The sequence below is a fragment of the Rhodamnia argentea genome, chromosome 8 (assembly GCF_020921035.1).
Source record: "Rhodamnia argentea isolate NSW1041297 chromosome 8, ASM2092103v1, whole genome shotgun sequence".
In the NCBI taxonomy this organism is placed as follows: domain Eukaryota; kingdom Viridiplantae; phylum Streptophyta; class Magnoliopsida; order Myrtales; family Myrtaceae; genus Rhodamnia; species Rhodamnia argentea.
This window is the reverse complement of record NC_063157.1, coordinates 8,123,525-8,246,436: the sequence shown is the minus strand read 5'-3', so window position 1 is coordinate 8,246,436 and position 122,912 is coordinate 8,123,525. Positions and strand designations below refer to the sequence as shown.

Sequence of the window (122,912 nt, the reverse complement as noted above, 5' to 3'; positions counted from 1 at the left end):
GATTCAGAAAAATCCAAACTTTCCTTGAAACTTTTCATATCTGGGAATCTTTTCAAATAAATTAAATAAGCACCGGGCTCAGAACAGAGGGATTGACGTCGTCGTCATCCTCTTGAAGCATCCGGTGAGCCATCTGGCGAGTCAGCTCGGCCATGTAGTCGTCGTCCTCGTAGCTGCTCTCCGTCGCCACTTCGGACCCCGACGGCGTGCTCAGCCCCGAATCGGACATGGACGGACTGCTCGACCTGGAGCGGCGATTCTCGAACGGGTTGCGGTTGTCCTCCGAGGAGGACAGAGAGCGAGGCTGGGGGACACATATAGAGGAGGAGGGAGAGAGCAATAACTTCGCTTGGTGTAGATCAGCAGCCATCATTAATGGCATTGAGTTCAAGCACATAGGATATATTTATGAGGGTGTCAGATCTTCTCTCTGTTTTTTCTTGCTTCTCTTTAATCTGGGGTTTTGGGGACGATGATTGAGGATTATGAGGGGGAGCCTTTGCTTGCTATTTGGACAAAGAAACAATCATTACCTGGTCACGCAGGAAGGAGACAGAGCACGACCACGAGAGGCATTGAACCGATGATCGAAATTAACTCGCCGGTCTCAGGTTTAGGGAACTCCCCAGAGTTTTGAGAAACAGGGGTCTGTCATGAAGCTTCGCAGAGAGAGAGAGAGAGAGGGAGAGAGGGAGATCAGTAGTACTAGGTACTTTATTGGGGCTGTCTTCGTCTCTCTGACCTTGGGCCTGCGGCTCTGTAAATATAAGGATGAGCGGCCGACCGAGCGAGCGAGCGAGCGAGAGAGAGAGATTTTATAGGTCTTCGCCAATGATTTTGTTCTTCTAAATCAAATTGAAGCTAATCCCTATCGAAAGAATCATTTTGAGTAAGTTCAAGTGGATTCCGGAAGAAGAGTATGTGAAGATACTAGCAAAATATTCGCACACGCTTGCAACGGGGAATTTTGAATGGGAAAGGATTTCATTTGATTCTTCAACTTTGAAATATAGATTTAGTTGGGTGGATGAGATTTTTGTACGTGGAGGTGATTTGATGATGGGGAAAACAAAAGATCTAAGTGAAAGTAACGAGCCTGGTAATAATTTTCAAAGTATAGTAAAAGATGAAAGGATTGAAGAATTGACTTACTTTTTCCAAAAAAGAAGAAGAAATTAACCGGTTGATTCATGAGAAGATTAGCAAGAGCTATAACGAAGACGGATCAAGGTAGCTTGCCTACCAAGCTGATAGGCGGCGGGACGAAGGATGGAGCCTGCAAAGTCGATCGTGTACCTGTCGTGTGACCCTTTGGTCTTGCTTATCTTTCCTTGTGGCTTCACGTAAATTGAAAACTCATGCTCACATTCGGCAAACTCAATCGCAAATTAGAAAAAAGCCCTTTTTTTTTTTATTAGGGTCATCGTTACGAATAGAGCAGTCATAGATGTTAGAGAGGTTACTTGTACCTCTCGCCATTCACTATGCTTTCTTTCACCCTCTAACCACAAGGAAGACGGGCGCCCTAATGTATTGTCCTCTAGCTTTTTCATTTAATATGATAGAGTAGATCGTGTGCACTCGACCTCCGCTTCCAAAAATATAAGTCTGATGGTGGTTGTGACATCGTGGATTAACTCACTAAAGTATTATCCGCTTTGAAATGTCTCATATTTAGTCGGGTAATTTTGTCCTTTGACGTACAAGTGAGTATCTTCTCAGGAGGTCACCCATCCCGGGAGTGCTCATTGTTACATCAAAAATTGTCTCCATGAATTAATTCCAGATTTCATATAATGCAAAACAGCTCTCCCCTTATTTGGTGTTTGATTCATTCCTACCCCCTAACCGTCAAGAGTCACTACTTATCGAGGCACTCTAGCCCCGAGGACCACTCCTCGCCCTCAACAAATTGGGTTGTTGTAGTTCTCGAAACAACGTGCGAAAGGTCGAGAGTTGAATGGAAAACAAAAAGCGGTCGATTGCAGCTGGTTTGAATGCATGCATACTATTAATTATGTGTATAAACATCTTTTTGTGGTTGGGCCAGGGATAATGTGCTTTAAGGTTATCTGTTTCTAAAACAACTGTGCCTGAAAAGTCACCAATCGTCGCAATTTGTGATCTCACTTGTACACGCAAGTGTTTTTAATTCGATTGTCATATTCTTTATTCTCCCTTTAGCTCACTAGCAAAAGACTAAAGAGCGCACGAACGTATGTTAACAATAAAAAATAGTAATAGATCACAATATTTTTGCATACAATAAACCAACCCCAAAAGTAAATTTAACCTCTAAGTTTCCATCAATAAATTCTATGGAAAACTTGTACTTTGTACTAAAAAAGATCAACTCGTGATTTTAAAATCTAATACTTTTCAATATTGGAAGCTTAGATATTTCTCATCTTTTTTTGGTAAGTTAAATCATTCTTCCTGTTTACAAGAAATTATGTCTATCTTCCAAAGGCGACTAAGGGCCTATATGGTAACACTCCCTCGAAAGCGTTTCCGTTCTAAAAGTGTTTCGGGAATACTTTCAGAACAGAAACGCGTATGGTTAAAAAATATTCCAAAAATGTTTCGGGGAATACTTTTGAAAAAAGAAACACTTTTGAAGAGAAAAAAGAAACACTTTTGAAAAAAAAAACAAAAAAAACTTGTTTCTGAATTTTGGAACATTTTTTTGGAAACAACTCAAGGGTGAGCTCGTGCAAGCCACCACCGCCCACCATCGTTGGCGATGAGCCGAAGCGGCCGCCACCGCCGTCTGCTACTAGCCACCGGTTACAGATCCTTCCTTTTGGTGAAAAAAGTGTTTTGTTTTTTGCACTAGCCAAACGCGTTTTTATTCTCGAAAATCGTAGCCGGGAACAAAAACACAAAATAATATTTATGTTCCAAATATGTTCCCGAGAACGTAAACGTTATCATGCGCAGCCTAAGTCTTGAAATGCTTACTTTTCTTAACGTGGTAGTCTATATATCTTTTACTTTATTCGTTTGCTAGAATTAAAAAAGAGATAGAAGATTTTAAAAATTCTAACCACTTTAAGAGACAACTTTAAAAGGTTGTAAGATAATGGAATACGAGATATTGGCGTAGTAACATAGGAATTATCTTGCTAGCTACATTGTTAACTACTTATACAGTTTCAAAAGTCAACTTTCAAATTTCGAGCATTACAGTCTTTGAGTGACTATGAGAATAATAATATATTTTGAGTCACAAATTCTTAAAAGAGTAGACTCCATAATAATTTTTAATTAAATATTAAATATTTTTTATTTTTAAAAATAGACTGTTTGCATAACAGTCACATTTACATAATCAATTCCCCTTGGTGTCCTCCTCCAAATAACTAAAATAGCTAAATTCTATGAAAGAACTAAAGGAAAAGGTTAGATATAATATATTGTCCCTAAAAATAATTGGCTATATCACTTGTATAAATAAACGAATGAAAATTTTTTCACGGCCTATTGGAACAGTTAGGTATATATTGTTGTCGATGATGAAAATATTTTTCATTGGCTAATTTTTCTAAATGGTATAAGCAATTATTTTTTGAAAAATATTTTCCACATTGTTCATTTTTCGCGAAATGAACACACCTTAAATGTCGATAGGAGTTGATAGTTTACTATATGGTTGATGGATTTGAATGGGTGCGCCAATGATTTCGAATTAGATTTTGGAAAGTCGTGTCCAAAACACATAGGCTGCGTTTGGTCGTTTGTAATTTTAGTCAGGATAAGATATGAAGTCCATGGATTTTGGCATATCCTATCCACTATTTGGTGAATCGCAGTAATAAAGCTGAATATGTTCATATCCTATATTGTTCATTGTTCGATATATACGAGATATCGATGTAAATAAATTTGAAAATTTATAAACGAAGACTATAAGAATCTCTTCTAATTCATTGCCGAATCTAGTAAGAGAGAGAAAATATAATCATTCACATTTGTGATTATGAAAAGTTTTTCCTTTCTCGCTACCTTCATTAAACTTTAGCATGAACCATAAAACTATGAAGGAGGATGAGTTTTGACTCTCTTTCTGCTTTTATAGACCTTTGACGTAAACCAGAAAGTTAGGAAAGAGAATAAGCTTTGACTTTCTCACCATTTTTGTAGAGTTTTATCGTGAATTAAAAATCTACAAAAGAGTCGTGAAACTTCAACATACTTTAGAGATACGGATGAAAAGGAGATGGAGATGTTAGTGTTTTTTTTTATAGAAATCTCACTACCTCTCGTTCTTCGAGAATTAAAAAGATTATTTTCAAATTTGAATATGTTCACTTAAAATATGGGCTCTTTTACTTCATTTTTTTAATTTTAAGTCTTTTTTTATCATTATTTTTATTCCCTTCCATCATTTCTTAATAATTTTTTTATTAAGTAATAAACTATACTATTATATTAAGATAAGTAATGCATAAAGATACTAGGTGTGTGTATGTATGTATGTATGTATGTATGTATGTATGTATGTATGTATGTATGAAGTGGAATAAATCAAAATGCATATTTTTTTTGTTATTTTGAATTTTTTTAACATTAGAATTCAAATATAATTTAAATATAATTATTATTTTAATTTTACAATTTAAGAAGTTTGTTATCCAGAAAAATAGTTTTTATACCACGAAGAGAAGAAATCCTATCCACTTCTATTCCACCTCTCTCATGAGATAATTTTATCCAGGTTATAACCCCATTATATCCCACTTTATCCTATCCTAGGTAGGTACCAAATACATGATAGGATAAATTTTATCCTATCCTAACTTTTATCCTCACTACCAAAAGTAGCCATAGTCTCTGCAATGATCTAAAAAAAAATATGTAAGTTTGATTTAAAATGAGTGGAGATTAATCACCATAAAGGATATCTTTACAATTTGATATTGTTGGAAAATATCGATCGGAATGGAATGAAATGGAATCAGACTTTGAGACGTGATAACTTTTTTTTAAGAATTTATTTGCCCCGCAACATTGCTAATGATTTTCGGCAAATATGCTTAAGGTTACATCAAAGTCTCGGTGAGAATAACATATAGCAATTTTGAAATTTCTCCAGGATCTTTAAGGGAAGAAGACTGTGTTTCTTTGAGAAAAAACGAAATTGAGAGTTCTGAAAAAATTAAAGTGTTTAAAATGAACAGAGTTGCTCAATATATAATAGTTAAAAGAATACAACTTTTCATGTCTCAAAAAGCTGTAATTTGGAAACAACTCTTCATGTTCAAAGAACAGTCAATTTGGACGCACCTCTTTGTGTCCGAAGAACAGTTAATTCGAATGCACATCTTCATTATCCAAAAGAACTATTGTGCTTGAAAAGTTACAACTATTGAACATAATTAACTAATTAAAATTGGAAAATTTGTTTCGTTAGAACTAAATAGTTAATTTAGTGCTGATTATTACCAGCGACAGCGCAAAATGCGTCTAATAATTAGGCACCCGCATGCGAGTATAGTAAGGTCTAGCCCACTTGCTCATTTCTTTATTTTGAAAGACTATAGTAGCCTTCTAACTAATAAATATACTCGAACTCTTCCTTTCATCCTATGTGGGATTGGAAAAAGAGCACATTTTGTTTGTTTTGCAACAAACTCCAGTAGATACGGCATGGACTTGAAATATAAAAAAAATCATAACAAAGCCATCCTTGAAAATAGGATACTGCCAATGTCATATTACGTAGCGAGCTATATTTTTATCATCTTCAAGGTTAGTGATCTTTCGAATTTACAAGCTAGATTATGTCTCCAACCGTTTACTAATTTCGAATTTCAAAAACTTATGAGGAATAATTGTATATTTGTATTGTCGATAATCAATGATCGATGTCAACAAAACACAATGTACATTTTGAAATCTTCAATAAGTCTAGGAAAATTACCAAAAAAGTCCTAAACCTATTATAATTGTATCAGTTTAATCCTAAACTTTTTTCCTTTTTTTTTTTCAATTAGGTCCTAAATTTTTTGCAGCCTCCTGTTGGCCCAACCCTAAAAGGAAAAGGAAAAAAAAAAGATGGAAAAAATATTTATTAAAAAATTAAAAATGTATTATTAAAATACTATTAAAAATTTGTCACATCAGCGCCAGGTGACAAAATGGACCGAATTGGTATAATTTAGGACTTAATTGGCAAAAAAAAAAAAAAATTAAGACTTGTCGCGACCTAAAAAAAATAAACGGGTTAATTTTCGGGCTAATGGATTATCAGGTTAATTAATTAACTAACCTAACTCGGACTCTCCCAAGTCCATACCAAATCGCAACTTAAGGTTCAAATAATTAACATGCAATGTGTTTTGAATTTGGAGTCGCCACTAATCATTTTCGGTAGGTTGATTAGAAACCTAAATAAAATAGCGGGAGAAAGCTATCTTATTTCCGCGAACCGGAGATTTTGAATTCGGGGATTTGGTTACGCTAGATTACTCTAACGCCCTTTCGGTACCATTTTCATGAAAAATATTTGATTTGGCAATTTTGATGGATTTTACTTGAAATTCAAAGATGCAATTTTTTTGGTTTTTTCTTCTTTTTTTATGAGAATGCAAAATATTGAACTTTGTGCGATATACATAATGGATGATTTAGAAAGAAAGAAAACGCAGCCAATCACAAGTATTTACAAAAATAAATTAACATGTAATAATGCTAAATTTTGGGACACGTGACATGTCTAAAATAAACAAACAAATGTTCACACCAAATGATTACATTTTTGTAGATCGAGATGGAAAGGGTTACCTTCTATTCCACAAAATCTTACTCACGTACACGTTATGGCTTCCTTCAAGATCTCGGAGTTGGAAGAACGTGGCTATCGTCGAAAAAAGGCAAGCAAAGACGTTGTTGGATGGCGAGAGGCGAAGTACGTGCCGGGACTCGTCGAAGATGATGCTCGACTAAAACTCTTTTCTTCACTCTCAAATTTTCTCTTACGATTTTTCTCAAGAACTCTCTTTTTTCCTCTCTAAAGAATTTCTCTCACAAATTCTCTCAATTCTCTTCCACTCTAAAACTCTCTCAATTCTCTTTCACTCTCCCCCTCAATTCTCAAGAACTCTCCCTCTTTTATAGCCAAATTTCTCCATCATCTTCCCTTCTTCATCTTCTCTTCATCATCTTCTCTTCATCACCTTCCCTTCATTATCTTCCCTTCATCATCTTCCCTTCATCATCTTCTCTTCATCACCTTCCCTTCATTATCTTCCCTTCTTCATCTTCTCTTCATCACCTTCCCTTCATCATCTTCTCTTCATCACCTTCCCTTCATTATCTTCCCTTCTTCATCTTCTCTTGGTATTTGCAATGCAGTCCCCGAAGTTTCAAGTATTTGCAATACAGTCCCCGAAGTTTTAAGTATTTGCAATATAGTCCCTGAAGTTTCAAATCTTCTCGGTGTATTTTTCCATCCCATGCCTAGTCTAGACGCATGCTAAATTAAGTGTTCTGCTTGCCCAATTATATGCCAATGCAATGTACGCTAAAAATAAACATGTGAGATGATTTTTATTTAGAACTAAAATTAGTTCTAATTTTTATGCAAAAAATAGATTAGTCAAAATTTAGGCGTCAACAAGACTGAATTGACACGATTATAATAGGTTTAGGATTTCTTGGCAATTCTCCCCAACAAGCCTTTTATTAGAATTTTCAGAATGATGCCGGCCCGAAAAACGCGCGCTCGCAAGCACATACAAAAATCATACAAATGCTCCGATTTTCCATTATTTTAGGTCGGAAGTCATGTCACCGCAATCAAAGAAAGCTTGCGATGAAGTGTAGCTATCCTTTTTTACATCGAAAAATAGTAAAAGAAAAATCTCGCAATTAGAATGGTGGAATCTCGGTGACTCTTGCGTGAACAACATGCCATTATTGGCCAAATTTATTACCCGGTATTACTTAAGTTTCGTACTTTAGAAAACATCATCAAGCAATTTTTTTTTAAACCTTATTTGCCTCGACTAAATTAGCTAAGGGCTTCGACAAAAAAAAAAAAAAAAATAGCTAAGGGCGACATTTCAATTGAGGCAATTTGGATTCCCATGACTTGTTTTGGATGGTTAACGTTCAACTTGATTTGGCCGAATCCATGTGATATGGCCGTTGGGCAACACTAAAATATGGGGAAAGTGTCCAAGAAGTCCTAAACCTTTTTGCATTGATGTCAATTTAGACATAAACATTTCAATTATGTTAAATTAAGCATAAACTTTTTGCATTTGTGCCAATTTAATCAATCCGGCTAATTTTGATCAGAAATCGCTAACATGGGCACCGGTCGTCCTACATGGACCTTGATGGCGCTGATGTGAAATTTTTTAAATATCTCTTGTCGACGCTAATGTGGATATTTATGCTAAATTTGGCTGGATAGACTTAATTGACACAAATACAAAAGGCCTAGGACTATATTAGTACAATTGAAAAATTTAGTATTGAATCGGTGCTAATACAAAAGGTTTAGGATTTTTTAGCCATTTTCCCCTCAAAATTTGACATGGACACTACCATGAAAAATAAAAAGGAGTTTGTTGGTTTTTTTTTCCTTTTATTTCCCTTGGGAACGTCCATGCGGGCATCAACATTGGCAAAATGTTGCCCCGTCAAAGTCCAACGTCATCCTGCAGTTATGTATTTAGTCGATTTAACATAAGAGAGGCTTGATTAGACACTTTGCGTAGGTAAAATGATTTGATTAGATTAATTAAAAGCGTAGAGACTTAATTAAGGAAAGCGCGAGAGTCCAGGGACGAAAGATCGAAACCATTCATATTTTCATCATCTCGGGAAAATATCGTTTTCCTCGTCGACTCGTGTATCTCCTATGGTTCATTCTCGAAATAATGCATTTGATGTATATAATCTTTCACGTCCCATCGATCATCCAAACACGATGACGAGAGAAATGGCCTCATTTTTCTTCAATTACGGTGGGGGGGTTTGGAATTCCTAGTCTTGAAAAGAAGGTTGAAGAGAAGCTGCTCCGTACAAAGACAAATTCAATACTAACAAATTCAACTGGCCATGATGTTTCTGTAGGAATATAGATTAACCTCGGACTTGTATTAGACTGAGTTTCCGCAATAAACTGAGTGTATACCCTTATATTCGCATTTTACACGTGTCTTTACTTGCGCGTCAATCACTTGACATATATTGATTAAAATGTGTTCCTTCTTTTTTTTCTCCGAAAAAATTCGCACTTTCTCTATTTTTCCAATGCCGAACCCCTTGAATGTAGAAGATTTTCGCCTGCCGTTTGTTGGGATTGCATTAATTTCTTTTTCGCTTACCAACATAAATTGGAATCTGCTTTTTTTTTTCTCCTTCTTTTTTAAAAATTTATTTCTCATCTTCTACAATAAATTTGTCACCATAGTATCTCCACGAAATTGCACATTACCAATTTGGTTGACCCCCCTAAGAGTCTCAGTTGGCAAACGTCAAAACATTTTATTACAAGACCAATTGCTTTAAAAGAGAAAATCGGGTTGTTGTCATGCAATGTTCTTGGAGCTGAATAAGAAATTAGGAGCTGCGAATCACGTTCGAGATGAATGCCGGGCAAGTTTGTTCTTGTCAGGCTGTCGAATTTGGGACATGAGAGAATCTTCAAGGTCAGCTGTTTCATGGTCTGTTAGCAAGGTTAATTAATTTGATTAATTAAGAGCACATCCAGGTGTGTTTTTAGGTTGAATTGCTGTTCTCGAGGGCGGGTTGAAATAGAAATTGATTAAGTAGATTCCGGGCTGATTTGGAATCTTTCAACATACTTCATTTTTGGTTATGCATCTTTTGAGGGGCAAAGTACCAAAAAAATTCTTTTGTTGGGGACGACCGAGTTCCGAATCTTTTAATTGGAACTAAATTTCTATACCTTTTGCATCTGCGCCAATTCGGTTTGTCCGACTAATTTTGGTCGGAAATCATTCGCATGGACGCCGGTCGTCCGGCGTGCCACGATCGACCCAAACGTGGACAATTTTTACGCCTTTTAAATATTTCTTCTGAATGTTTTTATTATTTTTTTTCATTTTAGCTACAAAAAAGACAAATAATAAAAAAATATTCAAAAAATAGTTAAAAACTATAAAATTTGCCGCCCACGCCAACGTCGATCGTTCTATGTAGGATGGGCGACGCCCATGTTAGCGATTTCCGGCCAATATTAGCTCCGATGAATTGAATTGACACATATGCAAAATGTATATAGTTAAATTGGTCTAATTAAAAGATTGGGACTAAATTGCTGCCAATGCAATGGACTTAGGAATTTTTCGGTACTTTCCCCTCTCTTGCGTGAAGGAGAATGTAATAGGATTTTTGAGGCCCACTGGCTTTTACATTCAGTGGTGTCATTCAAGTTTCAACAGTGGAACATAAAGCCCAGGGCTCACCGGTCCTGAGCAAGCCCGGTCGAGCGCCGTTCCGGCGGACAAATATTTAACCGATCAAGAATCCTAGCTCACCAACGCTGTCCTCGGAGTTTCCTGTACGGTGTGAATTCCGATGGATGTATTCCAGGTAAGTGCATTAACATCATGCGCGGGACAACAACCTGTCTACGATCTGGCCAAAGCCGAACTTAGTTATGCGATGTTGATCGGTCTACGAATCCCTCGACACGAATCCTGCGACACGCTATTTTTTACTAGTGTTGCAACAGCAACTTCGAGTTGATAAACTACGACCTGCTAATATGGATGAATATGCATTTTTATGCTACGCTTGCTTGGGTAGTTCAATGATTCCAATCCTGCTCGTCTGCATAACTCTCAATCGAATTTGACAGAGACATGTCTTCCATGTCATTTGGATGATCTGTAGCCTCGTATCCTAATCCTAATCTTAATCCTAACAATATTCCGCATGACCATTTGCCTTGCCGACGAAGAAAATAAAGGGAAAAAACGAAACGAATTCGAAGCACAATGGGCGATCAAAGGGCTCCTAATCAATTGTTTCGAGCTCAAACCATGACAACCAATGTACACCCTCGTCTTGACTATGAAGACACAGCATCTTCTGTCATTCACGATGTACGAAACAGGAGCATATTCTCAAATCCTTTCCACGTTTTGATCGAAGAAGAGGGAAAACTAGAAGTTCGGATGATGGGAGCGTGATGTTTCGCTGACCTCTACCGAGCCAAGAGTGATCTGACTTTGAGATGCGCAGTAGCTCGCAAGATTAACGGTGATCTAGCATGATTCAGAACGCTGAATATGCAGGATAACCAAAAGCTTATCAACGCACATGCCATGGTGAATTTCGATTCTGACTCCATGAATAAAGGGGCCGACTTTTCTGTAGACCGCTTGTTAGAGGTGATCATGGGCCTGGTTGCCTGATTGGCCCCCGGCCAGGCCCGAATGGGTAAAATGGACAGACCGGTGAGGCAGAGGTGGCCATTCGGAGGGATTCTGGCACTCGTCACCCGAGTTCATGCATATCGAAATGTTCGGTTTGAGTCATGGTCGTGTAGGTGCGGGTCTTTTTAATGTAAGGTTGCTCCTTATATCTATCAATTTGTCTCTTTTGATATCTTGGGCTCAGGCGGGCCTATTGAGCCCAAACAGCCTATTGACAAAAGTCCACGGGGCTGTTCAAAAAAGACAAAAGTCTACGGGGCAAACAATGCTTTTCTGGTCCTTACCCGCCTAAGTCCGTCTAATTCTAATTAAATTCAATATAAAGCATACGGTGTTTTCATGCCATCAGGAACACAACAATAGTTTAGATTGGACTCGCCCATCGATCGGGTTTAGCACTCGCGTAGAATTGAAATGTTCACTGTTCGATCGCATTTCTTTAATGTAAATTCAAGCCTCGATCGCATCAATAAGTGGATCGGGACGTGATCGCGCTTTGCGCTTTGATTTATTGAGGATTTCTCCCTAAGAAAGGGATTCAACACAATGAGCTTCCCGGCGCATTTTCAAACATACGCGGTTTTTTTTTCCCAATCGTGCGGGAAAAGGAGACAGCAACTACCTTTAAAATATTTGTAATTGAGCTACTCACTATCAATGTCGTTGTAGTATAGTGGTGAGTATTCCCGCCTGTCACGCGGGTGACCCGGGTTCGATCCCCGGCAACGGCGAATCTTAATTTTTCTTTTACACAACTTAATTTTGTTATTATTTTTTTTCTTCCTGCTTCTTTTGTCCTTTATATATATATATATATATATGAAAAAAACCAGAAAATAAAGCCGCAATTCCACACCACGAAGCGACGCATCCTCCCGGCCAAGACACGTTTACTTTGCCACCTTCCCCGCGCCTAAAAAGCTCTCACTTCGACGCAACCCTTCTCGTGTTCTTTCGAACCCGCAACCTCACAGACCTAATATCCACACCGCATGTCTTATTGCTTCTTCACTACTGCTTGATTCAATATACAGATGTTCAGTGAAGAAGATATGAGCGGTAGAACGAAGCCGAGGATGTCGGTCTTTTTGGGTCGGTCTTCCTCGGCCGCCGCGCCGTGCCTCGAGACCACGTCGAGGTTCGTCTCGCGCTGCCTGTCGTCGTCCACCAGGATCCACATCATGGCCCTGGACGGCATCGTCAACGTCAACTCCCTCTTCACCGTCGCCCTCTTCCTCGGCCTCGCCGCCTCCCCTGCTGATCCGAGGGCCGCCCACCAGCTCTTTGGGGACAGCGCCTCCTGCAGGCCCGGCACCGCTGTGGCGGAGGGCCTTGTCGCCTTCCACGTGTACTCCTTCAGCTCCTTCCTCTTCTCGAGCCTCGTCGCTCTGGGTCTCAAGCAGGCCATCAAGATCAGCAGCGCCGCCGAAGAGCAGGGAGGAGAGGGGGACTGCGGCGACGGTGAGGAGGCGCATGGCGGGGCGGCGACGGGGCATGTGAACACGGCAGCCTTTAGGGCGGGGATGGCGGTGTCGGCGCTGGGGTCGGTGGCCGGGTCGGGGTTCTTGATGATGGCGCTGGTGAACCTGGTGCAGATGAAGTTGGGGACTTTGGGATGCGGGGAGAGCGGGCACAGTGTGGCTGCAGTCGTGCCGTTGGTGGTCTTGGTCCCTCTGGGTTTGGTCGTTTACTTGTGTCTTGCGATTTATGCGTTTACGCTGTAGTCGTGGAAAGCACAAAAAGAAGAAGAAGAAGAAGAAGAAGAAGAAGAGAGAGAGAGAATTTGCAATGAGGTGTATGGACTCGAGAATAGTTGGAGAATATATAATTGTCATTGTTCAATGATGTATAATCAACTGTGTTATTGTACTAATGAGCGAAAATAACACAATTCTTCCAAGGAAATATACCTAATAGGAAAAATTACGAAAAATCACTAATGATTTTTAATAGTTGCAAATTTGCTTTTCTTGAAAACTCATTAGAACTAACTAATGTTTCTTTTTGCTCAACAAAACTAGGGACGTCGAATGAGGTAAGCACAAATCTTAATTGTAATGAAAGAGTAGAAAGAGAACAAAGATAAACACTCGCTGGAAAGAGAAGGGTCATTCCGTTCTAGCACAAAATTTTGTGTTAGTGTTGAAGATAATTCCTAAAAAAATAGGGTATTATTATTATGTAGTCATATAGATATATCGAGTAAAATGTCCAGCTACAATTGTAATTTGCCAACGTTACAGTATATGTCAATCTTGTAAACCAAAGTCCATTTTCAAAAAGTGGAAACAATTGGATGAAAAAGAGAGAAGAAAGTCGTGAGCGGCAGGATTCGAACCTGCGCGGGCAAAGCCCACATGATTTCTAGTCATGCCCGATAACCACTCCGGCACGCCCACTTGGCGTGAGCTGCGGAGCCAACTTAACAATATTAATCCCATTTACTAGATAAAATAACGTCATTTGCTTTTTGTCTAGTGAATGCTGTCAAGAGAGTAAAAGGCTCCTTTTGTTTCCCTGAAAAAATTTTTTTGAAATTTTTTTTCCTAATTTATAGCGTTTGGGGGCGAAAAATATGCGGTCAAAGAAAATATTTTTAGATGAACGAAAAATATCCTTCTAAAATTGGGGAAAACGTTTTTCATTTCCGAAAAACGGAAATCATTTTCCTCTAGTTCTCACGTGTGCTCTCATCCCCTTCATCAAGCCGAAATCCCTCCCCCACCTTTTGTAACTCCTCTCGATTTCTCTCTCTTCACTCCCGTCTCTCTCCTTGATCCCTCCTTCTCTCTCTCTCTCTCTCTCTCTCTCTCTCTCTCTCTCTTCACGCGTGCTCTCGTCCTCTCCCACCCAATTTTAGACAGTTCCTTTGCACCAGTCGTCTTTGTCTCTCTCTCCCCTGCTCGGAACCCCAGCTATACGAGGAGTTGCCGAATCCCCGCCATCTTGCCGACGTTCGATCATTGAGCCCGGTCGGATCTAGAGTAATCGGAGCTAGAGCTCGATTTTGGCCAGTTGGCCTTGCCTCCTCGACGGCCACGGGCCAACTCGCTAGATTTGGCGAGGCTCGAGCTTGCCCGCGACCGGTCGGTGGCTGAGCGAGCTACTGAGCTAAGTAGCACCGATACCAATAAGCAACAAGTGACACGACGCGACATGTTGGCACATCATTTCTTAAAAATAGAGAATTTCGATATGTTGGAACATGTTATATATTAAGTGTATATGTTTATATATGCATGATAAATTATCATTTTTAAGATTATTTCAACCATATTAATTTGATATAAAAGGAGAGTATATGGGAATGACTTGTGGTTAAAACTTAAACGGCTGAAGGGGATGAATTGATGTTAAAATAATAGCAGTAAGGTTGCAAATTAGATATCTTGAATTAACTGTGAAATGGCATAGAGACTTTCTTTTATCCTTGTTAGTCTTATTGTGGACAAAGTAAGAGTTGAGTTTCAAGATGACTCTCTTCCTTGCTCTTGTTCGATTGAAGATAGATACATACAAGATCCTCGGTGACACAACTATGAGTTCTGATTGCCTAACGGTCATTCGCCGACCTTACCATTCGTAACTTATCTGTGTCCGTGCCTTTTAGAATCGATTCTAGTGGAAGCAACATATAGTCGTTTTTGTGATCAGTAAGTTTGAGGTGCCTACTCTCATACCACTTCCTTTTGCTACGATATGATTGAAGAAAGAAAACCTTTCCCATTCTAATATTCATAAAGATGGTTTGACTTTGGCATCTAACTTTGGCGAGAGCACCGACCAGCATTAGTGGTTAGCCTTTTGGCTACTGAGAAGCCACCGTTGTCGTCATTGAGAAATGGTAGAAAAGAGTTTTCTTTAAGTTTTACTTCTTTGAGAACTCAATTCCCCCGTTGCAAACATGTCTCCATCAAGGAGACGCACACTACTGCACATAATCGTTTTGTCTAATCCCAAAGCCATTTAACTATTTGGTCGCAAATCTCTCATAATAATCTGCTATTAGTGCCCCTGCGACATGTTGTTGCAATTGACCTATGAAGCACTTCTCTTGGCTCAGTTGGAATAGCAAAATTAAAGGACAAAGTGATGAAGGAGTTGTGATTAAGAGAGAGAGGGGGGGGGAGGGAGGGCGGGCGGGGAAGGCAAGGAGAAGGGGAAAAACGCAAAGGGATAGAGGAAGGGGATGACAGTGGAAAAGGGTGAAGAGAAAAGGGCAAGCCCCACGGCCAAAGTGAAAGATCAAGAGAGGAAGAGACAAACAGGAGATTCATAAGTCTCACATTGGTGGTGAGGGAGAGAGACAAGTAAAAAGTCTCTTTAAGATGCCAGGAATGAGACGTGGATGGATGACAAGTTGAAGAAAAGAGTCCCACTTCGATTGCATAATGAGGATAACAAGTAAGGTGCCTCTTTAAGATGCCATGGAGACTTGAAGGCTTAGTTCTCTCGGCTTTTTGGCTAAGTTGAAGCACAGTTTAAATTAATTTTTTAGTATAAAGGGTCTCCAATTTAGGTTGCGACTCGCGTGTCGTGATCGGACACGAAGCCAACACCGACATTGGAGGGCGAAGAGGGCGAGGTGGATTGGAAGGAATTATAGGGAGTAGGAAAAAATTAAAACATAAAATAGAAAAAAAAGAGAGAAAAAAAGTTAAAGATAAATAATAAAGCATTAAAAAATTTGATTTTTTTAACAATAAAAAATGAATAGAAAAAACAGAAAAATAAGAAAAAAATTGTTGAAAGGTTTACATGAAGGAAATTCAAATCCAATTTTCCATACCAAACAATAGAAAATATTTTCCGAGTTTTTTTTTTTCATATTTTAGCCAAATACCAAAAAATATAGAAATTGATTTCTGGAAAAATATTTTCGAGAAGCAACTCATTACCCGTGAAACAAACGGAAAATTCAAATTGAAATCGTATTTTCCATGCGAGGGATTGCCGCCCGGCTATGGCTATTTAAGCTTGGCCGTTTTGAAAAGTCACCTCTCATAGCTATCTTTCTTCCGTCTTCTTCTTCAAGATTTCGAAAGAAAACCAGTTAGCTACGTCAATCAGCAACACTCGTTTCTGATCTTTTCCCTCCTCTTTCTGAGACGATAATCCTCTAAGATCCCTAGATTCCTTGCTGTTCACCCTCAGAATCATTTCCCATTTTTGATAAGGTGGGTTCTTTTACTTCATTGTCAGCGTTGTTCTCTCGCTTGCTCGCATACGCATGAATGTGCGAATCTTGGAGGTCTTTAAGCGCCTTTTTTTTTTTTTTTTAATCTGAGTTCGTTATCGAATGGATATGATAGGTTTGAGAGAGTTCAGAGGAGAGAAAACGTTACATGGCTGGAAATGTGAATATCGAGGGTGAGTCTGTGTCCAAGATCGTGTTGATTGGGGACGCCGGTGTCGGTAAATCCAACATTCTCGCGAGGTTCGCAAGACGTGAGCTTTGCGTGGAGTTCAGGCCCGAGTTCGCATCGGTGATGCTAAAGGCGAGAGCTCTACCAGACTTGGTTATCCGTTTGTTTGCATTGCTTCATTTCGAATTTAAACGCGTGTTACTTTCTAGCAGTCTTGGTTTGCCTCTGTTGTTCTGCTGGTTGCCGATCGTATGACCAAAACCAATTCTTGTTTTTTCGGTTAGATGATAGTCTGCCGGCACGTATTGAACGTCTGTCTTTCAGCTAGGGTTTAAACATGCGTGTCGCCATTGCATCAGATACTAGAATTGAGAGAGTGAAGTTGCTGGATTAATCTTTATATTAGGAATGTGAAAGTTCTTGATGAGGCGGCCGCAGCTATTATTCAGTAAGTTTCACCAGTGAAGGGAAAGCCATTTCCTTTTTTCTTGTGAAGAAAGAGCAGAACTGATGACCTAGTCTCATGTCGTCCCAACGGAGATTATCCTTTCTTTTGTACCATTGTGTGTTAACCATGTTCGCCCGTTCTCGTGATGGTGTATCCTTTTGCGACCTATTTCACTTTCGATGATCAGGGCCGCAGACATTCGGTGCGGTTGGATAGTCTTGATATACCATAAAAGAGATGTTCTTTGGCGCAGGTAGAAGGAAAGATGGTTAAGGTACAGATATGGGATACAGCCGGTCAAGAACGGTCCCGGGCCGTAACTAGTGCATACTATAGGGGAGCTGTTGGCGCGCTCCTTGTCTATGATATAACCAGGAGGGAAACTTTTGACAACATCCAGAGATGGCTTCGTCAACTGAGGGACCGTGCCGATTCTAACATTGTGATCATGCTGGCCGGTAATAAGTGTGACCTGAATCTCGTCAGAGCTGTGCAAAGGGAGGAAGGTGAGGCTTTGGCAAACACGGAGGGCCTTATGTTCCTGGAGACTTCCGCATTGGACGCGATGAACATCGAGAGGGCGTTCCAGGCAAGTTTGACCCAGATTAACCACATCAAGAGGCTAAGGGCATTAGCAGCTCAGGAAACTGCTGCCGCCGCTTCCCGTCGTGATCGAGGAACTACAATCAATGTTGCTGATGCATCAAGATTAAGAAATAGGATATGGTGTTGTTCCATTTGAAGGTGTTCATCATCAAGATTAACGTGGAAGGACGACTCAGCTAGTAGATTGCAAGCAGGGTCTTTTTCATTCTTTGGTGGTTTTTTTTTCACTGTAGCTGTAGAGTTGTTTACATGCCTTGGCATTGCTCATGGAATTTCTCCTCCTTTCTGTTGGAGACCAATCATATTCTACGGTCTTTAGGGTGCGTTCAATAACATCGATTCGTTGAGGCAAGAGCGCTTGATTGAACAGTCGCACCAATCCGCTACACCATATAGTAGTAAATTTTCGGTGTTGGAATCGATGCAACGCGGCTTATCCATGATGGAAGGTTCAAGAAAACGCTGTCTTTCACCTGTTGTTGGTGACTGCAAGGATGTTCAAAACATCAATTGATTTCCGTAGCGAAGTTGCTTCATTTCATCCTTGTGTCTCTCCGTTGAAGTGCTGCCTTTGGGCTTTCAGGCGTGCTTTCAATGGAGAAAAGATCCAATTGCTTGCTTTTTCATTAATTTCTATGCCACAGAGGTTTATATTTTCCTGATTTTTTGTACGATATTGCCCGGCGGTATCCCATCGATCTCTGACATAGTTAAAATGATCAGAAGCAGAGGAAAATAACATTGAAACTCCAAGGAGGAGTTAATGTTTTCGGGGAAAAGCCACCAAAAACTCTAAATTATGCTCGCTGTGATACATTTATCCAAAAATTTTCTTTGTGACACAAAAAATCCTAAATTTGTATGCATGTGACACATTTACCCAAACTTGTGCTCGAGTGACACATTTATCCTAAACTTTTTATTGTGACACTAAAAACTACAAACTTATATGCATGTGACACATTTATCCCAAATTTTGAGGTAAATGTGTCACATTGATATAAGTTTAAGATTTTTGAGGTCACAAAAAAATATTTTGAGGTAAATATGTCACACGGGTATAAGTTTAGGGTTTTCGATGTCACAAGAAAAAGTTTAGGGTAAATGTGTCACATGAGTAAAAGTTTGGGGTCTTTGGTGTCACAAAAATTTTTTTGAGGTAAATGTGTCACAGTTGACATAGTCCAGGATTTTTGGTGGTTTTTTTCCAATGTTTTCCAGTATCTCTATGCCATACATTTATGATCTATTGTAAAAGAGAAGTTATCTTTGCGTCATTTATACCTCTGTTAAAAGGGACACTCTGTAGCTTTGGATGAGTCGCTCGGGGAAAATTGTCAAAAAATTATAAACTTTTTGTACACTTGCCAATTCAATCATATACTTTTTCACATTTTGTCGATTCAGTCCTATTGGGTGGAAATCGCTTGACTTGGACGTCGGTCGTCGATCGTCCTACGTGGTACCGCCGGCGATAACGTGGCCATGTTTTAATAACAATTAGTATTTTTCTAATATATTTTCATTGTTACGGCTATATTCATCGATCCGTCCAAATGCTGAATAACAATGTCATCTTTTGGATCTCCAATCGGTTTTCTTTTTTCATAAGGCCCGAGAATTAACGCGTGATTATATACTCGAGTCATCTTAATCAATAGTATATTTCAACATAAGTCAAAGGTTTTTTGTTAAAGAAAAAAAAATGATTCAGTCAATTTTGCATTAAACATAATCTATCTGATTGAATTTAATTTTCTCATTAAATTCAAAATTTCTTCGTTAAAGAGAATTACTTGACATTTGTTAAATGACAAAATACGAGGATGTTGCAATTTCAAACGCACTAATGGACTTTCCAGACGGCCGGGCGTCCGCATCCGTGTCCTTAAAAAGAAGACCCCGTGGAGTTTCTCATGCCGGTATGAACAAATTGGCGCTACGCATCGGTTACCAACTTACCACATTGGATTCTAGCGACACCTTTTGGTTGAAGAAATTAGAGCGAATGTTGTGCTTTCATGAAGGAAAAATGTGATTTTAATGGATAAAAAATGCTCGGGAAATTGTCCAGTTAGTCATAAACCTATTTGCATGTCTGCCAATTTAACCCTAAATTTTTCAATTTAATCCAAAATCTTTGCACGAAATCCAACTTAGTCCTTCCGGACAATATTCGCTAGAAATCGTTGACGTGGCAAGCGTGCCACGTTTTTAGTTGGAAAATTTATAACTAAATTGAAAATTTTAAAAATTTAGGGCTGAATTAGCATCCCTACAATATATTTATGACCGATTGAATAATTTCCCATCGAGTGCCCAAACTTTAATAGTAAGAAAAGCTTGAACATCAAACGTTTTCCTCAATTGGACCAAAAAATAAATGTTTTCTTCAATATAACTCCATGGGTTGGAGACATTGTCGAAAAAATCGATGGAAGACTACTATTGAGTGAAAAAAACTGGGCTTTTAAAAGTCATTTTTGAAAATTTGAGGCTTCTAGAGCTTAAATTTGGAATTCGTTTTGGATTTTTTTTTTGTCGATTCAATTAACTTACTATTGGGTTTCATGGGGTTACGGTGGTCCGCCCATGTAGGCAACCACTCCCACTTCCCCCTCGAGATAATGCCAATGCAGTTATCATCAAGTTTAAACGTGAATATATCATGTTAATAAAACGTTGTCGGTTCCCATCTTCTATGTCTGTCAATTTTTGAGTATCGACATAGAACACAGAGAGAAAAAGGGACGACAAACTCCACTCTATTCTCCAACGTGTAATCAAAGTGACAAACCTCTCAAGACTACAAAGGCGACATCCAATCTATGGCTTATACGGTACGTCTCTAGTGCGATGTATTCATGAACGATCGGTGATTCAAGTTTTCTTTGGGCATGTTTTTCGCATGTGTTTCATTTAGAAACAAGTATTAAGTATCCATCACTTACGAAGAAGTTCTGAAAACATCCTAAACAAGGTGACAACACTAAGGCATTATATAACAATTTCCTTAATCCATTCACAACTAATATTTTATAAAATATTTATATACATCATGAATGGGAATAACATGAAAGGGAAATATTTACAATCTGACTAATTAATACCAAAGCAACACTATCAGATGGTATTATGCACATTAAAAATAGGAAAAGACTCAACAAGCTCCTTAGAAAACTTCTTGACCCTAGAAGGCATCCCTATAATGGCTCTTGCGATAGAAGCTGAATTTGTGGCACGCTTAGCAGTAGTACAAAAGGGTGTTTGGCTTAAGAGATGTTTGGATCTATGAGGTGTTGTTAAGGATGCTATAAGTTGAATTATTGATTAATTGTGATAGCGAAACATCAATAGCTTACAGTGAGGATCTATTGCAAGACCAAACTAATAGACATGAAGTATAATTTTGTCAAAGATATGATTATACGAAAAGATGTGAACGTACAATACATATCTACGCATAGAATAATAGCAGATCCTATAACGAAGTCAATTTTTAGAGATGTTTTTCTTGATCATGTGTTTACAAAGGGATTAGTTTCCTACATTGAAATATCTATGAGGGTCTAGAAGTTGGAATACGGGATATTCATATTTTTCAAAGTTTACAGTTAATGGTATTTGTTATCATTATTGATGCCTATAAGTTTATATGACATTTATGCATATTAATGCTTAGTGCATTATGTTGAGAATGTATGTTGGACAGATAAGAGATTAACCCACTCGCACAAGTAATCGCCTCTATTTACGGTGTGATAAATAGAGATAATACAATTTTAAACTCATTATCTAGGTGATAATTGAGGGCTCGAGCTTAAAGTATTGATGTCGCTTTAACAGAATGTTAAGATGATGAATTATTATTTAATCATGTCCGCAAGTGAAATAACCCGTATGTTTCACTTTATCTATCTTTATTGTTAGATGTGAGTTCTGATGAATACTTTTGAGTAGAGTAGATTTGTGAATTCAAGTTAAACATTGGATATGTTTGAGCTATTATCTGTACAATATTAAGTGGAAAAACATATACTCCATAGGGAGGAGAAAATACTGTTATATGTATTTCATAATACATATGCAAGAGATGACCAATGAGAGTTGGCAAAAGTTTTGATCTTAATTTTTAAGCCGAGTGTGACACTCGAGGATATTTATTCCTCACATTATGCCCTCGCGATTCTTACTTATTCTCAAAATTTCTATTTAGTATCTGCTATCTTAGGGTGTTACTAATGGTCACAAAATTGATTTGATCTAATAAGACATTTTTAGAAAAGCGATCTAAATTGAGATTGAGAGATTTAAGGGAAAATGAAGATCGATTTGGGCTTCAAGTCACATGATAGTTGTTTATTCACAAACCGATCAATTATGATTATTTTATGTGATCATAATTGTGAATACAATGTATCATACTTAAAAGAGATCGAGAGAGCTATGTATGTGACTAATCAATCTAGGATACAACATATGAAAATCTACTCTTGATTATGTCCAATTTGAAGCTGTTATATACTCCCAAAGGATGTATGACAACAAACTCTCTGAGTATACTTTTATGACGGGTTATTTGTTGATATGAACCTTGCAAAGAAAATAGAGTTATGTTTAGCAAATAATCCGTCTGACTAGATAGAGTTATGATTAGCAAAGAAGCTCTCGGAGTATTCCGGTCGGACGCATTCTGCCTGGTGGGAAATGTTGGGTTTCATGGGGGTTATGGTGGTACACCCATATAGACAACCACTCTCCCTTCTCCCGAGAGATAAATGACAAGGCAGGTATCATCAAGTTTATACGTGAAGATGTCACGTTAATAAAACGTCGTCGGTTCTCATCTTCTTTGTCTGTCAATTTTTTAGTATTGACATAGAACACAGAGAGAAAAAAGGACGACAAATACCACGCCATTTTCCAATGCGTAATCAAAGTGACGAACCTTTCAAGATTGCAAAAGCGACATCTATGGTACATCCCTCGTGTGATGTATTCGTGAACAATCTATGATTCAAGTTTGCTTTGGGCATGTTTTCCGCATGGATTTCGTTTAGAAACAAGGATTAAGTATCCATCACTTATGAATAAGTTCTGAAAACATCCTAAACAAGATGAATCTAAGCATCAAAGAAACCAAAGAACTTGAGGGGAAATAAAAAGTTAGTTTCGAGGAAGAGAGCCAAGTGATTGGCTCTCTGTGGTCCAATCTGCAACCGTATGTGGATTTAAGGTTGAGAAAATATTGGGTGAGTGATTGCAAATGCGACATCTATGGTATGTCTCTCGTGTGATGTATTCGTGAACAATCGATGATTCAAGTTTGCTTTGGGCATGTTTTCCGCATGGATTTCGTTTAGAAACAAGGATTAAGTATCCATCACTTATGAATAAGTTCTGAAAACATCCTAAACAAGATGAATCTAAGCATAAAAGAAACCAAAGAACTTGAGGGGAAATAAAAAGTTAGTTTTGAGGAAGAGAGCCAAGTGATTGGCTCTACGTGGTCCAATCTGCAACTGTATGTGGATTTAAGGTTGAGAAAATATTGGGTGAGTGAGATATTCCATGCTGGACTAGTAGAAAACCACTCATTGATCCACACGTAGCATATCGAGGCCCATCGGTTAGAATTTTCAAAAACACAGAAGCGAAACTCCCCGTTATCTCCCTCCATTATCTTTCCCTCTCCCAAGTTCATGATTATGTTTCTCTCTCTCCAAGTTCATGACTTGGTCTTTTCTCTCTCTAAGTTGGCCCCCTCGACCCGATCTTCGTTCGACGACAACACCAATCCCTCGACCAAAACCACGAGCGCCTCCTCACTCCCGGAACCCCTCTCTACTACCACCTCGTCTCTCTCCAAGTTCTATCTCCCTTCCTCGATTGTGCTTGTGATTTCAAAGCGAAAACTTCGCTTAGGCCGTTGCCTCCCGTTAGGGTTTTTCTTCCTCTACGTCGGATGAGTTCAGGTTAGGGGAAGCCGTTGCCTTGTGTTAGGTTTTTCGTCCTTTGGCCCGACGACCTTCAGGTTAGGGTTTTTTTTTTCCCTCTTTTATTGAGTTGAGACTGTTTGGAAGAAGTTTCGATGGGTGGTATTAAGTTGATATAAGTTTGGCTTATGAAATTGTGTGCATTTAATTGGCATTTGATTAGGTATTTTTTTTTATGGGATTGAGATTTTTTTTCCCGGTAATTTATTTGTTTTTAGTGCTACATTTGGTTGCCGTATGTTTTTTTTTTGGTACTGCATATTTTCTTGAATATGTGCTGTATAAGTGCGTTGCGTCTGATTTCTCATGCTGGAGAGCGACTTTCCAATAACGATAGAGATTTTTTTGTCTTTCTCATGTTGCGTTTGATTTCTAAAGATTGTGTTTTAAAAGTGTTTGTTTTGTATTTGATTAGGAGGAAATTATAGAATTATCTCTTTTAAAATCATTGCATCAACTAATTTGCATGTATAAAGTTATTCGATGGCTGAATTAGGTAATTCTTCACTAATACTATGTTAAACTTAATTTACTTTCTTAAATAACAATTTTCTTGTAAAAGTATTACGTTAATTACTTTTTGTCCATTTGGCTGTAGCATGAAACTTCCCATCTTGCACATGTAATGCGTGATTTGGAAAAAGGTTTTGAGTTTGCATTAAGGATGATTTTTTCAAATGAACTTGAAGCATATCATAAGTATGTGGCTATTCAGTTGACATAGGATTTGGAGCAATGAAGGGTAATACGGTTAAAAATAGAAAATGAGAAATAACAACGGACTTTTATGTGTAATAGTGAAGGGCATATTGCCAGCTTATCCGATCAAGAAAAGAAGAATAAGAGGTCTGAAGTTAAATATGAGTGTCTTGCTCATATCAAATTTAAGGTTGCTAATGGTGTCTGTGAGGTGATACAGTATGTTTCCGAACATAATCATCCATTTGTATCGGAAGATCAGAAGTATTCAATTAGACGCGGAAGAATAATAGTGAGGGACATATTGCCAGCTCATCCGATCAAGAAAAGAAGAATGAGAGGTGTGAAGTTAGATATGAGTGTCTTGCTCATATCAAATTTAAGGTTGATAATGGTGTCTATGAGGTAATATAGTATGTTTCCGAACATAATCATGCATTTGTATCGGAAGATCAGAAACATTTAATTAGATGAGGAAGAATAATATCCGATAGTTGATATGATTAAAGCATGCATTAAAGGAACTAGGATATATAAATACTTATCAAACAATGCAGGAGTTCGACAAAAAAAAAAAAAACGTAGGAGGGAGCAAAAACTTGGGGTTCATCCTACGTGATTCTCAGAATTATGCACAAAGAAATAAATCGAAGGGAAAAAGGCACCAAAAACCCTAAACTATGCCCATTGTGACACATTTATCCCAAACTTTTCTTTATGACATAAAAAACCCTAAATTTGTATTCATGTGACACATTTACCCCAAACTTGTGTCTATGCAACACATTTACCCCAAATTTTATGTTGTGATACCAAAAACCCCAAATTTGTAGGCATATGACATATTTATCCCAAATTTTGAGGTAAATGAGTCACACGGATACAAGTTTAGGATTTTTGATGTCACAAAAAAATAGTTTGGGGTAAATATGTCACATAGGTATAAGTTTAGGGTTTTCGGTGTCATAAGAAAAAGTTTGGGATAAATGTGCAACATGAGTAAAAGTTTGGGGTTTTTGATGTCACAAAAAAAAGTTTAGGGTAAATGTGTCACAATTGGCATAGTTTAGGATTTTTGGTGGTTTTTTCCCTAAATCGAATTATATAAATGGGGGAGATTGTCAAAATCTTTTGAATCATTTTCATTGTATGCAAATGCAAAACCCAATATTTTTCTATGTTGTACAGGTTGATCAAGAAGGTAGATTGACAAACTTATTTTGGAGAGATAGCTTGTCCAAATTTGATTATGATTGTTTCCGTGATGTGTTGGTGTTTGATACTACGTATAGTACCCACAAATATAACTTGATATGTGCACCTTTCATTGGGGTTAATTAGTACTAGAAGATTACTCTGTTCGGTTACACATTTTTGTTGGATGAGATTGCTAAATCATTTATTTGGTTATTTGAGGTGTTTTTGAAGTTTAGGGAAAATAAAGCTTCGAAAACCATGTTCACAGATTAAGGCCAAGTCATGGCAAAATCTATTAGAACGGTGTTCCCGAATACACAACACCGTTTATGCACTTGGCAGATCGAGAAAAATGCCAATCAAAACATTCCACATCTTTACCAACAGCCTGATTTTAAGGACAAGTATTTCTTATCGCTTATGTATAGATGTAGATCAAACGACGAATTTGAATTTACTTACAGGGAAATAAAAAAGGAATGGAGTACTTGGAATAACAGTTAGCTTCGAAGATTATATGAACTCAGACATAAGTGGAGTTCAACTTTTGATCGTGATATTTTTACATGTGGTATTCGATCAAGTCAAATGAGTGAGGGCACCAATAATGTCTTCCAACGTATGTTGCTAAAGACATTGACTCTTGTAGAATTTGTCCATTACTATAAAGAACAACTGAAACATATGAGAGAGTACAGTTCTCATGAGAAGCCCAAATTGCAGTTTAATAATGAGATCTTGACACAAGTTGTTCCATTGTATACTCGCACCATTTTTAAAAGGTTCGATGAATAATTTTTACAAACTCTCTTATTATAGATTTTAAGTACTACATTTGATATATAGGTTTGCGTATCTACTCTCAAGTGTGTTGGGAATCAATGTGAAAATCTTATCAGATTTAATGCTATAGACTTTTCAATTTCTTTCGAATGTAGATTATTGAATCAAAAGGGTGATTGTGTCTTCCTATACTTTGAAAAGATGGACGAATGGTGCTAAACAAGGGAATGTGAATGATGAATCTCATGAAATGTCACCATATCCATTTAAATTCAATCTTTTTTCCACGTTAATGCATGCAGCTTTTGAAGTGATGAGTATGGGATCCGAACATGTAACTACCATGGGAATAACGAGGAAGAACTTGCGAAAAACGAAGACTGAAATTTTATCTTACAAGTTAAGTGTAGTTTTGGAATGATGATGCTACTGACGATTGCAACAATGCGGCCTCTTTGTGAGAGATTTCAGTATTGGACCCCCTCCGAAGGAAAGAAAAGGGAACGAGTTATGGAAGACTCAAAAGCTCAAGTGAGGAAAAAAAAAGAAATCTAAGAAAGGAACGCCTCCAATGCAAATAGAAAGTCGAGGTGAGTGACATATTTTTCTAGTTAATATGATTAATTAAAATTTTTGCTTATACTACATGATGCCATTTAACATATTAATTATTTTGTAATGTAGAGTTGGATGTCCATGCAAAACATGATGAAATTCATTTCCCAGATTATTCGAGTAATTCGGATCAAATCCAAAGTGCCTTTTATCCTAGCAACATCGGTGGTCCTACCGCAAATCTAAATTTTCATAATCATGCGTGTCTCTCTTAGTCCTCCAATTATACTTACATTTTACTAATTTGTTTGAATTTTTATAAAGGTGCAACCACCATATATTATGCATCTGGGGATTATGAATGGGTTTTGCCCATTCCCTAGTAAGGTATTAATTGTTTGGTGTATTAACTTATGTCTTATCTATATTGCTTCTATCGACATAAGGAGAGCTTAATTTAGTTACATTCTACTAATGAGGTCTTTATTTTTGTGTAGATGCAATCGCCCTACATCATGTCACTAGGGATTATGAATGGATTTTCTCCGTTCACTAGTCGGGTGCTTATTATGAAAATCATTTTAGATCCAAGTGTTATTTCTTCTTTTTGTTACTATTGTAATAAATATTGTTAATGGTTTCTCTTGGATAAATGTTGGAGTATCAAAATAGATCTCATGGAACCATCTTGGGTTAGGTACGACTTGCCTTTTGTTGATGAGAATTATTTGAGACATATTTATCTAAATGTTGATTAGTGAAAGGTAAATATATTTGGTTTTCCTTTGTACAGGGGTCATCAAACTCTTTTCAACATCCTGGGATGAATGAACCGAACAATTCCGAAGGTACATTGATTTCATTCCATTGAATACCATCTTTAGCTCGTTTGTCTTTTGCCAGGTAAATTTCAAGGGCACCAAGCTTACTATGCTTTGACACTACTACATTAGCATGCTTTTTCTTTCTCTTTATTTTTACAATCCATTAGAAGTGATCTTTTCACTCAACAATCAAACTTCTGACTTTGAGTAAAGAGACACCTGTGCATCTGGAAAATGCAAAAACAAAAGAATATGTTAGAAGTGGCTGCAACGAACTTTAGTCGGTAGTCATAAAAGAATATGGTAGTTTGAGCTATTTCTTGCTAGGTAATCATGTGGTGGAATTTATGTTTATTGACATGAACGGTCCTGTGTATGATTCTTTAACGATTGCTTCCAACTTCTCCAATCCCATGGGCTTACACCACATGCATTACATTGATCATAGGTTTTCAATGAAATTAGCTCCAGGGAGATGGAGAAGATAAACTTCTTCAACAATACACCGACAAGTTACGTCTTCGTGGCTGTGCTCACTTGCACTGTTGTCTTTCAACTCATGATTAGTTCAAAACTGGGAATATTTGTAAACACATCCTCTAAGCTTGCAAGTGGTTTGTCAGCATTTTACTTGAGTTTTCTAGGCATGCCAACTGTACTTTTTGGTACTGTAAAGCTTCTGAAGCTTCCAAAGTTAGGGCTCAAGTTGCTGCATAACTATGAGTTTTGATATTCAATCTCCGGCTTTCATGAATGACAGTATTTTTTAACGAGACTGTCGGTCTTATGCAATTGCCGACAGTGGACTATTATATGAACTCGAAGGTCCAATGATAACTTGCAATGTGACAGCCCAAAGTGGACCAACGTAAGACTGCACTAACGAGGAACGTTGAATCCAAACGTGACTTGTTTTCTAATGACTATGTTCCTCCCTTTTTTTGCCATGAGATACGTTTTGGGGCTCACATGGTCTACTTGCTTGACATTATTCAATTTTAGTATGCCTGTCTTTACTTTTTTATCCGTAAAGTTGAAGGAGCAATTTTGGGTAGGACCATGGAATAATCTTACCGGAAATCTCGAACAAGATTCCTCAGCTAGATAAATCCTTGTTTAAAAAACTCCCACCGAATCCTGCTCTTGGTCAAAAGAAAGGGACTACCAAATTGCCAAAACAAAAACTGATAATTTTTCACTCAACCAAAGAAGCTTGGCACTGGTTTTTCTCTGTCCATAGCCCAAGCCACCGATTGCAAAAAGAGATGCCAGATTGCCGTAATCCAAAATAGAGAATGCATACGCTGAGCAGTAAAAATTTGGAGCCAACACAACATAGTGTTTGATTCAAGATAGCTTTTTCTGGACAAGTAGACAAAAAAAAAAAACAAATAATAGAGAAACAAAAAAAGCACCTCCATCCTTACCCAAAAAAAAAAAAAAGCACCTCCAACTAGTGAGACATTTAAATGGTGCACATTATGCCTCGATCCCTGCACTTTCTCATCGATGTTTTGAGTTATTCTTTCCAATGCTCTATTGTTTCTCATATCATCATCTTCAAATATTGCTTGTAGGCAAACACCAAGAAAAGAAGTCATGTTTTATCCTTAGAACATAATAGAGCTTCTGTTGGGTTCTTGTAGATTCCAAAAATCTCACGACAGCACGCTTACAAGTACTCTCATTCACGTTGGATGAAGATATCATGTACTTGCAAGATAACAATTTTTTACTCGTTGGCTTGTTAAGATGAAAATACAAGTACGACTATGAAATCCTTCAATTAAAAAAGTAACTCTCACCAATATGTACTAAGATAAGAAAATAGCTATTCGTCAAGAACCTACAAGAAGATCAAGGAACCAAAACGAGTATTACACTAATACTTAATTAAACAAGAATTGTCAAGGAAAATGATATTTAACCAATTTATAAGAATAATTCACAATCATGTTGCACATTGTTTATAGACTAATAACCATTACCAAAACTATCACCTATCTCAAAGAAGAACCAGAGAACCGGGTCAAATCTAATTCTGTCCTGGATCACGAGTATTTTTTTTTTTTTTTTGCTAGACTTGTGCTTAAACTTGTGCCCTATCCCGTTCTAACCAGACAACACCGCACAGCAAAATCACATAAAGCATTAAGCTGTCGAATCAATTTCCGACTAAATATGAACAAGATTCCATGCTCCTACTTTAAGGTGGCACCCCCATGGTTAAGCTGTCATGGAGTCCAATGATGAACCATGAAGAAAACTAATAACCAATAACAACGAAAGCAAACAAAACTAGCATGGTAGTTTGGTTAGCCTGCGTAGACAAATCAAGAAAGAGCGTAAAACCTGGTATGCCATACTAGGTCACTTATGAGAGGACTGCGAACAATCACTTTTCCCCAGAAATAGTTTGTTAAATTGGACTCAGAACAAAGATAAGTTTTCCCGTATTCATCTTTAATGGCATGAGAAAAGATCTCCAAATATGTCTTTGGAGTACATATCTCATTATAATCCTAATACGATAAAACAACTGAGCCCGAGCATATTGAATAAAAAAAATAGTAGTAATTTTGCGATAAACTATTCATACGGATGGGGTTATATAATCTCTATCGCTATTGGGAAGTCTCTCTCCAGCATGAGAAATCAGACACAGCGCACTTGTATAGCACACATTCAAGAAAATATGCAGTACCAAAAATAGCATACGGTGACCAAATGCAGAATTAAAAACAAATAAATCACCAGCAAACAAAAATCTCAATCCAGTAAAAAAATACCTAATCGGATGGTAATTAAACGCACATAGCTCCATATGCCGAACTTTATCAACTGAATGCTGCCTATTGAACTTTTTCCAAACAGTCTCAACTCAATGAAAGAGGGAAAAAAACCCTAACCTGAAGGTCGTCGGGCCGGAGGAGAAAAAACTTAACATGAGGCGGCGGCTTCCCCTAACCCGAACTCGTCCAACACGGAGGAAGAAAATCTAATCGGAGCCGATGGCTTAAGCGAAGTTTTCACTTCGGAATCGCGGGCATAATCGAGGAAGGGAGATAGAACTTGGAGAGAGACAGGGTGGTAGTAGAGAGGGGCTCCGGGACGGCAGAGGAGGCGCTTGTAGTTTTGGTCAAGCGACTGGTGTTGTTGTCGAGCGAAGATTTGGTTGAGGGAGCCAACTTGGAGAGAGAGGGGAGGGGGGGGGCAAGTCAAGAACTTGGAGAGAGAGAAACAGAGTCGTGAACTTGGAAGAGGGAGAGATAATGGAGGGAGATAACGGAAAGTTCCGCCTTTGTGTTTTTGAATATTTTGACTGGTGGGGCCCGACATGCCACATGTGGACCTATAAGTAGTTTTCTACTAATCTAGCGTGGAGTATCTCACTCACCCAATATTTCCTTGATTAAGGGGTGGGCCTTTAGGAGATTAAGTAGTTGCTCATCCCAACTGAATTGACCTGCAGACCAGTGTTAACGTTGATGCTTCCTTCATAGATGGATTAGTGGATGACGCCATAGCTGTTATATGCAGAGATCATACAGGCACAATTATCATGGACTTTGCTAAATCGGTGAAGGTTTCATATGTTTCTCAAGCCGAAAACCTAGCGTTCCTTGAAGCACTCCAAGTTATAGCGTTGAATGAAGACAACAGAACTGCAAGCATGACTGTGGAGTCTAATCATGTGGATCTAGTAGAAGTTATGATAAGTGGGTCTGCAGATCAATTCAGTTGGGAGGAGTGACTACTTATTGTGGACTATCTTAATCAACTAAAGGCCCACCTCTTAATCCGCATAGCCCCTTGTCCGGGTGATTTGGTGTTGTAAATCCCAGTACACTGACCTTTTCCTTAGAACTAGACTATGATGTGAATTTGAAGTCTTTTTTATCATATTAGATATGAGCTATAACTATGACAATTGTTTGATTTGCACTGTGATGTAAAAGAATTCTCAGCGACTTCTCGAATGTGATACACTTATTTAACTATTTAGATAAAAAGTGATTTCGCCAGATAAGGTTAAATATTATTAATAGATCAATTTATTGATTTTATGGCCCCAAAGCCACTGATTTTATTCTTATCATATTGTTTTGGTCAAAGTTGCTAAGCTGCCTCTTTCAAGAGAAGGCATTTTATAAGATGAATGCATTATTCGGTAGTGAGATACGCGATCAATCAAAAGTGAGATACGCGAATTGTGTCAAACGGAATGAGATTCATAACACGCGGACAATGCCAATTGATCTAATTGAAAGGTATATTTTCCTCTTGCAGGGTACAACTATCATCCTTGATATGTCCCATCTCCAATCACTTTCTTTTTATAAGTTCCAAGAATTTACTTGTGATCGTATCGTGTCATCTTCAATCAATAGTATAATATACCAATATAATCGTAAAGCATTTTTTTTTTGTTATAAAAAATGGGTTCGTTCACATTAATTTTGTGTTAATCATATTCAATCCGGTTGACTTCTATTCTTGTCATTGAATTCAAAGATTTTTGTCAAAAAGTTAGAAATCAAAATGTTAAGCATTTTTAATAGGACTATGGAACACTCGTTAATGAAATTCAAATTGAAATTGTGTTTTTCCATGCTATGGATTGCCGCCTGGCTAGTGGCTATTTAAGCTTGGCCGTTTTGAAAAACTACCGCTCATAGGTATCTTTCTTCCGTCTTCTTCAAGATTTCTAAAGAAAACCAGTTAGCAACGTCAATCAGCAACACTCGTTTCTATTCTTTTTCCTCCTCTTTCTGAGACGATAATCCTCTAAGATCCTCCGATTCCTTACCGTTCACCCTCTGAATCATTTCCCATTTCTGATTTCCTCACTCGAACCATCCCTTCTTCTCGAAGGTATGTTCGTTTACTTCACATTCAGCTTCATTCGTCGTTTATGCCTAGGGTTTCAAGATCGTCCATGTCTTTTTTCGCTTGCTTGCATACGCACGAATGGGCGAACCTTGGAGGTCTTGAAGTGCTTTTTTTATCTGAATCCGTTATCGAATGTTTATATGACAGGTTTGAGAGAGTTCGGAGAGGAGAAAAGGATATGGCCGAAAATGCGAATGTCGAGTGTGACTGCATGTTCAAGATCGTGTTGATTGGGGACGCCGGTGTCGGTAAATCCAACATTCTCGCTAGGTTCACTAGAAATGAGTTTTGCATGGAGTTCAGGCCCAACATTGGTTTCGAGTTCGCATCGATGATGCTACAGGTGATAGCTCTACCGGACTTGACTACCCGTTTGTTTGCATTGCTTCCTTTCAATCTAAACGTGCCACTTTTCATCAGTCTTGGTTTGCCTGTGTTGTTCCGCTGGTCGCCAATTGTACGATCCAAACCTGTTCGTCTTTTTTCAGTTATATGATCATCTGTCGGCACGTATTCGATATCTATCTTTCAGCTAAGGTTGGAACATCGTGTCACCATTGTCGTTTCAAAGACGACATCAGACACTTGAGTCGAGAGAGCGAAGTGGTTGGATTAATCTTTGTATTAGGAATGTGAAAGTTCTTGATGAGGCTGTTGCTATTATTCAAACGACATTGCCAAGATCCGAAGACTACTACAATTTCAATGGTGTTATTAACTGTCTTCCATTTTACAGTGAAATAAAAAGAAGGTGGTGTGTAGATTTCAGAGTAACTCTCATTTAACAGCTCTGCCTTTCTTTCAATTAGGTTAAGCATGCTTTGGTTATATCTAGATTAGCTATCATCATGTACTCAGTGAAGTGGGAAAGCACATTTCCATTTTTCTTGTGAAGAAAGCCCAGAACTGATGACCTAGCTAGTCTCATGTCATCCCGATGGAGATTATCCTTTCTTTTGTACTATTGTGTGTTAACCATGTTCCTTCATTCTTGTGATAGTGCGTCACATGTTATTGCGACCTATTTCACTTTTGATGATCAGGGTTGCAGACATTCGGTGCAAAGTCGATAGTCTTCTGATTCTGAGATGGTCTTGATATACCATAAACGAGATGTTCTTCGGTGCAGGTGGAAGGAAAGATGGTTAAGGTACAGATATGGGATACAGCCGGTCAAGAACGGTCCCGGGCCGTAACTAGTGCATACTATAGGGGAGTGGTTGGCGCGCTCCTTGTCTACGATATAACCAGGAGGGAAACTTTTGACAACATCCAGAGATGGCTTCGTCAACTGAGGGACCGTGCCGATTCTAACATTGTGATCATGCTGGCCGGTAATAAGTGTGACCTGAATCACGTTAGAGCTGTGCAAAGGGAGGAAGGTGAGGCTTTGGCAAACGTAGAGGGCCTTCTGTTCCTAGAGACTTCCGCATTAGATGCGACGAACATCGAGAGAGCGTTCCAGGCAATTTTGACCCAGATTAACCATATCAAGAGGCTAAGGGCATTAGCAGCTCGTGAAACTGTTGCCGCTGCTTCCCCTCGTGATCGAGGAACCACAATCAATGTTGCTGATGCATCAGGATTAAGAAATAGGATATGGTGTTGTTCCATTTGAAGGTGCCCGCCATCAAGATTAACACGGAAGGACTTCTCAGCTACTAGATTACAAGCAGGGTCATTTTATTCTTTGTTCTTTTTCCCCCGCAGCTGATAGAGTCGTCGACACGCCTTGCCATTGCTCATGGAATTTCTCCTCCTTTCTATTGAAGACCAATCACATTCTACGGTGTTTAAGATGCATTCAATAATACCGATTCGTTGGGGCAAGAACGCTTGATTGAACAGTCGCACCACCCGCAATACCATATAGTAGTAAATTTTCGATGTTGACATATTTAACATGGCTCCAAACATTCATTAGCAAGATCTAAATTTAAATCGCATTTTTTCTGATAGAATAGTTAAAATATTAAATCACGTATTTATCTAATAACTTAAGTTTTTAGAACACTTGACAGTGATCCCACAAAAATCTTGCATGATATGAAGATCTAACAGAGAGGGAGGAGGAGTGATAGAGTAATTTAAATATTAAACCATGCACTAATGTAACAGCTTAAACTTTTAGGAAGTTTGACAATGGTCCCACAAAAATCTTATATGGTATTAGAGCAAGAACTCGTGAGTTCAAATCTTTTATATGCCCCCATTTACCTCAACAATTAAATATTTTCACCCTTAGTACTAGGCAACTTCAAATCAATCATACGATCTTGCCTCCCCTTCGGGCTCTATATGCGTGAGACAGAGTGATGGAATAATACGATCCTGCCTCCCCTTCGGGCTCTATATGCATCAGAGAGAGTGATGGAATAATACGATCCTGCCTCCCCTTCGGGCTCTATATGCATGAGAGAGAGTGATGGAATAACTAAAAAAATTTAGAATAGTTGATTCTAATTTTACAAAATTTCACAGTTAGCGGTGATTCCATAAAATCTCACATTTTCATGATGGGAATTGTTACCTGGCTATTTAAGCTTGGTCTTTTCAAAATGTCCCCTCCCATAGTTTCTGATTTACGTGACAAAACAATTGATGGTTAAAATAGGGGATCGTGAGAGTTAGGTTCTCGATAGTATTTGGGGATTTCATAAAAGATTAGTTGATTATGGGACAGCCTCGGCCATATATCTTGCATGTAGGTGGCGTTCAAGGTAAAATATTGAAGAATTTTCAACTTAGGAAGAGGAAGTCGCCCGTTTAAACATGATCAATTATTTGCGAACTGCTCTAGGTTCAGAGTTAAATCTAACAGGTGAAGGTCCTAACTTAAGCAGTTCGTAGAATTTTGCAGGGTGTTCAACGGACTCTTCAGATGGCCGAGTGCTTTTGCCCGAGTCCTTAGAAAGAAGACACCATTAACATTTTCGTGCCCCTTTGAACAAATTGACTCTAAACATCAGTTACCACATCGGATTCTAGCGTTACCTTTGGTGTTTGTTTTTGTGTGTGTGTGGAAATCAATATATTTTTAATGTTGAATTAGGATCAACTAGGACAGAAATAAAGCATTGGGTTGAACTCTTCATTGGTATTGTGATTTAATGGCTAAAAAGTGCTAGGGAAATTGTTCATTTAGTCTCTTTTTATTTGTCAAAAAATTGTTCAATTAGTCATAAACCTATTTGTGAGGACGTCAATTTAGTCCTAAACTTTTCGATTTTATCAATTTGATCATAAACTTTTACGTGGAATCCAATGTAGTCCTCTCGGCCAATTTTCTCTAGAAATCACTATTGTGACTATGTGTCGCGTTGGACGGTTGGCGATGATTGGATTGCTACCTTAGCGATTTCCGACAAAAATTAATAGGAAGTGCTACATTGAAATTCCGTGCAAAGGTTAATGACTAAATTAAAAAAATTGAAAAGTTTAGGATTGAATTAGTTTTCTAACCATTTATGTACCACTTATTGGGTAATTTTCTAGAAAGTTTCCAAACTTTAATAGCTAAAAAAGCTTGAACATCAAATGTTTTCCTCAATTGGAGAAAAAAAAAAGTTTTCCTCAATATCACTCCTTGGGCTAGAGATATGGTGAAAAAATTGATCGAAGGCCACTATTGAGTGAAAAAAAAAATTAGGCTTTTAAGGTTTCGTTCTTTTTGCGGAAAATGATGTGAATCTGGAAAATATTTTCCAAAAAAGCATTTTCCAAGAAATTGTCGTTATTTTGCAGTGTAAGGCCGAAACCTAAAATGATTTGAAAAATATTTGTGTTGTTCGGTATGAAGAATCGAATTTGATTTTCCTCGATGCACTCCTTTCAATGAACTTTTATTTTATTATCATTTATTTATTTTTTATTTTTTCCCTCTTCTTTGACTAGTCGTCGGCCACCGACCGTAGGCAAGCTCGAGACTTGCCACTTTACCGGTGGCAGGCAACTAGTGTAAGAAGAAGGGAAAAGGGAAAAAAATAAAAAATAAAAATAATAAAAATAAAACATAGATAATGAAAATGCAAAATAATTAAATAAAAAAAAAAGAAATGTGAAAGAGTGGAGGAAGCACAGATGAGGGAAATTTTTTTTCACTTCTCAAAAAGAGGAAATCAATTTTCTCACTTTTGAATGTGCTTTTTCTATGAGAGGAAAACATTTTCCTTAACCCGTTTATTTTCTGTGAAACAAACGTTGGAAAATCTGAAAAATATTTTTTTGAAAGTTATTTTTTGCGACACAAATGGAGCCAAAAGGTCCTTTTTGAAATCCGGGGGCTTCTAGAGCTTAAATTTGGAATTCGTTCTGCATTTGTTGTAGTAAATCCCAGTGCAATGACTTTTTCCTTAGAATTAGACTATGATGTGAATTTGAAGTCGTTTTATCATTTCAGTTATAAGCTACAACTATAACAATTATTTGATTTGCAATGCGATGTGAAATAATTCTCAGCGATTACTCGAATGTGATGCACTTATTTAACTATTTAGATATAAAAAAAATCGTCCCATGTGGTTATACATTATTATGGATCAATTGATTTATGGCCCCAAAAATCACTTTGTTCTTATCATATTGTTTTGGTCGAAGTTGCTAGGCTGCCTATTTCAAGAAAAAGGTATTTTTTAGAGAAACTTACCAAAAAAGTCATAAATCTATTATAATTGTGCCAATTCGGTTCATCCAGCCAATTTTGGCCGGCCAGCACTGACGTGAACGCCAGCCAACGACATAATATTATAATTATCTTTTTTTTTTCTCCCCTCTTCTCCTTCCTTTGGCCAGTAAGAAGAAGAAGAGAGAAGAGAAAAAAAATAAGAAAGAAAAAGAAAATAAAAAATTCCAAAATATAAATTAATATTAAAATATTATGTCGTCGATCAGCTGCCGCCGGCCAGCCAAAATTGGCAAGATAGATTGAATTGACATAATTGCAAAAGGTTTTGGACTGAATTGGCCAAAAAAAAAGTTTATGACTGAATTGACATAATTACAATAGGTTTATGACTTTTTTGGTAATTTTCCCGTATTTTATTTGATGGATTCATTATTTGGTAGTGGCACATTATATAAACCATCAATCAAAAGTGAGATACGCGCATTGCGCAAAGTAGGATGAAATTCATAAGATGTGGACAATTCGTATCAATCTAATTTAAACGTATCTTTTCCTCTGTTAAGGTACAACTATCATCATCTATCCGTCCATGTCTTATCACTTTCTTTTTTATAAGGTTCGAGAATTAACATGTGATCGTATTGTGTAATCTTCAAACAATAGTAGACTAAGCCAATATAATCGTAAATCTTGTTTTTTTTCTCATAAAACATGGATTCGTTCGCGTTATTTTTGTGTTAATCATATTCTATCCGATTGGATTCAAAGTTTTGTCATTAAATTTATACACTTTTGTCAAAAAGTGTTACCCGACATTTGTTAAACAATCAAATTAAAAAATATTGCAACTTTCCACGAATTTTCAATGACTGGTGATAAACGCAGCTCATTTCTCAGAAATCAAATACGGAGCATTTTAATACGGTTTTGGAACACTCGTTAATAAAATTCAAATCGAAATTGTATTTTTTTTTTTATTCGATGGATTGCCGCCAGGCTATCGGCTATTTAAGCTTGGCCGTTTTGAAAAAATCACCTCTCGCACAGTTATCTTTCTTCCGTCTTCTTCAAGATTTCGAAAGCGAACCAGTTAGCAACGTCAATCATCAACACTCGTTTCTGATCTTTTTCCTCCTCTTTCTGAGGCGATAATCCTCTAAGATCCTTCAATTCCTTACTGTTCACCCTCGGAATCATTTCCCATTTTCGATTCCCTCACTCCGAGCATCCCCTCTTCGGAGGTGCGGTCTTTTACTTCATTGTCAGCTTCGTTCGTCGTTCATGCCTAGGGTTTCAAGATCCGCCATGTCTTTTTTCGCTTGCTTGCATGGGCATGAATGTGTGAATCTTGGAGGTCTTTAAGTGGTTCTTTTTTTTTTTTTTTAAATCTGAGTTTGTTATCTAATGGATATGATAGGTTTGCGGGAGCTCGGAGAGGAGAAAAGGTTATGGCCGAAAATGTGAATATCGAGGGTGACTCTGTGTCCAAGATCGTGTTGATTGGCGACGCCAGTGTCGGTAAATCCAACATTCTCGCAAGGTTCGCTAGAACTGAGTTTTGCATGGAGTTCAGGCCCAATGTTGGTTTCGAGTTCGCATTGATGATGCTCGAGGCGAGAGCTCTACCAGACTTGGTTATCCGTTTGTTTGCATTGCTTCATTTCGATTTAAACGTGTGTTCTATCCGTCTTGGTTTGCCTCTGTTGTTCTGCTGGTTCGTATGATCAAAACCAATTCTTGTGTTTTCGGTAAGAAGATAATCCTCGGCATGTATTGAACATCTCTCTTTCAGCTAGGGTTGAAACATGCGCGTCGCTATTGCATCAGACACTTGAATTGAGAGAGTGAAGTTGTTGGATTAATCTTTATATTAGGAATGTGAAAGTTCTTGATGAGGCTGCTGCTATTATTCAATAAGTTTCACCAGTCAAGTGAAAGCCATTTCGTTTCTTCTTGTGAAGAAAGCCTAGAACTGATGACATAGTCGCATGCGTCCCTACGGAGATTATCCTTTCTTTTGTACCATTGTGTGCTAACCATGTACCTCCATTCTTGTGATGGTGCATCATATGTTCTTGCCATCTATTTCACTTTCGATGATCAGGGTTGCAGACATTCGGTGCAAAGTCGATAGTCTTGTTGTTTTGAGATAGTCTTGGTATACCCATAAAGGAGATTTCTTCGGCGCAGGTGGAAGGAAAGATGGTTAAGGTACATGTATGAGATACAGCTGGTCAAGAACTGTCCCGGGCCGTAACTAGTGCATAATATAGGGGAGCTGTTGGGGCGCTTCTTGCCTATGGTGTAACCGGGAGGGAAACTTTTCGCAATGTCCAGAGATGGCTTCGTCCACTGAGGGACTGCCGATTTTAACATCGTGATCATGCTGGCTGGTAACAAGTGTGACCTAAATCACGTCAGAGCTGTGCAAAGGGAGGAAGGTGAGGCTTTGGCAGACACGGAGGGCCTTCTGTTCCTGGAGACTTCTGCATTGGATGCGACGAACATCGAGAGGGCATTCCAGGCGATTTTGACCCAGATTAACCACAACAAGAGGCTACGGGCGTTAGCGGCTTGGGAACCTGCTGCCTTTGCTGCTTCCCGTCGTGATCGAGGAACTACAATCAATGTTGCTGATGCATCAGGATTAAGAAATAGGATATGATGTTGTTCCATTTGAAGGTGTCCGTCGTCAAGATTACCACAGAAGGACTTCTCGGCTAGTAGATTACGAGTAGGGTCTTTTCATTCTTTGGTTTTTTTTTTTCCACAAGGTGTAGAGTTGTTTACATGCATTGGCATTGCTCATGGAATTTCTCCTCCTTTCAGTTGGAGACCAATCATTTTCCACGATCTTTAGAATGCATTTGGTAACATCGATTCGTTGAGGCAAGAACGTTTGATTGAGCCGTCGCACCACCCACCACACCAACACCATATAGCGGTAAATTTTCGGTGTTTGCACCCGCGCAACGCAACTCATCCGTGATGCAAGGTTCAAGAAAAAGCTGTCTTTCAAATGCTGTTGGTGCCTGCAAGGATCTTCAAAACATCAATTGATTTCAGTAGGGAAGTCGTTTCATTTCTAGTGTCTTTCTGCTGAAGAAGATCCAATAGCTTGCCTTCATTAATTTTCTATGCCGCGGAGATTTATATTTTTCCTGATTCTATCCCATCGATCACTGACATAGTTAACAGTGATCAGAAGCTGAAGGTAATAACCTTGAGAAACTCCAAGGAGGAGTTAATGTTTTTCAGCATCTCTATGCCATACATTGATGACCTTATGTAAAAGAGAAGCTACCTCTCCATCATTTATATCTGCTGTGTCAAAAGGGACGAACTTAGGACTCTTCAGCTTCGGATGAGTCGTATGGAAAGGCTGGTTTGGCCAAATTTGGTTTTATCCCATGTTTTGTCTTCTTTCCTCTAAACTAGCGCGCTTGTGTAGACGCGTGTGATCGTTTCCTGATCAAACGCGAATTAGGGCTCGTTTGTACTAAGATCAGGGATGGGGCGGTGAAACCGAAACCAAGGCCTAGAGGGACTCTTTCTCAATCTCAGTCTGAAAAGAGATAAAATCCAGAAGAAAGGGGCAACACGCCGTTCTCTGCGGGCCCGGGGAGGGTACGTCAGGTTTTAATGCAGCGTGCGTGGGGAAATGTGGGGCATGACTTCACGGCCATCGGACTCTTTCGGGAGTAGGACACGGTTCCCGAGGAACGTGGCCGTCGGTCTCTCCTCGCCCCCCACTATGTTTTGCTTTTCAAAGTTTTCGTGACGAGGGGTTCAAACTCAAAGAGTCAAATTTATCGGGCACTCTTCTCCCCCAGCGACGCAAAAGAAGCCAAAAAAAAAGAAAATGGGGACCCGCCGCGTCGGATGAGAACGAGCGGGGTCACACGTGGAGCCCTATCGAGCCTCCGTCGTCCTGCAACGAAGCCACGTGTACCAAAGTGGCTCGGGTCATCCCTCCTTCCCTTCCCAGTATTCCTCCGTATGTTTTGCATGTTGCATGCCAACCCACCCCCGCCGGGATGGGCGGGGATGAGGCCCTCGAGCCAGTGCAGTATTTAAACCCTCGTCGGGATTTGATCTCTTTGCTCGCTCGCTCCGTTCGCTCTTTCTCCCACTAATTCCAAAGCTCAAGCGGCAGGCTATGCTCGAGCGAGAAGGTTTGAGAAATGAAGAGGCTTGCTTGGTGTCTTCGCATTTTGGTGGTGGTGGTGGTGGTGGTGGTGCTCCTGTTTGAGCGCACCGCCGCTCTTTCTCTTGGTGCCGTCGCTGGAGATCCCGCCGTTGCTAATCTGGGAGGTGACGTCTCTAGCGACGACAAAGCCTCTTATGGGAGTCCGCCTTATAGTTATGGCTCTCCTCCGCCTCCTCAATATGGTTCTCCCCCGCCGTACGGACAGTCGCCGCCGCCAGTGTTTCACCCTCCACCCTATGGGGGGTCCCCACCCCCTCAGCCGAGTCCCCCGCCTTCCTATGGGAACCCTCCACCGCCGTCTCAGAGACAGCCTCCGCCGCCCTCGCTCAGATACCCTCCACCACCGTCTCGAGTGAAACCGCCCTCCCGAAGGTATCCTCCTCCCTCCCACGAACATCCTCCTCCGCACTCCTATGGATATCCGCCTCCACCTCCATCCCATGGGAGGCCACCTTCCAGAAGGCATCCTCCGCCACCATCCTATGGACAGCCTCCACCACCCTCCCGGAGGCATCCTCCGCCACCCTCCCCAAGACACCGGCCTCCACCACCATCCTATGGGCAGCCGCCGCCACCCTCCCGGACACCCTACCCCAGACACCCTCCATCATCTCACCGGCATCCACCACCAGCTCGCCATTACCCTCCGCCTTCTCCAAGACATCCACCGCCATACTCTCCACCGTACAGGCAGCCTCCGCCACAGCAACCTCCTCCATCCTACCAACCTCCACCATCTCCTCCATCCTACCAACCCCCACCTCCAACCTACCAACCACCGCCATCTCCTCCATCCTATCAACCGCCACCTCCATCCTATCAGCCCCCGCCCCCGCCTCCGCCTCCGCCATATTCTTCATCGCCACCTTCACATTCCAACCCACCTCCATCCTATCAGCCTCCACCTCCACCATATTCTTCGTCGCCACCTTCATACTCCAACCCGCCTCCATCCTATCAACCGCCACCTCCATCCTATCGGCCCCCACCTCCTACCTACCAACCTCCGCCATCTCCTCCATCCTATCAGCCTCCACCATACTCTTCATCGCCACCTTCGTACTCCAACCCGCCTCCGTCCTACTACACCCCACCGCCGCCGTATGCAGAGACACGTCTTTACCACAGGCCGGGTGTTGGGTTAGCTTAAAGCTCGCTTAGAATTCCGCACACCCGCATGCATCCACAATGCTATGTGGAGACAATAAAAATGTTAAGTGTAGTCTGGTGTAGTCGAGTCCCGCTCGCTGTCCATGAAACGAAATAACAAGTGTAACGATGAGTACTTTGTGCAATGTAACGTACGTCGTTCTCAGTTCATCATCTCCCTTTCCCACGCGTCACTGCTGCTCAGAAATTTAGCGATCTCGTTCGTAGCAGTGGATAGCAGTGAAGCGAGTACATGGTCCATGTACTATTATTGTCCACGTTCGATTTTGATCTTTTTCCGTACTTTGTTAAGATCCAATTCTAATTTCATGACGTCCAAATTTTGAGGGAAAATGCTGACTAGCCTGACTTGATGCCAAAGATGAACGAGGGACGATCATGAAATAAATCAAAAAAAGTCGAACAGGAATTACAGAAATGATCCATGTGCTATTGCTCAGGTTCAATTTTGGTAATTCCTACTTTATTTTGCTACAAATTTTATCCATTGTGACATTTTTTTTTTATATCCATTTTAAGGTAATTTTATGTAATCATCCAAGTGCAGAGAGAATTTGCTGAGTAAGCGTTGGAGATGAACTTCTGACATGAGCATCTTTAACTGTCCATGCAAATCATCATTTAATTAACTGGTTAGACTCTTATTTAAGATTAATTTGACCGATTCAGATCTTTATTTAAAATATCACTCTAATCCTTTTTTTTAAATGATCCCATTTTGGTAGATGTTGCAAAATGGGTTTAAAACTAATATTTAATGGTGTAGGTGATAAATGGATTGTCTTAAATTTTAAAAATAATATTGAGTGAATCATAAATAGGTTACTTAACAAATGGATTTAAAGTAAATTTTAAATGGGTCATAAATGATATACCTAATTATATCAACTGAGTCATAATAAATAGATCATTTCTTAATTTTTTAATTTTTTTAACTTTTTGTTTGAATTTTTTTTCATTTTTTTTCTTTCTTTTACTTTATTTTCAGCGAAATCTCACGGTGGTCGCTTGCCCTCGCTTGTGGTTGGCGAGGGTCGAGCGACCCTCATGACCAACCGGCAGACCCTCGCTAGAATTAGAAGGAAAAAAAATAAAAAATAAAATAAAAAATAAAAAAATCAGATTTTTATTATTTTTTATTAAATTATAAAATCTGTCCACAATGTATTAGCAATATAATTTTTAACAAAAATTTATAAGAAACATTTTTTCTAAATTAGATTAAATATGTAAGTCTTTTAGCAATATGGGTCCAATCGGTTATGGGAGGAGAAATTTGCATTATAATAAATGGGTCATAAATGAGTAATACGAGTCAATTTGGATAGAACCATATGATACAACTCAACACACCTTATTTCAGGTCTTTAATTGAAATTTTTTCAATGACCAGTGAAAAAACGATGACATATGTCGCCAAAATGTAACGATCCAGCCCGGCCCTCATGGGCCAAATTCCTCAAAAGCAACACTCAAGTGTTGACCTCTCATAAAAAACTGCTTTGGGGTCATCAATTTCTGTACCAATAAGAAACGTCTGACATTTCATGTTAATCTTTGGCACTTAGCAACGTTTTTTTTTTTTTTTAAATTTGAGGAAAAAACGGAATATAAAGTTTGTCAAAATAATAGGGCCCAAAACTAGTTTAAGGATGGTAAAAGATATGTCGCAGGGGCTAAAATTGATGGCGAGCAAAAGTGCGTGGACCAACTAGTGATTTTTTTTATTCTACTTCATCTCAGCATATCCTGAAATTATTGAATGAAGATTAATTTAATGATCAAATCTAACACCAGATAAAGTACGGAGACCAAAATTGAAAGTATGTAATAGACCATTTTTTTCATTTTGCCGTCTTCGTTTTATTGAAAGAACAACACTAAATTTATCGAGATTTTGATTTGCAAATTTGTATTTGCTAAATACTACGTCAAGTTGTAAATATATTTCGTATTCAAGAACATGTTAGAATCGAGTATGTATGTATGTACACATACACACACATTAATTTTATAAGGTGCCCGGCCAGTCTAATAGTGGGGTTTTTGTGACAGCAAAAACAATCAAAAGTCAGTCATACTTTTTCAGGCCTAATATCCTAAAAAATACTTAGTTTTAGCTCTTGTTCTCAATTCTATCTTTTGTCTGTTGAAAAACCTTTTTTCCTATAACTGTAGGTTCAGTCCTAATTTTACCTGTGACGTCCCGTACACACCACAGCCCTATGACTTACGTTCTTTGCTTTAATTTTTCATCATAATTTGGCATATACGGAAGCTCTAATCAAATAAATAATTGGCTATATATAACAAGTGCATATTAAATTTCAAACACCAATGATAGACATGCCTAATCCAAGGATATGGCCTTTCATGGTTTCACTAACCAAACCACATATCTTAGAATTCAACCATTTATTTCATCAAATATATTTACAAGGAATTTGATTCAGTTTACAACCACAGTCAAACATCTAGGAAGCGGGATCAAAAAACAACCATCCAAGCCAGTCAACGACTATATATAACCAAAAATGGTTAACATCTCACAACCACAACTCCGCTGAAAACATGAGCAAGCTATCCCATTTCCCATAACTACTCCTTCTCACCACTACCCTTCACCAGCATCATCATCATCCTCAACAAACGGGAGAGGACCCGGAAGCACGTTGTCCTCACCAACCATATACAGTGCCACGGAATGATACAAGACTAGGGCAGACATCAATGCTACCTCGATTGATATGGTACTACTCAGTTTCTTAAACTTCACATCATGATGGTCTGCATCCACATAGTCCTCCCAGGATGAGATACATTCCTAGGGGACTCCTTAACACAAAATTGGTGAAGCGGGACTAACCAGTGGCATTTTTGCTATTTGAAAAACCGCAATTCGATAACAGTAAGCTAATGCCCCATAAATGAACGTCTAACTCAATAAAATGCAAGCATTGAAATTGGAATACCATATCAACAATTCATAATTCCAAATGCATGCATCTTAGGCATTTCCAACAAAGTTTCTTTCCAAAATCTCATGAATTTGTATGCAATGCAATCTTCGGCTCCTTCACAGATAAACCTCATGCCGGTGTGCCGTTCTCGGGGATACACTCCCTCACTCCAGAGGCATCTCAAGCTCCCAAGGCCGGAGGCATCCCCGACCATCAAAAAGCATCGGAGAACATTCTGAATTATGTTTGGCTCCCATGGGGCATCACCAGATAAACCTCATGGCGGTATAACGTTGGATAGACGCACGACAAGTGTTTCACTTTGTCTCATCATGATATGCCATGCCATGCATACATATGCAATATTGCCTTCATTGGCATTCAAAAGTTTTATAAAATGAATGAATCATTCGTATCCATGATCATATTCTTTTCAGAAAAACCCAACAATGTAGAAATCAAGCATATCAAGTGAAATTTCAAGAATACGATCCAGTTTTCAAACTATTGACGAATGATTCTAATGCCATTTCAAACAAATCATAAAAGTTAGAAATCCACTCTCCTGGATTCAAAAATTTCAATTTTCAAAACGACAAATGGACAACGAGCGACGGGTGGCAAACGAAGGGTAGTGAACGAACGGCGGTGACGGCTAGGGCTATGGGACAAACGAATGCGATCTGCTCCGGTAGATAGACGGCGTGCGGTGGCAATCGTGCAGAGTAATGAGAGAAGTTTCTAACAAGAGCTACTGCATGAACCGACGTCGATTTCTATTTATAATAACTCAATCGGCTTAGTCCGGTCGGCTTGCGGTAGAGTCGCCTTATAACGCGTCGGCAACTTGAGCTGCTTGCGGATGAATCACGCCGGCCATGTGGACGTGCGGTTGGCGACCAAGTGTCCGGGCGTGACACGTGGTCCACCGCTTCACCACGCACGACCACATGGCCTTCCACGTGGCCACCTCACCCTCAATAGCCTCCCCCGGTCCCAATTTCACATATTCAAGACCCTACTGTACCCAAAATAAAATATACCGTGTAGCCCTGTCTCCTGATTTTTACCTCATAATTATCCAATAATGTTTCTAGATAAGCTAACTAATATTTTCGGGTCATCACATTATCCTAAACTTTTTTTGTTCCATAAAAAACCCGCAACTTTATGTCATGTCCAAATCTACCCTAAATTTTTTTGTCCTATAAAAAATCCAAACTTTAGCTCTTGTTCCAATTTTATCGTCCAGTCATAATTTTACCCTTAAAATTTTACATTCTCATAAAAAATTCACAAAATTTTTCTTGAATCACAAATCTTCTTCCATTAACTCTCCATCCAAAATTTCTCGTTGATAACTAAGGAATGGAAAACTCTCAAAGCACAAGCTACTCGAGCATCCCGAGTGAGAGCTCTATGAACGCGAGAGATGGAACATTTTCAAGCACAAGAGATCGAAGATGGAGCGCAAAATACCTAAGAGCTATTTTGAGGAGAGTCAAGGGAGGCAGATTTAATACTTAAGTAAAAATTGGTGGTCATTTGTGAGAAAAATAAAAAATTAGAGTAAAATTGAAATTGAACCTAAAGTTGTGATTTTTTTATGAGTCAAAAAAATATTTATGGTAAAATTAGTACTGGAACTAAAATTGAGGGTTTCTTATGGGACTGCATCTAAAATTGAAAATTTGTTATAGTAATAAGAAAAAATTTGGATAAGAGTTTTTTTTTTTTTTTTTTGGTCGAAATGAGCAGCTTTATTGCTAAGTTGGGAGATATGTACAACTCGGATGGGCCCCAAAGAAGAGAATGGCCCCGAGTACAGAGGGGAGTGAGACAAGCTAGTCACTAGATAAAGACCCACGTTGCTCGGCTTGACACAGCCAATGCGCGGCCCGATTCTGCTCCCTTGGGCAATATTGAAAGCCCAAAAGTAACAAAGCCCGGTCCATGAGTTGAAGGCAATCGTGTAGGATGGGAGTGGATGTTCGGGATGACGCATTGTTGTCGACACTCTCGGTGATACCCTCGGTGAAGGCGGTTGAAGGCGAACGGCGAAATCGCTCGAGATCGGCAACAATGTGGCTACGATCTAATTCAATAATTACCTGCTGAATGCTGGAAGCGGAAGGATCTTGCAACCTCCGTTGATCAATACAAAACTGGAGGGCGGTCCGACAAGCTAGGGCTTCCACTTGCTCCGGCTTAGTGGCGTGCACCGTCTAGGCGAAACCGCAGCATCAACATCCCTGGTGGTCTCGAAGAATACCCGTGATAGCGCTAGTTGTGTTGCCTCAACGGAAGGAGCCATGGACGTTGAGTTTGAGGGTACCGGATTGGGGGGGATGCCACTGTCCAGTTTGGTCTTCTCCAGTGTTGGATGGCTTGTGAGTTGAAATTTTTTTTTAGGGGATTAGGCCCACTCTTTTTACGCTTTGTATAGTCTTCGAGAGCTAGAAGGTGCTCGTATGAAGGCACTGAATGAACTTAAACACTTAACTCAGGGAGGAAATTGGGAGATTGGTTCCCCCGGCTTTTCAATTGTGATGACACCGTCCCTTTTGTGATTAAAACGCCACCGTTCTGCTCGTTTCCCTCCTACAAATCGATCTCAAGAACGCTGCCATTTCCTCTTGTGGAGGTTAAGGGCACTATAAAAGGAGCTTCATCGGATGCGGCGCTGGTTTTTCGCGGAGCAACGAGCACGCCCCGAACCGCCCTCCATGTGCTGAGTCAAGCGAAACCCATCATCCCGCTCCCTTCTTGCCTTCGGCATAAAGCTGGAGTTTGGCTTCAAGTCTGCTTCTGAACTGCAACCGTAAGAATCTCAGTCGGAAGGGCGGAGAGAAAAGAAGGAAAGGGGAAAGAGGAAAGATGTTCTTCCACATCGTTTTGGAGAGGAACATGCAACTCCACCCTCGTTTCTTCGGTCGCAGCCTCCGCGACAACCTCGTCGCCAAGCTCATGAAGGATGTCGAGGGGACTTGCAGGTTCTCTTCTTCAATCGACCGCTCTTTTTTTTGTTTTTTTCGCTCCTTAATCTGTGAGTTTCTGCCGTTTGTGTAGTAGTTCCAGCATCAGTCGCCAATTTTATCTATTCCTGCCCTGTGCGTTCTGTGAACAATGTTCGATTCCTGCATAGGCTTGCGGAATTTGATTCGCCAGAGGCTTCGATTTTAGTTTCGCCTTGCACTCTCTGTGCCTCCGAAGAAACAATTAACTTGTAATTTGGATTGGAGAGCAGGGTAAAAAATTAGGGCAATTGAAGGTATTTTGCCTCTGTCAAGTGTTGAGGTTTTCAGTTTAAAAGCGCTGCTTGATTTCCGAGAGGAGCAGATTTCTAATTCCTCATCACGGGTAATTGAATGGGCAATAGATAGTAAAAGTTCTTTCCTTTTCTTCTGTCCACTCTCTCGTTTAGGTTGCTGTTGCTTCCTTTTCTTTCTTTAGAGCAAGATTGGGTGTGGTCATAGCTCTTTTAGAATGCTTAAAGTTGATGTAGTGGGGGCAGTGGAGGCATGGCCATCGGAGAGAAAACTCGTTATTTCACCACTCCTGCGGCATCATGTGATCCATTTTTTGCTACAGTGGTAGGCATGGTTTCGTGGTGGCGATTACTGGTATCGAGAACATTGGGAAAGGATTGATTCGAGAAGGGACGGGATACGTGACATTTCCTGTGAAGTACCAGTGCGTTGTGTTTAGGCCCTTCAAAGGGGAGATATTAGAAGCTGTTGTCACAATGGTGAACAAGGTGACGAGTTTCTTTTATATTCATGTTTAATAATGATCCTGTTGTGTGAAGATACAATTGTGAAGATTAGTAACCATCCTTTTACACAGATGGGATTTTTTGCCGAAGCTGGTCCTGTTCAGATTTTTGTTTCAAACCATGTAAGTCTCTAACTTGCTCGAGCTTTTGCTCCTCAGAATCTTTTTATGCACTCTTCTCATAATGTAATTTTCCGGTGAGTTTTTGTGGACCAGTTTCTATGCTTTCTTACTTTCTCATGCATTTGAATTACTTGTCAAGAAAAGAGAGATAGAACTACTCGTCAATGCGTGTCTTTTGCTTTTATTTTCAACTACTTATACTGTAAATCATCATCTTGGTGTTTCAGTTGATTCCAGATGACATGGAGTTCCAATCTGGAGACATGCCAAACTATACAACATCAGATGGATCGGTATGTTTTTCAAAGGGGCAAACTATGTCTTCAGGTGTATATAATTGTTGAAGTTTTCTATGATTTCTTTCAGGTAAAAATCCAGAAGGACAGTGAAGTAAGACTAAAGATAATTGGGACTCGCGTAGATGCGACCGAGATAGTATGGCTTTCTATTGTTATCCTATACTCCCTTGCATTCTCACACTTTCTTCACTTCAGCTCACTTCTGTCTTCTATCATATGCCTAATTTTGATCAATATTTTACTTTGAAGCAGTAAGATAATTAGTGCAACTACCTTCTTTTATCCAAACAAGTTTCCAGAAGTGTACTGAGAAAGCTTTTGCTTCAGAATTGTAGATAGCTCATCTAGTATTTGGATCACTAAAACTCCTTTTAAAGTCTATCTGCTGAAAGTTTTGCTTTAAGTAGCACGGAAGAGTCATAGGTAACTCTGCTACTAATGGAGGGCCATAGTAATTGCTTTCGTCCTTCCAACCAGAGCGTTCTCTTCACTAGGAACACGTTGTCTGACATGTGACCTCCTTTAGCTTAAGAATTTCAAACGAGTCGGAAGGTCTCTTGAGTGACTGAGAACTCCCTCGAAAGATAATCCCTCTGACATATAAGACGATAGGAAATTGTAGTTCCTTTTTTCAAGTCTCAAAAATTTGGAATCTTGATTCGGTAAGTGGGATTTATTAGTTGGTTGATAGTGCATGTATCATGCAACTTTAGTAGTGGCATATCAGCATGCAGTTGATTATGTCGGTCAACTGATCTATGTTTAATTCAAGCTAGCGTATCTGATATTTTGTTCATTTGTTGTTTGCAGTTCTGCATTGGCACCATTAAGGATGATTTCTTGGGTGTGATAAATGATCCTGCTGCCACCTAACAGAGATGACCTCCATTTTCTTTGCGAGGGAGCTGCATGCCTTTGATGAAGAACATCTAAGCCTATACGTTGTGTCATATGTTTAGTGCTCGTGTAAGGACTTCGTAGAGTTTGGCATGCTCTAGTCAAAACTTTGTCGAGGTTGGCTGGCATATAACTGGCATTTTAAGGAGATTTCTATTCATGTCACTTTTTGGCGGGTTCTCAGTTTTTTTTTTTTTTTTCTATGACGAATGTCACTGAATACCGATCAGTCCACGAGGGAAACTAAATTTACGGTTTGTTAGTTAGCCTAGTTCCTAGGATTTATTGTCTCTTTCTGGAGTGGCTGAATTATTCTGGGCTCGGAGACAATCGATCCCAAGTGTTGTTCATCAAACTGTTAAGAGTTGATTGAGAGTGTGAACTACGAGACAGGCCATGTGGCTAATCACTGCCTCAGTATGCTTGCCAATTGTACCAACTCCTTTGCATAGTTCTTCCTGGTTCCTACTTGTGCCCTCTGGGTTTCTCTTGTTAATTTCATGCAAGCGAATTTCAATTGCTCGTCTTTTGCACCTTAGAATAAGAGCATTTTAGCTTATAAAACAGAAGGAATGGAAGTCTTGCTTAATTTATCGGAAAGTGGTTTTGGTTTTCTGCTCTCTGTAGGAAAATTGCGCCGGTTTTTATTTTCGTGCTACAAGCCATTGGTATATTGAGCTAGTGAGTTGTCATGTATCTTATGTGCTTAGTTGACATAAAGTTATGATTGCCTTGGGCTTTCACTACGCCTCGTCGTCACTATCCTTTGTGGAAGGGTCTTTACTGAACAGGTCGAGAGGTCTTTCTATACGTCTCGACGCATTTTGTACTAGCAGACTAAAGCACCAGTTGGCAAAAGAAAAGGAGCGGTGTGACTTATTGAATCAATTGGATGGTGCATTGAGATGAGACAATGGAGGATATTATGTTCTAAATCGATCCTTCTTGTCAGGAGTCATTGAGTCGACGAGATAAGACTCTATTTGCCTCTCGACTGGAGCTTGATACAAGGGTACGAGACTTTGTGGAGGATGTGATACCATTTGTACGGCATGTGTGTGTGTGTGTGTGTGTGTGTGTGTGTGTGTGTGTGGAGGATTGATTGGTGATTGACTCGTCGATCAAGTCGGTTACAGTACGTGGTATGGGCTTGTGATATAGTTTTAAGGAGGGTCCTCGAGCTGACCATCTAACGACTCGAGCTCGGGTTGTGTTTTGAGCTACTCTGGGGAGTGTTGTGCTTGTGTTTTGTCTTAAGCGGGTTGAAAACGATCGCTTGAAGTCAGTAAGAGCAAGGGAAAAGTCCCTTTCCCAAAAAGAAAGGATCGAATTACGGGGGCCACATAAATTTTTGCCGCTCATGTTTCCATAAAAAGCATCAGATTCCCCGTAGGCAGTCTGTCTCATCTCGTGTCTTCTCTTACTACAATCTCTCTCTCTCTCTCTCTTCCCCCTCAGTTCTCCGCTCACCGCCACCGCCACCGCCACCATCCCATTGCCTTTCCAAGGCTGGTCACTCCTGCTTGCTCCCCGACCCCTTTCCCTCTCTCTCGTGTGATGTTTGCGTTTCAGTCTCCCCAAACCGTCCAACAACCCCCTCCTCTTTTCAGCAAACACCTCGAGTGCGCGGCCACTCGCAGCTCCTGCAGGCCGCGTCCCTGCTCTTTTTGTACATTGAATCCCGCCATTTCCACCTCCACGACCACCGCCGACAAGAACCACGTAATCCAACGCCTGTGCCAAAAGGGCGAACTGAAGCGGGCGCTTCGCGTCCTCTCTCAAGAACCCAACCCCACCCAGCGCACCTACGAGCTCTTGATCCTGTCTTGCGCCCACCAGGGCGCCCTCGCCGAAGGCCTGGACGTTCACTGCCATCTTTCCGAGAATGGCTCCGACCAGGACCCTTTCCTGGCGACCAAGCTCATCAACATGTACTCTGAGCTGGACGCCATCGAGAATGCCCGGAAGGTGTTTGATGAAACTCGCAACAGAACTATATATGTTTGGAACGCGCTGTTTAGGGCGCTTACCTTGGCGGGTCATGGAAACGAGGTCATTGATTTGTATAGAAGGATGAAACGGGTCGGGATTCCTTCGGATAGGTTCACGTATACCTTTGTGTTGAAAGCATGCGTAGCTTCGGAAGGCGTCCTCTCGTTTTCGCAAAAGGGAAGGGAGATTCATGCCCATATTCTACGGCTTGGTTACGAGGGCCATGTTCATATCATGACTACTCTGGTGGACATGTATGCCAGGTTTGGGTGCGTGAAATGCGCTGGAATCGTGTTTGGTGAGATGTCACAGAAGAATGTTGTTTCTTGGAGTGCTATGATTGCTTGTTATGCTAAGAATGGGATGCCTTTTGAAGCTTTGGAACTTTTCAGGGAGATGATGCTTAAGACCCATGATTTGCTTCCAAATTCTGTGACAATGGTCAGCGTGCTGCAAGCTTGTGGTGCGCTTGCTGCATTGGAGCAGGGTAGGTTGATTCACGGATACGTTCTTCGAAGAGGTCTAGACTCAATCTTGCCGGTCATTAGTTCTCTGGTGACAATGTATGCAAGATGCGGTAAGCTTGACCGAGCTCAACAAGTTTTTGATAAGATGGATGAGAGGGATGTAGTTTCCTGGAATTCATTGATCTCAAGTTATGGGATTCATGGGTTTGGAGAGGTGGCAATTCAGAATTTCAACGAGATGATCATCAGTGGAATCTCACCGAGTCCCATATCCTTCGTTAGCGTTTTAGGAGCCTGCAGCCATGCAGGGCTTGTCGAGGATGGGAAGATGATGTTCGACTCGATGGTAAGGGAGCATAGGATTTTCCCTAGCGTGGAGCACTATGCTTGCATGGTGGATCTTCTTGGCCGGGCAAATAGGCTAGACGAAGCAGCCACAATCATAGAAGAGATGCGGATTGAACCAGGACCTAAAGTTTGGGGATCGCTCCTTGGATCGTGCAGGATTCATTGCAATGTTGAGCTTGCAGAAAGAGCAAGCGCAAGGCTTTTTGAGCTCGAACCCACAAATGCTGGGAATTATGTTCTCCTAGCCGATATCTATGCGGAGGCCAAGATGTGGCATGAGGTGAGAAGGGTGAAGAAACTTCTAGAAGCTCGGAGACTGCAAAAGGTCCCCGGTCGTAGTTGGATTGAAGTCAAAAGGAAGATATATACCTTTGCTTCAGTGGATGAATTGAATCCACAGATTGAGCAGCTTCATGCCTTGTTGCTTAAGTTGTCAATGGAGCTGAAGGAAGAGGGCTACGTGCCGCAGACCGGAATTGTGCATTACGATCTTGATTCGGAGGAGAAGGAACGCATTTTGTTGGGGCACAGTGAAAAACTAGCCGTGACCTTTGGACTCATCAACAGCACTAAGGGGGAAACGATACGGATTACCAAGAACTTAAGGTTATGTGAAGACTGTCACTCTCTGACGAAGTTCATTTCCAAGTATACAAAGAGAGAGATCCTCGTCCGGGATGTGAACCGTTTTCACTATTTCAAAGATGGGGTGTGCTCCTGCAGGGATTATTGGTAGCTTGCCGGCGCAATTCATCTAATGGACTGTCTTTAACAAGAGGCAAAAGTTCAGTTTAGGACCCCAGAACGCCGCTGAAACTCAATCATGTTCGAGCTATAAATGAAGGACGGCATCTGGAACTTGCATTTGATCACCAAATTCAATCTGTCCCTCCCATCATGATTTACATACAGAGGGTTGTCTGAGAACAAGGATAGAGCGACCTGATGTACTGTTTGAAACACAAATTTTACTTGTATAGCATTTCTGTACTCATAAGATCACAATGGCATTCGAATCCTTCGTTTGTATCTTTTACCTCTCTAGATTTACGGTGACGGTGATTGACGAATGAATGGAAGTTGAATGAGGTTTCTCGGCTCACTCTGTATTCATACTTCATGTTCGCTCCGTGGCATGGCAGCGCCAAATCTAGCCAGCATCGTCGTTCCTTCTGGCTCAGCAGAGAGTTCGTTTGGCAGAAGGCGGAACCGTCTTCCCATGATTGTTACTGCCTCGGCAATTCGGGAATGAAAATGGACGTTGAAGTTGATGACTCTGGCTAATGGCGGCAAAATGGCAGTCGGAATCCAGCCTTTGTCACTTACAATCCAGAAACAAGTAGAGATGAACCTCACCCAGCCAAACAAGAGGAAGGGCAAGAAAATGGACCAACTGTTGCGGTTGCTTTGTAGGCGAATGATTCGGCAAAACTTATATAATATATAAATTCGACAAGAAAATGTCAACTGGCGTCTGGGTGGTGTAGTCGGTTATCACGCTAGTCTCACACACTAGAGGTCCCCGGTTCGAACCCGGGCTCAGACATTTTTCATTTTGGCTTCTCAGATTTTTAATATTTGATTTTTTGTTGTTGTTTTTTTAATACTTTTTCAATTAAATTAAAACAATATGGATAATTGGCGAGCAAGATTTGTGATAGAACGGTTCTATCTATAATTAGTCTCCCTCCAACTCTATATATATAATTTCCTCGGTATTGTGGAACCTCTTCCTAAAATGAAAGGTTTAAACTTATTCTTTTGCATCGGGAAGCCGGATCATCGCGAGGACAGCAATTGCAACGAACCGCGCAATCGACGGTCATCGCAGACGGCCCCGCCTTCCGATCGCAAGCCGCATAGGCAACCTCGTGACCGGAGAGGCCGAGACCATGCTGCTTTGGGGGCCGGCCATCATGTCGCGGTCAACCATCACGGGGCCGCTGACGGCGGTGGTGGCGGCGCCTCTGGAGCCATTTTCATAGGGGCGGTCTACATATCCAATGGGGATGGCGGCGGGGGCGGGGTTGGTGGGTGATTTGGTCGACCGGGCATGTTTTGATTTCACCAAGGCTTCTGTTCCTTCACCACCGCGAACATATGGATCAATCCGATTTAGCCTCGTTGCTTGTTCGGTTGAGCAATTGGAGGATCTCCATTGATGTACAAATATATTAGATCAGATTGAATTCGACGTTACACGTCTCTATTTTTTTTTTTCCTTTGGGTGGAACACGTCTGTATTCCAATTCATACAATTTTGTTGAGAAAAACTACGAAAAAGTTGTAAATTTATTGCACATCTTTTTGTCCTTATTTTCATATGGCAGTTGGGAAATAAGTAAAAAAGATAAAAGAGAAAGGAAAGCAAAAAGGGGAAAAAATAAAATTCAGAAAAAATTGCAAAAAATTGTTCACGCTAGCGTTGGCCGTGCCATTTTAGGATGATCGATGCTCATGGATCGCCACGCAATCAATTTAGGGTCAAATTTAGTCGAAATGACTAAATTGGCAAATCGTCAAAAAATTTATGACTAAATTGACAAAATGTCAAACAATTTTGGACTTAATTACCATAATTAAAAAGTTTTAAGACTAAATTAGTATAAGTGAAATAGATTTAGAATTAAATTGGCCAAATAAATTGATTTAGAACTGAAATAACACAAGTGTAATTTTTTTTTTATCGAAACCCAATCACCACCTTCAGACGACAATAATCCACCATCCTGCCTTTGATCCTCCTCACCTCACCAATCTACAACGTTTCACCATTGTTGTCTCTACACGTGATTGTTGTGGCTTTGATGGCCATAGCCACGAGGGCCCATTACCCTTTCTCCGATCGGTCGAAATCGGATTGCCGGGGTGACTCGTGACATTGCCTTGTCAACTCCACCATCGCTAGAGTGCCGTGACATAAAGAACCGTATCGCCGATCATTGACCTTGCAATTTCTGTAGCCTCTATCAAGATTAGACGAATAAATATCTTTGGCCATTATCACACTATTTCAATATGCTCGTGCATAAATGTGTTAGAAGTCAAAATGAAAATCTTAAACTAAAGTTAAAAGCTTGGGCCATGTATATGACGTCACTACGCCAAACAGACATGCCTGGGGATGATGACTGGAACCTCAAATATTGCTGAACAATCGTCCTGATCTTTGCATATTCAAAGAAGGAATGAGTCAAACCCGGTCAAGCTTAGACCGAGAGGGCAAATTCAAACTTTAGGGGAAGATGTGAGTGGCGTTTTGTCCTGGGCGAGGTCGGAAGCGCCTCGAGAGTCGAATGTAGTACTTTGTCGGAGGTTGTGCCACGTGTATTATTGGCATCGGTCGCAGCAATCTTGATGCAGCACTGTCTTTTCTCAAAAGTTTCTCGGTCGCGTCAACATAACTCAATGCCCCGACGGTGACCCGTCAGTCAATTACCCGTCACTCGATATCCGAGCTCGACTCGATTCGGTAAAACTCGTTTCGTGGATGAATTTTAAATTTGGACTCGAGCCCGGGCTTCAATTTCTGCAAAATGTGACATTACGTCAACAATATCGTGATCGGGGTTATTTGTATACTTTACGTATCCAAGATAGGCGGGTGATAGAACTTATATATATGCACGCCACGGAATGAATCAAAGAACTGAAGACGTTTCCAATACTGACCTATAAAATATATATAATTTCGCGACATTCTCTGACGAGAGGATATGGACCCGGGTCATATGAAAATGGGTGACAGAGGATCCGCCCGTGCGGTGTGTCACTGTCGAAGTGGAAAAGCCATGTGGAGGTCGGTGGAGCAAGTAAAAATATAAATATAAAAAAAGCAAAGAAAATATCTGGGGCAGCAGAGAAAAGAAAAGTTAAAAAAAAAAAAAAGGGCGGTAAAAAAACGGAGATTCCGTAAGGCGAAACGGTCACATTCACTCGTCGTTTTCGATTCTCTCTTCTTGAAGGGGGGGGATAAAAAGGAAAATAATATCAATAAGGCCTCAGATTCCCTCCCCCAATTGACAGTCTGTCTCATCTCGTGCCTTCTCTCACTACAATCTCTCTCTCTCTCTCTCTAGCTCAGAGTTGTTCTTCACTCTGCTGCCAGTGCCACCATCCCATTCCCTCTTCAAGCCCCGTCGCTCCTGCTGTCTCCTCGTCATGGCTTCCATCGTCGAATCTGGTTGGCTGGTACTCTCTCCCTCTCTCTCGCTTTCTCTGTTTGCCATCCTCTGCCCGCCGGGTTCTGTTTTCTTCCCCTTCCTTCCTTCCTTCCTTCCTTTCCCGTTTCTCTCTAGCTTCCAGTTTGGTCTTTTTCCCGCTCGCCGGATGCATCTGGATCTGCTTCCGCCGTGGGAAACGATGCTCCCCTGGCTCTGATTGGAGCTCTGTGCCGTAGGATCAGGGTCCCTCCGTTGCGAGTTTTTTCATCTGCCGGGAGCAGTTCGGACTGCGAAATGCGGCGATGCCTTCGGTGGCGTCGGATTGTTCTCGTTGCATTTTTTATTTTAATCGCGTCTCCTCTGCCAATGGTGCTCGTTTTGACTCCATTCGACACGGGGCAGTTGTAGTTCGATTCGATCCTTGACCCTTTTTTTGTTCTCTAGCTGTTTGGTGGATGACCAGTGTCTGCTACTGGACGTGAGGATTCTGGGCAATCCAGAGCCGTGTCTTCTGAGGCCCTTCATTCTTTGAACTTCTCCGTTTCACTGCTTTCTCTTCCCTTTAATTTGCTTTGGAAAAAGATGATGAGTTTTCACGTGGGCGCTGCGGATTAGGCTTGAAGATCTTTTGTAGTGTTAATTAAGCGAACATGCAGGCATTGTTGAAGGTTGGCGCAGTTTGGAGCACTTTTTGGGGCACAAGGAACAAAGAGATGGCCTTCTCTATCGATTTTTGGTTGTTCTCTGCTTGTCTGATGAGAGCTTAGACGTTAGAAAGTCTGCATGTCTGCAATTTCATCGTGATACGTTCCTTGGTTTTCCATTTTGCAATTTCTATGGGGCAAGATAATTGGCATAAACATTGGAGCTTATATGTCTTTGAAGGAATTAAAATTTCACCGGTGCGCCTTCTTTGTCCACTGATCCAGTCACACAAATCCGAAGTCTTAAGGCTCTCTGGTGCCAATTCTTACCAAGATCATTGTCTTGTGGTTTTCTAGCTTGTCTTCCTCCCTTGGCCTGAGTAATCGTCGAATGCTAGAGAAAATTGGCTAGACTTATTGATTACTGCAATCAAAGAAAACTAAAACAATATCTGTATTCGCCCCTTGTTGTTCTTTTTGTTTATCATGTTATTAGGTTATGATGAAGCTCTAATTCTTTGGTTTTCTGGCTCCCCATAATTCATTGGCTTTGACAAGTATCCCTCGCAGTATTGGCACGAGAAGAAAGCAACATTTTTTATTTTTATTTTGAGAGCTCTAAAATACTGCTCATATCTTAGAAACTCTTGCTGCCTTCAGTTTTCTATGCCTCTATTCACCCTCCTAGTGGGGATAAGTGATATTCATTCTTTTTTTTCCCTTTTTATGCAGCATCTGGTCACGCATTTCAGCGACTTTCAACTGGCCTGCCTCGGAAGTTTCTTTCTTCATGAAAGTGTGTTTTTCTTATCAGGACTGCCTTTTATATTTCTCGAACGAGCAGGATGGTTAAGCAAGTACAAAATACAGGTTGGACTATTTTTTGACGAAGTTTTCCCTGGTTTCATTTTTCTCATGCATTCCCATCTTTGATAGTATCACACTTGGTCTTGTTTTAAGAGTCTTCTTTCCTGCTTTTAACATGGGAATGGAAGTGGTGATCTGTGTAGATGGCAGATAAAACTACCTTAATGTTTTTAAACATAAAGTAATCTATCTTTGCAAAAGATGCTTGCAAAGATATGCGCTCGTGCACACACATATATTTGTGGCACTCAACCTTGTATTGTGTAAACAGCTTTTGTGTTCATTCAAGTTTGCTTATACAAAAATTTTGAATATGTCTCTGCTAGTTTGATGTCTAAAAGCATGGGCAATAAAAATTATCAAAAGCTTATCACTCTCTTCTTAAAAGGCTTATCATTTAGATGTTGCGTACTTATATTGAAGCAACATCATTGGAAATAAGATTGTTGCCTGTGATAAAAGTATTCCTTTGCGACAGCTGAACAAATCATGATAAGCAATATCAAGGGAACACGAATGGTAAAGCTAAGCATTCACAACCTCATCTCTCTGGTCAGAAAGGTTTCTGCTGTTAAACTTGAAGTTTGTGTCAATAATCCTGGTCATGTTTGTTTAAGTAGTACCTTTAAGTTTACTTTTGTCATCTATGGATTCTCCTATTCCTTCTTCCCTCTTTACGGAGTTTAATATTTTGTGCAGCCGAAGAATAACACCCCTGCAGCTCAGGAAAAATGCATCACTCGTCTAGTACTGTATCATCTGTGTGTAAACCTACCAGTGATGATTTTCTCCTATCCTGTCTTCAAATTCATGGGCATGAGAAGTAGTCTTCCCCTGCCATCCTGGTACTTTCAGGTTCCTTATATATGAATTATTCTTTATCTGCAACATTCGTTCGAAGTAGTCCTCAAGGTTGGAATGCGTCATTACCATCCATTTGTAGCTTTACTGGAGGAGCTACCAACTTCCTCCCTTGGATGTTGCAGGAATACAGTGTTGACACAGATTATATTCTACTTCATCCTTGAGGACTTTGTATTCTATTGGGGCCACAGGGTTCTACATACAAAATGGCTGTACAAGCATGTTCACAGTGTCCACCATGAGTAAGCAAGGATTTTTCACAGTTTACTCTAGCCCTTTCTTTGGAAAAGTATGTGAATGTGCTCATATTAACACAGATACGCCACGCCCTTTGGACTCACTTCCGAATATGCACACCCTGCTGAGATACTGTTTCTCGGTTTTGCAACCATTGTTGGCCCTGCCATTACTGGGCCCCATCTGATCACTTTATGGTTATGGATGGTAGTCAGAGTGCTGGAGACAGTTGAAGCTCATTGTGGTTACCATTTCCCATGGAGCCTTTCAAACTTTTTGCCAATATATGGGGGGTAAGTGTTACAATTTTGTCACTCTCTTCATTATGCATTACATTGAGTTGCTCCTCCATTGACCTTTTTGCTTGAAATATCTCCTTCATACATCTTTCAGCGCTGATTTTCATGATTACCACCACCGCTTGCTGTATACCAAGTCTGGAAACTACGCGTCAACCTTTGTATACATGGATCGGTGAGTTCTTAACTTCATGTTTATTGTGAGGCCATAAGATTTAAATTCTTCTGTGTTCTATTAATCTTTTAAGGTAGTCCAAGCCAAAAATGATGGTGAAAGTACTGCTTTTTTATCAATTTTTATCTTCTGTTATAATTTTCCTTAGTATTTTACCTATCATCTTATGGATGTTCACTGAATTTAATGAGCGGGAAAATGCCTACATCAATGAGTAAAAAAGGATGATATGACATTGCTCCATCTAATTTTGGAGGTAAGATTTATCCTTTATACCTGCTTTGCTGTCTGCATTTCCTATAATCTAGTCTTTTTCAACGGCAAGAGCTGTTCACAGTTATAACTGACTTGCTTAGGGCTTTATTTGTTTAAGCAAAAGCAGAAGGTACTTTTCTGTTTTCCAAAATTTAAAATATCAATTCCGAAAAAATATGAAAAGTTCATATGGGTAACTTATGTGTCAACATTTGCATTTTGTGAACGTTTTAAGTGTTCCAGCTTTTAAAAATGTCAAAAGTGTGCAAGCTGCGAGATTTCAATGAGCAAAACATGTAAAGTCAAAGTAATCCAAACAGACCCCAACAATTTTCTGTTCCTACTTTGTATTTGAATGGCATATATGTAAATCCTGTCCCATGCATCTCTAATGGATGGGAGTTTTTTACCATTCCAGATAAAAATAGGAGCAACCTTTAAAAGTTTAAGTTGCCTTCTGTGCCTGTTGTAACCTGAATTGTCATATTGACCGTAGAATCATTCCTTCAGAGCATGTGCGCCCGTGTAGCCTGCTGCACTCTCCAGGAATGTATGTTTTTTTTTTTTTTGGCATTGAGTGTTGTGAGCCTTTTACAAACTGAAGTTCCTCTGAAACCCTTTATCTATGGCTGTTTGTTGAGAGACTTTTTTCTGTATCAGAACTTCTCTACTTGATCCTTTTGTCGTGTCTTTTCCTGAGTAGAAATGGACTGCAAATAATTTGTAATTAGCCAGCTTTATACTATGGTTAGATGATAATGTTTTATGAGCAACTCTTATGGTGTACACTGTGTGAACAATGTAATTGAATAAGTGTTTCATCACAGAAAATTTTTAATGTGCTATCATCTCAATTAGAGGGCCTATGGTACCCCAAAGGAGGTGGGGCACTACTAAACTTTTTTTTTTTTATTGGACTCGCATCTTGAATCTCGAAAGCATTTAGGCTCATAAGAAAATATGCACAGCACATCGTTTGGACACAATGCGTAAGTTGTTGCATGCATCAGAGATATGTGTGATTTATTCTCCTCCTAACCACATGATCTTGCTTATGCTTCTTTCCCTTCATCGCTAGTTATTGTTGGGTCAGGGCTTTGCTCTTTATAGAGATGTTGATCATACGATGTCCTTGATTATCGCGAGCCTTATTGTCGAGTGGTGGCATGTTTATGTATGTTGCCAGGATCTTCGGAACCGACAAGGGGTACAGAAAGTTGAAGGCCTTGAAGGCTGGGCACATTGAAGATTCCAGCAAGGAAATGTAGCAAAGGAAAATTTTGTTAAGATTCTAGAAATTGGAAGTGGCTGTATGGTTATGGTTATGGTTATGGTCATGTCAGTGGAAGGTTCTTTTCGGTTAGTGCATCATCTTCGTTGCAACCTTTTTCTGTCATTTTCAGTATCTTCTGTGATGGGGAATTAGTGGAAAGCTTCCCGTGAACTAGTTGTGCCTCTCCTATTTTCTACATCGATGAGATGGTGTGGCCACTAGCCTGTTTGCCTGACTTTGACCTTTACCTCAACTGAGTCTGTTGGTAATTTTGCATTTCATGTTGTTAAGCATATGTATGATTTAAGTTCCTCACTGGGAACCGTCAATTGCTGTATGTAAAGTTCTTTGAAAATTCTGATTTTTGAGGACTAGGGAATTTCGATGGACGGCTTTGGATGTGGAGGGCTTTTACCGGAGAGGGCGACATTAAGGATCTAGAGTCCGAAGTGTCGAAGCAGGATCAGTTCGGCCCTTGTCGTAACTGAGACTGTTTCTTGGAATTCAACTATCTTCTTCCATTTCAGGGAAGGAATGGTTTGCCAAAGAAAGTGTCGAACTTTTTGGCAAAATTTCTTCAGATTCAAAGAATTCATTTCATCGCCTTCACTCATTTGGAACAAAGTTTTGAACTTTCTTTAAATCAAACGAAAGCGTTCCACGTGAAATACTCCGTAAGGTTACATCTTTTGGAATACAAAAGCTGGGAAAGTTGGCCAAGGTTCGACCTGATCACATTGCTACATCCTGAAATTCCTTTTGACTTTATATGATCCCAGTCACTCTGTTCTCTTTCTATTTTCCGAACAAACAAACTCGTTTTCTTCTTCTTCTTCTGTTTTTTTTTTTTTTTTGGGTGAATACAAAGCCTTGATCTTTGCATGAACAGAGAGCACAGGCAAAGGCGAACTCGTAGTGAAATCCCGTGGAACAGCCTCCGTAATGAAACAATTCGCGAGCTCAATAAACCATAAAATTTCTCGGAGACAAAGTCGACAAATTATTCTACGAGACATGTTCTTGAGATTAACCCTAAAACCTCGTCCTTCTGGAGGAGCTCCTCCCTCCTGCCGATGGACATTGTGTTTGGAGGTAGCTTCCCTTCTCTAGAGCCATGTCAACTTAAGAGCCCACTTCATGTAAATGCTGTCGATAAGAGGCATCTCGACGATTAGGCTTCAATACGTATCTGAATGGAACAAAAACATAATCTCTTCTTCTGCAAATACCTCGGGCAAAAACCTATATATCCATGCGAGTCATCCACTTAGTACTGTACCCACAGACATGCGGAAAGGATCGAGAGATGAGGCCGGAAAATGCCAGGTCCGGAATTCGATTCTCGTGAACACCGCACACACATATGGATACAGAAGCGAGGAGAGGAGGAAAAAATAAAATAAAAATCCACTGAATACCGTCGCTTACGGAAGGACTAAAACGAGCTTCATTGGCAAACGGGATGAATATAAAGGTAAATTCCGATCGTTGACTTATACACCGATTCGTTCATTTCGGAGATCCCCTTTGATACAAAGATGAAGAGCAGAGACCGCCAAGACAGATACTTGGGAGCTGTTTCGCCGGAACTCCTCTGTGATAAAATATCTTCTACCGAAATTCATTTTTTTATTTTTTTTAAATGTGATAAAGGGTCACGTAGAGATCTTAGATAGAAAAGATCCAGATACTAAAAAAATCAATACGTGAAATTTGAAAAGATTTCGATAAAATTACACAAATATGGTCTCCGCCAGAGTTTAACTCAATGGAGAGACTTTATGAGTACAACTCAAAGAAAACTGATAGAATAGAACTTGAAAGAAACTATACAAACGTAAATTGAACCGGAGTTTGACTCGACGGATGGCTTGGCAAGCATAATTCCTCTCAACGGATAACAAACCAAACGTATCTAAAACTATACCGGAATTTGACTCAACGACAGAGCTTGAATATGACTCGACAATACACCCAAGTTTGACTCGACGGAGTAAAATCGAAAATAAAAATAAACGTCGGAGTTTGACTCAACGGCGAAAATCCGAAAGTTACAATTAAGGAAAATAAAGCGCCGTATCATAAGTAAAAATAATTTTTTGTTGATTTGTTCGAGAGGCTGCCTTCTATGGACACTTGGAGGTATTTGTAATGGTAGGAAATGTAACTACCCGGTCGTGGCTTTTTGCGAGTTGATAGTCGCCACGTCTATCGTTTCCCACGAACTCCTTTGAGTAGGTCCTTGAACAATTATTGGTTTTGGTAACTGTTGATAATTGCAGCAGTTCAACTCTTTTTCTCGGATCGGTCGTGCCCATGTTCTCCTCCTTCATATCTATTGACCCAAATCCTCGAATGCTGTTGATAGCCTCTAGATTGCCCGTATTGACTCGGCTCCTTCCTTTTCGTTCATGTGTTCACGTAAATTTCCGTTCTTTAAGGATTCCTACATTGCATTTCTAGGAAGCTATTTGCCTGTCGATAATTGCTCTTCGGCCAAATAATTCAAGAGCAAATATTCATCCTTTTTTATGCTCTTTGAAAAGTATTTAGATCTTTGATGGGATCCCCTTACGTTGGAACCAATTCTTAAAGCTTGCTTTGTCCATTCTTGATATATTCTTTTAATTTGGACACATGACATTACCTTTTATCTATCTAGATGGCTCGTTTAGAACTACCCGATCGTGACTTTTTGCGAGTCGATAGCTTTCATGTCTATCGTTTCCCACGAACTCCTTTGACTAGGTCCTCGAACAATTATTGATTTTGGTAACTGTTGATAATTGCAGCAGTTCAACTCTTTTTTATTGGATTGGTCGTGCCCATGTTCTCGTCCTTCATATCTATTGACCCAAATCCTCAGCAATCGTTGATAGCCTCTAGATTGCCCGTATTGACTCGGCTCCTTCCTTTTCGTTCATGTGTTCACGTAAATTTCCGTTCTTTAAGGATTCCTAGATTGCATTTCTAGGAAGCTATCCGCCTGTCGATAATTGCTCTTCAGCCAAATAATTCAAGAGCAAATATTCATCTTTTTTTTATGCTCTTTGAAAAGTATTTAGATCTTTGATGGAATCCCCTTACATTGGAACCAATTCTTAAAGCTTGCTTTGTCCATTCTTGATATACTCTTTTAATTTGGACACATGACATTACCTTTTGTCGATCTAGATGGCTCGTTTAATGTTTCTCTGCTAATCGATACTTGCATCTCACGTGCCTTAGCACTTGACTTCTTTTGTATCTTGATCCTGCCAAAACGCTTTGCTCCTCACGTGTTTAGTACGTGTGCTGATTTCTCACGTGCATACACCGATTTTCTAAGCACATGTACCGACGGATGGATTAGTTTGATTTGCCAAAAGGAGCAAACGATAGGAAAAAAAGAAAAGAGGCCGGCAAAAGTGTTAAGCAAGCGGTAGATCGCCAACCACCTCCTGCACATTTCGTGATTAACAAAGTCGGTTCATTTGCCTCATCAGGAGATCCATGTCGCAGTTCGTTTGCGCCAATCTCGCCCAGCAAAATTACAGATGGACCGCACTTAATTCCGCTTCCACTTTCAATTAACAAATTTCGATCTTCAAATTAAATTTTTGCATAAAAGCTACGGCAGAGAAAGAGAGAGAGAGGAAAAGAAAAAAGGGTGAGGCGAGTTCTTCGTGCTAGCAAGACCTCCTGAGATCCACCACGACCACGCTGACGTTGTCCGTGCTGTGCCTCGCCAGCGCCAGCTTCGTCAGCAGCAGCGACGCGTCCGAGCACGGCCCGTCCGACCTCTCCCCCACGCCCATCCCCGCCGGCGCCGGCTCGGCCGCCCCGTTCTTCCGCGGCGGCGCGTGGATCCTCCCGCTCAGGCACATGCGCGCCACCCTGCACGCCGTGTCGTTCGAGACCACGTCCCACAGCCCGTCGCTCGCGAGGATCAGGCAGTCGTCGTCCGCCGTCCGTTCCACCACCGTCACCTCCGGGTCGCAACTCACGTACGGCTTCAAATAATTATCGCCTGCACCGCAAGAAATAACGTTTTTGCTATTCCATTTCAATCGAAAAACCAAAAATGAAGAGAATAGTCCATTTATCGTGCGCCACCCGACGAACCTACCAATAGCTCTCGACATTGCGAGAACTCCGAGGACCCGAGGTCCGTCCCAGTAGATGACCCGACCACCCGCTTCTTGGATCCGATTCAGCTCGTCCGGCCTATCCGGCTGCCAGAAATCACCTCATTAAAATTCGCATACGTTGGACGAATCCTTAATATATCGAGCTAATACCCGCATGAATGGACATCCATAAAATATCGGATTCAGGTTCAGGTTCAGGTTCAGGTTCGGTTCATGTTAAGTACGAGATTTTGCAGGCCACTCATTTTCTGGAGTCAACCCAACCAAGAGAGAAGTACCGACCTTGTGATCGGAGGAGAGAGGAATCGCCTTGCCTTTGCGCGAGAGGACGGCCCTGGAGTCGCCGCAGTTGGCGACGATGATCTTGTCGGGGCTGACGATGGCGACGACGGCCGTCGACCCAACCGCCTCGCACTCCGGCGACTGGAGCTCGCACCTGCACCTCTTGTGCACCGCCGCCACGCCCTCGTTCCACGCGATCGCCTCCTTGTCCATCTTGCGAAAGCTCCGCTCCATCGCCGCCCTCCAATCCGTCGGAGCCGAGCCCTCCTCCGCGTTCACCACCGCCAGCTCCTCCTTTATCAGCTCGTGCATCCTCTCTCTACAACGCACTGCCACCTATCAATGAATCCAAAGGCCATATTTTAGAGCTCTCACCAAAAAATATAACTTTATTTTTTAAGGATTAAAAAAGCTAGCGATGTTGTTTGAATTTAGTTAGCCCGAAATTCTTACATGAGAGCAACCATGTCCGTCGTACACACCGAAATAATGCAGCTCGGTGGTGGGCTCGCCGCGCCGGCGGCTAAAGGAAGGGTGGACGGCGACCATGTCTTCCATCTCTCTCCTCCTCCCGCAGACGGACGAGACTCCGAACTTCGGATACTCGTTCGGGAGCTCCAGAGCAGCCGGGCTGGACTGTGTCCTGCTCAGAGCCGTCGTCATCATCGTCACTCTGATCAGGCTCAGAGAGTCATCGCTGACGGACGCAGCCTTGCGCTCCAGTCTACCGTCCCCCAATCCACCGACGCGTTTCTCTTCGTCGGAGAAAGAGCTCTCGCTGGCGCCGAGCAGCTTCCTCCGTTTTCGTCCGCTCGCCGTCTCGCCGCCGCCGCCGCCATTGACGAACTTGAACCGCCGGATCTCCATCCTCCGCCGCCTCGCCGCCCTCGAGGTCGGCTTGCACGCCGGGTTCGCCTCGGTCTCGCTCACCACCCCGCAGCAGATCTCCGCCATTGAAAGAACCAGGAAAGCAAAAGGAATCGCCTTTCTCTACCCTTTCTCTTTTGCTGTACCACCTTCTTCTTGGTCTTCGTCTTCTGTACCCCTTCAAAAATGCGCAATTACTTCCGGCCAGATTGATGCTAAAACACCAGAACGAGGACGTGAAAGAGAACCCAAGATCGCTCAAAAGGGAGTTCCACAAGCAACCCCATGAGAGCTGACACCTCGGCCTTCCGCTGCGTCGTTCGTCACAGTACAGTACGAACCAAGCTCTGAAATGAAAATCAAAGAGAAGCTGATTTTTATTTCCTTCCTTCCTCGTCTACGAACGAAGAAGAAGAAGCGTCGTCTGGCGAGTCGCGACGGGGCAGGTTCCCTGATGGCACGTCACGCAAGTGTTTCTTCCACCTAAATGAGGCCATCCCAGCCGTCCATCTCCTCCGTTGAAGCCGACCACGTGTACTCTCGCTCTCTCTCATGCGTGGCCCCAATCCGACATCCACGAACGTTGGTGCGATTGGAAGGCGGATTTGAGAATTTTCCTGCAAACTAATCATGTGATGACTTTAGACCCAAAAAAAAAAAAATTCATGTGATGACTGAAAATCAATTTTTTAGATTCAGAACAAACAATGTCCTTCGTTTTATTAACTTAAAATTTTAAGTAAATTTTATCTTATTCGTCGATTTATTGAGCGGAATTAGCTTTACGTACTTTAAAAAATTACATGTAAATTATTTATTTTGAATTTCTGAAATTAATTTCGTGCAATTATTGACTCGAGAAGAAGAAGGAAGGCAGTGGGGGCACGCATGTGGTCCCACGCGTCCTTTTCGTTTCGAAATGTAAATCCCCTCGATTTGGTGCCACGCGTCCTTCGCATTCGCGCTTAGGGGAAAAAAAAAAAGAAAAAGGAAGAAAGATGGGATTTTCTTTTTCTTTTTTATTTAATTTGTTTATGTTTGGTTTTTGAACTAGACAAAGGACAGGGGACTTTATTCTTCTGGCATGTCGTGTCCCAATGGGATGACGATACGTATCGGTGGCGCAGGTTTGACATGTGGGCCCACACGTCCCCATCGTTGACGTCCCCGTCATATGTGTCTGAGAGAGAGAGAGAGGCAGTCTCCGGATCGGCCACCACGTGTCCCCAACGGAGCGGGACCCCGGGTGCCCGACCCGTTAACCGCGAGGGACACGGGCCCCAACGGAGCAGCCTGTCATGGCCGCCGGCTTGAGGCTTTTTTTTTTATAAATAAATTTAGTTTAATTTAAAATTATATTTTAACGAAAATATGCTTAATTAGCCGGCAAGGTTTAGTTTTTTTTTTAAATAGCTATAATCACTTCAAATACTTATTTGAGACAATAAGAATATTTTAGGCTATTTGCAGATTCTCATTTAAAAAAATGGAAGCACTTAAAATTCTTATTTAAAATTTTTTTCTTTATTAATTAAAATGCTTCAAATATATTCAACATTATTTTCACCTTTAACATTAGATGTGCTGTACTTGGGAATGTTATCCATTAAGCGTCGAAATTATAAAATAAAATATTTATCAAATTGATATGTGATCTTGCTAGTAAAGAAATTGAGGATGAAGACGTTAATATTATAGGTACTGGATTCGATTACCGGGCTCAATAAAGATAGATTGTAAAAATTCAAGAAAAGAGAGGTGAAGATAGAGTTGACCAAAAAAAATTGCCAGTGTTAAAATATGATTTGAATTGAAAATTTTATCGAAATTGTTTTTTTTTTTGGGTCATATTTTAATCGAAAATGACGTGGTGTAGGAAATTAATAAAAGAAGAGCTTGAATATTCAAATCAATCAGAGAACTTCACCCAAAAAAAATAAAGGAAAATAAAATCAATTAGAGTTAAAAAAAAAAAAAAAGACCAAAAAGAAAGTAGTCCGATGCGAGTATTCCGCAGAGGAGTCGTTCGCGAAAAAGTCCCTTTCAGTTTCAGGTGGTGGGGCCCCGGGGGGGGCGGGGGCGGAGACCACAATTCCGGGTGGAGATTCCTCGGGCACGTGGCGAGCTCTGACTGGACAACGTGTGCAGAGACAGATAGGACAGTACTGTGGAGCTGGGTCCCACGGGGGGAGGGGTTTGGCGAGGCCTCTCCTAATGTTGGGGTCCACCTGGATGGCAGTCGTACTGCCATCTGCAGGATGAGGTCGACAGAAGACGAAACTTGAAGTCGCCACGTGGCGGTGGATGGCCAAGCAAAAGCTTACTTAACTCGACCATGGTTAGCTGATCACATCATTTGTTCTCTCACTCTCTTTTGGTTCCTCGCCTCGTCCTTCTTCCCCATCCCTCCTCGACGCTTTAGAGAGAGAGAGAGAGAGAGACAAACCAGGCGCGCTTTTGGGGACTCTGGTTATACTTCCTTTCATCGAACCGCGCAACGAGAGACACGCTCGGGTTACGCTCCCGAGGAGAAAAAGATCGTTTAAGTCTTGGACGCGTGGATACATGGATGAGAGAGAGAGAGAGAGAGAGAGAGAGAGAGAGAGAGCGCAACAATGGCGGACGTGTGGTGGGTAGGCGCTAGAGAGGGAGAGACACGTACGTAACTTTAGCGTTGGTTTGGTGGATGGTTTACGTTGGTTCTGCAGAGAAGTGAAGAGAGGGTCATTGCGCGGAGGCTTTAATAGCAAAGAGAGGCCGTCGGGTAGCGGAACGATTTGCCGTGTGCATCGAGCGAGATACTGGTTACTGGCTCGGATGATGGTCGGTTTTGGCGAAGAGACGAAGCCCCGAAAGGAAGGGCAAAAGCGATGACAAGGGACAAGCACTGTGTGCGTGTTGGGGAGAACGGCGATTTCAGCATCTGCTCCTTCCGCCTCCGTGACCGGTAATCGGAACCCCGTTCCGTTCCGCTCCGATGATTGAAGAACGGTCGGGCATTGCTTCCCCGCGTAAGACAAGGACATAAGGAGGAAGAAACGGTTGCCTCACACAGCTCTCCCGAGACAACTAAGAGAGCCCGCAAGCAAAAACCTTGTCCTTGGTCGGGCTTCATAATCGCATGTGCCCGCAAAATCATATCTCAGTTTTGCTAAAGATCAAATAATATGGATCGTCTGTTGTTTATTTAAGTAACAAATGGTACAATTCAAGTAGATTCATTTGATCTATTTGCGACCCCTACGATCCATTTATTATAACATAAATTTAGCGACTCACGAAGATAAAATCATAGCGAGAGTGGGGTTTAGATAAATTGCAAATTCATTTCGATCCATGTACGATTTGTTCACGATTTAATCATGTTTATAATTATTATGACTCGTTCATTGAGGACGAAGATTGAGTCATCGGTTTGGCTTTGTTCGAACCCGAGTTGAAACTTTTGTTGCTCGCCCTTTGCTTCCCCTGCCTCCTCCTCGGAATATATCGGGGCTTAAAGCTTAAATCAGCCTCAAAAGCAATGCCCGAAAGTCCACTTCAAGTTCAATCAGAACTGTATTTTGCAGCCGAGGGATTTCGACTACGTAAGGCCCAAATGAACAAGCCCAGAGGCCTCACTGGTTTGGTTAGCTGATCGCTTGAGAAAATTAGGAGCAACTTTGTCACTAAGATTAAAAGATTTCAGCACTCCAGATAATATCAACTCAGATATTTGTTGGGGGTGTGGTTCATACTCTTTAAGAAAGTACGTGGGTCCCATTTCACACTGAGCGAGCGAGGGTCTGAGGAAGCCGCTCCGACTGGATCTCAAGGGAACAAGACCCCTTAGATATCAGAGGATTTTTATAGTTTTAGCTTATATTTTTTCGTTGGTAGTTTGGCTTAGGCTCATAAATAGCTATATATATATATATATGCTTATGATTTGCTAAGTAACTAGGACGGCAAATGAGTTGACGTTAGCTGACGACGGTGAACCCGATCAAGATCTACGTGTTGAACCGTTTTCGAGCACAATAGAGAATTCAGATCCTTTGGAAATAAACTTACACGCTCGGTTAGTGGGGTCATGTGCCACGGTGCAATAGAGTTGCTTCTTATGTTGTCCTTAGCCCATTCGCATGCCAAATTCTTGGTCAACTTGTACATTGCTCCTGCCAATCAATTTCGAAAAGAAAAAGGACTGTAATTTATTTAGCTCCATGTTAAAAGTGCTTAGATAGTTACTTATGATAATATTGGCTTACCTTTGGTGGTGGAGTAAATTGGTCCGACTCGTTCACCGAAACGACGCCGCGGATAGACGACAGAAACACAATGCTTTTGGCTCCCGAGGCCTTGATAAGGGCATGTGCGAGCTGGCTCAGATGGTAAGCCGATTCGAAGTTAGTTGTCATGATGAAGGAAAAATCTTCCGCTAATATATTCCAGAGTCGGCTTTATTCTGTTGGTCCCAACGTTGTTGATCTGCCACACAAACCACTCCCAAGAACATGAAAGCCAGGTACAAAATCTCTCGAAAGGAAAGCGCGACTTGCGACCTTGTCATTAGATCCACAAGATCAAAGATGACTTAGACTTACGAGGATGTTGAGCTTCCCGCCGAAGAGGGAGGACACATCGAGCATAAGCTTCTCTCGCTCCGATCTTGAGAAAACATCACAAGCCGAACCCGAGACTCGGAAACCCTTGCTATTCCAATCTTTCAAGCATTCATTGATATCGGCTGCATTTCCGGAACAGGTATACATGGTGGCCCCAAGCCTTGCTAGTTCCTCGACAACGGCATGCCTAATCATGGTACAACAATACGGCTACTGAGCCTTAATAGACGCGATACCTAGGAATGTGCTGAAGATCTGGTTGCTCTCGCAACCGAAAGTCGAACCGATGATTAAAGCCTCAGAATGCACTGGACTTTCGCTTGGGAAACCACAATAGGAGAAGATGAACTCTACTAGCTAATGATATGTCAAACTTGCTATTAACGTCTAAGGACTAAAGAACTTGCGAAGGTTTAGGTTAAGTCTCTCGTCATTTTCGCAGGATAGAAGTTTAGATGGCGATAGTATTAATTGCCGAGGTTACTATCAAACATTATTGAATTCAGAAGCGCGCTATCACTTCGAAAAATTTCTTGAAGGTTTGAAGCCCAGTCTGACAAAGCCTGGCTGAAAATGATTTTTACGAGCCCAGAAAGGTTTTGAGTCGAGATACTCAAACCTATTTGTTGTAATACATAGAGAGAATAGATAACATAGAACCAACAAAACAAAAATCATAAAATAAATAATTTATCATGAACACTCTAATAAAGTCATAATTGGAACCTAAGTAAGTCCTTAAACTGTTTCGTCTGAGGTCTTGTTTGGACCTCAGAATCCCTTGAATGTAAAACAGTTGCGCGTTAAAATCCTTCGACAAGGTTTTGCTGGTTATGGGTTCTAGGCCCGGATCGACTATGGCCCAAAGAAGGTTGCTTGCGCGAGAATCTTTTATCGAACTTAATCCGTTCGTTTTCCAAAAAGGAGTTAAGGGTCGGTTTTGGACAGAGAGTGTCAAATGCAATAGATTTACACAGAAGGGCGCGTTACAAACGGGCTTTCGACAACTTCGACGGCCCAATGCGCAATAGTGACAGTATGTTGACAGACTTCGACGTGACCCCGAAATTGAATCGACGGGATCGTAGGACACAATGCTGGAATTCAATCGACAAAGATCGGACAGGGAATTATAGGACATAATACTTGGAATTGAATCGACGGTATTGGACGGGATGGGTGAAGGGTGCAACACCGGAATTTAATCGACGGTGCTTGAACCTAACGAGCGAGGCGCCGGAATCTAATCGACGACACCTAACTCTGGATATGATACTCGCCGGAATTGAATCGACGACGGGAATCTCAAAGCTACGACTAGGCTAGGCTAAAGGCTAAAGGTTAAGAGCTAAGAGCTAGTTTGATAATGCAGGTGTTTTGGATTTGTTGTTGTCTGTATCTTTGCTATTGCGATGTATTTATAGGCAAGCTCTTTAGTAACCGCCGAGCGGTTTCTTCCTTTGGCCCCACGCTTTGCTTTTTTCCATAAGCCACGTGGAATGACGGTTTCCTAGTCTTCGCGCTTTTTCTTTTACCTCGTGGGGATTACCGCCAACCGCTTTGATCGTGGCCTCCCTTCGCGCGCTTTTCTTGTTCTAGAAGGAAGTGGCGTCAGAATTTATCCCGACACGTGGCACCTTTCTGATTGAAACGTTCCTTGCTTCGGTGTTTCTTCCCGTAGCTGATTATCGCTTCCTCACGTGCTTGTCACGAGTCTCTCTTGGTTTATTTTGAGTGTCAACAAAAACAGATAGAGGGCAGAAAAATATATGATTAGCAATTGGGGGTGCAAGGCGTACTCTAATAAAGTCATTACCGAGTTTAGGTACGTAATGTAAATCATTAACACAACCTTTCCATCCTCCACCATCATCCACGTGTCATTCCAGGATGAGCCCACTAAGAATCATGTGTACGGTTGCGATTTGATTATCTTTCACTTATTATGCTCTCCATTTTTCCATATTTTGGTTTGTCTTGGCTAAACAACCTATTATAGAGCACCGTCCACCGGCATGCCCCTCGAAATGGATCGGCCAAAACCTAACTCTTCAAATGTTTTTTTTTTTTTTTTTAAGAGAAAATGCGGACTATCATTAGTTAGACATTACGCGATTAATGTGATTGTCATTGTTGAAATTTGAAAGTCTTTTCATGGTCGACAACAGCATCAAACGCCTTTGACTTATGCCTCCATGACGTTGATATCTAAGGCAACGTTTAATGGTCTGAATTTGGGTCCGAATAAGATAATTCGAATAAGATAATAAATTATCCTATCCGATATTTAGCAACGTCCTCCGGACCGGATAAATCCGGATAAGAAATCCAGCGGAGGGGTGGGATACGCACCGATTGAATAAAAAATAATAAATCCTATTTTCTAATGATGCGGTGATGAAGCCGCCATCCGCATATGGCTTATGTGTTCACCGTGCAAGGACCATCACCACCACGAGATCGTCATCGCCTCCGACAACCGCGCAATCGCCATCCGCCTCCGACAACCACCTATTGCCATTGCCTTTGACAACCGGCTATCGCCATCTAGTCGGCCGATCATGTTCTCGTACTAAGGGTAAAAAGGACCACCTGTCACCACCTCCGACGAAAGCATCTTGGCCACCGTTCGAGGATCAACGCTATAACAGCCCATAGCCGTCACCTCCGCCCTCAACCGTCGTCGTTGCCTCCACCACAGCCCATCACCATTGATTCTCACCGAGCAAGCCGCTGTCATCCTTGTCGTCATTAAGCCTGAACTCGACCGATAAGGTCGATCCTTGGATCTCGAATCTGAGGTCGGCTAAGCCCTAGATCTCGTCCGTCTAGTGCTGTGCTAACGTGGTTCACTTCGACGGCAGATCCTTGACTTGATTTCGATTGCGACGGTACAGATTCTTGATGGTTTCTTTCTTAGTTTGATTCTAAAAAAAAAAAAAAAATCAATGTCTAAACCAACGGTAGGTTTCTTTCAATGGTAGTGTTCTTTCGAATTGTTCATTGGTCGTGGCTATTATCATCATCGTATGTAGGAGGTCATTAGCATGATCGCACACCCGATATCCATGTTATATCTAGACATCTACCAAACTATGATGGGATTTTACAAAATCCAAAGGACAATCCAAAGGATTTCTAATCCAACCTTATTCTATCATATCCCAATTCGTGTCCGGACAACCAAGGGTAGCCTAAAGGAGTTTGTGCAGTACATGCTACATAACTCCATCTTGGTCAAAAGTTTAGTCTAATTGAAAATTGAGAAGCGCAACCCTGAACTAGACTCAAGTCTCAACCTATCTAAGACCATAACAGTTGATCGATTACCAAAATCATGGGCATAAAAAGAATGAAGTGTTTGGTGAGAGAGATAGAGAAACCCGATTCCTTCGGTTCCACCGGTGACGAGAGCGGTCATTGCCTTGACCTGAAGCGACCACCACCTTTTCATCGTCACCTTTGCGGCTGCTACATCTACTTGCCGTCCCCTACACCTCTTAAGCCATTCTCTCTCTCTGTCTAATATCTGTTTTTTCCCTCTTTAACTCTTTTTCTTTTTGAGGGTCCAATGCATTCTCTCTAACTTCCCACCATTGTGTTATAAGTAGGTGGAGTTGTGTTCCACGGCGATTTCAGCGAGAGGTCTAATATTAAGGTCTAGGTGTATGAAGGGGCGCTGCCATCTGCAGCATGAGATTGACAAAAGACGAAGGCTTAAAAGTTACCACCGTGACCCACGATGGCCAAGCAAGCAACTTCTTTAACTTCGTTGAACCGTGTAGCAAAGAACAACACGACGCAAGAGGGAACAGCTCGTTTACCCGAGTGGGGGGTTGACATTGAGGAGAAGGTGTGTGCGGAAATACTTTCTAGGGTTTTCTTGTTGCGTCGGATGCGTGTTGAACACCCACACGCTTTAGATACTTTTTGACACATGATCAACATATGTCGGACATCCGACACATGGTCGACATTTCAAACATGCCAACGACATGCCAATCTAGCATCTCTCAATACGCCATTCCGACACGCACATGGATTTCCTTGTCGTGTCGAACACTCACGCGCTTTAGACACTTTTCGACATGTGATCAATCGGTGTCGGACATTCGATATGTGATTAGCACTCCGAACACACCGGTGACATACTAGTCCAGCATCCCGACACGCCATTCCAACACACATGGCTCAATTTGAAATATTTTCAATAAATTAGGGATCAAAATATAAATTTATAAAAAATATAAATATACTTAAGTTATATACCCAGCCACTCTAAAATTAATATACACAGACAATCAAAAAATCCAACCGTGATTTCCTAACAGAAGAAAAAAAAATCCATCGCTAATATTTATATATATATGGTAATTTGTCATGTATGTGTATATATACATTTAATATAAAACGTGTCGAAATTTTCTATTTTTTAAGAAATGACATGTCGGCATGTCATATCGTGTTGTGTGGCATTTCGGCATTGATGCTACTGATTTGGTTAATTGATCGCCTAGGAAGAACCAACACTCTTCGGGGCCTCCCCGTCGTGTTCAACACTCTCTTACACTCTTTGGCATGCGACCGATACGTGGTCGGTGCTCCAAACAAACTAGCGACAAGTGAGTCCAGCATCCCGACACGCCATTCTTATGCACGGGGTCAATTTTAAGTATTTTCAATAAATTAGAGGTCAAAATATAAATTTACCCAAAATATGTATACTTAAGTCATATATCCCGAGCCATCCTAAAATTAATATATCCGATCGCAAAAAAAGATTAATCGTGAATCTCTAACGGAAGAAGCAGAAGAATAAGAAGAAGAAGAAAAAAAAACTCACCACCGATATTTTTATATTTACATTATGATTTTATCATGTATATATGATATACGTGTCCCAACGTGAACGTGTCAGAACTCTTTGTTTTTCAAGAAATGGCTTGTCGGCGTATCATGTCGCGTGTCACATGTCGGTGTTAGTGCTACTTAGCTGCACGCTTGAGAAGATTAAGACCAATCAAAGTCTTTAGTCCATACTCTCCACACAATTTCTTTCTCATCTCTTGCCTACCCTTTAATTTTGGGGAATCCCCCATCGTTAATCTGCAAAGGCAAAACAAGCCTGAAGGCATTACCATTAGTAGTGCTTACTCAAACCATAAGCAAATGAAATCAAGGGCCACACCTTTGAGAGTGAGACATCGTACTGTATCCATCTTAAACTTCCCCTCTGACAAATGAAGAAGGGTTGGCTAAGAGAGCATGGCTTTTTCCTTCAATAGTAACTTCAGCAAATTTCCTTTGTAAGCCACAAGTGAACTTTTGATTGACAAATTATGGGACGTAAATAATATTGGCTGAGATCTTACATAATGCTACCCCAAAAATTGAAAATGGAAAGATGTCACGCAAGATACATATGAGCTCTGTCTGGATACACACGGCCTAAATAGAATCGACATCGACATGAGACACGACACGACGACACGTCATTTCTAAAAAAATAATGAAGCTCGACACGTTATATTCTTAATGAATATATTTTATATACATATAAATTAACATGCATATAAAAAAATGTCAACAGTAAGATTTTTCTTCTTCTTTTTCTTACGTTAAGAATAAGCTAGTTGTCGATATTCTTCAGAATGTGGTATTCTGAAAATTATTCGAGGTGCCTTGGTGATAATAAAAGGAATCGAGTATAATGGCATGTATAAGCTTCAAGATGAGATTGTGATGAATTTCTTGGCAGAGACGTTGGATGCATCCGTTTGAGAGTCCGAATTGTGGTATGAGCGTTTGGGGCACGTTATTGAGGGAAGCCGGAAGGTTCTCGGTGAAATGAATTTATTATGTGTTAAATGTATGTAGATATTGCGATTTAGATCAATAAGGAAAAGTGCAGTTCAATACGAAGATCAAAGAAACCACGGATATTGCAGAATTAATTCACTTGGATGTTTATAGGTTGTCACCGTTTCCTTCGAGAAAAAGTTTCAGATTTATGCTAACAATTATTGATGATTACTTGACGAAGACTTTGGTATTTGTGATGCGACACAAGTTTGATTCTATTGCCAAGATTAGGTAATTAAGAGTTTTGACCAAAAAGTAGATCGGTAAAACATTCAACCATGTGCGGACTAACAATAATATGAAGTTACGCTCCGAGTTGTTAAACGAATTCCGCATGAAGGAAAGCACAGTGAGACACCGCACTAGTACCAATGAACCATAATATGTTGTAGAGTTGATGAGCAGAATATTACTAGAGACGACCCATAAAATATTCTCTAATGCTGTATGGCTAAGAGATTTCGAGCGGACGCACTTAGTACGACGAGCTACTTAGTGAATAAATCCCTATCGACTACGTTAGATGTCAGACTCCGCAAAACGCGTGGTCCGATAAAATTGCCGATTATTTTGTTATTAGAATATTTGGTGGCCCATGTTATGTTCGAGTTAGAAATGGTTGTCGCGACCTGCCTTAAGCCTCCCCCAAGGGTCAGACGAGTTTAGAGGTATTGCAATAGGTCAATGGAGTGGAATCTCCCAAGTCCTACCTCGCGTGACATTGGATTTCTTTTTATTGATTAGCAAACTAAAATGCTACTAAGAGTCGCCATTAGCCTATTGGGATCGGCTAGAAATCAATCGAGACACGGAAATATTATCTCAAATCCTACACAACCAGAGCTTCTTCGGTACCCTAACAGTCAATATTCCTAAAGTGACCACACATTCTCTACATTATTTTAAGCTTACCAGGCATCTACAGGTATTAAATGATCATGCATAATGTTTTTCATTCATTTCGTGCAATTACCTATTTATCCTTAACCTAACAATATAGGAAAAGCGATAAACAAGCAATTTTTCAAAAGACAATGTTGTAAATACTCAATCAGATAAATATGCCAAATAAAAGACTGGAATGAGCACACACAAACCAAATCTATGATGGCAATATTTAAACAAACAGATTCGACGCGAAGGTTAAAGTACATTAATATCATATCGGACTGGGCATCGATTTTCAATCAACGCCAATTTGAGTCTTATAAACTCACATGAGGGGTAAAAAGGTCAAGGAGACCATTTTTCTAATTTGCTAAAATTTTCTGATTTTTTGGAATTTTTTAAATTTTTTTTTAAAAAGGGTCGGGTCCGGGTCGAGTTCTCGGACCCGGACCCGGGTCCGGTGGGCACAAAAAGGGCTCATGCCCATTTTTTATACCAAGATTGAACTAGGCCCACGCTTTTCTTCGGCCCAGCTACCAATACCCAAGCCAGCCACTCTCTGGAACAAAACAACCCAGGCCCAACTGCTTCTCTATTCTCCCCAATCAGCCCACTCGAGCCCAATCTCCTCTCCTTCAGCATTCAACTCGAGACTTTCACTGCCGCTCCGTCTCTCGCCGTTGAGCCTTGCTGAACGGTTGGTCACTCAAAAAACTAGCAAAGGCAGTAAGCTAACGACATGGACGAACGAAAATGCACAGGCGACGAACCAAGAGAGGGGACCAAAAGCTTGCTACCAGACATGAGTACTCCACCTAAAGTAAATCAACAACTCAACAGTAGGATCCGTAGTGGCCAAGGTGACACAGAAACCCAAGGCTCGCCGGTCCGAGAAATCGGAGTTCTCGACCCGGCAAGCTCCGGGACTGAAATGGGGCAACCAAACCCGAGAGATGAGGCCGACCTTTTCAAACGAAGTCGCTGGCCAGTTCCTGGAGATCAACTGCGGGAGGAGTCCTTCTCCTTCGAACGTGTAGATCTTATTTCCCCCTCGTTTGCTCCCCTTTTTTTTTTTTTTTTTTGAATCGACCGACCCTTAGCCTGCCCTCTCAGTCCTCTTTTATGCTTGCCTTGCCTCCTTCAGCAAGTTTCATTATGTGGCTGGAGATCAATCTCATTTGGATGGGGACGTGGGATATGGAAAACCAAGCGAGAGAGGAGTGAGATGAGATAGTTTGCAGAGAGTTGGTCATGGGGAAATCTCAGGAGAGAGAGAGAGAGAGAGAGAGAGAGTGAGAGATTGGTCGTCAGATTGAGGATGTGCGCGCGTGGGCTCATCAGGCGTGCTGGCCAGCTAAGGAAAGGAGACTTTGGGCTCATGCTAGCACCGGCTTCAGGGAGGGAGTGGGTCAAAGTTGCTGAGGCACACAGTGATAGGGAGGAAAGGGCACGGGTTGTCCGGGGTTCGAATCTTCAAACCCGGCCCTAATCAGATTTTTTTTTTCCTTTTCTCTCTTTTTTTAAAATCAAAATAAAAAATTAATTAATTAATTTTTATATTTTCAATAACTTAAGAAAACATGCTTATTTAACAAACTAAATATATTCTATTTTATAAAGAAAATAAAATAACGAGATCGGAAAAATTAGGTGTCAACAATGGTAAGCTCAATAGAAGGGCAAGGAAGTGCGTGTTCCTAGGCTATACATAAGGTGAGCGAGGTTCTCTATTTTGGTTCCTAGAATTAAATTCATCTATTATCAACAGAGAAGTTATATTTGACGAGTTTCCAAAGTTTCCGGGTAAGAGTGATTATAGTAGTGCTCATCCGGATCCGGACGGTGTTTAGCTTGAGGTGGAGTTGCAACTAGTAACTTTCAAGTTAGCGAGTACTAGCGGGATAATCGACATAGATGGTCTTATAGCGAGGTGGAACTTGAAGAGCCAACAGTTGGTGTAACTCCCGAATTTGACAAGGTTGTGTCGGAAAGTCCGTGTAGAGCGATTAAAGGTGCATGTACGGTTTATATTTTGATCAAGTCCTCGGTTATGGTGAAGTTCAAACGAGGTTTATACTTGGAAGATGTCAATGGCGATTGAGCCCATTGAGGGCCGTGGGAGAGTAGTAATGAGATTCAAATTTCAGCGTAACGATTGTGACTTGGCTCAAACGTCGAGCTAAGATGGATATTGTTAAATATATCTCAAGTATGAGTCTAACGGATAAAATCTGACCCAAAATGATGGGGTTAAATACTTAGTCACGTTTCGCTTAAAAAATAAAAAAACCATTCACGTAAAAGTAAAAGAAAAAGGGAATCCTAGCTTAAATTTTGGTGCTTAACTTTCCTAATATTAACTGGAGTATTCAGCCGCTAAATAGGGAAGTCCAACTTGGACTAGGGTTCAACCAGATTTGTGTTTATTCTTATATAAATATAAGCTTCCTGCACAGGTGGGATAGTCAGAGGAAAAAGAATTGAAGCCCCGTTTTATGTGATTGCTTGAGGACGCCGTCGAATACGTGCAGGCGTTGAAGTGCCGCTTTGACGTGTACTTGTCCGTGGGGTTTTTTCATTTGTGAATTACCTGTGAGAAGAATTAGTGTTGAAGCTAATTAAATCTTGTGAGTAAGATTTACATATTCTTTCGTGAGAAATTGTAGGCCTAAACACTTGTGGATTATTGGGTATAATTGGAAATAGAAATATTGAGAGTATTTGAGTGACTCGAATGTGGTTGTAATCTCCATTGTATTACTTGATTTATAGTGAAATTCGTTGTTATTCTCCCGTGAACTTAGGTTACTACGATCGAGCCAAGTATGTCTAATGTTGGATTGATTTTCTTATCCTGTCTAATTTTATGTTGGATTGCTTGCTTCTGCAACAAATTTATCCATCCGCTCTCCGAATTGAACCGCCATGCTGCATGCCACGGGCCCTCAGTTTCTTATCCCCGCACCACATTCATCTTCTTCCCACCAATTGCCTCCATTAGACCAAACTACGCACCGGGCTTGGAATTGCTCGCTCCGCTTGGGCCTCGTCGTGCCGAAGCCTGTGAAGAAGACGAAGTTGGGGACGTACACGCCGGAAGCGGGGAGATGAAGTCGTTCCACTACCACAGTCCGTAGGCTCCGATGCCATGGAGGAGGAGGACGAGATTGGGCGGAGTTAATATCCTTACAATGAATTTATCAACGTTTCGAAATTTTTTCATCGGTAAAAGGAGAACGTAAAAGTAGCATGGAAGGATACTCTTCCTCCCTTATATATGATGATGAAATTGTCTACGCACACACATAAATGTACATGATGTTGCCATTATTGGTCAATAAACTTCGTTGTCCCCGCAACGACAATACACGAAAAACACCTTAGAGGCAGAAGAAAGTCGAACTCATGCACTGGGAAATAAGAAGCCATTCACGGTGAACCCTCCATCCACACAAATGGTCTGCCCCGTTATGTAAGAGGCTGCCGGCAAGCACAAGAAGGCCGCCAGCGACGACACCTCCTTTGGCTCTCCGGTGCGGCCCAGCGGCGTCCGTGCTATCACCTCCTCACGGAACTTCTCGTTACTCAGTAGCTGCGATAACATATGGGTTAACATCAGATCATCATGGCGAACATGGTCAAGATCTATGTAGGGAACTATGTCTGAGCAGGAGAGAGAATTTAAAGCCTTGGGAGATCAAATTACAGTCTCGGCTAGTGGAGTCACTATGAACCAGGGTGCAATAGCGTTGCTTCTTATGTTGTCCTTGGCCCATTCGCATGCCAAATTCTTGGTCAACTGGTTCATTGCTCCTGCCAATCAATTGTTACAAAAACAGCAACAGACGCAATTGTTTAGCTCCGTATTAAAGGCGTTTTTATAATTACTTATGATGCTGGTAATTTACCTTTGGTAGCTGAGTAAATTGATCCGACATTCACTGAAACAACGCCGCAGACAGATGACAAGAACACGATGCTTCCAGCTCCCGAGGCCTTGAGAAGGGGATGCGCGAGCTGGCTCATATGGTAAGCCGATTCGAAGTTAGTTGTCATTATGAAGGAAAAATCTTCCGCCGTGTAATCTAGGGTTGGCTTCAGAGTGTTGGTTCCAACGTTATTTATCTACAACAAATGAAAATCGATAAGAAAATCTATAGAAAAGACAAGCACAAACTGTGACCTGTTAATTAATATTGTTAACGAACCTACGGGATCGGAGACGACTTGGGACTCACCAGGATGTTGAGCTTGCCGTCAAAGACGGAGGACACTATGAGCATAAGCTTCTCTCGCTCCGATTCTGAGGAAACGTCGCAAGCTGAACCCGCGACTCGGAAACCCTTGCTCTTCCAATCTTTCAGGCATTCATTAAGTTCGGCTTGATTTCTGGAGCAGGTATACACGGTGGCCCCAAGCCTCGCTAGCTCCTCCACAATGGCATGCCTAATCATGGCGCAACAATGTTACTATTCACCAACTCGAAATTGCAAACAAGAACAGATTAAAGCCATTCTCTTTGCCATGAGAAGAGTTTCCGTGGGGCAAGACCTTAGTACCTGTGATGATACCCAGGAAAGTGCAGACGATTTGGCGGCATTATATATTGAAATCAAACCCAATGATTAAAGCCTTTGGATGCATTGGATTTTATTTGGCAAATCACAACAGGTGAAATAAATTCTTATTAGCTAATGATATGTTGAATGAGCTATCAACGTCTAAAAGGTATAGAACTTAAGACAGGTAACGTATGAATCAATCAAACAGTGAAAATATGCTCAAAGTAACTAAGCTTTCTAATCAAGTCGCTCGTCATTTCCAACATGCAGAATTTTAAGTGACAATAACATCAATTATCTAGTCTTTTAGATGTGGAATCGAACATTATTGGATTCAGAAGCATCGGCTATCAGCCTATCACTAGAGTGGCTCACAAAAACGCTCGGGTCACACCGATTTTTGAGGCCCGGTATGATAAAGAAAAAACCCACTTAAAGTCCTTAAATTTGTCCAACTTGGCTCGATTTGTTCTGGCTAGGATATGCCCAGCCTACACATTTTAGGCTTGACTCATTCTAGGCTCCATTTGTTTTGGCTATGATGAGAAGTACCTCGACCCCATATTGCCCTAGTCAGCGCATAATTTTTACAGAGGAACGGGATTTCAAGATTGTCACGATGTTTTGTCCCTCAACCTAAACGACAACGGATGATCGATCATCGAAATCATCGACATAAAAGAACCAAGTGTTCAATGTGTGTGTGTGTGAGAGAGAGAGAGAGAGAGAGAGAGAGAGACCCAATTCCTTTGGTTCCGCCGGTGACAAGAGCGGTCATTCCTTGAAGCGACCACCGGCTTTCGCTGTCGCCGTTGCGGCCGCTACATCTACTCGCAGTCCCATTACCCTCTTCCTCTTGAGCCATTCTCTCTCTCTCTCTCAACTGTGAATTTTCCCCTCAACTCTCCTATTATTTTCACTCTGGCTCCCCACCTGTGTTATATGTAAGTCTTTCACTGGCCCAGAGAGAGACGGCAATCGGCACACGCAATTATGGTGGAGAGGCTAAAGCTCCTCGCACCACATGGCGCCACTAGTCACCCGCTAATCAACCCTGACATGACACGTAGTAACCTGAAAAAATTCCCTTATCTCGTATCAAGTGGATCCTAATTGCTCACCTTGTGAATCTTATATGGGCTCCAAGTACGAGATTTCCACTGGATCAATTATTGTCGTGCATTGATTTTACGAACCGTTATCAATGATGAGAACAATTTTTCGGCTTTTTTTTTTTTCTTTCGTTATTGTCTTTAAATGTTACGGGCAACCACATATTTTATTTGCGAGCTTGTAATTCAATGTCACTTCGGTCCTCGTGTTCGAATTGATTCTCAAGTTCCTCTAAATTTGAACCCTATTTTTTTTTAACCTGTTTTGCCTTTGCCTCTATATGGGTCATTATTAACATTTAAGAATTAAGATCATGTTAAACGTTTTGATTATATTCTCGTCTAGAAATATGTGATTACTAATTTGAGAAAGCCAGGGAAAAAAAAAGGGGTCGTCCTAAATAGGCTCTAAATATCCTTAATTTGTTGCCAAAATAGAGTAACCTGGGCCACACGCTGAAGCAAAAGGAGTGTGGCTGGGAGAAGTTGGAGAAGCTTGTCCACTGCCACCACAGTAGATTAAGGCAACCTCTATTACTCAGGGCCACACAAATGCTGCGAGTCGAGTTAAACTATGGACAGGGTAGGAGTCCGAGAAGACAGCTCCCTTTTGAAATCTCGCTCGCCGTCTTATCAATTGACTTAAAAAATTCCATTAATTGATATACAATCACTGTCGGCAATGCACAAGACGAGAGGAGGGGGCCCGAGTCATGTAGATAAGAGCTCGAAAAGGAAAAATTGCCCAAAAAATTGCCCAAAAAATTTCAAATTTATTATACTTTGATCAATTGAGTCCTAAATCTTTTCACATATTGTTAATTAGTCCATTCGATCAATTTTGACTGGAAATAGCTAACGTTGATTCCGGCATCGTTGGCCTTCGACATGATGCAACCGATGTCGACGTGGATAATTTTTAATATTATTTTACTATTTTACTATTTTTTTGTGAAATTTTTATTTTTTACTTCCCTTCATTGGGCCTTGTTGATGGCCAACGGAGGTCGCCGACCTCAAGCGGGGACTGTCCTCTCCGAATCGGGTGAGGGTAGCTCTTTGCCAATGGGCGGCTCTCACCTAAGGTGACAACCTCCGCTAGCTATCAACGGGGCCCGACGGTGGCCAACGAAGGAAAAAATATTATTAAAATTTATCCGTGCCAGTGATTTTTTGTCAAAATTTGGTGAAAGGACTCAATTGACAACACGTGAAAAGATACATGACTAAATTGACAAAATAAAAAAGTTTAAGACTGAATTAGCAAGAATACAAAATCACTTGTTTAGTTGATAAGGTTTCTTCAAGTGTTTTCAGATAGAGTATATAGAATCAATGTTCTTGGACGTTTTTTTTTTTTTTTTGGGTCGAAACGTTCTTGAACATTGTCATAAGAGAAATTTGTCAAAAAAGCTTTAAATTTATTGCATTTATATTAATTCAATCATAAGCATTTCAATCGTGCAAATATAATCCTAAATATTTTGACCATTTTTCAATTAAGTTTGCGATAGCGGTAAGCTTCTGGTACTCACGAACTACTTGAATTGATAGTGGAGTTTAAGCCTTCGATGACTATAAGACTACTAGTGTTGGGGGTGCGAACAGGCGATCCTCTCTACACCATTGGCTGATGATTTCTTGTTGAAGTGCAACACATTTATTTTAAATTTTTTCTTGCAATATCAATTTTGTGACTTTTGGTGTCACAAAAAAAATTAGGGTAAATGTGCCATACGAATAAAAATTTGAGGCTTTTAGTGTCACAAGTGGGTCACACGAATAAAAATTTGAGGTTGGTAGAGGCATCAGAAAAAAAAAAAAGGTTGAAATAAATGCATTACAATCGACATAATTTAAAATGTTTGGTAGCTTTTTCTCTTCATATTCTGTAATTTATGTTATAGTATTATTTGTTCTCTGTACAGTACCATCAACCATCTCAGTCATTGAAAAGTTCAAAGAGATTAATGGACCCACCAATGTACTCCTGGCATTTCGATGTGACATGAAACGGGACACACATGTCGGCAAACTAGTGTTAGACGGCTAACACAAAATCGAAGTTGGAGTCTATCCCCCGACAACTCATCTCTTGGGACCGAAGGAGGCGATGGAGGAAGGGCTCTATGTCGAAGCTGTAGTCTATCCTCCTTTTTTTTTTATGCTTGAAGATGAACAAGAACTATTCTGCTGGGTGTCATGCTGGGGTTGTCTTTGTTGTGCTACTGCTAAAGATTACTCCGAGGGCTTGCTAGGTATGTAGTTAAGTTTTCGGAGAGTGGTGTGACATCCCAGATGCGAGGGACGATCGGACAGTATTCTTCTGTGTGGTTATTCAGAATACTTCTTCCAAGGACTTAGCCACGTGAAACAGGCCAAGCAGAGAGTGATCACGGGAGCGAGAGTGGTTGGACTGGGCACGGCTCCAGCATTCTTCTAGGACGACATAGTTGGGCAGAATTAGACTGGACCGCACGTTGAATCTAGTATGGGCAGACATGTCCTGGGGTCGATGCACGAGAGAGGATTAGACGTTGGAGGTTTTCAAGGTCGTGGGACAAGGAGGGTGCGCAACGGGACAAAACATGCCCTGATCAAAGGAGGCCCCACACAGCTATCAGCCGAGATCACTCCTCTCTCGACTGGAAGCCCCCAAAGCCAAATTTTCTTGGGATTTAGCGGTCACGTGGGAGGAAAATTTTGGCCCAACACAAACGACAACAGTGAGCCGCCTTCGACCGAAAAACGAGTCAGAAGTCTTTCCCTCAGCCCCCGTTGGATCGTGTCATTGGAGGGACCCGTGATCTCGCTAATGGCCCTGGTCATCAATTTAGCCGGTAAAAGTCGTGCTGTAAGTTTCGAATCCTACGCATGCCATCACGTTTAGTGCAAGAGCAACTCGATCGATCCTTTTCAAGTTGTTTATCTTTCGAATTTCGTTTATTCAAGGAGGGGCCATGGGGCCATAATTGGATGAGGGAAAGAGTGGTGTCAGACGTTTGAGCGCCTCTTCTCCTACAAATAATACACGTCTATCGGATATCCGATATTGGCCAATAGAGCTGCTTCCAACTAGTATTTCAAACTTCAAAATAAATGATTTGAAAATCCTACGCGGGCCCTCGCCTACGATCGGCAGGGTTCGCCTCCCCTTGGCCGGGTTCAATGACCCTCGCCGCCTGTGCAACCCTCTCTCTCTTATATAAGAATTAGCTTACTTTCAAATTTAATGTAATTTTTTACCTTGTTCTTAATTTTAGTAGTCCTTGTGGACTGAAGTTTTCAAAAAATTTGCTACGTCAAATTAAAAATTTAACTATAAATGCCCTGCAATCGGTTTGATCGAAATTTCTCGTCGGAGGCACTTAAGTTGTCGTTTTTGTTTTGATTTGACACTTAAGTGATCTAACGAAAACTTTTAGCACTAAAGTGTGCGTCGTGCATAACTTTTAACACTTCTCGTGTTCTTCTCCCCATGCTCTGAACAAATTGTGCTCTCTAATAAAGTGTCTCCTCAACTTCATCACATAGAATTTTAAGTGGCAATGAAATTAGTTGTCTATTTTATCGGATTCAAAAGCACTGGCAATCACTTGCGATGCGTTTGTTTAAATGAAAGTATTTTTTGGGAATTAGTATTTAGGACTTTCATTCGTTTGATTTGCCTAAAATGACTTAATCAATTCATACATAAAATTAGAAAAGTAAATTCCTAAATCTAAAAAGATGAAAACACTCTTCGAAATTGCTCATCTATGATTTTTAATATTTTGTTTTATATTTTATTTCTTTTTCTTCTTTTCATTTTCGTTCTTCCTCCACTAGTTGTCGGGCCTCGACAACCGATCTCACGAGGTCAAGCCCCGCCATATCCAGTGAGCTCGAGCTCACGCAATCTGACACGCCCGGCTCGGAATGAGTTTTTCGAGCATGGATAGTCCTAACTTGGGCTATTAAACCAATTTTGCTATGATATGTATTTTTAAATAAAAAACAAAAATAAACAATTTGTTTCAGACACCTAATAAAGTCATAAATAAGTTTATGCACGTTATCTAGAACAATATTACAACCAAAAAAATATTAGGTAGTGCTGATTCTCCACGTCAGCAATAAAACAATTCACTCAACTTTTTATTTCTCCACAAAGGCTGGGCAAGCTCGTCGGCCCCTACCAAGCTCCAAGCTTGCAGGCTTCTAGCGAGCCCACATCTATAGACGGTCGCCAACGATCGACCAAAGAAGAGGAAAAAAGAAACGAAAGAAACTACAAAAAAAAAAAATTATAAAGAAATTATGAAGAAAATGAATGTGAAGGAATGCAGGAAAGAAAGAGAGGGATAATGATTTTCGCTTTTCAAGAAGAGTAAATCATTTTCTCCAATTTTGAAAGTGCTTTAACCTTAGAAAATAAAATAAAATAAAATAAAATAAAATAAAAATTATTTAAAATTTTGAATTTTCCTTAGAAATTTTATAAAAATTGTTTGCCTTAGAGCAAACGGTATCATGTAAAATGGTCGGCGTTTATATCGGTAATTTCCGGCTAAACGACAGACGCGGAAAATCAAATAGATTTTTCTTACCAAACGACGAAAAATATTTTTCAGTTCATTTTCAAGTCTCAATCAAACACCAAAAATATTGTCATTTTCCTGAAAAATAATTTCTCAAAAAAATTTAAAAATATCACATTTTCAGCGAAACAAACTGAGCTTAAATCATCATCTTTGTCCCTCAACCTAAACCATAATAGTGGATTTATAATTGAAGTCGATGGCATAAAAGCACGAAGTGTTTAGAGAGAGAGAGAGAGAGAGAGAGAGAGAGAGAGAGAGAGAAATGGCTCATGAAAGAATCTGTATGTGCAAATAATAAGAACTCCGTGAATACATAATGCTAAAGACATTACACGGGATACGGCATCTTGTAATATCATCATCTCACTATACATTGAAATCGTCCCAACCCTTTTGTATATCCAACAAAGATGGCCGTATAAATCTACCAATAAATCTTATTTTATTTTTACTTCTTTGGCGTAGTCATATTAACTAGAGGGGAAAAATTAAATCTATTGCACTTTTTCTAATTTAGTCCTAAATATTTTAACTGTGTCAATTGTTTCCTAAACATTTTCGCGCTCACGTTAGCGATTTCTGTTCAAAATTAATCAGATAGACTCGATTGAAAAAACGTGAAAATGTTTAGAGTTAAACCGATAAAAAATAGCTTCACGACTTTTTTTGACAATTTTCTCGTTAATTAGAGGTACCGTGTATATAGCATGATTACAATAGTTCCACTTCCACATATAATTATTTCTGCCGAATCTCTTCTAAGATTAAAATTTGTACTGTGAACAATCCTTCAAAAAACATTTTGAAACTATAAAAAAATTATATGCTATTTTCATTTGTACTGTTTTTTGTTGAAAATCTTTGATGTTTTTGCAAAATCTATCATTAAAACGTATGTCTAATCTACATTAACGAGATGAGTCAATATACATTGTGAACAACTTTTTACTCTAATTTTTCGAATTGAAATTTCCTAATAATTGGAACGTTCATTAATAATTTCGAGGAATTACTTACCTATTTAAATCGATAAATAATGTTTTGGATGAAGCCAGCAAAAAATCGAAAAATGAATCATAGCTTTTTATTTGATAAGTTCATTGAACCGTCTTATCCGTGTCAATCATTGCTTGTCGGGTACATAAACTTCAATTTTAGCCAATTGCATAAACATAATACATAGTTTCGAGGAGGCTTGAAAGTGGGAATAACAAGTGAGGGAGATATTACCAAACATTTTAAATTTATTGTAGAAATATCAATTTAATCGTAATTTTTCTATTTTATTACTGTAATCCCAAATTTTTTCGTGAAATTTTAACATAATCATTTTTATTAGTTTACGTCTAATGTTGATGTAGCGGTTCAATCGTGGTTGGCAGTTTTAACTAACGGTGATTTGAGATGGACAAAACTATTTGTTTTTATCTTGTTTACTGGACACTCTTTTTTTTCTTTTTTTGTTTTGTGGTTATTATTCACCGTTCATCTAGTTCACGTCCTCCTTCCCCGAGCACCCTGTGGCGCAAATCAGCACCAATTTATCGACCCTCTGTCCCAATTGAACCGCCATGTTGTTACGGGCCCTCCGTTGCTCATCCCCACCACATTCATCTTCTTTCCACCAATTGCCTCCGTTAGACCAACTGCCCACTGGGCTTGGAACTGCGCGCTCCGCTCGGGCCTCATCCTGTAGGAGTCTGCGAAGAAGACGAAGTCGGGGAAGCACACGCCGGAAGCGGCTGGACAAAGTCGTTCAGCCACCACATTCCCTAGGCTCCGATGCTGTGGGAGGGGGAGGATGAGGAGGTTGGGCCTCACTGGGTTGAGGGTCTTGTGGACCCGACAGTTCATGAACGTGCCGTCGCTGAGGTCGGTGCTGCGAGAAGGAGAAGCGGAGGTACTAGTCCCTGGTCGCCGTGAAGCTAAAAGACATGGCCATTGGACTGAAGCTTAAAGCTCGATGCTCTTTTCGCCCTCGCCTTTCTCCCTCTCAAGAAGCAGAGCAATGGTGGTGACTCCGATTTACAGAGACGTTGGTGAATTGAGGACGACGATGACGTTTTCAAAGGGTCGAGTTGGTTAAGCCCGTGGTGAGGGTCGCTTCGTGAGTGCTGACTGCTGGGGAAGAGAGGCGTGTGTTCCTTAGGAAAAAAAAAAAAAAAGGATATATTGACTAGAAATCTTAAAATTTGTTGTGACAGTGCAATTGAGTTCGTGCAATTAAGTTTTCAAATTTGCAAAATAGTATAATTAAGTCTTAAAATTTGTCAAATTGATACAATTGAGTCATTCCGTTTACTCCGTCCAATTTGATTAACGAAAAATGCCCACTTAACTAATTTTTTTAAGTATTTTATCTCTCCTATGTGTCGATAGTCTGGCCAAAATGACGTCATTTTGTTATAAATATGATTTTTTATATTTTTTATGTCAATTAACTTAAAAATAAGATTAAAAAAAATCAGAACTAGTGGCTAGTGCTTCAAAGCCCTCACCGCCACCGCCCCACCATCACTGGAAAGGGCACATGAAGGTGGGGAAGTGGTTGGCGGGAGTAGCCAGGCCTTCGTCAGACCTGAGTCTGGGTTGTGTATGGTTCTATTTTTTTTTATACTTTTTTAAAATCAATTTAAATACAAATTGTATTAAAAAATTAGATTTGGATTAAAATGACGTCATTTTAGCTACGTCATTGCCACATAGAAGAGAAAAAAATGAAAAAAACCACATGAGCATTTTTCGTTAGTCAATTGAACGGAATTAACGAAAGGACTCGATTGCACTTTTATAAATATTATAACTCAATTACACTTTCATGACAAATTTTAAAACTTTTAGCTAACATAATTTTTTTTTCCTAAGAAACACACGTTTTGTTCCCAGCAACCGGCACCCACGAAGTTAGCACGAGAGGAACCACACGCCTCTCTTACGTAATCACGAAAGTGGAAAAAAAAAAAAAGGTAAGGTTTAGTTTAGGACATTATACAAAAAAAAAAAAGACGTCTTTTTTGTGTGGGAAAATTGACGGTGAAAATAAAAAAAATGATCATGGTATTAAAATATTTAAATAATAAACCACGCTTTTATCTAACACATCAAGCTTTTAGAACAGTTGACAATAGTTCTACAAAATCTCACTTATACCATGTAAGACGGTCAATAATGAGTGAACCTTCCTATTAAAATTTTTAGAAAAAATTAAAAAATATTAAAATTTACATTGGTAAAATTTAAAAATTTAGAACGAGATTGATATCCTTAAATAGATTTATGGCTTACATGAAAAGGTTTTTGTGAGTGAGAATAGAACGTAAAAGTAGCATGGAAGCTACTATCCCTTATGTAAGACCAAGAAATTGTTTACGTACACACATTAATGTACAAGGATGTTGCCGTCGAAGAAAACCCTCCTTCTGAATATTTTAATTCTGACAAAACTATCCTTATTCGGAGAGAATCAGTACAATGGTTATTAACTCTTTATTGCAAAAGAATAAGTGAACAAAAGCTCATATTAATCTAATTCTGACATTCATACTTAAATGGAAGTGGTCATGTATTTGCTTCTGAAGTAGTTCGGATGGAGTATGATATTGTACTTGAAGACTCGTCTTCCGAAGATTTATATGACATGTCAAAAGGATTTTATTGAAGTTCGTAGTCACTGTTCAAAGTATGTTTAGATTCAAAAAGTCTACTTCTAAAGACTGCTTCTGAATATACTTTAGATTCTGCGATATTTTCTAAACAGATTCCCAAGACCCACGTTTGGTAGGTTTCCGATATTGGCGGTATTTTTTTCGAAAGTTTGTGATATTTGATTGACAAGATTATTCTTCAATCAAATCAGGAGAATATCTACGATTGGATATCACTTTCCAGAAATGAAGAATTGCTATTTAGTTGATTCACTCTACTTTTAGAAAATAAATATTTGGTTGTATGGGCAACCGAATCTGAAGAGTTCAGACTCTACTCAAACGGCTACCATATTTTCTTGAGATACAGTCTCGTTCAATTACGATTGATGACGTTCAATCTATGATTGAAGAGCGATCCCTTGAAGGTTTGTCCAACGGCTAGTTTGGAAGCAAAGGAGTATAAAAGTTAATCCATGGCGACCAGTAGAAAGAGTGAGAGAACATTTAATTCAAAAGGCTGAGTGTTTCAGATTCACATTCTTATTTAAAAAGAGCTCAAAATTATTTCATTGTAAGGATTTGTAATAGCGATTGAGAGTATCATCTCTTATAACCTCCTTGAATTCATTCTAGTGGAATCCCGCCAGTCAACTGTCATCGTAAGAGAGTGAACCTAGGCCTAACAAGCTGAACCACTATAAATACTACGAGCAATCTTCTCTTCCTAGAACTCTTATTTTTTTTATTAGTTTATTTACACGTACTCTTACTGGTTTTGTTCAGTCGTGTCTTGAAATTGTTATATTTCCGCATTAAGTTTCATTTTGGTTCAAAATCACCTGTTCACCCCCCTCTAGATGATATTAATTGCTAGATACAACAGTTGACATTATTGATTAATAAACTTCTTTGTCCCCACAACGTCAATCCACACGATGAACATAGGCAGAAGAAAGTAGGACTCAGGTGCTATGAAATAAGAAGCCATTCACGGTGAACCCTCCATCCACACAAATGGTCTGCCCCGTTATGTAAGAGGCCGCCGGCAAACACAAGAAGGCCGCCAGCGACGACACCTCCTCCGGCTCTCCAGTGCGGCCCAGCGGCGTCCTTGCTATCACCTCCTCACGGAACTTTTCGTTTCTCAGTAGCTGCGACGACAAATGAGTCAACATCAGGTCATGATAGCGAACATGGTCAAGATCTATGTAGGGAGCTATGTTTGAGCAGGAGAGAGGATTCAAAGCCTTGGGAGATCAAATTACAGGCTCGGCCAGAGGTGTCACTATGAACCAAGGTGCAATAGAGTTGCTTCTTATGTTGTCCTTGGCCCATTCGCATGCCAAATTCTTCGTCAACTGGTTCATTGCTCCTGCCAATCAATTGTTACAAAAGCAGCAACAGACGCAATTTGTTTAGCTCCGTATTAAAGGCGTTTATATAATTACTTATGATGCTGGTAATTTACCTTTGGTAGCTGAGTAAATTGATCCGACATTCACTGAAACAACGCCGCAGACAGATGACAAGAACACAATGCTTCCAGCTCCAGAGGCCTTGAGAAGAGGATGCGCGAGCTGGCTCAGATGGTAAGCCGATTCGAAATTAGTTGTCATCATGAAGGAAAAATCTCCCGCCGTGTAATCTAGGGTCGGCTTTGCAGTGATGGTCCCAACGTTATTTATCTACCACAAATGAAAATCGATAAGAAAATCTATAGAAAAGACAAACACAAACTGTGACCTTATCATTAATATTGTTAACGAACCCACGGGATCGAAGACGACTTGGACTCACCAGGATGTTGAGCTTGCCGTCAAAGACGGAGGACACTGTGAGCATAAGCTTCTCTCGCTCCGATTTTGAGGAAACGTCGCAAGCCGAACCCGCGACTCGGAAACCCTTGCTCTCCCAATCTTTCAGGCATTCATTAAGTTCGGCTTCATTTCTGGAGCAGGTATACACAGTGGCCCCAAGCCTCGCTAGCTCCTCCACAATGGCATGCCTAATCAAGCAATAATGGTACAACAATGTGATTGTTCATCAACTCGTAAGTGCAGACAAGAACAGATTAAAGCCATTTTCTTTTCCAAAAGGAGAAATTTCACGTGACAAGACCTTGGTACATGTGATACCCTGGAATGTGCAGACGTTTTTGCCGCATTAGCAATTGAAATCAAACCAATAATTAAGGCCTATGAATGCACTGGATTTTTATTTGGGAAATCACAATAGGCGAAACAAATTCTATTAGCTATGTTAAATGAGCTTCAACATCTAAAGGCTATAGAACTTAAGAAAGGTCACATATGAATCGGTCACCCAGCGATGACATCTTCAAAGTAATTGAGCTTTCTAAACAAATCACTTGTCATTTCCAACATATAAAATTGTAAGTAGCGATGATATCAATTATCTAGTTTTTCATATGTGGAATCGAACATTATTGGATTTAGAAGCATCCACTATCACTCGCATGGTTGAAAAATTCTTAATGGTTGGAAGTCCGTTCTGACACGCTGCGGTCGGAAAGATTTTTTAGGGCCAGGATATGATATAAAAAAAAAAAAAAACCTTTGAAAGTACTTAAATTTATCCATCTTGGCTCGATTTGTTTTGGCTAAGACTATGACCGGCCTAGACATTCTAGGCTCAATTTGTTCTGGCTAGGACAAGAAGCACCTTGACCATGGATTGCCCTAATCAGTACTTAATCTTACTATTGCTCAAAATTATATTAAAAAAACGGGATTTCAAGGTTGTCACTATGTTTTTGCCTGTAATCTAAACCATAAGAGATAATCGATCATCGGAATCGTCGGCATATAAAAGAATGAAATGCTCGATGAGAGAGGGTGAGGGAGAAACCCGATTCCTTTAGTCCCACCGGTGACAAGAGCAGTCATTCCCTGAAGCGACCACCTGTTTTCACTATCGCCGTTGCGGCCGCTACATCTACTCGCTGTCCCATTGCCCTCCCCCTCTCGGGCCATTCTCTCTCTCTCGCTAAAATGTGATTTTTCCACTGAATTCTTCTTCTTCTTCTTTTCTTTCTGGGTCGAATGCGTCTCTCCGACTCTCCACTTATGTTATATACGAGTCCTTGCCAGAGAGAGACGGCAATTGGCAGAGGGCTTCCTGAATCCTGACCACACACACCCACCCCACATGGAGCCACAAGTTACGTACGGTGATACAAGTCTTTAATTTTGTGTCAAGTGAAGTGCATCCTAATTGCTTATCTGGTGAATCATATAAGGGCACCACGTACAAGGTCGTGCATTGGTTTTACGGGACTGGAGTCCAGACACGTCATCACGGAGAATCTTCTCCTTTGAGAATAATCGAAAATGGATGGTGAGTCTTTGGCACAGATTTCTCTTCGATGATTTAGGCAAATTGAAATCAATCGCAAAGCTGATGAAAATGTATTGGTACCAGCACATCAGCTCTTTGTGCATCGGTCCGGTGCGACTCGCCTTCATTTCTCGGATAATCAACGTGATATCCTAGAATTTCGACGTCCGTAAAAAAATGGATTCGATGAATTTTAAATCATGAATTCCAGCCTAAAAAATAAATTTGAATTTTTTACGATTTAAGATATAATAATTGGATTGTCCTGAAACGTCGATTAGAAAAAGTCAAGCTAGAATAGTCAATTCACCGAGTTGTAGTGCCGAGACCCTTCGCGCTTGAACCGAGCTCTAACCGAACCCTAAACGTGAAAATCACAAATTTGTCCTTAGTCGGTTGAGCCAAATGATCCACCGGTACCCATTTGTCAAATTATCAAAATGCCCCTAGATATTATTCAAATAAACAAAAAGTTTAAACTTGATTTGACTTTGTGTGGACCCCACCTTTTTTTCCCCTCCTATCTTTTCAGCCACCCCCTTCCTACATCCATCTCTCTCTCTCTCTCTCTCTCTCTTCCCCCTCGACAACTCGCCCTTGACAAAAATACATAATAATGGCTTGAGAACTTTTGGCGGACATGGGCCAATTATTACATAGACGTAATACATACATGTGGCCGACATAAACTGATACTTCTTTTCTCGAGATACTGAAAAGCCAACCAAAGGAAGTAATCAATGCAGCACACGATTATGAAGGATAATAATTAGCATCATCCGAGTTTGAGCTGTTTGGGCCATCTCTTTCTCTCTTGTAGGCTCGCAAAAGACGTTCTTCTTTCTACTTGTCTATTTTCGCATCTAATTCTGGATCCGGCTAGACTTGCTAATATGTGGAGCTAAATGGAATATCTTGGGAGCTGGATGAAATATTTTGGGAGCCGAAAGCATATGAGTCTTGGGAGATTGGACCTCCCCATGGATCATGAGAATCCATATCCATTGAGGAGATTGGTTGATTTTGGTGAAAAGTCTGCAATGCTTCTCGAGTCTTGTCATGCATGTGAACTTGATCCCGTGAAACGTATGTTATTTCAAATGGCCATATTTTTGGAGGAATAGTGCGATTTCCTTGGCACAAAATCCTCTGGAGACCTTGATATTCATGAAGGTTTGATAAGATAGAACTTGACAAGGTTATGTAAACACGAACAACTCGCCCTTGACAAATGTACATAATAATGGCTCAAGAACTTTTGGCGGACATGGGCCAATTATTACATAGACGTAGTACATACATGTGGCCAACATAAACCGATACTTCTTTTCCGAGATACCGAAAAGCCAACCAAAGGACGTAATCATTGCACAACACGATTATGAAGGATAATAATTAGCATCATCCGAGTTTGAGCTGTTTGGGCCATCTCTTTCTCTCTTGTAGGCTCGCAAAAGACGTTCTTCTTTCTACTTGTCTATTTTCGCATCTAATTCCGGATCCGGCCGGACTTGCTAATATGTGGAGCTGGATGGAATATCTTGGGAGCCGGATGAAATATTTTGGGAGCTGAAAGCATATGAGTCTTGGGAGACTCGACCTCCCCATGGATCATGAGAATCCATATCCATTGAGGAGTTTGGTTGATTTTGGTGAAAAGTCTGCAATGCTTCTCGAGTCTTGTCATGCATGTGAACTTGATCCTGTGAAACATATGTTACTTCAAATGGCCATATTTCGGGGGGAATAGTGCGATTTCCTTGGCACAAAATCCTCTGGAGACCTCGATATTCATGAAGGTTTGTTAAGATAGAAATTGACAAGGTTATGTGAACACGAACAACTCGCCTTTGACAAAAGTACATAATAATGGCTCAAGAACTTTTGGCGGACATGGGCCAATTATTACATAGACGTAATACATACATGTGGCCGACATAAACCGATACTTCTTTTCTCGAGATACTGAAAAGCCAACCAAAGGAAGTCATCAATGCAAGACACGATTATGAAGGATAATAATTAGCATCATCCGAGTTTGAGCTGTTTGGGCCATCTCTTTCTCTCTTGTAGGCTCGCAAAAGACGTTCTTCTTTCTACTTGTCTATTTTCGCATCTAATTCTGGATCTAGCTGGACTTGCTAATATGTGGAGCTAAATGGAATATCTTGGGAGCTGGATGAAATATTTTGGGAGCTGAAAGCATATGAGTCTTGGGAGACTGGACCTCCCCATGGATCCCGAGAATCCATATCCATTGAGGAGTTTGGTTGATTTTGGTGAAAAGTCTGCAATGCTTCTCGAGTCTTGTCATGCATGTGAACTTGATCCTGTGAAACATATGTTACTTCAAATGGCCATATTTCTGGGGGAATAGTGCAATTTCCTTGGCACAAAATCCTCTGGAGACCTCGATATTCATGAAGGTTTGATAAGATAGAACTTGACAAGGTTATGTGAACACGAACAACTCGCCCTTGACAAAAGTACATAATAATGGCTCAAGAACTTTTGGCGGACATGGGCCAATTATTACATAGATGTACTACATACATGTGGCCGACATAAACCGATACTTCTTTTCTCGAGATACTGAAAAGCCAACCAAAATACGTAATCATTGCAGCGCACGATTATGAAGGATAATAATTAGCATCATCCGAGTTTGAGCTGTTTGGGCCATCTCTTTCTCTCTTGTAGGCTCGCAAAAGACGTTCTTCTTTCTACTTGTCTATTTTCACATCTAATTCCGGATCCGGCTGGACTTGCTAATATGTGGAGCTGGATGGAATATCTTGGGAGCCGGATGAAATATTTTGGGAGCTGAAAGCATATGAGTCTTGGGAGACTGGACCTCCCCATGGATCTTGAGAATCCATATCCATTGAGGAGTTTTGTTGATTTTGGTGAAAAGTCTGCAATGCTTCTCGAGTCTTGTCATGCATGTGAACTTGATCCCGTGAAACGTATGTTACTTCAATGGCCATATTTCTGGAGGAATAGTGCGATTTCCTTGGCACAAAATCCTCTGGAGACCTTGATATTCATGAAGGTTTGATAAGATAGAACTTGACAAGGTTATGTGAACACGAACAACTCGCCCTTGACAAATGTACATAATAATGGCTCAAGAACTTTTGGCGGACATGGGCCAATTATTACATAGACGTAGTACATACATGTGGCCGACATAAACCGATACTTCTTTTCTCGAGATACTGAAAAGCCAACCAAAGGACATAATCATTGCAGCACACGATTATGAAGGATAATAATTAGCATCATCCGAGTTTGAGCTGTTTGGGCCATCTCTTTCTCTCTTGTAGGCTCGCAAAAGACATTTTTCTTTCTACTTGTCTATTTTCGCATCTAATTCCGGATCCGGCCGGACTTGCTAATATGTGGAGCTGGATGGAATATCTTGGGAGCCGGATGAAATATTTTGGGAGCTGAAAGCATATGAGTCTTAGGAGATCGGACCTCCCCATGGATCCCGAGAATCCATATCCATTGAGGAGTTTGGTTGATTTTGGTAAAAAGTCTGCAATGCTTTTCGAGTCTTGTCATGCATGTGAACTTGATCCCGTGAAACGTATGTTACTTCAAATGGCCATATTTCTGGGGGAATAGTGCGATTTCCTTGGCACAAAATCCTCCGGAGACCTCGATATTCATGAAGGTTTGATAAGATAGAACTTGACAAGGTTCCGTGAACACGAACAAATTGCCGAATGAGCCGAGGCTTGCATGTGGTTGTTCCAACTTGTGCAGCATCACATCTCACATCTCCCGTGGTTGTGATGAACGTCCAAGGTTTGTGGAAAAACATGATAGTGTGTCTCTCTAGTTCGGGTCTTCTTTCATGCCGTTGTGATTTGAACAATTCTCTCCAAGGGCAAAAGGGCTGAAATCAAAATAACATGTCAATCATATTTTTCTGGTTAGTGTAGTCTCCCATGAGGGCTTTGGACAAACTTCTGATGATTTTGTTTGTGGAAAACTCAATAGCTATCACGTACATATTAAACATGTACCAAAATATCCATTTGAGTTCTTCAAGAAATTCAAAGTCTAGTGTCCATTTCATAGGGTGAATGAATGGGTAGTGAGAATGAAGGCCATTGAGTTTGAACATTAAACCACTATAATCTTTAAACATATGGTAATAGTAATGCCAAAATTGGGTTTTGAGGTTTTGATCAAGTTGGTTAACTCGAATCAGATCTGGAACCTTTGGGGGGTATTTGTGGGAATTCCATTGGTTTTCTCTCAAATCAACAACACGGAAAGTGTCACGCATGGGTTCTTTTTTGACAAACATGTTGATTGAGGAAACCGGTTGCTTGGGTCCGGACAAGAAATCTGCAAGAATATTTTTGCTTCATGCAAGATCTTTAGTATCAAAGGAATATTTTGAAAACTATTATGCCCACCTTAGCAACCGAGGATGAGGGATTTGTTTTTGTTTGAACTTCAACATCTCAAGGAAGGAGAACATATCCATTTCTACGAGAAAATGATGTCCAATGAGATAGAATTCAAACTTCTTGATTCCACAATTGACAGTAAGGATATCTTTGAAAGTGGAATGGTAGTGAATTTCTACAGGAGTGAAACGTCCAATTTTGTAAGCACAAATGTGACGCTTACCATTGATTTCTTCAAGGAGAATAGCTGTCCAATATTTATTATTAGCATCTATCTCAAGGATTCTTTTGCCGATAGATGGAATTTGTAGTGGAGGAAGGTGTTGCGGTGTCTCTTTCAAATAAGCAATGGCTTTGGTTTGCTTTTATTTAAAAAAAAAATCCATTTGTAATTATTTTTTTCTTTTTTTCATTTTTTTATTTTCCCTTTGGTTTTGACCGACCACCGGCAAGCGCGAGGCTCAGCCAATCCCGGCGTCTCAAGCTCACCTAGATTGGAGATTGCCAAAACAGGTCAAGCCTCGAGCTCGTCGTCCTACATCATGCCCGGTTGCCAGCCTGTCGGCTACGCCGAGGTCCGTGGTCAATGGAGGAAGAAAGAGGAAGGCACCATGGGTGGAGGAAGAGGGAGAAAAGAAAAAAAATAAATATAAATATAAATAAATAAATAATATAAAAGATTTGAATGTAAAGAAATCGAAGGAGAAAAATGAGAGAAAATGTTTTCCTTTTATCAGAAAGAGGAAAATATTTTTGTCCACTTTTGAAAGAGTTCTTTTCATGAGTGGAAAATGTTTTTTAGGTTAGTTTATTTTCCGCGAACCAAATGTCGAAATATCTGAAAAACAATTTTCTAGAAGTTTTTCTCATAAAACAAAGGGGCCTAAGATTCAAGTCAACATGTTTAATCCAATGGGACCTTCTAAATGAGTGGTATTCAGCATCTAATTCAATTTAAGGGATGATTGCATGCACGAGACGGACGTAAGAGGTGGGGGTTTGAGTCATGTAGGTAAGAAGAGCTCGACGGGGCTACGTTATACGTGTTGAGAGATCTCCTCTATGCCCTTTGTGCTTTACTCACATATTTTGATGATCACAAAATCACACTTGTAGTTGATGAGGTTTCACTAAGTGTTTTCAGATAAAGGTTATAGAATGAACATTCTTGAACATATACCAAAAACGTCTTAAACATATTGCATTTATGCCAATTTAGTTTTATATCTTTTAATTTGGCTAATGTAGTGCTAAACTTTTTTACCATTTGTAATTGAGTCCTTTCGGCCAGTTTTGGCCTGAAATTGCTGAAGGGAAGGCCGATAGTCCGACGTTGTACGACCGGCGCCGACATGGATTATTTTTGTAATTATCTTAAAAATTTAAAATTATTATTGTTATTTACTATTTTTTTTTTCAATGTGTTGGCGAGGGTCACCAATGACCCTCGCTAACCACGAAGGCCTCAGACGAGGTAGTTCTCCCCTAGATTTGTCGAGGGTCTTCGCGGCCTCACCGCTGGCTGGTGAGGATTTTCGCCGGTAAACATTAATCATTGCTTGTTAAGTACATCAATTTTCATTTTAAGCAATTGCATAAAAGTGGGAAAAATTTCACTACAAGTAAGGAAAAAAAAAGCTTAAAAGTAAGGAAAAAAAAAAGCTTAAAAGTGGGAATAGGCAGTGGAAGTTGGTGAACTTCAGAGAAGCATGGAAGCTACTCTCCTTCATGTACGGTCAACACATTAACAAACACACTCGTTTTAATATGTAGAGACGTTGCTGTAAATAAACTTCTTTGTCCCTAGGATGACAATGTCCGATGAATATCTTAGGTAGAACAAAGTTGGTCTCATGCTCTAGGAAATGAGAAGCCACTCATGGTGAACCCTCCATCGATGCGAATGATCTGCCCCGTCATGTAAGAGGCCACGGGCAAGCACAAGAAGGCCACTAACAACGACACCTCGTTCGGCTCTCCGATGCGACCGAGCGGCGTCCTTGCTATCACCTCCTCGTGGTACCTCTCATTACTAAATATCTGTGACGACATATGAGTTAACGTCAGATCATGACGGCAAACATGATCAATATCAATGTAGTGAACCATTTTCGAGCATGAGAGAAAATTTAGAGCCTCGGGAGATTAATTACCGGGCTAGTGGAGTCCGAATGAACCATGGTGCAATAGAATTGCTTCTCATGTTATCCTTGGCTCATTCGCATGCCAAATTCTTGGTCAACTGGTTCATTGCTCCTGCCAATGAATTCGAGAAAAAACAAACAGACGGAATTTGGTTAGCTCCACAATAAACTTGTAGAGATAGTTACGTATGATAATAGCATTGTACCTTTGGTGGCCGAGTAGATTGATCCACCATTTACGGAAACGACGCCGCAGACGGATGACAAGAACATGATGCTTTCGGCTTCTGAGGGCTTGAGAAGGGGATATGCGAGCTAGCTGATATGGTAAGCTGATTCAAAATTAGTTATCACGATGAAGGAAAGATCTTCCACTGTGTAATCCATGGTCGGCTTGATTATGCTGGCCCCGACATCATTTATCTACCACACATTCACTTCCAGCAAAATCAAAATCAATCGAAAGAAAAGCACACATCGCAACCTTGTTATTTAGGTTGTTATTGGATCCACAAGATCAAAGACCTTGTTAGACTTCCAAGGATGTTGAGCTTGCTGCCGAAGAGGGAGGACACGGTGAACATCAGCTTCTCTTGCTCCGATATTGAGGAAACATCGCAAGGGCTTATTAATTTCGGCTTCATTTCTGGAGTAAGTATACACGATGGCCCCAAGCCTCGCTAATTCGTCGACAACGGCATGCCTTATCATGATAAAGCAAGCTTACTATTTACCCACTGGTAATTGCAAACAAAGAACGGATTAAGCCTCTTTCTTTTCGAGTGGAACAAAATCCCAATGTCAAGACCTTAGTACATGTGACACTTAGGAATGTGCAACCCGCAATGGAATTCAAATGGGCTGGATTTCATTTGGGAAAGTCACAATAGGATACTGTAGATTCTACTCGCTAATGTTATGTCAAATGAGCTATTAACGTCTAAAGACTACAAGACTTGACGGTCACTCCAGAGGCAACATGCTCGAATTAATTGTGCTCACCGATCAAATGTCTGGTCGATATCATCACAAAGAATATTGCGTGAGGGTGCAATTAATTGTATTTTTTTTAGCCCGGATAGGCTTGAGTCGGGTTATTGAACCTATTTTGTTGTGTAAGTATTTTAAGATTAAAAAAAAAAATCAGACCCCCCTAATAAAGTCATAACTAAGTTTAAGTACATAATCTGAAACGCTAATACAACCTTACCATCGCCCTAAAAAAGTCATACAACCTTACCGTCCATGTGTCATTCCAAGATCAGCTCAATAAACTTCACGTGGATGGCTGAGATTTCCTGCTCTCTATCACCTGTTCTACTCCTCTTTCTTATTTTGGCTTCTCATGGCCAAACACCAATCGTAATTCGTAGAGCTTCTCGCAGCCACTTGTGCATTGACAATTGGTCAGCCAAAACCTAACCTTCAAATGTTTTTGGAGAGAAAATTTGGACACATTCTTTTTGGTGCGTTTATTCTACGAAATACTTTTCAGAAAATTAATAGTTAGTTTTTCTTTATTTAGGAATATGTAATCGAAAATGTTTTATGATGTTTAGATCCCATTTGAAAAATAATTTCAATCTCTTGATTTTATTTGGAGGCAAAGAAAAAAATTGAATTTTTAAAATATATTTCATTTTTTTTTCTTTTCTTTCTTCCTTCTTTCTTCTTCCTCTGTCGCAACGTCCTCCACCGTGACTGACCAATGGCAGCCACATGTGAGCTTAGGCTAGCCGGGATTTGGCGAGCTCGAGGCCCAGCTACCAGAGAAGGTAGAAGAAAAATGAAAAAAGAAAAGAAAAGAAAAGAAAATTAAAATAAGATAAAATAAAATATGAAACATAATTAAATATAAAATATTAAAATATTCAAAAATTAAAAAATTTGTGTGGAACAATTTTGAAAAGTATTTTCACCTTTTTAGATGTAGGAATTCACTTTTCTAATTTTGTGCATGAGTTTTTCGTTGATCGAAAAGTGATTTCCGTTGATTGAGTCATTTTTGGCAAACCAAACAAGTGAAAGTCCAAAAAAGTAATTCCCAAAAATACTTTCATTCAAACAAATACATCCTTCTTTTCTTTTCTTTTTCTCACTTCATTTTCAGTTTCAATTGTTGTTTTCATTTCTGTTTTTTCCCCTTTTCTTTGTTATTTGGAGACACTTTTTCATAAGTTGCCTACGGTATAAAATATTTCTCAATTGCTAGTATTTTATATTTTTTACTTTTGATAATTTTTCTCATTTATAAAATAAAAAAAAATTATTACAGATGTTTATACAATTCATAGATATATCTGAACAATTTTTTATTAGAAAGTAAATTGTCTTATTGAAAGCCGTGAGGAGACAAAATAAAATAGTAAAGTGTGGCACACTATGTTGTCACTACATGTTACGATTTTAATTTTGATGATCATTCACTATAAGGTTGTTTTCATTTAATCATTTCAATTTTGATGATCCATCTAGTCGGTGCGCAATCCTACCATCACTCAAAGTATTATGAGGAACAAAACTTCATGGTTGACAATCTCCAAATGTTTAAGGCTCCATTTGTTTCACAGAAAATAACTTTCGGAGAAATTTTTTTGGATTTCCAACATTTGGTTCACAGATAATAAACTAATTAGGAAAAATATTTTCCATCAATGAAAAAAAACACCTTCAAAATTGAGGAAAATGATTTCCTCTTTTTGAAAAGTGGAAATCGTCTTCTCTCATCCTTCACATTCCTTTTCTTATAATTATTTTGTTACGTCATTATTTTTTACTTTCTTTTTTTGTAATTTCTTTTTTCCTTCTTCCTTGGCCAGTTACCAACGGCGAGCCACACACTTGGGCTCACTCGAGGTCGATGAGCTCGCATGTGACCACCGTCAGCGGTCACAAGTGGAAGAAGAAGAAAAAAAAGAAATAAATAAAAATAAAAATTATTACAAGTTTTGAATTTTTTTCTTAAAAAAATTTACAAAAAATTGTTCATGTTAGCACCGACTATACCATGTAGGATGGTCGGTGTCCACATCAGCAATTTCTGACTAAACGACCATGCGGAATATCAAAATAAATTTTTCTTACCAAATAATGGAATATATTTTTTACTTCATTTTCAAGTCTCAACGAAACGGAGCCTAAACCACTATGCTTTTCCCCAACCTAAACTAGAATAGTGGATTTATCATTCAAGTAAACGGCATAAAAGAATGAAGTGTTCAGAGAGAGAGAAAGAGAGAGAGAGAGAGAGAGAGAGAGAGAGAGAGAGAGAGAGAGAGACCCGATTCCTTTAGTTCCACTGGTGACAACAGCCATCTTTCCACAAAGTGACCGCCTGTTGTCGTCGCCGCGGCTGCGGCATCTACTTGTAGTCCCTTTCCCCTCATGAGCCATTCTCTCTCTCTCTCAAATAGGATTTTTCCCCTGAACTCTTGATTTTCTCTCTGTGTCTAATGCGTCTCTCTAACTCTCCACCGTGCTGTACAAGTCCTTCGGTCCAATAGCCGGCGGAGAGCAGGCAGTTGGCCAACCTAGCCCTTCCCGACACGTGGGGATCGCTATCTCCGGCCGGTCGTAGAAGCCAGCTGATAAAATACAGATGATCACGGCGACAACGACAAGATTTAGGAACCTCAACAATTTTGAATCCGAGAAAATTTGGTAATCATGACAGTAAGCAAGTCCCACAAAGGTTGTCGTCATATTCCTTGTCTTAAACAATGTGTTTCTTCCTTCACCTTCACGGTCAATCTCAAGATTCGTCGGAAGGAACTAAGTCAAGCGACGACCGTAGCTCCAGCTAATTATCTCAGAAATTAATCTAAGATTGTCTCACTAGAAAAAAAAAAAGAGAGGAAGAATTAAACATATTGCATTGCTAACTGTTAGCCTCTCGATCTATTTCTCCTGCCATTGTCCAAATTACTCTTCTTTTTTTAACAATTTTGAAATAAGAATGATATAACAGTAATATGTATCTCGACTGGCTTCATCTTTTGAAATTGGAACGTCTCCGTTTATATTGGATTGATTCTCCTGCCTTGCTTCTCCTCATGCTACTAACACATTATGTGCATTTGGTTCGGCTTTTGAGAAAAACTTTTGGAAAATGCAAAGGACTTTAGCCTAAATCACTAAGTCTAAAATTGATTAGATAATTTTACATAATATATCATGATTGTATTGCCAATCATTGTCGTCGAGTACGAAAATTATTTTCTTATGCAGGTGCATAAAAGCAACGAAGAATTTCACTAAAAGTTACGGAAAAAAGTTTGAAAGTGGGAATATAAAATGGGAGTAGGTGAAGCTACTCTCCTTTATATATAGTCAACAAGTTACCAACGTACACATTTTAATGTATCGCCATGTTGCCATTGTTGGTTTAAACTTCTTTATTCCTGCGATGCCCTGTGAATATCTTAAGCTGTGAATATCTTAGGTTGTATTTGATCGTTCAGATAAAATTTAGAATATGATATGTTTTATCTTATCATATGTTTGGTAGTTGTTTAGGAAAGGATAAAGTCGGATATAGATCCGATAAAAAAAATCCTAGGATGAGGAGTGGTATAGACCCGTATAGAATTTCTCTTATCCAACTATTTTTCAGAAAAACTTAACTCTTCTTTTTCCTTTCCTTCATTCACACGCACGATTCCCTCGAAAAACAATTATTGTCGGCTATGAGAATCTTCTCTCCCTCCCTCAACGGTTGCTTTCAATCCGCCATTGGACTCCTCCGATTGCGGTAAGCTCGATCGTCAAACGGTCTTTCTCGTAAACGACTTGGTGGTGCGCGCTACGGTTGGGTCGCGTCGTCTCGATGTTTGTTTTTTTCTCTGATGGGACGCAAAGAAGGACCGTACTTGATGATCTCCGCGATCACTTAGTGTCTCGTTGCATGTTTTGGGGCAGTCTCTTGCCTGTTTGCTGTCCTTTTTCAAATGCTTCATATTTTGAAACCTATAGAAGCTTTTCTCTGTGTGGTTGTTTGATTGGTGACAGGAGTTGCGGTATATCTTTTGGCATTCGGACGGGCGTCTTGTGTTGTGTGTGCCGTTGGCCGCATTGATTCGACATGTAATGGCCGTAGTGACATTGGATTTTCTGTGTACAGAGTCGATAATCATGACAGTAGACGTTCATGCACGGTTCTTGGTTGCACGGGCCTTCGGAGAAACAGTGTGGTGTGCTCGATGTTGCTTATTTTCAGAATATTGAAGCATGCGAGTATGGAACCATGCTGAGGATTCGACTATTGCTTTAAGACGTCAAGTTTTGTGCTCTTCGATGCTAGAAGTGGTGATCGGAGTTTGCTTCTCTTTATGTAGTTGAGGGTCTTATTCAGAGAAATTATTAACAATGCAGATATAGTCGAAGAGCAATCCACCAGACTAGTCCACAAAAAGGAAACAGAAAAAATTGCTCAAAACTAAAAGAAGATCTGCGTCAGAAGCTAGATAAGCTAACTCAGGAGCTCAATAATGAAAACATCATCAAATGGGTTTTCAACTATGTGGTCGCATTGGTCGCATCGTTGTATCCAACATGCATGATATCCGGTTTCTCCCAAATAGTAGATGATGATAGCTTAAAAAAAAATATCCGACTTTAAATTCGCAGTAAACCGAACAGTAGATAGGATATGAAAATATTCCGGGATTTCTTATCATACTCTATCCAGTCATATTCCGATTAGAAATCCAGACGACTAAATGCAGCTTTAGACATAGAACAAAATTGGACTCATGCTCTCGGAAATGACAAGCCATTCACGGTGAACCCTCCATCGACACAAATGATCTGCCCCGTTATGTAAGAGGCTGCCGGCAAGCACAAGAAGGCCACTAACGACGACACCTCGTTTGGCTCTCCGATGCGACCGAGCGGCGTCCTTGCTATCACCTCCCCGACGAACTTCTCGTTATTAGATAGCTGTGAAGACATATGAGTTAACATCAGATCCCGCGGCGAACATGATCAAGATCTACGCAGTGAACTATTTTCAAGCAGGCGAGAAAATTTAGAGCCAAAGGAGATTGATTACAGGGTCGACTAGTGGAGTCTGAATAAACCAAGGTGCAATAGCGTTGCTTCTTATGTTGTCCTTGGCCCATTCGCATGCCAAGTTCTTGGCCAACTGGTTCATTGCTCCTGCCGATGAATTTGGCAAAGAAAAACGGAGGGATTAGCTTCTCATAAAAGTGCTCGGATAATTATTTATAATGACATTAGATTACCTTTGGTAGCCGAGTAAAGTGTGGCGCCTTCCACTGAAACAACGCTGGTGACGGATGACAAGAACACGATGCTTCCGGCTCCCGAGGCTTTGAGAAACGGATGCGCAAGCCAGCTCAGATGGTAGGCCGATTCGAAGTTGGTTGTCATGACAAAGGAAAAATCTTCCTCTGCGTAATCCACAGTCGGCGTTACGATGTTGGTTGTGCTGTTGTTCCCAAGAGTCCCAACGTTGTTTATCTACCACATAAACCACTCCCAAGGAATTGAAAACCAAACAAAATCTATTGAAAATAGAGCGCAAATAGCAACCTTGTTATGCACGGGATCAAAGACGAATCACGCTTACTAGGATGTTGAGCTTGCCGTCGAAGAGGGAGGATACAGTGGACATAAGCTTTTCTCGCTCCGATCTTGAGGAAACGTCGCAAGCCGAACCTGAGACTCGGAAACCCTTGCTCAACCAATGTTTCAAGCATTGATCAATTTCGGCTTCATTTCTGGAGCAGGTATGCACGGTTGCCCCAAGTCTCGCTAGTTCCTCAACGACGGCATGCCTAATCATGGTACGATAAATGCCGCTATTTACCAACTAGTAAGCGCAGGCAAGAACAGATTAAACTCCTTCCTTTTCCAGTATAAAACTTTCGAATGTCAAGACCATAGTACATGTGATTGAACCGGTAAACTGTGCGGAAGATTTGACTGAATTTTTATTGTCAAGACCAATGATTAAAGCCTTTACATGTACCGAATTTTTATTTGGGAAAACACATAGGATATTTGGTAATAATCAGAAAGGAACTGGAATCGAAGTGGTTCCTAAAGATTCGGGCATATGTAAGCAATGTAGCTGTAATTTTTTCAGAAGAATGGAAACAGTCTGTAGTCTAGTGGTTCCTGTCAACCGGATCGGACTCGACCGATTTATTTCGGTACCAGCTAGTTTGCTAGTTTAATGAAGGAACGGTCGCGCCCTAGAGATTTTTAGCCTCGATTCGTTTTGGTTGGGGTAAGAAATACCTCAACACAGGGATCGCCTAGTCCGTGCACAATCCTACTATCACTCAAATTATGTTAGAGGAAACCAACGACTTGAAAAAGAAAAGAGAGAAAAAAAAAAGTCATCAAATGCCTAAATCACTATGTATATTACCCTAATCTTAACTGAAACAGCTGGTCAACCGTGGAAACCAACGACATGAAAAAGAAAAGAGAGAAAAATGAAAAAAGGGAGAAAGAGAGACCCGATTCCTTTGGTTCCACCGGTGACGAGAGCGGTCATTCCCTGAAGTGACCACCGGTTGCTGTTGCCGTTGTTGCGGCTGCTGCATCCGCTTGCAGTCCCGTTCCCCTCATGAGCCATTCTCTCTTTCTCTCTACTAAAATTTTGATTTTCGCTCGGAACTCCTCCAGCTTTGTTTTGGGTCTAATGCGTCTCTCCAGCTCGCCACTGTGTTATATAAGTCTCTCACGCCACACGGGAACCAAGTCCCATACCTGGACAATTATAATGCTAGTAATAGTAATTTATACACATATCTAAACTATAGAGCAGGTGCAACGGGAGTAAGTAAGGTGGTGCTTTGATAAATCACAATTAAATGTCCTTCACGTTCAGCTCGAGATTCGTATCTGATGATGTTAAACTAAGTCCAGTGACGACAATTAGTCCAGCTAATCATCTAGTAATTAATCCCCACTTATCTCATCGACAAAAAAAAAAAAAAAGAGGAATAATCTCAAAATGTTGCATGCCTAACTTTTTTCTTATTTAGTGTCTATTAGTGTACCTAACATCTTTGTTTGTCGGTGTCTTTTATATTTGCTTGCTTGTAGATACAATGTCGTTTCGAGTCTAATGCCGTTGTTTGTCTGTGTCTTTTAGCATACGTTAATGTCGTTTCACCCATCGGGTTCTAATTGATTTCCAGTTAATTTGAATCTGAACATTTTGATGTTTATATTTTGCCTTTGATGTTTAAATCGGACTGGTACATGTACTAGTTAGTAGATAGTACCCCCAACAGTGTGAAAGTATATAGTCGAATAACACAACATCTAAGACCATGTTAAACTTACTGATCCGAATTTCAGTTAGATATAAATTAAAATCAATCATGATTGTGATCTCAGAGATATGCAGAATCGAAATTTAACAAAATCTTTTGGAATTTGTAATTAGTGATTCGAGAAATCCGGAGGAAAAAGCTAAAAAAAAACCCGTCCTAGATAGTCTAAATATCCGTAATATGTTACCCAAATAGAGTAACCTGCTACGCTGAATTGAATGATCACGCTTGGGAAAATTTGTAGAAGCTTGCACACAAAGAGTGATGGAGTTTAAGACAGCTCAAAACATTTGAAATCTCGCTTGGGGTGTTATAAATGACTTAGGCTTCGTATATCTTATAAAAAATTAATAACTTGAAAAATATTTTTTTAAAATAATAATTTATATCGCTTACAAAAATATGAATGAAGGAATGATATTTCCATCATCCATGAAGATATGTAGAAATAAATTGTTGTCGACAATAAAAATAAATTTTATTGATTAATTATTTCAAGTAATATAAGTGATCATTTTTCTGAAAATACTTTTCAAATCATTCATTTTTCTGAAACATACGGAGCTTTAAAGTCAATTGGTTCTTAAATTGTTATAACGCTATGTTCATGTTCAAACTCAGAGACTACCTAGTTATAGCTTGATGTAGCTGCCTGTATTGAGAAATCTCCTCGGGCGAGTTCGAGGCTCAAATGCCTTTCTTAGCTCTGGCCCACGTATACGTGAACAAATTTTGAATATTTTCGATTCGATTAATGAGAATTGTTTAATGTGTTCGCCTTCATCGAATTTCTCTTCTCTCTTCCCTACCCCTTAATTTTTCTATCCCCCAATCGTTAATCTCCAATTGAAAGAATCCCAAAAGATATCATTATTCATAGCGTTCACTTTGTGACTACATTAAAATACTTCTGTGCGCGTGACTCTACTTGTCACTCAAAGAATCCATTTGTTTATCTTTAAAAAAATAGTACTTTGTAACCTCACTGTACATTGAGAGTGCGCTTTTTTTTTTAAAGTGACTAATTTGAAATATTTTATCCTAAAATTAATCGCTCGTAGCACTTGATATAATTAGTCAATGAAAAATATTTTCACTATGAATAATTTATGGGTTAATATTTTCATGGTCGATAAAAATATTTTTCGTTCTTTCATTTTTGTAAGGGATACAAGCGATCAATTTTATAAAAGTTTTTTTTAAATCAATTATTTTTCGCAGAACAAATGAAACCTAAAATTGATCTTCCCCTATGTATAGCAGTTAAATAGCAGCAATATTAATCTACCAATCAGACTTATTTTAGTTCTACTTTGTTGGCATAACCATGTCTGTTAGAGTAATTAAATATTAAACCACGCCTTAAGCTTAAGCTTTTAGAGCAGTTGATAATGGTTTAACAAAATCTCACATCAACTAGTGATAAACCCGTGTCTATGGCACAATGACGATAGTATTACATATAATTATTTTAGCCAAAATTTTCTAGGATTGTGAGTTTTACTATGAAGAATTTTTCTAAAAGCATTTGGAACTGAGAAAAAATATATGTAATGTATTTTATGTTTTTATCGTTTTTGTCCAATATTTTTATATTATTGAAACGTATTTCTAAGCTATATTAGTGAGATGACTTAAAATATGCATTAAGAATATCTTTTGAACAAAAATTTCCTAATAATTGAGATATCATTAAAAAGTTCAAGAACCACTTATTTAAATTATTACATTACAAATCGGATGAAATGTCCTGACTTTAATAATTGATAAGATAGGAAGAACATAGACGACTCGAAATGTGTCAAATTAACATAGCATTAGCTAACACAATTTCATACCAATGCAATTGCTATGAAACATACTTTGTCAATTTCTGTCCAGATTTGACCAAAAAAAATTTCTGTCCAGAATTGACCCCAAAAAAATTTCTGTCAAGAATTAACAATAAATTGCGCATTTACTTTTATGGTTTATCGTTTAGGTATACAAAAGTAATATATATGTAAATCAAAGTATGTCTTCTTGCTTGAGAAAAGTTGTATTCTCGTATAGTGCACTGTAATTTATCTTCTTTGTCGTTTCAATCATTGCTTGTCAAGTATGTAAATTTTACTTTCAGGCAATTGCATAAAAATGACAACAAAATTCATTGTAAGTAAAGAGTAAAAAAACTTGAAATTGGGAATATAAAGTGGGGGGAAATTGTCAAAATAGTCCTAAACCCATTACACTATTTTCAATTCAGTCTTAAACTTTTTAATTTTGCCAACTCAGTCTTGAAAATTTTACATTTGTGTTATTTCAGTCCTAAATCTTTTTTTTGTGCCAATTCAGTCCTAAATTTTTTTCATTTGTGCAAATTCAATCCATCCAACCAACTTTTTGCACTGATGAGGCACTTTTTAATAATATTTTCATTTTTTTTCATTTTTTTAATTTCTTTTTCTTATTTAATGTTCTTCTTCTTCCTCACAGCACCTCTTCTTGAGCCTTCGCCTGTGCTTGCTTGCATCGCCGCTAATCTCCATCCTTGGTCGTCGTCGGCCACCACCGACGCCAACGACCGTTACCCATCTCGTAATCGGCCAATTACAGTCATCACCACACTTTCGTTGATGGCCAAATCACTCAATACTAGCGACCAAAAATTATTCTCCACACTTAAACCTTGACCAAAATTAGAACTAGAGTTCTAATGATCATATACACATAAAGCGGGGAAAGAAAGCTAACGCGACAAGAATCCGATCGTAGGCATCATCGAAAAGCAAACAATGACTTCGACTACCTTAACATCCATAGCAAACGGCAAGATTCCAAAGACATGCCATAAGACCTCAAGAAAAATATGGATTCGGACTCGATTTCAACGAAAAATGAAGTAAATGTTGGCCTATATTGAATCTAATCATGGACGAACAACTATTTGCACAAAGTCATATCCAATATTCTAATTGCTCGACCTCCCCACATCCGGCAAAGCCAAACCTTGCCATCGCCTAGCTATAGTGCCCGGCGATGGTAGCAGCGTCAATGGCCAGCGAGGTCGAACCTTTCCGACCCTTGGTGGAGGAAGAAGATGAACCCACAAAAAAAAAAAAAGGAAAGAAGGAAAAATATTAAAGAATTTATAAAAAAAAATATTATTAAAAATTGCCCCATCAACACCAAACGATCAAAATTGGGTGAATGAACCGAATTGACACAAATACAAGATATTTAGGACTAAATTGGCACAAAAAAAGCTTAAAACTAAATTAGCACGAATATAAAAAGTTTAGGACTGAATTAGCAAAAATGCAATAGATTTAGGACTTTTTGGAGTAAGACACTCTCCTTTATATATGGTCAACAAATTATCTACTTACACATTTTAATGGGGAAATTTATCCGAAAATTCATAAACTTATTGCAGAACGGCCAATTCAATCCTAAACATTTCATTTTAATCAATTTTGTCCTAAACCATTTAATCATGACAATTTAATCGTAAACCTATTAACAAATTAGCAATTTAGTCCTTCTGGCTAACTTTGATAAAAAAAAAATCACTAATATAACTATCCGGTTAGCGTCCGCCGTCCTATGTGGCACGATCGGCACCGACGCGAATAATTTTCTTAAAACTTTTTTTAATTTTGTATTGATTTTTTTTTCCTTTCCTTTCCTTTCCTTTCCTTTTATTTTCTTTTTTTCTTGACATGACTAGCAAGGCTATTGGCCACTAGCCGAGGGCCGCCGACCTTCGCCAGCCACTATGCAAGGGCCGGCGACTCCTGCCGACCACAAGACGAAAGATGCAACGCCCTTGATATAGCTCGTGGGGCTTGAGAATACAACCATTCATGCCAAAACCTAAATATTCTAACATGGCAATAGTCACGATGCAAATATAATGGGAAATTCTATCCCAATAAGTAAGATATGCAAAACCTTAGCTATGTACAAATGAGAATACGGTTAGAATTGCAAATATGAATTTTCTAGATATGCAAATATTCAAAAGGCAATTTCTTCCTATATGCAAGATCTCTAATTAATAAACATGCGATTCATGAACCACGAAAACATTTAATTTATGTAAAGCGCCATGTTCATCCTAACATGCAATTGAACAAATCACGAATAACTGACGTGCAAGAGAGCACTTCTATTGTCGGTTCTCTATTTCTCGAAATAATAGGAAAATGCATGCAAAAGAGTCCTCATGTTTATCACGTGAGATGCATCCGATAGATAAATCAATTAGGGCCTACATCACATCCAAAGCAGCCCGGCACGTATCGCAGATTTCCACTCTCAAGAATTCGATTCGATCCCTCGCATCATGTACTCCTGTTTTTACTGAACACAGCGAGCCAACACAAATCACATTCCGGAACGACATGTAGATAATTCATAATCGGCTTCTAAAGGTACTCGCGACTAGCTGCGGCACTATCAAATCGAAGAAGAGATGAGACAAGCAGCGGAATCCGAATGTTGCTTGTATTCCCCCCGTTGCTCTGCTGTGTTTTTGGTTTTAGAGTCTCTTCACAATTCCACTGAACATGCAAAGACCAACATCTAACTCTACGTTGGCCAAACATCGCACAACAGCTCCCTCAAGATTTGCCTTTTCAAAGTGATTTTCCTGTCCTTCCGACCCAAAAAATTGGGCCCAATGAAGGAGCCCCGAGCAACGAATGGGCCACGTGAAGGAGCCCAAAGTAACGAATGGGCCTCCAACGGGGTCATGACAAGGGTGCGATGGGCCCTAAGGCTTAATTAAGGCTTAAGTGGGTGGGGAACGGAAGGTTTAATCCAAATCACGTGCGAGGGCACCAGCTGGCAGCTGCCAACACACGGACGCTCCCTCCCTAATCCCTCTCCCCCCCCCCCCAAAAGTCCGCAAGAGGGAAAGGGAAAATATCAAGTGACGTGCAGATTTGGACACGTGGACCCACGCCCCACAATCGGATGCAAACATATTTATATTCCACTCTTTATTCTGCTTTTCTCGTCCGCCCTTCCCTCATCCCTCCCTCTCCCTCTCTCTCTCTCTCTCTCTCAAGCATCATTTTGCGAGAAACAAACAGCGCGCTCTCTCTCTCTCTCTCTCTCGATCTCGAACCCTAGACGCTCCGCCCCTCCCTCTCCGTCCATGCCCGTGACCTCCGGGCTTCGCCGTTGATTCTCGTAGCTCATCGCCGCCCGATCGATTCCCTCGGAGGAAGAAAAGGTCGCTCCTTTACACCGGCGAATCTCAGCGAATCCAGAAATGGCGGCCCCCTCGATGACAAGCACCGTCTACCTCCACGTCATCGAAGACGTCATCAGCAAGGTCCGGGATGAGTTCGTCAACAACGGCGGCCCTGGCGAGGAGGTCCTCAACGAGCTTCAAGGGGTAATTTTGATTCTCGCCCCCCTTCGTCTGGGTCTTGCGGAAAGAGTCTCCTTCGTTTCTTTTTTTCTTTTTTTTTTATGCGACTGCGTTCTCATCCCAATTTGTTGGATTCTCGAGAGAATAACTCTGTTGTGTGATCTGCGAGCGTGGAATCCACGGGGTTTCGATTTAATTTTTAGATTCTGGATGAATTGGATGCAGTATTAGATCTGCCGAGCTTGTGCTTTACCTGATTTAGGGCTTCTAGTGTGCTTTCTTTCTCAATTTTATGTGGAAAGTGTGCTTCTGCTCTTTTATGTGTCCAATCACCGTGGGGATTCTTGATTCTTGTTGAATTCGGAAACAACAGATTTGGGAGACGAAGATGATGCAAGCGGGTGCTGTTCTCGGTCCAGTGGACAGGTCAGTCGCCACGAAGCCTCCACCAGGTGGTGCAACTGCTCCTGTTCATGACCTCAATGTACCTTACGAGGTGACAGAAGAGTTCGAAACTCCCACAACTGACATACTCTTTCCTCCAGTGAGTTCAGTCCCTTGTCCACTCACACTGTGTCGTTTTACTCATTTTTCGAGTGACTCGGTCTGAATCTTGTGGTTGCTGCCATTTGATTGGGATTTCCTTGAGATGTAGACGCCATTGCAAACTCCCATTCCAACCCCGCTACCTGGGACTGTAGATAGCTCGATGTACAACATTCCAACTGGATCTTCTGATTACCCTACTCCTTCAAATGATGGTGTTGGCAATTCTGGTGGCAATACTGACATAAAAGCTGGGAGACCCAGCCCTTACATGGTATGGAAGTTCTATTTCCCATGACATAGAAAGTTAAAATAGTTTTGTCGTCTTCTATACCATGCAACATACGATGCTTCTTGCTCTTGACAAATAACCATTGGTCTGCAATAATGCGAAGCTGTTAGTTATTGCTTAAAAAAAGGAAAAACAAATATTGAAACCCTATTCCTGTGAGACTGAACGGTTATTTTTTATTTGGTATCTTATTGTTTTCAATTTTAGTACAAGTAATATTGAGTAATGGTTAGGTTGATGTCATGATACTTGTTTACACAGTATCTTTTAAGAATGCCTTAGATGATTATGGGAGGATAGTAATTTTAGTTGTTATATGTTTTGATATTAGATATACAAGGGCTCAAATGTTAAGCCATGTTGATATGGACAGTATAAACCTATCAGAACTGATAACAAATAGAAGTTTAGGTTTGGTTTCGGAATTTCATGATTGTCTACTGAAGTCAATGTTCATGCACTTGTTTAATGCTTAAAAGAATTTCCAATCTGCAACATGTGCTCTAGTGCTTAAGGGAGGATAGATTTTGCATAATTGAGAATGCCACATCTAGCCTACCTGGAGACTAGCCCATTATGAACTTTCCCCTTTGCAAACAGCCCTTTTTATGCAACTGCTATTCAAAACCTCGTCCAGTACAATTTCCGTAAGCAGATTTTTGTTTTGGCAGCGTCCTCCCTCACCTTGGATGAATCAAAGGCCCCCCTTGGGTGTCGATGTAAATGTTGGTGAGTAAAATCTTAGAGCTGCAACGAGTTTCAATCTAATGGTCCTATTGTAATTTCTCTCCTATCCTAATTTATGTAGCCTATATGGAGGCTAGAGAGGATGGGGACAGAGGAACTTCTAATCAGCCCCATACACAAGTAAGTTTCACCTCAAATTTTGCTCCAAATTGCGACTTTCACATAGCTTCCTGGATGTCTAATGAGTGGTTTTCTTGCATAAAATGATGGTAGTATTATCGCTTGAATTTTGAACAATGATATTGATGTTGAAAAATTCTAGGATTTCTTCATGTCCTCTGGAAAGCGAAAACGTGAGGATTTGGTTCCCCGCTATCAGAATGGTGGATATATACCGCAGCAGGATGGAGCTGGAGATGCTGTATTTGAGGATTCACAGGTCTAATTTGATTTTCATTGCACATATTGTTAGTATGTGATCTTTAATTCTTGTGAAAATAAGTAGGTGTACTTTTTGTTATTTGGTTTGGCTGATATTTCAGCTCTATTTTGCTGAATATGGCCAATTGCTTATTCCAGTTTCTTTATTCTCTCAGTCGATTGAGAGAGAAATAAGACTGTCTTGTGAGTAAAGCAGATTTTGTATGTGCGATTGATGGAATCAGTTTAGCTGGTTGCTGTTGTAAGCGGTTTTTTGTTTTAGTGGTTTAAAGCTCTAGCAAAAAAAAGCTGCAGTATCTAGATGTTGAGCAAGGAAAGTGACTATTGACGTGTGCTCAGTTTCCCAAGGCATTGGAAATCCAGACTGGCTCGGAGAATAACTGGCGCTAGCGCGGCTTGCACACATTATGTCTGGTCTTTTATGTTGCTATAATGCCTTTTTCTCTGGCCTTGATACTTCGTAGTCTCTATGAATACTTTTTGTAACCGAATGAGCCAGATGATTTTGAACCAGGGGGAGTTTTGGGAGTATAAACTTGTAGATCTGGTGTTTAAAGTTTAGTTATTGTTTTCTAGTTCAAGTGTTGAAGCTCAGTTTTTTATCCTGGGCCAGTGTCTGTGCTGTTTACCAGCTGCAGGATATTTGATCCTTTTCCTGGTGGATTTAGTTTCAGCATCTCTTTTGGAACTTTTGTAATTTGCTTAGTCGTATATTTGCTAACTCAAGTGCAGTAAATTTCCAGATCACAGAGAAGACGACTGTTCTTTCCACTACAGACACCAGAAATAGGCAAATGCTGGCACATGTGGGAAGGCCGCTGTCAAAGATACCTCAAGTAGATGGGCAAACTCCTGATCCTTATGACGAGATGCTTTCTACTCCCAATGTGAGTAACATTTAAGATATTAGAACACAGAATTGAATGCATGATCCTCTCTTCTGCTTTTTCTGGTAATAGAATTCTGAATTTTTGCTTGTTCGTGCGTTTCCCTTTTTCATGCTGTGGGCAGAAAGTTCCGTAGTTGCCTTCAGGATCCATGTGATGAGCGCATACCTTGATAAACTATATCTAATCGCAGATTTTAGGAAGTCTTCATAAGGTGCAAGGGTATACCATGATCTGAGCTAAACATCCAAATAACCACCCCCCCCTCCCCTCTCCCCAGTCAAAAAAGGAAAAAAAAAAATCAACATCATGTCATCAACATCACCTTTATCCCAAACTAGTTGGGATCGGCCCAAAAAAAAAATAAAAATTGTTATCCACAACGTGCCCTGCATTTAAGGCTGAGTCAATCAGAGATGAGCAACTTTCCCCAGAAAAAAGAGAGATAAGGAGCAATCTCACTGGTTGGTTCCCTTCTGATGTGTTTTCTTTTCTTGGCTTTGCAGATTTACAATTATCAGGGAGTCGTGAATGAAGATTACAACATTGCTAGTACACCAGCTCCAAATGGTATTTGCAACTTTTGCTAGTTTGTGATATTTGAGCCAGTCCTTTGGTGTCACTAGTGTATTAGAAGACTCAGATGATCTCCCTCTTGTTTTTCTTCAGACTTACAGGCAGCTACTCCTGCTATTGGAGTTCATAATGATGTTGGAGACGATGAAGATGAAGATGAGCCACCGTTGAATGAAAATGATGATGATGAGGATGATCTAGATGATGTGGACGAGGGGGAGGAGCTAAATACCCAGCACCTAGTTCTAGCTCAATTTGACAAGGTGACAGTTGCTTCAGGATGACAATGATGATCTGCCTTGGAGCTATCATACTTTGTTTAGGTAGAAATTGTGTTTTCATTTTGTTTTTTTGTGTGGATAGGTGACACGGACGAAGAGCAAGTGGAAGTGCACACTTAAGGATGGCATAATGCATATAAACAATAAGGATATCCTTTTCAATAAGGTCAGGTTCTAGAGATAATCGATTGCACTTTTTCATGCTTCCTCCGTACTCTGTTCTTTTTTTCATTTTAAACGTGACCCTCTGATGTCTTTTATGTTAATTTCTGTCAGGCAACGGGAGAGTTCGACTTCTAATGATGTTCGACTATTATCAGTTCTGCTGTGTAGCAGGAATTTACTTGGAAGAGACCAATCGAGATATGTAATTGGTGTTACGTATTTTTCCCCCTTCTATCGATTATTATGGTTCTTAGGTGAGAGAGTGAGGGAAGTGAGGTTGAGGCCATCAAGCCTCGGTTGGATGGTTTGGCCAGTTGTACATAATGAAAGAGTTCTTATTCTATTTTTTTTTTAACCCTTATTGGCCTTTAAATGGACGGTCAAATTCACGACTCTTTTGGGAATTTTTCCATTTCCCTAATGAAGTGCGATCCCAGCATCTTATGTAACCTGTACTTTGGACTTTCCAAGACTTTTATGTAATCTGTTTTGATTGCGTTGCTGTACCCTTGAATCAGGGCCTTATGTTGGTCCTGCGGTAACTTTCTAGGGCACATCCGAGAGTCGAGCACATCGGGTAGCATTATTTTGCAGCTCTCCTCGTTGTCCTTTCTGCCTTTGTTACTAAAAATCCTTCGTGCTTAAAAGGTCGGTATGGACATCTATTTATAGTTTTTATGGCTAACCTTAGATTTGGTAAGTGTAATGTGTGATAACCCTAGGGTATGGGCGTGGGCAAGCCATATTGCAGAACCAATAAAGATGAGCCACCATTTTAGGGAGACATCGTAAATCGCTGCCTGGAATTCAATCTCTTGTGAGCCTTCCCGCATATTTCCTCGGTTTGCCCCTGTTCCATCAGCAAAATAAAACGCGGAAAAGATCGAATGAACGACTACTGTGAATTCACAGGACTAGCAACAGAAAGAAATGAGATTCATCTCGACCACGTGATGATCGATCTCACTAAATATGACTTGAGCGTCTTTTTTTTTTTTTTTTCAAAGAGAAGCCTGTTTTTGTCCTTAGTTTGCTTAACAAGAATGCTGAGGCCGATAATTAACCTACTTGTTGTGCTAGATCCGTGGACAATCACCGATGAATATAGTCATTGAGTAAGAATTAGGGGTGAGCAGTTTCGAGGTCGGCTCGGGTTCCATCTGGAACTCATCAATGGGAATCGGTTATCCAATTTTTGGAATCGAAAATCTATCATGTCTACTATGGAACCCGAAACCTACCATGTCACAAGTTCCAAATTCGATTGCGGGGTCTCTATAAGATTCTACACATATTCTTAATTGAATGATAATAATGAATTATCACTTCTCATGATCATCATTTGCTTCTACAATCCAATGATCACGATTCGGGAAAAGTTGTAAAAAAGTCCTAAACCTATTGTACTTTTGCCAATTCAGTTCAAACCTTTTAATTTTGCCAATTCAATTCTAATTTTTTTTTTGTGTCAATTCAGTTCTAAACCTTTTACATTTGCATTAATTCACTCCATCATGCTAACTTTGGCTAGCCGGTGGTGACATAGATACCGGTCGATACCGACATGAATGCCAACGCCGACGTAAACACTAATATTTTAATATTCTTTGATGTATTCTTTTCCCTTTTGTTCTTTTCTTCTCATTCCTTATTTTTCCTCCTTTCTTCTTCCTCGGGCCGGTTGCTGGTGGCTAGGCCGGCTAGGTCGACCTCACCAGTGCTAGGCGAGGTTGGCCATGGCGAGATGCGACCTCGCCCAAATCTAGCCCGGGCAAATTTGGGCGAGGTCAACTAGCCATGGCAAGGCCATACCCGGGTGGGCACTAACCAACAAAGGCAACAGATTACAAATATTAGGGCAAAAGTTCTTGGTGAGGTCACTTACGGACGAACCTCGCCCGATCTCGACGACGAAACCTCAAATCTTTGTGGACCAACCTTGCTCTTTGCCTTGGAGATTGCAAGCCTCGCCGTCCATGGCGAGGCCGCCATGGTTGGCCGACCTCGCCCCAGGCCAATTATGGTCAAGGTCACACCTCGCCATGGCCGGCCTTGCCCCGCACCGCGAGGCTTAGCCCCGCTAGTGGCCGGCAAGGTCAACCTTGCCGGTTGCCACCGGCGATTGGCCTAAGGAAGAAGAAAGGAGAGAAAAGAAAAAAAAGGAAAGAGAAGAAAAGAAAAGAAAAAAAAGGAAAAAATAAATAAATCTAAAAATATTAAAATATTAGTAAAAATATCCACTCTAGGTCAACATCCACGTCATTGTCGGTTAGTCAAAGTTTGCTGGATAGATTGAATCTGCACAAATGCAAAAATTTTAAATTAAATTCACAAAATTATAGGGTCTAGGATTCTAGAAAAATCCATACTTTTTTGTGAGACTTCCATTAAGAAAGAATGAGGATATCAATCTTACAAAGGTCGATCGAAAAGGGACAACCGTCCACTGAAAATATTGGTTGGGAAT

The 122,912-nt window shown here is 40.3% G+C and overlaps 10 protein-coding genes, 3 non-coding genes and 3 pseudogenes across 19 annotated transcripts; 11 read left to right on the top strand and 5 right to left on the bottom strand.

Moving 5' to 3' along the window:
• The first annotated feature begins 12,079 nt into the window (after window positions 1-12,079).
• On the top strand, window positions 12,080-12,151 carry TRNAD-GUC. Its single transcript has one exon. It is a non-coding gene; the product is annotated as a tRNA-Asp (tRNA).
• Window positions 12,152-12,369: 218 nt separating this feature from the next.
• On the top strand, window positions 12,370-13,195 carry LOC125316238. Its single transcript, XM_048284091.1, has one exon. The coding sequence runs from the start codon at window positions 12,455-12,457 to the stop codon at window positions 13,142-13,144; it is 690 nt and encodes a 229-aa protein (XP_048140048.1). The 5' UTR covers window positions 12,370-12,454; the 3' UTR covers window positions 13,145-13,195.
• Window positions 13,196-13,737: 542 nt separating this feature from the next.
• On the bottom strand, window positions 13,738-13,819 carry TRNAS-AGA. Its single transcript has one exon. It is a non-coding gene; the product is annotated as a tRNA-Ser (tRNA).
• Window positions 13,820-16,437: 2,618 nt separating this feature from the next.
• LOC115736700 lies at window positions 16,438-40,174 on the top strand (annotated as a pseudogene).
• Window positions 16,766-18,081, top strand: LOC115736702 (ras-related protein Rab2BV-like). Its single transcript, XM_048284273.1, has 2 exons — window positions 16,766-16,939; window positions 17,488-18,081. The coding sequence occupies exons 1-2, from the start codon at window positions 16,766-16,768 to the stop codon at window positions 17,974-17,976; spliced, it is 663 nt and encodes a 220-aa protein (XP_048140230.1). The 3' UTR covers window positions 17,977-18,081.
• On the top strand, window positions 32,584-34,439 carry LOC115736701 (ras-related protein Rab11C-like). Its single transcript, XM_030668528.2, has 3 exons — window positions 32,584-32,769; window positions 32,935-33,130; window positions 33,917-34,439. Exons 2-3 carry the CDS (start codon window positions 32,966-32,968, stop codon window positions 34,403-34,405), a joined length of 654 nt encoding a protein of 217 aa, XP_030524388.1. The 5' UTR covers window positions 32,584-32,769; window positions 32,935-32,965; the 3' UTR covers window positions 34,406-34,439.
• Window positions 40,175-41,595: 1,421 nt separating the features above from the next.
• Window positions 41,596-42,936, top strand: LOC125316263 (extensin-1-like). Its single transcript, XM_048284272.1, has 3 exons — window positions 41,596-42,097; window positions 42,146-42,434; window positions 42,570-42,936. Exons 1-3 carry the CDS (start codon window positions 41,596-41,598, stop codon window positions 42,769-42,771), a joined length of 993 nt encoding a protein of 330 aa, XP_048140229.1. The 3' UTR covers window positions 42,772-42,936.
• Window positions 42,937-48,409: 5,473 nt separating this feature from the next.
• LOC115736687 (DNA-directed RNA polymerase II subunit RPB7) lies at window positions 48,410-51,009 on the top strand. Its single transcript, XM_030668516.2, has 6 exons — window positions 48,410-48,744; window positions 49,343-49,508; window positions 49,598-49,648; window positions 49,876-49,941; window positions 50,015-50,083; window positions 50,758-51,009. The coding sequence occupies exons 1-6, from the start codon at window positions 48,629-48,631 to the stop codon at window positions 50,818-50,820; spliced, it is 531 nt and encodes a 176-aa protein (XP_030524376.1). The 5' UTR covers window positions 48,410-48,628; the 3' UTR covers window positions 50,821-51,009.
• Window positions 51,010-52,296: 1,287 nt separating this feature from the next.
• On the top strand, window positions 52,297-54,741 carry LOC115736686 (pentatricopeptide repeat-containing protein At3g46790, chloroplastic). Its single transcript, XM_048284048.1, has one exon. The coding sequence runs from the start codon at window positions 52,402-52,404 to the stop codon at window positions 54,385-54,387; it is 1,986 nt and encodes a 661-aa protein (XP_048140005.1). The 5' UTR covers window positions 52,297-52,401; the 3' UTR covers window positions 54,388-54,741.
• A 382-nt stretch (window positions 54,742-55,123) lies between these two features.
• On the top strand, window positions 55,124-55,197 carry TRNAV-CAC. Its single transcript has one exon. It is a non-coding gene; the product is annotated as a tRNA-Val (tRNA).
• Window positions 55,198-57,665: 2,468 nt separating this feature from the next.
• LOC115736566 (methylsterol monooxygenase 2-2) lies at window positions 57,666-62,811 on the top strand. 2 transcript variants are annotated; one of them, XM_030668319.2, is made up of 7 exons: window positions 57,666-57,842; window positions 59,191-59,328; window positions 60,025-60,170; window positions 60,312-60,431; window positions 60,507-60,719; window positions 60,820-60,900; window positions 62,342-62,811. In XM_030668319.2, the coding sequence occupies exons 1-7, from the start codon at window positions 57,813-57,815 to the stop codon at window positions 62,421-62,423; spliced, it is 810 nt and encodes a 269-aa protein (XP_030524179.1). In that variant the 5' UTR covers window positions 57,666-57,812; the 3' UTR covers window positions 62,424-62,811. The 2 variants fall into 2 exon arrangements, with proteins under 2 accessions (XP_030524179.1, XP_048140046.1); XM_048284089.1 differs by lacking the exon at window positions 57,666-57,842 and adding an exon at window positions 58,272-58,550.
• A 3,184-nt stretch (window positions 62,812-65,995) lies between these two features.
• LOC115736562 (probable protein phosphatase 2C 24) lies at window positions 65,996-68,116 on the bottom strand. Its single transcript, XM_030668310.2, has 4 exons — window positions 67,294-68,116; window positions 66,841-67,176; window positions 66,537-66,642; window positions 65,996-66,437 (listed from the first exon to the last, which is right to left on the bottom strand). Exons 1-4 carry the CDS (start codon window positions 67,792-67,794, stop codon window positions 66,097-66,099), a joined length of 1,284 nt encoding a protein of 427 aa, XP_030524170.1. The 5' UTR covers window positions 67,795-68,116; the 3' UTR covers window positions 65,996-66,096.
• Window positions 68,117-71,646: 3,530 nt separating this feature from the next.
• LOC115736699 lies at window positions 71,647-75,768 on the bottom strand (annotated as a pseudogene).
• Window positions 75,769-82,309: 6,541 nt separating this feature from the next.
• Window positions 82,310-110,502, bottom strand: LOC115736563 (tropinone reductase homolog At5g06060-like). Of its 6 annotated transcripts, none has more exons than XM_048284081.1 (5): window positions 110,384-110,502; window positions 83,303-83,510; window positions 82,973-83,189; window positions 82,771-82,877; window positions 82,310-82,656 (listed from the first exon to the last, which is right to left on the bottom strand). In XM_048284081.1, exons 1-5 carry the CDS (start codon window positions 110,500-110,502, stop codon window positions 82,468-82,470), a joined length of 840 nt encoding a protein of 279 aa, XP_048140038.1. In that variant the 3' UTR covers window positions 82,310-82,467. The 6 variants fall into 6 exon arrangements, with proteins under 6 accessions (XP_048140038.1, XP_030524172.1, XP_048140039.1 ...); XM_030668312.2 differs by lacking the exon at window positions 110,384-110,502 and adding an exon at window positions 84,367-84,537; XM_048284080.1 differs by lacking the exons at window positions 82,310-82,656; window positions 82,771-82,877; window positions 82,973-83,189; window positions 83,303-83,510 and adding exons at window positions 93,856-94,119; window positions 94,234-94,340; window positions 94,437-94,653; window positions 94,766-94,973.
• LOC115736698 lies at window positions 102,603-106,289 on the bottom strand (annotated as a pseudogene).
• A 5,773-nt stretch (window positions 110,503-116,275) lies between the features above and the next one.
• On the top strand, window positions 116,276-120,942 carry LOC115736776 (transcription initiation factor IIA large subunit-like). The gene is made up of 11 exons (XM_030668626.2): window positions 116,276-116,594; window positions 116,944-117,114; window positions 117,226-117,390; window positions 118,080-118,137; window positions 118,217-118,275; window positions 118,418-118,534; window positions 119,280-119,423; window positions 119,930-119,993; window positions 120,093-120,262; window positions 120,363-120,446; window positions 120,557-120,942. Exons 1-11 carry the CDS (start codon window positions 116,469-116,471, stop codon window positions 120,578-120,580), a joined length of 1,182 nt encoding a protein of 393 aa, XP_030524486.1. The 5' UTR covers window positions 116,276-116,468; the 3' UTR covers window positions 120,581-120,942.
• The last annotated feature ends 1,970 nt before the right edge of the window (window positions 120,943-122,912 follow it).

Coding starts and splice junctions, on each gene's coding strand:
- LOC115736563 (XM_048284083.1), bottom strand. CDS start 110,502: ATGGCTCATGAGGGGAACGGGACTGCAAGCGGATGCAGCAGCCGCAAC. Junction 109,694..110,383: donor GGTGGAACCAAAGGAATCGG/GTCTCTCTTTCT, acceptor TACCATGATTAG/GCATGCCGTCGTTGAGGAAC. Junction 108,834..108,945: donor AGACTCCACTAGTCGACCCT/GTAATCAATCTC, acceptor ATGTCTTCACAG/CTATCTAATAACGAGAAGTT.
- LOC115736776 (XM_030668626.2), top strand. CDS start 116,469: ATGGCGGCCCCCTCGATGACAAGCACCGTCTACCTCCACGTCATCGAA. Junction 117,391..118,079: donor GGAGACCCAGCCCTTACATG/GTATGGAAGTTC, acceptor TTGTTTTGGCAG/CGTCCTCCCTCACCTTGGAT. Junction 120,263..120,362: donor TTCTAGCTCAATTTGACAAG/GTGACAGTTGCT, acceptor TTGTGTGGATAG/GTGACACGGACGAAGAGCAA.
- LOC115736702 (XM_048284273.1), top strand. CDS start 16,766: ATGGCTGGAAATGTGAATATCGAGGGTGAGTCTGTGTCCAAGATCGTG. Junction 16,940..17,487: donor CGAGAGCTCTACCAGACTTG/GTTATCCGTTTG, acceptor TCTTTGGCGCAG/GTAGAAGGAAAGATGGTTAA.
- LOC115736687 (XM_030668516.2), top strand. CDS start 48,629: ATGTTCTTCCACATCGTTTTGGAGAGGAACATGCAACTCCACCCTCGT. Junction 49,649..49,875: donor AGATTTTTGTTTCAAACCAT/GTAAGTCTCTAA, acceptor TTGGTGTTTCAG/TTGATTCCAGATGACATGGA. Junction 49,942..50,014: donor ATACAACATCAGATGGATCG/GTATGTTTTTCA, acceptor GATTTCTTTCAG/GTAAAAATCCAGAAGGACAG.
- LOC115736562 (XM_030668310.2), bottom strand. CDS start 67,794: ATGGCGGAGATCTGCTGCGGGGTGGTGAGCGAGACCGAGGCGAACCCG. Junction 67,177..67,293: donor ACGGACATGGTTGCTCTCAT/GTAAGAATTTCG, acceptor ATTCATTGATAG/GTGGCAGTGCGTTGTAGAGA. Junction 66,438..66,536: donor CGCAATGTCGAGAGCTATTG/GTAGGTTCGTCG, acceptor CTTGCGGTGCAG/GCGATAATTATTTGAAGCCG.
- LOC115736686 (XM_048284048.1), top strand. CDS start 52,402: ATGTTTGCGTTTCAGTCTCCCCAAACCGTCCAACAACCCCCTCCTCTT.
- LOC125316263 (XM_048284272.1), top strand. CDS start 41,596: ATGAAGAGGCTTGCTTGGTGTCTTCGCATTTTGGTGGTGGTGGTGGTG. Junction 42,098..42,145: donor CAGAAGGCATCCTCCGCCAC/CATCCTATGGAC, acceptor ATCCTCCGCCAC/CCTCCCCAAGACACCGGCCT. Junction 42,435..42,569: donor TCCTATCAACCGCCACCTCC/ATCCTATCAGCC, acceptor CTCCAACCCGCC/TCCATCCTATCAACCGCCAC.
- LOC125316238 (XM_048284091.1), top strand. CDS start 12,455: ATGTTCAGTGAAGAAGATATGAGCGGTAGAACGAAGCCGAGGATGTCG.
- LOC115736566 (XM_030668319.2), top strand. CDS start 57,813: ATGGCTTCCATCGTCGAATCTGGTTGGCTG. Junction 57,843..59,190: donor TCGTCGAATCTGGTTGGCTG/GTACTCTCTCCC, acceptor CTTTTTATGCAG/CATCTGGTCACGCATTTCAG. Junction 60,720..60,819: donor TTTTTGCCAATATATGGGGG/GTAAGTGTTACA, acceptor TACATCTTTCAG/CGCTGATTTTCATGATTACC.
- LOC115736701 (XM_030668528.2), top strand. CDS start 32,966: ATGGCCGAAAATGCGAATGTCGAGTGTGACTGCATGTTCAAGATCGTG. Junction 33,131..33,916: donor TCGCATCGATGATGCTACAG/GTGATAGCTCTA, acceptor TCTTCGGTGCAG/GTGGAAGGAAAGATGGTTAA.